Below are 115084 nucleotides of genomic sequence, written 5' to 3' on the forward strand. Positions count from 1 at the left end.
CAAGAGCACTGGAGTGGATTGCTATTCCCTTCTACAGGGGATCTTCCTGACCCAGGGATCAAACCCCGGTCTCCCGCATTGCAGGCAGAGGCTGTACCATCTGAGCCACCAGGGAAGCCCAGAAACCTAAACTTCGTGGTGAAAGGATCAGCATTTTAAACAAATGGCTTACAGCTAATCCTGGATTGCATACCAAGGGCTGTCTTTGCCCTAAAGCACTGAATATGTAGTTGGGGTATGCTGGGGATAGGGTAGCAAGAGGAGAAAAGAGCAAGGTCTGATGGCTTCTGTCTCCACCCAAACAGCTGCCAAGTCATGAGATGTTATTTCTAGCATGTAATGAATGCTGGGTTGTTAACTAACACAACCACGTCTTTCCATGTTAGCTCTTGCGCTACCGAAACGAACTGAACTCACCTCCCACTTCCCTCATTTTTAAAGATGATTTTGTCCAGCTCCAATTATCATCACTTCTCTTTCGGTATTAGGGGCTATAAGGCTGCTTATACCAAATCAGAACATAGTGAAAAGCGAAGGATAAATTGATCAAATCCAGTCCATAAGCAAGGAGAGATGTGTAAAGACAATTTCGTATTTAAACTCCACGCAGGTGAGGATCAAGTCCACCTCGGAGCTCAGGGGATAAAGATCCAGGTGTCTGATGGAACCTAGGATCATTCCTAATTTCAAACACAGCAGAGCAACTGCCCTCACATCACTCCCCCGAAAGTTGAGATTATGCTTAAGATCACCTGCAATGTACTAGCACCCTCTTCCTACCTGAGATTCATGGACTAGGGCAGTACTTAAGCGGCAACCAAACTGACCTGACACAACCAACGCAGGGAAAGAGAAAGTCCAAGATGGGAGAGCTGGAAAAGGTATAAACTGAAGCAATTCCACCGAGAGAACTCCCTTGCGGCCGTTTCAGAGGGGAGGAACCACAAAAGAGACAGCTCTCAGCAAAGGCTCTGGCCAACTCAGATCGGCGTCTGTAGGTTGCCTTGACAACAGGCCTCTGCGCGCCGGGCTGGGACCTCTTTCACTTCCGGAGAAAAGGAGATAGGTCATTGGCAGAGGCCCCAGCTCCGCTGGCCCCACCTACCGGCCCCCAGCTGTTTCTGCCCTTGCTTTTTCTGCCGGGCATGTGCCGCAGGAGCTCCGGGCTTCTAGCGGGACTCGCGGAAAAGCCCCAGAGTTGTTCTGCGTCCAGGCATCCTAGGAGACCAGTTCCGGCGCGTTGCTAGCCTTGGCAGAGAGCTGCGCAGACGCACTTCTCTAGCTTGTATTGCGCCGGAAGAGGGCCGAAGTCGGCCCCGCGGCGGTTTGTGAAATTTTTTTTATTTAAAGTGAGTTCTGTTTAACATATTTTATAGGGCACGGACCGAGGGTTCAGCTCCCCGGCTGATGTTTTGAGAAGGAAAGAAATTTAAGCAGATTCTGGAATGTCTGCTTTCCAGGAGCTTGCAATTATTTAAAAAGTCAAGACTGCAGTATAAGAGAGGGACAAGATATTACTTTCAATATGTGGACATTTACACATATACATATATGATCACTATATAATTTTATATATATATAATTACAAATTAAAATACTGATGAAAGCCTAGGAATCAGGAAGCTTTCTTTTTATTCTTTGCTCTGCACACAATGTCTTTAGGCATCAGCTCCTCATCGGTAAAACGACAGGTCTGGTTTGAGATATGTTCAAGGTTTCAATCTACTCTAACATGCTGTAACTCTCCTGAGTTAAACTCCCAAATGTCAGATACCCAAATCGGAACTAAAATCTTTGTAAACTTAATCCAGTTCTCATCCCATAAAATGGAGTTGTTTTTCTAATCTGCTTTCTCTTCAAAATTAGCTCCCCTCCAAATGTGTCTAACTTTGCAAGTTAAAACCATTTGGTAAGTGAAAATACAAATGCATTTTTAAAGCATAAAATGAATGAAGTCAATAGATACAAGGTAATCACTCCTGTTTCTTTCCTATCTATAAAAATTCATCTACCTATTACCCCCATAGAAAAAGAAAAGCAAAAATAAACTGAAAAAAAAAAGAACAAAATAACTTTCAAAACGTAATCAAAGACCAGAACTTCTGGTGCCTAACTGCCTATTCCACAAATAGATAATCAGCGAAATAACATTAAGATGTCTCTTTCCCAGCTCCGAACACTTAGGTTTAGTACACCTAAACTGCTTCAGTATTTCTCACACAGAAAACATCTAGTAAGAAGCAAGAACTTTGGACGATGGGTTGATTGTATAAATTGTACTGTTTGCCACTTTTCAAAACAATTCATTACAAAAGCTCTTTCGTTATTACTGCCAATTAATATCTTTTTACACAAAATAAAATTAGTCACATTAGTTAATAAAATTAACCTCAATAGTTTGCAGATCCAAACTAGATTGTATTTGAAACTCAGAAAGCATCCATTGAACTACAATCTGCAAATATACCCAATGTTAGAAAAAGTACTGTATATATGCCTATCCAGGATTGCCTTTTAAATGTTTTATTGAGTCTAAAGTATTTAGAGCCTCTAATATGTGTTTGACAAATAAGATATGGTTTCTAAAGAAGCTTACAATTATATACAACATGTTTAGTAAGCTAAAGAGTGATCATTTCTTCATTAATTCATTAAACAATATTTACTGAGAGCATAAGGGTTCAGTACCTGTTCTAGGTGCGAGATATATATATATACACACATAGCAGTGAAGAAAAAAGCCACTCTTTTAGTGAGGGTTACAATCTCATAGAGGCAACAAAAATAAATAAATAATGTCAGATAACAACTAATACAGTGAAGAAAAATATAAGAGGTCAATGAGATAGACATTAAGAGTAGGAGATGCCGTATGATCAGGTATGGTTTCACTGAGGGGAATTCATGGGCAAAGGGAACAGTCAGTGCAAAAGGCATGAGGAGAGGGCATCCTTTCAAGCTGATGGATGGAGCTGAAGCAGAGTGAGCCAGGGGAGAATGGAGGCTGGTGGCCAGAGAACAGCCATGGCTAGATTCAGCATAGCCTGTGAGTCACATCTAGATTTTGAATTTGATTTGTGTGACAGGAAGTCATTAGATGGTTTTGAAAGGTAGGTGCTTATGTTTGGGCTTCCCTAGTGGCTCAGACAGTAAAGAATCTGCCTGCAATTCAGGAGACCCAGGTTCATTCCCTAGGTCGGGGAGATACCCTGGAGAAGGGAATGGCAACCCACTCCCGTATTCTTGCCTGGAGAATCTCATGGACAGAAAAGCTATACAGTCCATGGGGTTACAGAGTTGGACACGACTGAGCGACTAACACTTACTTATTTAGTTACTTATGTTTTAAAAGGAATAATTTGGCTTTTCTATGGAAAATAAATTTTGATGAAGCAAGAATGAATACACAGACGCTGAGAAAAAGGATACTAATGCCTTTATTCCAGTAAGAGATGATTGTGGTTCTAACCAAAGTGTTGGGTGTCCATAGCATGGGAAGAAGTGTTTGGATTATTTTAAATGTAGAGCTGACAAGATTTGTAAATTGATTGAATCCAGTATGTGAGGAAGAAAGAAGAATAAAGTAATAAGATAGGCACATGAAGTGTTTAGAAGAATAAAAAAGTATGGTGGTTGATTTTATGTGTCAGCCTGGCTAGACAGTGGTGACCAGTTGTTTGGTCAGACATGAATATAGATGTTTCATGAGGATAGCCTTTAGATGTGAACCTCTGGTTTAGATGTTCCAGCTGGTTTTAGAAAAGGCAGAGGAACCAGAGGTCAAATTGCCAACATCCGCTGGATCATGGAAAAAGCAAGAGAGTTCCAGAAAAACATCTATTTCTGCTTTATTGACTATGCCAAAGCCTTTGACTGTGTGGATCACAATAAACTGTGGAACATTCTGAAAGAGATGAGAATACCAGACCACCTGACCTGCCTCTTGAGAAACCTGTATGCAGGTCAGGAAGCAACAGTTAGAACTGGACATGGAACAACAGACTGGTTTCAAATAGGAAAAGGAGTACGTCAAAGCTGTATATTGTCACCCTGCTTATTTAACTTATATGCAGAATACATCATGAGAAACGCAGGACTGGAAGAAACTCAAGCTGGAATAAAGATTCAGTTCAGTTCAGTTCAGTTCAGTTCAGTCGCTCAGTCGTGTCCGACTTTTTGCGACCCCATGAATTGCAGCACACCAGGCCTGCCTGTCCATCACCATCTCCCGGAGTTCTCTCAGACTCACGTCCATCGAGTCCATGATGCCATCCAGCCATCTCATCCTCAGTCGTCTCCTTCTCCTCCTGCCCCCAATCCCTCCCAGCATCAGAGTCTGTTCCAATGAGTCAATGCTTCGCATGAGGTGAGAAATATCAATAGCCTCAGATATGCAGATGACACCACCCTTATGGCAGAAAGTGAAGAGGAACTAAAAAGCTTCTTGATGAAAGTGAAAGTGGAGAGTTCAAAGTTGGCTTAAAGCTCAACGTTAAGAAAACAAAGATCATGGTATCCAGTCCCATCACATCATGGGAAATAGATGGGGAAACAGTGGAAACAGGGTCAGACTTTATTTTGGGGGGCTCCAAAATCACTGCAGATGGTGACTGCAGCCATGAAATTAAAAGACACTCCTTGGAAGAAAAGTTATGACCAACCTAGATAGCATATTCAAAAGCAGAGGCATTACTTTGCCAACTAAAGTCCGTCCAGTCAAGGCTATGGCTTTTCCTGTGGTCATGTATGGATGTGAGAGTTGGACTGTGAAGAAGGCTGAGCACTGAAGAATTGATGCTTTTGAACTGTGGTGTTGGCAAAGACTCTTGAGAGTCCCTTGGGCTGCAAGGAGATCCACCCAGTCCATTCTGAAGGAGATCAGCCCTGGGATTTCTTTGGAAGGAATGATGCTAAAGCTGAAACTCCAGTACTTTGGCCACCTCATGCAAAGAGTTGACTCATTGGAAAAGACTCTGATGCTAGGAAGGATTGGGGGCAGGAGGAGAAGGGGACGACAGAGGACGAGATGGCTGGATGGCATCAGGGATGACTCGATGGACGTGAGTCTGAGTGAACTCCGGGAGATGGTGATGGACAGGCAGGCCTGGTGTGCTGCGACTCATGGGGTCGCAAAGAGTTGGACACGACTGAGCGACTGAACTGAACTGAACTGAGTACAGTAGATTACTCTTCATCGTATGGATGGGCCTCATCCAACCTATTGAAGGCCTTAAAAGCAAACACCAAATTTCCCAAAGATGATTGGATTTTGCCTCCAGAGTTCAATATGAAAATTCAGCCTGAGTTTCTAGCAGACTGAAGACTGCAACATCAACTCTTACTGAATCTTAAGCCTGTCAGCTTGCCCTACAGATTTGGGTCTTGCCAGCCCCAATAATTGTGTAAGCCAGTTCTTTAAAATCTCTAAGTGTATGTGTGTCTGTAAAGAGAGGTTGGCGGAATATGTCCTGTTGGTTCTGTTTTCTCTGGACAACTCTGACTAATGCAGAGGGGAAAAGAGAAATAAAGTAATGAGATACAGGAAGTTTACCTGTTTTAATGACAGGAGATTCCTTCTAACTAGAGGACTTCATAAAAGTAACTAATATTTAATTTGAGTCTTAAAGGGTTCATTTATTAATGTTCTCATCAAATATTGAACTCTTCTGTTGAAATGCTGGGCATACAGTAGTTACAAAATAATAATAAGCAATCCCTACCCATCCAATTGAAGGGGAATAATTGGAGAAGGAAATGGCAACCCACTCCAGTGTTCTTGCCTGGAGAATCCCACGGACAGAGGAACCTGGTGGGCTACAGTCCACGGGGTCGCAAAGAGTCGGACACGATTGAGCGACTTCACTTTCACTTTCACTTTCACGATAATAATACTTTGGCCACCTGATGTGAAAAACTGACTCTGGAAAATACCCTGATGCTGGGAAAGATTGAAGCCAGGCAGAGAAGGGGATGACAGAGGATGAGATGGTTGGATGGCGTCATCTGGGAGTTGGTGATGGACAGGGAAGCCTGGCGTGCTGCAGTCCATGGGGTCGCAAAGAATCGGACATGAATGAGTAACTGAACTGATGATAATAATATATTGATAAATAAATTATATCATAAAATGTGAGGATGTGGATTATGAAGAAATATAAAGCAGAAAAAAAGACCAATATGAAGTGATAGGTTTAGAATGGGTAATGCAAAACTACTCTCTCAAATATATTTTGATAAGATATAATTTGGGGCTTCCCTGGTGGCTCAGATGATAAAGCATCTGCCTGCAATGTGGGAGACCTGGGTTCAATCCCTGGGTTGGGAAGATCCCCTGGAGAAGGAAATGGCAACCCACTCCAGTACTCTTGCCTGGAAAATTCCATGGACTGAGGAGCCTGGTAGGCTACAGCCCAAGGTGTCGTAAAGTGTCGGACACGACTGAGTGACTTCACTTTCACTTTCTTTGAGCAAATATTTAATAGAGGTTATAAATGAGTCATGTAACTTTCTGGGGAAAGAATTTAGCCAAACCAAACTAGAGCAAATGCCCCGGTACAGGAGCATCTTAGCTTTTTCCAGGAACAACAAAGGAGCCAAACTTTGTGAAATAGAGACAGCGAATGGTAGAAAAGTAGGAGATGAGATCAGAGTTAGGGTGCATTGTTCAGGATCTTAATGGTTAACGTAAGGACTTGAGATTTTGCTTTGAGTTACATGGGAGTAATAAGGTGGAAGGTTTTGAGCAGTGGGGTGACATAATCTGATGTACATTTAACAGAATCACTCTGGATGCTGTGTTAAGAATATAATTTAAATGTCTGAATATGAAGATAAATATACACAGAGGCATGATACAAGATTCTAGAAATATTCAGAAATACTCTTATTTCCTGTAGAGGTTTTTCTCACATTTAAGGCTTAACACAGAATTTATTTTTGTGTAAAGAAGAGATTAAGTCTTATATTTTTCACTATATATACACTGCATAACAAGTCGCTTCAGTCATGTCCAACTCTTTGCGACCCTATGGATCCTATAGACCGTAGCCTACCAGGCTCCTCTGTCCATGGAATTCTCCAGGCAAGAATACTGGAGTAGGTTACCATTTCCTCTTCCAGGGGATCTTCCTGACCCAGGGATTGAACCTGTGTCTCTTATGTCTCCTGCATTGGCAGGCAGTTTCTTTATCACTGGCACCACCTGGGATGAGTAATTGTATGAGAATTGTTTTAAGTCCTATCACCAAACTCATCAGAAATGCCATCTCTGTTATACACAAGTTCTGGGATTTATATGTGGATACTTCTTGACTCTTTATTCTCTTTATCTATTTTTTCATCTGTGTTCCAACAGCAAAGGCTTTATATCACATAGTTCATATTCTCTGACCACAAATGTAATGTAATCAATAACCAAAAATAAAAAAACCAGAAAGCTTAAAAACCCACCTATTGCTCTGTTAAATTTCCATTAGAATCCTTTCTTTTCCCCTATTTTATAATTTAATTTCCTGCTTTCTATTTTAACAAATAACTAGTTGTATCAATTTTTTTCTTTCAGTGGCAAAGTCAATTGACTACAATATCAATAAATGTAAATATATGTGTTCACTTGAATTAAATGGCATTATAAACAACCTCAAATAATCAAATAAAGACATTTGTTTGAAATACAGAAATACTGGAAAATATCATCTAAGGCCACAGTGTAAAATGCTGGTTTGTTATTGAAAAATAGTATGACATATAATGGATTTAAAACATTATGCCAAATGAAGTTGATTTGTATTACAACGTAGATAAAATAAGCAATCAGTTGTACTCTGTCCTAGTCTTCAGCATCCCAACCAAAGCAGTCCTTTAACTGAAGTTTGCTAGTCTCTAAACGGTAGCTCTGTTCCACATTTACGTATAAAGAAGGAACGATTTTGTCCACTGTTCCACATGTCTATGTTCATCGTTTGGGGCAGTCAGTCTCTTCAGCTGAGAATACAGAAGCAAATTATTAAATAATTAAGTGTTAGACACGGTAATTAAGATCTGTATGTCATCAAGTATTTAAAATGCCTATTCGAGTTTTGTTGCCAGTCTCTAAGGAAACACACAATATGATGCTGAAGTTTATTCCAAACAATGAACTTTTTAAAAGCCATACCCGAAGCTGAATCTATGGATCGACCACTCTTTAAGGCTTTGCTTGCACAGGCCCAGTCCACTGTCGGCATCCTATACACGTTGCCCTTTTCCATAGATGTGTTGCCTGCATGTTGCAAACTGGTTTACAATCCAGGGCCCCTCTGCAGTGATTCCGGATTGGATCCCCAGAAAGCACCTTGAATGGGTGCTTGAATGGGTAAAACTGCACCACAAAGCGACTCAAGGCTTTATCCCGCAGCCTAAGACTTTGTACAGGCGAACTGACCCTCTGCCGCGCGCCTCTGCTTGGAGCCCCAGCTGCGCGCATGCGCACACTGGCCTCAAGCCCTCTCCAGAAGTCAGCCAACCGAACAGCCAGACGCCAGTGGCCGGGACACCAGACTGACTGAGCCTTTACGGGTCTGCGGATCAGAGCGTTTTCTGCGTCGCACCATGATTCTCAGGAAGAAACTGAGCTATTTGTGGACCTTAGGTCTCTGTCTGGTAGCCAGTAAATCGCCACCCAAAGTTCCCTCCATCACGGATGATACGTTTATAGAGGAGTGCCTCAGATTTCACAATGAAGCGCGGAGCAACGTCTCGCCCCCCGCAGCCGACATGAAATACATGGTGAGGAAGAATCTAGGCTAGGATCTTACTTCTCTGGTTCATCCTAAGGTATCTGGGCAGTGAGTTTCATGGACTCATTTGTATGAACTCAGTCTGGAACTTTCAGCACGCATCTAAAAATTACGCCTTGACCGAGCTGTCTCTTCCAAGGTAGTGACAAGAGTGCACGAGAAAGGAAACTTGAAGCTGTCGCTTGCCTAGACTTAGTTCCCTTTTACGCAGGTTTGCTGAGGCCAAGGCGGGTGGTGGATCGTTGTGGATACTCTTGGCCTAGTGACTGTCTGTCCCGCACAGAAACAGTGTGCAATGATAACACATAGACAAGCCTATAGCAAACATTTATCCATTCAGGAAACGAACAAGTGGGAACCACACAGCAAACATTGGTTCAGAGCAATTCTGAAATCTTTAGGGCAGGTGTCAGAAGATCTGCTCTACAGGAAGTCAGAAAAGTTATTTGATTAGAGGGGGTAGGAGTTCCCTTCTCCGTTGTTTTCTGCGGTCTCTATCTTCTTTAAAAATATCCTTCCTTATGCATCATTCTCCTTGGACCAATCTGAAGCGGACTTCGGGAGTTCTGCTCTCTTGAGGGATATAGAGCTTTCTCAGACTGCTTTCTGCCCACAGTAAGGTCTGCTGCCAACTCACTTCAGTCGTGTCCCACTCTCTGCGACCCCATAGACGGCAGCCCACCAGGCCGCCCCCGTCCCTGGGATTCTCCAGGCAAGAACACTGGAGTGGGTTGCTATTTCCTTCTCCAATGCGTGAAAATGAAGTCGCTCAGTCATGCCCGACTCTTCGCGACCCCATGGACTGCAGCCTACTAGGCTCCTCCGTCCATGGGAGTTTCCAGGCAAGAGTGCTGAGTGGGTTGCCATTGCCTTCTCCAATAGTAAGGTCTAAGTGTCATTTATTTGCTTTTTCATAACAGGTTCACAATATCTTTGGGAATACATCTGTCTCCAGAACTCTGAAGGTCTTTTAACCTTATGCCTCCAGTCAGTTCCAAGTACTGCTCTCATGCTTAAAGTGCAGCTTGGAGAAGTTTTTGAATCTTTGGTTTCTCACTCTGGTGCTTTTATTTTTCATCTTAATGGCAGTATCCTTGAAACATGAATTTTGGGGAAATTACTACAGTCTGAACCTGTTCCATTTGCTAAGGCAGTTCTTAAAAACTTAAGAGGATTTCCTGGGAGTCACAGACATCTCTTTGCCCTGAGGCTTTTTAATCACATGAAAGTTTTACAGAATTGGTCTCTCAAAGTCTTTTGAAAATCTTATTATAATATGCTACATAGAAGCAGTTTCTTTTCCATTCCTCAAAAGCCCCACATTTCCTGATTCTCTTTCTTCTTCCAAACTTGCCAGTGTTTACTTTTATGATAACTTATTGAACCCACACAACAACCACCAAATACTATCAATGTTTGGTTTACTGACCTCAGCGTCAGCTTCAACTTATGATCTGCACCCTGAATAATAGATCACATTTTTTTCAGATATTTAGTTTCTGAATCACAGGGATTGCCATCATTCCCCTGCCATTAATATTCTCACTGCTTGCCAACTAACTGTAGTTGCCAACATAGTTCAGGCAAACTCGCCACTAACAATTGTGACCTAGAAAAAGTATAAAAATGGAAGGCCACATGTCATTGGTGGCTCAGTAGTTAAATTTTCATTTAGTAAAGAATATATGGTTTCAGAGATTTCATCTAATCTGCTCAGATTTGAATTTGGTCAGAATAATTTTGCTCATTTTCATTGATGTTATTAAGTAAATTTTCATTTCTTCTAAAATAATCAAAACTTTCTATTAAAATTATAATTTTATAAATATAATATGTAGGGTTTGGTTTAAAGTTATAATGAATGGTCTTCAATTTTAAGTATTTTAAATATTTTTAATGTTTTTGGAAATTTAATTGTCTTCTTAAATATTTTTATGAATACAAGATTATTTACCATTCTGGTACTTATGCGCATCTTGTGGCCAATGTGAAGAACTGATGTCATTCTTCACTTAGGTGACAAAAAGAACTACACGCATCCCTACTCAACAGTAATAGAAATTTGTTACCATTGCAAAATATCTCCTTTATAACTGAAATCAGGGAATATGGATAAGTGATGAAACAGATCTTCAGTAGTACTTCCAAGAAATATTATATTATTCATGTATCTACTGCTTTCCTGCTGAAATGAAAGATTTGACAAGTTAATCTTTTAACCTAAGCACTTCCATGGTTCAACCCTTTCTTGGACTCTGAAGTGATGTCTGTCTCTAGTGTCATCAGCAACAATATTCACAAGCCTTTTACCATTCACATACAGAAGCCTTTTGCTTTAAAACATGTGGCAAAAGAGGCAGACATTCAGTGTTGTGGGTCACAGTAAACTCGTGCTATGGTTAAAATGAGGAAAAGTGTGTGTGTGTGTGTGTAATATGCAATGTCCTATGAAGTCTGGACCAAGAGCAAGCATCCCTCCTACCTAGGTCTCAAGTGGTATGATATGGATTTTTATAATGGCTGCACCCCACTTCCAGCAGTAAGTTTTACAAGAAGCTAGGCTGGGCTTTGGTACGGAATAAACCCTGAAATCTCAGTGGCTTAGTGAAACAAAAAGTTTAATTTCATACTTACACAGGTTGTAGAGAAAATGAATTGGGATTCAGCCTGTCTCTCTGGGCAAAGTGGTTCCCCCAAACTCAGCTAGCTCACTGACAGGCAGTAGAACAAGAACTTCCAAAGTCATTGATCTGATAATTGCTTTACTAGTGTGAAGAATAAGAGGATATCTACTGATCCTCTTGCTATTGTAAATAGATTTAGCATCCTTTTGCTATCTTTTCATCCCTAATTTTTGTTGAATTAATGGCTTTTATATTCAGATTGTTGTTCTTCTTACCTACAAACATTTGTTATGCTGATAACTAATAATAACACAAATAAATTTTAGGGTAAGTTTTGGTGAGATTGTAAAACAATTTGAATCACAGTACCCGGTTCATGGGAATTTAAAATTGTGCTGCAGCTATGAAGATAAGTATGGAGGTTCCTCAAGAAATTAAAAAATAAAACTACCATATGATCCAAAATCCAACTTCTGGGTTTCTTCCCCAAAAAAATTGAAAAAAAAAAAAGTTAGGATCTTGAAGAGATAGCTGCATGTCCATATTCATTCATTCACAATAACCAAGACATAGAAACAACCCAAGAGCCTCTTGATGAAGTTGAAAGAGGAGAGTGAAAAAGTTGGCTTAAAGCTCAACATTCAGAAAACTAAGATCATGGCATCTGGTCCCATCATTTCATGGCAAATACATGGGGAAACAATGGAAACAGTGACAGATTTTATTTTGGGGGGCTCCAAAATCACTGCAGATGATGACTGCAGCCATGAAATTAAAAGATACTTGCTCCTTGGAAGAAAAGCTATGACAAACCTACACAGCACATTAAAAGGCAGAAACATTACTTTGCTGACAAAGGTCAGTCTTTTCAAAGCTATGGTTTTTCCAGTAGTCATGGATGGATGTGAGAGTTGGACCATAAAGAAGACTGAGAGCCAAAGAATTGATGCTTTTGAACTGTGATTCTGGAGAAGACTCTTGAGAGTCTCCTTGACAGCAAGGAGATTAAACCACTCAATCCTAAAGGAAATCAGTCCTGAATATTCATTGGAAGGGCTGATGCTAAAGCTAAAGCTCCAGCACTTTGGACACAAGATGCAAGATGGTTGGATGGCATTCCTGACTCAATTGACATGACTTGAGCAAGCTCTGGAAGATGGTGAAGGACGGAGGAGCCTGGCATGTTGCAGTCCATAGCGTCACAAAGAGATGGACGCAACAAAGAGTTCATCAACAAATGACTGGATAAAGAAAAATCCACATTGCTGGTGTATTCTTTACCAGCTGAGGCACCAGGAAGCCTAAGAAGGCTGGAGTGGGTAGCCTATCCCTTCTCCAGCAGATCTTCCCAACCAAACTGGGTTCTCCTGCATTGCAGGCAGGTTCTTTCCCAACTGAGCTATCAGCAAAGCCTGTATATACAAAAAATGGAATATTATTCAGCCTTAAAGAAAAAAAAAGAAAACCATGCCAATTGTGACAGCATGGAAGAATCTGCAGGACCTTATGCTAAGTGATATTAAGATATTAAGAAGAGATGGCAAGAATACATAGAAGAACTATACAAAAAAGATCTTCACAACACAGACAATCATGATGGTGTGATCACTTACCTAAGCCAGACATCCTGGAATATGAAGTCACATGGGCCTTAGGAAGCATCACTATGAACAAAGCTAGCAGAGGTGATGGAATTCCAGTTGAGCTATTTAAAATCCTAAAAGATGATGCTGTGAAAGTGCTGCACTCAATATGCTAGCAAATTTGAAAAACTCAGCAGTGACCACAGGACTGGAAAAAGTCAGTTTTCTATTTTTTTTTAATTTATTTATTTTACTTGAAGGCAAATTACTTTACAATATTGTAGTGGTTTTTGCCATACATTGACATGAATCAGCCATGGGTGTACATTTGTTCCCCATCCTGAACTCCCTTCCCACCTCCCTCCCCATCCCATCCCTCAGGGTCATCCCAGTGCACCAGCCCTGAGCACCCTGTCTCATGCCTCGAACCTGGGCTGGCGATCTGTTTCACATAAGATAATATACACGTTTCAATGCTATTCTTTCAAATCATCCCAGCCACACCTTCTCCCACAGAGTCCGAAAGACTGTTCCTGACATCTGTGTCTCTTTTGATGCCTTGCATATAGGGTCATCGTTCTGTTCAGTTAGTTCAGTCGCTCAGTTGTGTCCGACTCTTTGCGACCCCATGAATCACAGCACGCCAGGCCTCCCTGTCCATCACCAACTCCCGAAGTTCACTCAGACTCATGTCCATCGAGTCAGTGATGCCATCCAGCCATCTCATCCTCTGTCATCCCCTTCTCCTCCTGCCCTCAATCCCTCTCAGCATCAGAGTCTTTTCCAATGAGTCAACTCTTCGCATGAGGTGGCCAAAGTACTGGAGTTTCAGCTTTAGCATCATTCCCTCCAAAGAAATCCCAGGGCTGATCTCCTTCAGAATGGACTGGTTGGATCTCCTTGCAGTCCAAGGGACTCTCCAGAGTCTTCTCCAACACCACAGTTCAAAAGCATCAATTCTTCAGTGCTCAGCCTTCTTCACAGTCCAACTCTCACATCCATACATGACCACAGGAAAAACCATAGCCTTGACTAGGTGGACCTTAGTCGGCAAAGTAATGTCTCTGCTTTTGAATATGCTCTCTAGGTTGGTCATAACTTTTCTTCCAAGGAGTAAGCGTCTTTTAATTTCATGGCTGCAATCACCATCCGCAGTGATTTTGGAGCCCCCCAAAATAAAGTCTGACACTGTTTCCACTGTTTCCCCATCTATTTCCCATGAAGTGATGGGACCGGATGCCATGATCTTCGTTTTCTGAATGTTGAGCTTTAAGCCAACTTTTTCACTCTCCTCTTTCACTTTCATCAAGAGGCCTTTTAGTTCCTTTTCACTTTCTGCCATAAGGCTGGCGTCATCTGCATATCTGAGGTTACTGATTTTTCTCCTGGCAATCTTGATTCCAGCTTGTACTTCTTCCAGCCCAGTGTTTCTCATGATGTACCCTGCAAATAAGTTAAATAAGCAGGGTGACAATATACAGCCATGATGTACTCCTTTTCCTATTTGGAACCAGTCTGTTGTTCCATGTCCAGTTCTAACTGTTGCTTCCTGGCCTGCATACAGATTTCTCAAGAGGCAGGTTAGGTGGTATGGTATTCCCATCTCTTTCAGAATTTTCCACAGTTTATTGTGATCCACACAGTCAGAGGCTTTAGCATAGTCAATAAAGCAGAAATAGATGTTTTTCTGGAACTAGGTGTAGAGTTAGGTTATTTATTTGACTTTTCTCTTGTTTCTTGAGGTAAGTTTATATTGCTATGAACCTTCCCCTTAGCACTGCTTTTACTGAGTCCCATAGTTTTGTGTTTTTGTGTTTTCATTTTCATTGTTTCTATGAATATTTTGGTTTCTTCTGTGATTTGTTGGTTATTCAGAAGCATGTTGTTTAGCCTCTCTATGTTTGTATTTTTAATAGTTTTTTTTTTTCCCCTGTAGTTGACATCTAATCTTACTGCACTGGGATCAGAAAAGATGCTTAGAATGATTTCAATTTTTTTTAACTTCTGAAGGCTACTTTTATGGCCCAGGATGTGATCTATCCTGGAGAAGGTTCCATGTACACTTGGGAAAAAGGTGAAATTCATTGTTTTGGAGTGAAATGGCCTATAGATATCAATTAGGTATAACTGGTCCATTGTATCATTTAAAGTTTGTGTTTCCTTGCTAATTTTCTGTTTAGTTGATCTATCCGTAGGTGTGAGTGAGGTATTAAAGTCTCCCACTATTATTGTGTTACTGTTAATTTCCCCTTTCATGCTTGTTAGCATTTACCTTACATATTGTGGTTCTCCTATGTTGGGTGCATATATATTTATAATTGTTATATCTTCTTCTTGGACTGATCATTTGATCATTTAGTAGTGTCCTTTGTCTCAGGCTTTATTTCAAAGTCTATTTTATCTGATATGAGTATTGACACTCCTGCTTTCTTTTGGTCTACATTTGCCTAAAATATCTTTTTCCAGCCCTTTACTTTCAGTCTGCATGTGTCCCTTGTTTTGTTGTGGGTCTCTTGTAGACAACATTTATAGGGGTCTTGTTTTTGTATCCATTCAGCTAGTCTTCATCTTTTGGTTGGGGCATTCAACCCATTTACCTTTAAGGTAATTATTGATAAGTATGATCCTGTCGTCATTTACTTTGTTGTTTTGGGTTTGAGTTTATACACCCTTTCTGTGTTTCCTGTCTAGAGAAGATCCTTTAGCATTTGTTGAAGAGCTGGTTTGGTGGTGCTGAATTCTCTGAGCTTTTGCTTGGCTGTAATGCTTGTGATTTCTCCTTCATATTTGAATGAGATCCTTGCTGGGTACAGTAATCTGGGTTGTAAGTTTTTCTCTTTCATCACTTTAAGTATGTCCTGCCATTCCCTTCTGGCCTGAAGAGTTTCTATTGAAAGATCAGCTGTTATCCTTATGAGAATCCCCTTGTGTGTTATTTATCTCTTGCTGCTTTTAATATTTGTTCTTTGTGTTTGACCTTTGTTAATTTAATTAATATGTGTCCTTGGGTGTTTTGCCTTGGGTTTAACCTATTTGAGACTCTCTGGGTTTCTTGGACATTGGTGGCTATTTCCCTCCCCATTTTAGGGAGGTTTTCAATTATTATCTCCTCAAGCATTTTCTCATGGCCTTTCTTTTTGTCTTCTTCTTCTGGGACTCCTGTGATTCAAATATTGGGGCATTTGACATTGTCGTAGAGGTCTCTGAGGTTGTCCTCCTTTCTTTTAATTATTTTTCCCTCTCTGCTTCATTTATTTCTACCATTCTATCTTCCACCTCACTTATCCTATCTTCTGCCTCAGTTATTCTACTGTTGGTTCCCTCTAGAGTGATTTCGATCTCAGTTATTGGATTATTCATTATTGATTGACTCTTTTTATTTCTTCTGGGTCCTTGTTAAACATTTCTTTCATCTTCTCAATCCTTGTCTCCAGACTATTTATCTGTAACTTCATTTTGTTTTCAAGATTTTGGATCATTTTTACTATCATTATTCTGAATTGTTTTTCAGGTAGACTCCCTATCTCCTCCTCTATTGTTTGGTTTGGTGGGCATTTATCATGTTCTTTTACCTGCTGAATATTTCTCTGCCTTTTCATCTTGTTTAGATTGCTGTGTTTTGGGTACATTTTCATTATACTGAAAGTTTGTGGTACCTCTTTATTGTGGAGGCTCCTCCCTGTGGGTGGGGTTGGACGAGTGGCTTGTCAAGGTTTCCTGGTTAGGGAAGCTTGCATCAGTGTTCTGGTGGGTGGGGCTGGATCTCTTCCCTCTGGAGTGCAATGAAATGTCCAGTAGTGAGTTTTGAGGTGTCTGTGGGTTTAGTGTGACTTGGCCACCTGTATTTTAATGCTTAGGGTCATCTTCCTGCATTTGGAGAATTAACTTGGTATGTCTTGCTCTGAAACTTGTTGGCTCTTGGGTGGAGCTTGGTTTCAGTGTAGGTATGGAGGCTTTTGGATGAGCTCTTGTTGATTAATGTTCCTTGGAGTCAGGAGTTTTCTGGAGTACTCAAGTTTTGGATTTAAGCCATCCTGCCTCTGGTTTTCAGTCTTATTCTTACAGTAGCCTCAAGACTTCTCCATCCATATTGCACTGATGATAAAACATCTAGGTTAATGATGAAAAGTTTCTCCACAGTGAGGGACATCTGGAGAGGTTCACAGAGTTACATGGAGAAGAGAAGACGGAGGAGGGAGATAGAGGTGACCAGGAGGAGAAGAGGAGGAATCAAAAGGAGAGAGACAGATCTAGCCAGTAATCAGTTCCCTAAATGTTCTCCACAGCCCAGAAATCCCAAAGAGATTCACAGAGTTGGGTAGAGAAGAGAGGAGGGAGGGAGGAGATAGAGATGACCTGGCAGATAATAAGAAAAGTCAAAAGTGAGAGAGGGTAGTCAAGCCAGTAATCACACTCCTAAGTAAAAATGGGTACTGAAGATTGGATTCTTAAAGGTACAAAATTGATAACAAATACCAAAATAGCAAAGTAAAAAATCTAGAGTAGAGGTTAGACTCTGAAAAATACAATATTAAAAAAAATGAAACAAAATCACAAAAATTATAAAAGTATATATATGAAATTTGCTTTAAAAATAGGGTCTTTTTTTTTTTACAAGGTAGTAGTTGGTTATAAAAATGAAAATTAAAGGAGTAATAACATAAAAATAAAACAAAAAATTTAAAAATTAAAAATTGTTTGGGATCGCATGTACACCCGTAGTGGATTCATGTCAATAATAAAGTAAAAATAAAAATTTAATAAAAAATAAATAAATAAATAAATAAATGTTAATAACAATATATATCTATTTTACTATATTTCTCTAGAGCTCCTGAGGGCTGTGTGGGCTCAGTTCATTTTCAGATAGTTCCTGTGTTCCAGCTTATACTTCTTCTCAATGTCTATAGGCCCCTTCCCAGGTAGTCGGTGTTAACTACAGTGTTTTAATCTGTTGCACCTTCCAAAGCAGTTCCCTCTTCCATATTTTGGCTTCCTCTGTTTGCAAGTCCCTTCAGTGTCTAATTTCCACCCTGACACAAGGAGGTGAAGGTGGTCACTTATTTAGGCTCACTTGTTCAGTTGTGCTGTGGGGAGGGAGGAACCCTGCAAACAAATATCACTGGCATGTGTGGGGACTGCTTACAGTGTCTGGGCCACACTAGGTTTGCCCCTGCTCATGGCGTGTGTGCTTTCCCAGTCTAAACTGCTCAGGTTCCAGGTTGCCCTGCAGGGGAACTGTCTAAAGCGGGCCCTGGGTTGTGTACACATCTCAGGTGTAAACTGCTCAGGTTCAGGTTCTTGGGTACTCCACAAAGGCACAGACTCAGTCGGACCTGAATTTTGTGCCCTTCCCAGGTCCAAGCATCTCAGGCTACCAGGTGCTTGGCGAGCACACTCTCCCCAGGTGGGTGGTGCATCTTATCACCTCCCCAGTCCCAGCCGCTTGGTTTCCTGGATGTGCAGCAGGGCGCCGTCTCTGGTGTGCCATGTGTCTTCTCTGGGAGGCTGATCTCTGGCTGCAACCCAGCTGGCAGATTTCAACAGTCCAGGATCCCAGGAAGACTTGGTTAGCAACTGGGAGCCTGCTTGCAATTTGGTAGGGGATGCTCTCTGGGGCTGAGATTGCCCCTCTCCCCCTAGCTCTGGCTGTTGCCCGCCTGCCCTCTGCCTCTGCTGGGGCATGGTCCAGTTCACAGCCAGCTAGCTCTCCTCTGGTATTCGCTCAGTCCTTTGTTCTGTGAGCGGGCCAGCAGTGCCTTAAGTTAGAGCTTTTCATGGGAAAGTTCTCTCTCTCTTTTTCTCTCTCTCTTTTTCTTTTTTCTCTCTTTCTGGCCATCCCAGTTTGGGTTGCTATTTCACCTTAGCTCCCTCAAATGTTCCTCAGGGCATTCAGGCCCAGTCCTTACCCTAAGCAATGCAGCCCGGGCTCCCTGTTCAGCTGCTGCTTGCTGGTGTTGGACGCGAGCATCTAGCCTACTTCTCCACTGGAAGTTATGGTTAGGCACCTAAGCTATGAGTTTTCTTTTTTTTTCTCTCTCTCTCTTCTTCCAGTTATGTTGCTGTCTGAGATTCCAAAACTCCCCACAGACCCACTGGTGAGACAGTTTCCTGGTGTTTGGAAACATCTCCTCCTTCACCACCCCTCCCCAGAATGGGCCTCCATCCCTAACTAATTTGTCTCTATTTTTATTTTTATATTTTGTCCTGCTGCTGCTGCTGCTAAGTCACTTCAGTCGTGTCCAACTCTGTGCGACCCCATAGATGGCAGCCCACCAGGCTCCCCCATCCCTGGGATTCTCCAGGCAAGAACACTGGAATGGGTTGCCATTTCCTTCTCCAATGCATGAAAGTGAAAAGTGAAAGTGAAGCCCCTCAGTCGTGCCCGACTCTTCACGATCCCATGGACTGCAGCCTACCAGGCTCCTCCATCCATGGGATTTTCCAGGCAAGAGTACTGGAGTGGGGTGCCATTGCCTTCTCCATATTGTCCTACTGCTTTGAAATAAAATGGGCTGCCTTTCTGAGTGCCCTGTGTCCTCTGCCAGGGTTCAGAAGTTATTTTGTGGAATTAGCTCAGCGTTCAAATGATCTTTAGATGAATTTGTGGAGAGAAAGCCCATCCTAGCCCTCCACCATCTTCAAAAGGTCAGTGTTAATTCCAGTCCCTGAGAAAGGCAATGCCAAAGAATGCACAAACTACCGCACAATTGCACTCATCTCACATGCTAGTAAAGTAATGCTCAAAATTCTCCAAGCCAGGCTTCAACAGAACGTGAACCATGAATTTCCGGATGTTCAAGCTGAATTTAGACAGGGTAGAGGAACCAAACATCAAATTGCCAACATCCACTGGAACATTGAAAAAGCAAGAGAGTTCCAGAAAAACATCTATTTCTTCTTTATTGACTATGCCACAGCCTTTGACTGTGTGGATCACAACAAACTGTGGAAAATTCTCCAAGAAATGGGAATACCAGACCTCCTGACCTGCCTCTTGAGAAATCTGTATGCAGGTCAGGAAGCAACAGTTTGAACTGGACATAGAACAACAGACTGGTTCCAAATAGGAAAAGGAGTACATCAAACAGTTAGAACTGGGCATGGGACAACAGACAGGTTCCAAATAAGAAAAGGAGTACATCAAGGCTGTAAATTGTCACACTACTTATTTAACTTAGATGCATAGTAAATCATGAGAAATGCTGGGCTGGAAGAAGCACAAGCTGTAATCAAGATTGCTGGGAGAAATATCAATAACCTCAGATATGCAGATGACACCACCCTTATGACAGAAAGGAAAGAAGAACTAAAGAGCCTCTTGATGAAACTGAAAGAGAAGAGTGAAAAATTTGGCTTAAAGCTCAACATTCAAAACACTAAGATCATGGCATCTGGTCCTATCCCTTCATGACAAACAGATGAGGGAACAGTGGAAACAGTGGCTGACTTTATTTTTCTGGGCTCCAAAATCACAGCAATGGTGATTGCAACCATGAAATTAAAAGACGTTTGCTCCTTGGAAGAAAAGTTATGACCAACCTAGAGAGCATGTTAAAAGGCAGAGACATTACTTTGCCAACAAAGGTCCATCTAGTCAAGGCTATAGTTTTTCCAGTGGTCATGTATGGATGTGAGAGTTGGACTGTGAAGAAAGCTGAGAGCCGAAGAATTGATGCTTTTGAACTGTGATGTTGGAGAAGACTCTTGAGTGTCCCTTGGACTGCAAGGAGATCCAACCAGTCCATCCTAAAGATCAGTCCTGAATATTCATTGGAAGGAGTGATGCTGAAGGTGAAACTCCAATACTTTGGCCACCTGATGTGAAGAGCTGACTTATTTGAAAAGACCCTGATGCTGGGAAAGATTGAGGGCAGGAGGAGAAGGGGACGACATCGGATGAGATGGTTGGATGGCATTACCAACACAATGGACATGGGTTTGGGTGGACTCTGGGAGTGGTGATGGACAGGGAGGCCTGGCGTGCAAAGAGTCAGGCACAACCCGGCGGCTAAATTGAACTGAACTGAACTCACTATTGTAGGTTCTTTGAATTCATAAGTAATTTATAATCATTTTTCAACCCCTTCAAAAACCTACTTAGATTTTCATTAGAAATATATTCAAGACCAATATTTTTTAAGTATGTATGGAATCTTCCAGCCCATGAATATTTAATATATCTCCATTTATTTGTCTGTTAATATTTCTCTTAGCAATGTTTTGTAGTTTTCAGTTTGGAGATAATTCTTTACATGATTTATTAGATTTAATTATATATATTTGAGATTTTTTGAAGCTATTGGATTCTGGAGTGTATATGGAAATACAATTTTGTATCTATTCCTCCTCCTGGTATCTGATAACTTTGATAAATTTTACTACTTATAAGTTTGTTTCTATATTCATTTGAATTTTCTATGTATGCAGGCATGCCATCTGTAAATAAATGGAAAATCCAATCATTATGCACTTTATATCTTGTCTTATATATTTACATCTCCCCCTTTTTATTATACTGCCTAAACCCATAACAATTTTAAGTAGAAATAATGAGACATTGTGTTTCATTCTCAATCTTAAGGGAAAGCTTTCAATATTTTACCACTAAATATTAATGCTTATTATAGGATTTTGGTTTTCTTTTGTAGATGCTCTTGATCAAATTAAGGAAATTCTATTCTTAGTGTGCTAGGAGACTTTTTCTCTTTTTAATTATGTATTCTCATAGTTTACTTATGATATGTCTGTGTAACCTTCTTCAATTACTAGATTGTGAACTCCAACTTCTTTAAATCACATTCCATTGCATTTTTTGAGTGTCTCACTGGACCGTGTCATCTGCTAGGTGCAAGTACAAAAATGAACTGACATACAGTGGGTACTAAATAAGTGCTTCTGAAATAGAACCAAATAGAAATAATTGTGAACATAATAAATACTAAAAACTCTGTTTCAGTAAAAACAATTACATAAAAATTAATTTATTATAGTCATTAGAATAACTTTAACCCAGACAAATCTACACAATTCAATGTAAATTATTTTTATCTTTCAGAGTTGGGATGAAGCTTTAGCTAAGACTGCTGAAGCATGGGCAAAAAAGTGCAAATTCAGCCACAATTCCTGTTCATCAAAATTATATGAATGCCATCCAACTTTTCAATATGCTGGAGAAAATCTCTGGTTAGGTCCATTAACCATATCTGCAGCAAAATTTGCTATTGATACGTGGTATGATGAAAGAAAATTTTATGATTTTAATACAAAATCATGTTCCAAAATTTGTGGCCATTATACACAGGTAAATATCTCAGATTTTATTAATTCTTACATGTGCATATTTTAATCATAAGACAAATTTTTAGCACTTTCTTTAGAGTTTCTTTTAAGTATCTGGAAAATTTATGTTTATTTCAAAGATATTTTTACTAGGAATAGAATTCTATGTAATAAGTTTTTTTCTTTAGTAATCTTACTCCATTATCTCACTTGAACTGTTTCCAACAAGAAATCTACTGTAATTCTTTTATTTATTCCTCTGTATGTAATGTGTCTTGGTTTCCCAGACTGCCTTAAATTTTTTCCTTTATTACAAGTCTCAAGCAAATTAAAAAGTTTTCAGTTTTCTTCATCTCTTGTGCTGCATTTTACTGAGCTTCTTGGCAGTATAGGTTTATAGTTTAAATTACATTTGGAAAAATGTTAGCCATTTTTAAAATTTATCTTTTAATTGGAGGATAATTGCTTTGCAGTGTTGTGTTGGTCTCATTGTACAACATGAATCAGCCATAAATCTGCATAATCGCCTTCCCCTTGATCCTCCCTCCCACCCCAATCCCCACCCCACTCCTCTGCATTGTCACAGTACACGGGGGTGAGGTCCCTGTGTTACGCAGAAACTCCCCACTAGCTATTTTACATATGCTAGTGTGTATGTTTCAATGCTACTCTCTCAATTCGTCCGACCCTCTCCTTTTCCTGCTGTGTCCACAAGTCTGTCCTGTATGTCTGCATCTCTATTGCTGCCCTGCAAATGGGCTCACCAGCACCACGTTTTATATTGCATATATATGTGCTAATATACAGTTTACTCAAATTCACTCTGTTTTATGGCTGAGTAATATTCCACTGTAGTCATTCTTTTAAAACTATGTCTGTCTATCCTTCACTCTTCTCTTCCCAGAGCCCAGTTGCCCATGTAGAAGGCCACTTGAAGTTTTCCCACAGTTGACTGACTTTCCTTCCTCATTATTAGTTAAATTTTCCTGCTTCCTTTCATGCTGGGTATATTCCCAAGTTTGTAAATCTTGCCAAGTTTGTAAATGTTGGATGCTGGATTTATATGTATACCTAGAAGTATTCTTAACTGTCTTCTGGAATATAGTTATTTGGAACTTGTCTGTCCATTTTGGTTTCTGCTTTTGAAATGTGTTAGATGAAATTAAAGCAGTAGTTAGTCTTGAGCTAATTCTCTCTCGTCAGTGAGGCAGGTTTCTTCTGTACACTCTACTGGATGTCCCAGAAATTATGAAATTTTCCAGTCTTACCAGTGGTAACTAGCCCACTATTCCAATTGCTGGCCCTATGTAAGCTTCTGCATCCCTCCCGCTAGTTTTTATACGCAATGCTTTTCCAGAACAGGGGTAGTTTTTTCACATGCATGCTGTGATTAGTGCTCTGATGAACTGATGGTGAGGACCCCCTACAGACCTCCACAGTTGTGTCACTAGAAGATTTTCAGCCCTCCTGGACTCCTGCTTGTTGGTCTCCCCAGACACTCAGCTCTGTCGTTCAACTCTGTGACTCAGTCAAGCTTCTCCTGACTTCTCCACCACCCCAACCCCCAGCCACAGTCTGGAAACTCACTCAGTACAATAAGCTGAGACGTCTTTTCCCTCCAACTCTCAGGGACATCATTCATTATTGCCTGATGTTCAGTATCTTGAAAAACATTATTTCCTATCATTTTCCAATTCTTTTGGTAATTTTGGATGAGAGTTTTTGATGAGAAGAGGAAGTCACTTTTTGGCTAAACTAATCCTAGACATGGCACTGAGCTCTTAGAAAGGCCCCTATTCAGTTCAGTTCAGTTCAGCCACTCAGTCGTGTCCAACTCTTTGCAACCCCATGAATCACAGCACTCCAGGCCTCCCTGTCCATCACCATCTCCTGGAGTTCACTCAGACTCATGTCCATCAAGTCAGTGATGCCATCCAGCCATCTCATCCTCTATCGTCCCCTTCTCCTCCTGCCTCCAATCCCTCCCAGCATCAGTCTTTTCCAATGAGTCAACTCTTCGCATGAGGTGGCCAAAGTACTGGAGTTTCAGCTTAAACATCATTCCCTCCAAAGAAATCCCAGGACTGATCTCCTCTAGAATGGACTGGTTGGATCTCCTTGCAGTCCAAGGGACTCTCAAGAGTCTTCTCCAACACCACAGTTCAAAAGCATCAATTCTTCGGCGCTCAGTTTTCTTCACAGTCCAACTCTCACATCCATACATGACCACAGGAAAAACCATAGCCGTAACTAGACGGACCTTTGTTGGCAAAGTAATGTCTCTGCTTTTGAATATGCTCTCTAGGTTGGTCATAACTTTTCTTCCAAGGAGTAAGCGTCTTTTAATTTCATGGCTGCAGTCACCATATGCAGTGATTTTGGAGCACAAAAAAATAAAGTCTGACACTGTTTCCACTATAGGCAACAGAAAAAGCTAACTTTATTCTCCAAACTGACTCATCTTCTCAAGTTGAATGGACATATAGTGTCTTAAAGAAAGTCATTTTTCTCAGAGGTGAACAGGACAGAGAAATTAGCAGTTTCCTGCCTCCCTTCTAATCATTCTTTGTCCAATAACAGAACGCTGTTTAAGAGCGGAAATTCTTCTCAGGATCGATGTTGTTTGCAAAGAATGTGGTTTGGCTTCTGATGGGAAAACTGAGATAATGGACTCAAATGTCAGATATCCTGCTAACAAGCAGAATTCAATACAATAGTTCCTCCCACTTATCTGTAAAGGACACAGTAAATGTCTGAAACTTCAGATAGTGTCAAACCCTGCTATGTTTTTCCTACACAAATATACTTAATGGTGGAGTTTAATGTATAAATTAGGCACAGTAAGAGATTAACAATGGGCTTCCCAGATGGCACTAGTGATAACACACCTGCCAATGCAGATGTAAGAAACGTGGGTTCAATCCTTGGGTCGGGAAGATCCCTGGAGGAGGGCATGGCAACCCACTCCAGGATTCTTGCCTGGGAAATCGCATGGCAGGCTGCAGTCCAAAGAGTCACTACTGAAGCGACTTAGCACACCTGCATGCAAGAGAGTAACAATAACTGTTAATAAATTAGAACAATTATAACAATATCCTTTAATAAAGGTTACCTGAATGTGACCTCTCTTTCTTTCAAAATATCTTATTATACTGTACCCACCTTTCTTCCTCTTGCGATGATGTGAGATGATAAAATGCATATTATGTGATGAGGTGAAGTGAATGAATGTAGGCATTATGATGTAGCAGCTAGGCTACCATTGACCTTCTGACGATGCATAAGAAGGAGGATCATCTGCTTTGGGTGATCCTGGATCAGTGAGCCATGACACTTTTTGATTTATGAAAACAGTCAGTGAGGGAAACCTAGTTAGGTAGCCTCATGAATGCAGCTTTAATAAATTAAATTGAATCTTAGAAATTAAGGAAAAAAACAGACAATAAATATTTAAGTATATTCACTTTTTGTAGCATGGCAAAAATTATGCCTGTTCCCATAATGTGCTGATTGTGTAGAGTCGTTTTGCACATTTTATTTTAAAATTCCTTTCTTTATAGGTAGTTTGGGCCGATTCCTATAAAGTTGGTTGTGCAGTTGCAATTTGTCCAAATTTTGGGAGCCCTGACAGTGCCCTGTTCGTATGTAACTATGCACCCGCGTAAGTTATTTTGCTTGAAAAATATTCTAAGTTGAAATATATGTTAAATGATTGTTTCCAAAAGTATGATGCTATACGAGAGAGACAAGTATATTTTTGATAAGCACAGTCTCCCTCTATAATGCTAATCAAAAGAAAGAGATAAAATAAAAGAGAATGTGTGAAAAATTATGCTGATCATGAATGATTTAATCTTGAGAGAGGAAATGATGGAGATCATTTCTTAAGTAAGAAAATAGATATTATAAAATACATCACCACAGTAATATTTAAATACTGAACACAAAATAGTTTGGCAGATGCTGATATAACTTGAATGAGTAAATGATTGAGAATGAGAGTGAGAGGCACATTCTCCTAAGAAAAGAGTACCATAAATTTTTGGCTGCCTTGCTGGAAATTGCATATCTAAATAAAATAAAACAAAAGCCTAGTGGGACTCTCCAAAAATAAAATTCTGGGCCTCAAATTCAGCATATCTGTACAAGGAATAAGATTAAGTCAGTTAATAATCCAACTCTTTAACAACAATGTAAAAATAAAATGCAGAAAAGATTAAAATGTAGGCTAAGAACAAATATATAAGTTTGGCAAAAAGGACATGATATTTGTGAAAGTTGCCATGGAGACGTACGAATGTGTATACCTCTTTCTGTATTTTCTTCCATTCCTTCTCAGTAACAAGTGAAAACAAGAATGACAAATAGATGGCCTAAAAGTTTGGGGTAGAGTACAGTTTTTATGAATACCAGAGAAACTGTAGAACACTTAATTTTACCATCCAAGGCAGGATACACAGAGGGAAAAAAGAATCCAAAAAAGAAAAAAAAAAAGTTATATAAAAGAGCATCAGTTAGCTGTGACATAACTTTAGAGGGAATTGATTTCATGAATGAGGAAGGGACAGAAAAACATTTGAAGAAATAAGGCCCAAAACTTTGCATACTTAAGGAAAATTACAAACTCACAGGACCAAGAAATCTAGCAAGCCCCAATCACAAGAAAGGTGAAGTAAACTATACCAATTCACCTTCTAATGAAACCTTTCAAAGCCAGTAATAAAGAGACAATCTTAAAAGCAATCGGAAAATACAGATGTGTTACATACAGATGAGCAAAGGTAAGGATTTCCAGATTTCTCTGGAAACAATGCAAGAGAGAAGACAGAATTATCTTTAAATACAGAAAGAAAAGAAAAAAAAACTCTTGTCTAAGGACACTATATTCTGTGAAAATATTTTTTCAAAAATAAAAGTGAAATAAAGATGTTTGACCACTGGAAATGGTAAATATAGGTAAATACATAGGATGTTTTCTCCTTATTTTTGCCTTTCAAAAATAATTATTTAACCAAAGATAATTGAAATGTATTGTGAAGATTATAACATAGGTAAAGTTAAAATCTGTGATAATGATGGCATAAAGGCTGAGAGGAGAAAATAGATGCTAATTCCCTTAAGGTTCTTCTACTCAAGGTTAAGAGGAATTAACTTGACTGTGTTAAGTAAAAGATGCATACTATAAACCCTAAAGTAGCTACTCACATAACAAACCAACAGCAAAATCAAATAAGCCGACAAAGCAGGTAAAATTAAATCTAAAAAAATATTCCATTAATCCAAAGGAAAGCAGAAAAAGAAATAAAGGAACTAAGGACAGATGAGACAAATAGAATAAATAAGATCTGATAGCCTTAAATCTATGTTAATAATAGTGTAAATACAAATACCCAAATAAAAAGAAAAAAACTGGATGATGGGATAAAAAATCAAGAACCAATTACATTCTGCCAACAAGAAGTATATTTCAATTAAAAGACACAAGTAGATTACAAGTAAAAGAATGGGAAAAGTTTTACTATGCTAACATTCATAGAAAGTAGCAAGATCTATGCTAATATCAGATATTGCAGATTTTATAGCAAACAATAGTCTTTCAAGAGACACAAATTACAAAAGGAGAAAGAAAGTGAAAACTACAGAGCAATCTCTCTTTTTTTCTAATCTGTGCAGAAGTAATTTAATTTTTTATTGAAGTATAGCTGATTTATAATGTTGTGTTAGTTTCAGTTGGCCCTCAAAGTGATTCAGATATATAGATAGACAGACATTAATAGATAGATAGATATAGATATAGATTGTATCTTCTTTATCCAGGCATCTGTTGATGGACATTTACGTTGCTTCCATGTCTTGGCTATTGCAAATAGTGCTGCAAAAGTCACTGCAGGGTACTTATCTTTTTGAATTATGGTTTTCTCCAGGGAGATGCCCAGGAGTGGGATTGTAGGATCATATGATAGCTCTGTTTCTAGTTTTCTAAGGAACTTCTGTGCTGCTCTCTGTAGTGGGTGTACCAATTTTTGCTCCCACCAAGAGTGTAGGAAGGTTCCCTTTTCTCCACACCCTCTTCAGCATCTATTGTTTGCAGACTTTTTGATGATAGCCATTCTGACTGGTGTGAGGTGATACTCAATCGCAGTTTTGATTTGCATTTCTCTAATAATTAGCAATGTTAAGCATCTTTTCATGTTCCTGTTGGCCATCTGCATTCTTCATTGGAGAAATACCTATTTAGATCTTATTCAATATGTCTTATGAACATAGGTACAAAGATTCTAAACAAAATTTAGCAGCTGAACCCAATACAATAAGCATCACACATCTTATCCAAAGGGAGTTTGTTCCAGTAATTTAGGGCTGTTTTAATATTCTAAAATCAGTGTAATTCACCATATTAATCAACCTATAAATAAACACTATATGATCTTAATAGACTGAGGAAAAGTCAAACATTCATTCTTAATGAAAGTTCTCAGAAAATTAAAAATACAAGGGAACGTCTTATATCAAATAAAGTTTATCTATGAAAAGCCTATATGTAACATTATACCAGTACTAAAATTTTTTTTCTGTAAAGTACTAGACAGTAAATATATTAGGCTTTGCATGAAACATACATTCTGCTACATATTCAATTTGTTCTTTATTGAATTAAATAACCCCTTGAAATAAAAATAATTTTAAAAAACAATTCTTAGTTCACTGACTGCACAAAAACAGACCACAAGCCAGATGTGACCTATGGGTTATTCTTTATTGACTTCTTGGTCTCTAGTTCTATATAGAAAATTCAGTGAAATCTATGAAAACTCTTCTACAACTAATAAGTAAGTTTAGCAATTTTTCAGAGTACAAGATCAATATGCAAAACAATTACATGTGCATACTGGCAATGAACAATCATATATTGAATTAAAATAACAATACCATTTATAATAGCATTGAAAATATGAATTACTTAGGGATAAATCTGGCAGAAGACATGAAAAACTAATATACTAAAATTGTGTAATAGTCATGAGATAAATTATTAATAACAAAGACAATAACTAGAGCACTATACCTAATTAATGGGTTAAAAGACTCAAGATTGTAAAGATGTAATTTTTCACTGAATTGACCTATGCATCCAATAAAATTCCAATAAAAATCCCACAGGCTTTTGTAGTAGAAACTGACAAACAGATCATAAAATTCATAAGGCAATACAAAGGACTTAGAATAGTTAAAACAACTAGAACAAATCTGAAGTAGGTAGGTGACACTATTATTTTCATGAATTATTAAAATCATGATATAGTTATATTGATGTAAAGTTAGACAAATAGATCAGTGGAATAGGATATAGAGCCCAGAAATAACCCAACACATGGTTGACCACATATGTTCAACTGACTTTTCAAAAATGTACAAGGCAATGCAACATAAGAAAGATTTTTCAATAACTGGTGTTCTGTCACTTACATATTAAAAAAAAAGTAAACTTAGATTTACAAAACATACAATCTACAAAAATTAACTAAAAATGGATCATAGATTGAATTGTAAGGAAAGAACTGTGAAACTTTTTGAAGAAAACATAAATAAAACCTTTGTGACCTTCAGATGGCCAAAGATTTTTTAGCTACCACATCAAAAGCATGATCCATAAAAGAATAAGTTGGTAAGTTGAATGCCATTAAAAATGACCTCTATTCAAACATACTGGTCAGAAGATGAAGAGACAAGCCACAGACTGGAAGAAAGTCTTTGTGAAACAAAGACCTTATACGAAGTATGTAGGAAGAACTCTTAAGATTTAATACCTAGAACCATCTCACACCAGTAAGAATGGCTGCTATTAAAAAGTTTACAAACAGTAAATGCTAGAGAGGAGAAAAGGGAACCCTCTTACATTGTTTGTGGGAATGCAAACTGGTATAGCCACTATGGAGAACAGTGTGGCGATTCCTTAAAAAACTGGAAATAGAACTGCCGTACGACCCAGTAATCCATACACACTGAGGAAACAAGAGTTGAAAGAGACACATGTACCCCAATGTTCATCGCAGCACTGTTTACAATAGCCAGGACATGGAAGCAACCTAGATGTCCATCGGCAGATGAGTGAATAAGAAAGCTGTAGTACATATACACAATGGAGTATTACTCAGCCATTAAAAAGAATGCATTTGAATCCATTCTAATGAGGTGGATGAAACTGGAACCTACTATACAGAGTGAAGTAAGTCAGAAAGAAAAACACCAATACAGTATATTAATCCATATATATGGAATTTAGAAAGATGGTAACGATGACCCTATATACAAGATAGCAAAACAGACACAGATGTAAAGACAGACTTTTGGACTCTGGGAGAAGGCCAGGGTGGGATGATTTGAGAGAATAACATTGAAACTTGTATATTATCATATGTGAAATAGATCACCAGTCCAGGTCCGATGCATGAGACAGGGTACTCAGGGCTGGTGCACTGGGATGACTCTGAAGGATGGGATGGGCAGGAGGTAGGGAGGAGGGCTCAGGATGGGGAACATGTACACCGTTGGCTGATGCAAGTCAATGTATGGCAACAACCACTACAATATTGTAAAGTAATTAGCCTCCAATTAAAATAATAAATTAATTTTTTTAAAAAAATTTAAAAGCTAGAAAAACCTAAAGTTCAATAGAAAAATGGACAAAAGATTAATAAGATTCACAGATGGCAAATAAGCACATGAAAAAAATGCTCAAAAATCATTAATCACTAGGGAAATACAAAATTAAAACCACAGTGAATACCACTACACAATAATCAGAATGGCTAAACATTTGCTATTCTCACACACTGCTGCTGGAAATATAAAGTGCTACAACTGCTTTGTAAAAAACATTGTCCCAGTTTCTTTAAAAGTTAAATATGCACCTACTACATGATCTATTCATTCCATTCCTAGGTATATATCCAAGAAAATATATGTCCATATAAAGACATGTCTGAATGATCAAAATATTCATAGTAACTTTATTAGTAATACCCCAAAACTGGAACAACCCGATGTCCATCAACAGCTGAATGAATAAATAAATTGTGGCATATTCTTTAAAGGAATACAACTCATGTTCTTATGTTTTGCTTTGTGTACTCTAGATAAATAACACTTTCTAAAGTCTTACACAGACATGGAAGTGGGAAAAGAAAAAAAGAGAGCCTTGTTAGCATGTATCAGCTTATATTATTGAAAATTAGGCAAAATAACTGCCAAATCTTTCTGGTGCATCTCAAAGTACTATAATACTGTGCTTTTAAATTAAACTATAAAACATATGTTTTCATGAGCGATTCAAATTTCTTTATTCCATTAAAAAATCAAGAGATAATTAGTCTTTGTAGCAAAATCTCTGTGGCTGTCACATACATAATTATATTGCATTCCCATTTTAACTTGTGTCCTAGAGAATATTCAAGAATATAACTGCTAGAAAGGTTGGGGACACCCTGTAAAGAATCATTTTAATAGTTACTTTAATAGTTTATAGTTTCTTTTGTAAAGAAAAAAGTACAAAATTGGGACTGACGTTATTTTCCTTGTCAACATTCATGGTTAGGGACCAAAACAACTTGCATAAATGCATACACAAAATTAGAGACATTAATAACTACTTAGCTAATCACTGTGTCTCTTTTTTACAGAGGAAACTATCTAAATACGCCCCCTTACAGGACTGGAACACCGTGCTCTATGTGTGAAGGAGATACTTGCGAAAACAAACTCTGCCGTAAGAAAACAGGAAACAAAATAATCAGGGCATTTTCTTGGAAAACAAAGTTCCCAGAAATTCATTATATTTTTAAATTAGGACCCTCAGTGTTATAAGAGAAGATGAAATTTGATTGCTGCTATTTGATGATACAAAGCATTTGTCATAAATGATCATATTTCAATCCAGATGATCCCTCCCTTTGTCACTGAGTATTTTCTCTCAGGCTAAAAGCCTGGAAGGAGTAAGGTATAACAGAGCGTGTGCTGCCACACCCAAAATGCTATTGACTGGCATGTTGTTCTTAGTTGTGTTTGCTTCCCTTTTACCTCCTTTTACTAGTTATTATTAAATAGTGCCTCACTCAGAAGTAATACCTGAATCAGTGTCCAAACTAATTGTGATTTACAGCCAACATGTTTTTCTTCCTTCATCAGTCTTTTGGTTCTCAGGACAGACTTATTTTAAGTATAAATTTTTGATTCTCAGAGCAGTCAAGTTCCCAGTACAAAGTTACTTTTTAAGGATAAGCATAAATTCCTGTTTGAGGACTGAGTGAAGGGGGTGAAGAGAAGAGATAATTTAAAAACTGTAAAAGATGCGGTGCCACAAAAGAAGACAGGCACAAAAATGCATATTAAATTATTCCATTTATATAAAGTTCAAAACCGTACAAAACGAATCTATGTTTAGAGTCAGGATAGCGGTTACCTTTGGAGAGGAAAGAGGAGTTAGTCATTAGAAAAGTATACCAGAGGACTTTCTGGACCTATGCTGTGGTTATCTAGGTGTAATCACTTTGTAATAACCCATCAATCTTTCAATTATGAGCTATGTATGATCCCATATCATGTCATACTTCAAGTAAAAAAATTGTTTGGGGTTTGTGATATTGAGCTGTTTGTATATTTCAGAGATTAATACCTTATCAGTTGCTTCATTTGCAAATATTTTCTTTCATTCTGAGGGTTGTCTTCTCATCTTGTGTATAGTTTCCTTTGCTATGAAAAAGCCTTTATTTAATTAGGTGCCATTTGTTTATTCTTATTTTCATAGATGATCTTATTTGCAAAGCAGAAATAGAGACACAGATGTAGAGAACAAGTGTATGGATACCCAGGGGGAGAGGGGCAGTGATGGGATGAATTGGGAGGCTGGGACTGACATATACACTCTATTGACACCGTGTGCAAAATAGATAACGAATGAGAAACTACTGTACAGCATGGGGAACTCCACTCAATGCTCTTTGGCGACCTGAATGGGAAGGAAATCCAAAAAGAAGAAGACATATGTAAACATATAGCTGACTCACTCTGCTGTTTAGCAGAAACTAAAACAACATCGTAAAGCAACTATGCTGCTGTTTGCCGCTACGTCATGTTCAACTCTTCGCGAACCCATGGACTGTAGCACGCCAGGCTCCTCTGTCCCCCACTATCTCCCAGAGTTTGCTCGGATTCATGTCCACTGAGTTGTTGATACTATCTAACCACCATCCTCTGCTGCCTCCTTCTCCTGCATGGGCAGGTGGATTCTTTACCTCCAAAATCGCTATGGACAGTGATTACAGCCATGAAATTAAAGATGCTTGCTCCTTGGAAGGAAAGCAATGACAAACCTAGACAGCATATTAAAAGCAGAGACATCACTTTGCCCACGAAACTCCATCTAGTCAAAGCTATGTTTTTTTCCAGTAGTCATGTACGGATGTGAGAGCTGTACAATAAAGAAAGCTGAGCACTGAAGAACTGATGCTTTTGAATTGTGGTGCTGGAGAAGATTCTTTTTTTTTAATTTTTTTTCTTCAAGGCAGAATTGCCTTTTTTTAAATATATATTTTCCTATCTTTATTTATTTTTTATATTTTTATATATATATTTTTTCACTTTACAATATTGTATTGGTTCTGCCATACATCAACATGAATCCACTATGGGTATACACGTGTTCCCCATCCTGAACCCCCCTCTCATCTCTCTCCCCTTACCATCCCTCTAGGTCATCCCCGTGCACCAGCCCCAAGCATCCTGTATCAAACCAGGACTGGCAATTCGCTTCTTATATGATATTATACATGTTTCAGTGCCATTCCCCCAAATCGTCCCACCCTCTCCCTCTCCCACAGAGTCTAAAAGACTGTTCTATACATCTGTGTCTCTTTTGCTATCTCACATACAGGGTTATTGTTACCATCTTTCTAAATTCCATATATATGTGTTAGTGTACTGAATTGGTGTTTTTCTTTCTGACTTACTTCAGTCTGTATAATAGGTTCCAGTTTCATCCACCTCATTAGAACTGATTCAAATGCATTCTTTTTAATGGCTGAGTAATACTCCACTGTATATATGTACCACAGCTTTCTTATCCATTCATCTGCTGATGGACACCTAGGTTGCTTCCTTGTCCTGGCTATTATAAACAGTGCTGCAATGAACATTGGGGTACACGTGTCTCTTTCAATTCTGATTTCTTCGAGTGTATGCCCAGGGATGGGATTGCTGGGTCAAAAGGCAGCTCTATTTCCAGTTTTTTAAAGAATCTGCACACTGTTCTCCATAGTGGCTGTACTAGTTTCCATCCCCACCAACAGTGTAAGAGGGTTCCCTTTTCTCCACACCCTCTCCAGCATTTATTGCTTGTAGACTTTTGGATCACAGCCATTCTGACTGGCTTGAAATGGTTCCTCATTGTGTTTTGATTTGCATTTCTCTGATAAAGAGTGACGTTGAGTATCTTTTCATGTGTTTGTTAGCCATCTGTATGTCTTCTTTAGAGAAATGTCTGTTTAGTTCTTTGGCCCATTTTTTGATTGGGTCGTTTATTTTTCTGGAATTGAGCTGCAGGAGTTGCTTGTATATTTTTGAGATTAGTTCTTTGTCAGTTGCTTCATTTGCTATTATTTTCTCACATTCTGAAGGCTGTCTTTTCACCTTGCTTATAGTTTCCTTTGTTTTGCAGAAGCTTTTAATTTTACCAGTGGTATTTTTCACAGAGCTAGAACAAATAATTTCACAATTTGTATGGAAATACAAAAAAACTCAAATAGCCAAAGCAATCTTGAGAAAGAAGAATGGAACTGGAGGAATCAACATACCTGACTTCAGGCTCTACTACAAAGCCACGGTCATCAAGACAGTATGGTACTGGCACAAAGACAGAAATATAGATCAATGGAACAAAATAGAAAGCCCAGAGATATATCTACGCACCTATGGACACTTTATCTTTGACAAAGGAGGCAAGAATATACAATGGAGAAAAGACAATCTCTTTAACAAGTGGTGCTGGGAAAACTGGTCAACCACTTGTAAAAGAATGAAATTAGAACACTTTTTAACACCATACACAAAAATAAACTCAAAATGGATTAAAGATCTAAACGTAAGACCAGAAACTATAAAACTCTTAGAGGAAAACATAGGCAAAACACTCTCCGACATAAACCACAGCAGGATCCTCTATGACCCACCTCCCAGAATGTTGGAAATAAAAGGAAAAATAAACAAATGGGACCTAATTAATATTAAAAGCTTCTGCACAACAATGGAGAAGATTCTTGAGAGTCCCTTGGACTGCAGGAGCAAACCATTCAATTCTAAAGTAAATCAACCCTAAATATTCATTGGAAGAACTGATGATGAAGCTGAACCTCTACTACTTTAGCCACCTGATGCAAAGAGCTGACCCATTGGAAAAGACTGAAGCTAGGAAAGCAACTATACTCCAATTTAAAAAGAAAAAAAATAAAAATAAATTGGAAGCATGGTCTCTCTAAAATGAGATTTCATTCAAAGTGGTTTATATTTGTAAACTGCTAAATTTTCTAGTCTACAGGATACAAAGATAAACTGATAGTCTTTTTCTTTCACTTTCTCTTCCTTACCAGGATCCAGATCACTGCCATTTCTTGCCTGAACTAGTGCAGCCTCCCCACTTCTCTTCCTACTCTGTTCCAAGTTGTTTCAGTCCCCGTGGGGTGGGTGAAGAGAAAACAAAAGAAAATATCAAATAAAACCACTTTTCTTAAAATTCAATTGCTTCTTTTTGCAACAAAAGGAAAATCAGATTCTATGCATTGAGGCCAACAAACCCAAGCGCGATCTGGCTCTTGCCTTTCTCTTGTACAATATCTTTGGTCAGTCCCCTTCTGACACAGTGAGCTCCATTATTACACACTCAAATTCCCTATTTAAAAACCCCAGCATCCAGATTACCTGTGAGTCTGTTTCTAGTTTCAAGATTGTTTTTTCTCTTCATTTTGGTAACATGTTCTGTTTCCTGATATCCTTAATTATGACCATAAATGATTCCTCCCTCCTCTCCATGCACACTACTCCTCCCATCAAGAAACCCAGACTGTTTCTCCTCTCCTTGAATAAGGACTGGATGTGCCATTTCTGGCCCACACCTTTAAGAAAACTGGCAGCTTTGGCTTTTGCTCTTTTGAAAGCTATCCAGCATATCTAAAAATCCATCCTTTCCCACTGAAGAGGTCAGGCCCTGAATGAGGAGAGGGCATCTTTCTGTTTCAACCCCAAATGCAAGCAATAGCCAAATGCAGCCACATCCTTGAACCCTGATGACACTGAATATAGGAGAGAAATTCCCTAGTAGAATCTGCCAACCCAAGTTAACTGTGAGAAATAGTAGCAAATTGTTAACCATTTTAAGCCACTAAATTTTGGAAGTTTGTTCCACAGCAGTAGATTGTGGAAACACTTGGTGTGCCTAAGAAGTTAAATACCTAATAATATGGTGTGAAACAAAAAAAGGAGAGTTCTATCTTTTCCTCTACTGAACAGATAGAGTTAGGGTGGGTCATCTTAATCCAAACACAACCTGGTCAAAGCTGGTTTAGAATTTACCTAAGACGTGGTCTACCTCTGTTTGCTCTGTTCCAAGAATAGAGGCTTCCAAGGCTTTCCAATGGGAGACAGGTGTGTTCACTACTGCCTTTACCTAGTGATTTTTGAACTCCAATTCTTACTGCTTTTTTTTTTTCTCACTGTTTTTCTCATTGCTTTAACACAGAGAAATTACTGAAATAGCTACTATGATTTCCAAAGGCTTTACCCTAGGTGTTTAGCCCCTTACCTCTCACAGTTTCAAAGTTACAAAATGGGCATGTCTTCGGCTTATTTCCTCCACCTTTACCTCCCACCTGGATCTTGAACTACTCAATTCTCCAATTTTATCTCTCTAGTTCTTTAAGAGCAATAAACCTCTGCTGGTTTCTCTGTTTACCAAGAAGTGACTTCTTCTTGGACAAAGCCCACTTTTTAAGCCCTAGGCCTGGGCCCAGAATCAACAAATGGCCGCAAGAAAAGAGCATCCTTCGTAACATCAACCCTCCTCTTTATGGATCCTCTCTTCTGAAATCTGGACCTTCTGGTCTTTGTTGCTTTGGCAAATGTCTCATGCTCTTTCACATTGTTTTTCTAATAATAATAAAATAATAATAGTAAAAGATTATTTTATTTATGTTTTATGCCTGATGGGAGATTTTGTCCATCACAAATGATTTCATCCTGGAGATTTAGACAGCTGTATTCTGTAGGTCTCCAAGATAGCACTTTAAAAGCTACCAAGGCTACAACAAATAAGCTTTAAGACCTGGTAGGAGGTATTCCCCCAACTCATTCCATTTCCAAATTGTTCAAAAATCATTTGCCTATTCCTGGCCCTTTGCTCTTGGAAATTAATGTTAGGATAAGCTTATCAGTTCTACAGAAGACCTTGAAATTCTGAATGGAGTTATTTTGAGTTTATAGATAAATTGAAGAAGAAGTAACTTTACAGTGTTGAACTTTTCAAATAATATAGACTGTTTATTTGGGTCTTTTTATATATCTTTTTTAGGCTTCCCTAGTGGCTCACACATAAAAAATTCTGCCTGCCATGCAGGAGACCTGGGTTCAACCCCTGGGTCAGGAAGATGGCTTGAAGAAGAGAATGGCAAGCCACTCCAGTATTCTTACCTGGAGAATTCCATGGACAGAGAAATCTGATGGTCTACAGTCCATGGGGGTCACAAAAAGTCAGACACGACTGAGCAAATTTCACTTTCATTTATATATCTTTTACACTTTGAAATTTTTTCAGTAAGGTCTTGCATCTCAAATTAGATTGCGTGATCTATATGTGTTGATGATCTATAGATGATCTATATGTGTTGATACTAGAAATGGAATTTTTAAGTTTAGTTCAGTTCAGTCACTCCGTCGTGTCTGACTCTTTGCGACCCCATGGACTGCGGCGTGCCAGGCCTCCCTGTCCATCATCAATTTCCGGAATTTACTCAAACTCATGTCCGTTGAGTCAGTGATGCCATCCAACCATCTCATCCTCTGCTGTCCCCTCTCCCCTCACCTACAGTCCTTCCCAGCATCAGAGTCATTTCAAATGAGTCAGTTCTTCACATTACGTGGCCAAAGTATTGGAGTTTCAGCTCCAGCATCCGTCCTTCCAATGAATATTCAGGATTGATTTCCTTTGGTATTGACTGGTTGGATCTCCTTGCAGTCCAAGGGACTCTCAAGAATCTTCTCCAACATCATAATTCAAAAGCATCAATTCTTCAGTGCTCAGCTTTCTTTATAGTCCAACTCTAATATACATACATGACTACTGGAAAAACCATAGCCTTGACTAGACGGACCTTTGTTGGCAAAGTAATGTCTCTGCATTTTAATATACTGTCTAGGTTCAGTTCGGTTCAGTTCAGTCGCTCGGTCGTGTCTGACTCTTTGCGACCCCATGAATCACAGCACGCCAGGCCTCCCTGTCCATCACCAACTCCCGGAGTTCACTCAGACTCACGTCCATAGAGTCCGTGATGCCATCCAGCCATCTCATCCTCAGTTGTCCCCTTCTTCTCCTGCCCCCAATCCCTCCCAGCATCAGTCTTTTCCAATGAGTCAACTCTTCGCATGAGGTGGCCAAAGTACTGGAGTTTCAGCTTTAGCATCATTCCTTCCAAAGAAATCCCGGAGTTAATCTCCTTCAGAATGGACTAGTTGGATCTCCTTGCAGTCCAAGGGACTCTCAAGAGTCTTCTCCAACACCACAGTTCAAAAGCATCAATTCTTCGGCGCTCAGCTTTCTTCACAGTCCAACTCTCACATCCATACATGACCACAGGAAAAACCATAGCCTTGACTAGACGGACCTTAGTCGGCAAAGTAATGTCTCTGCTTTTGTATATACTATCTAGGTGGGTCATAACTTTTCTTCCAAGGAGTAAGTGTCTTTTAATTTCATGGCTGCAGTCACCATCAGCAGTGATTTTGGAGCCCCCCAAAATAAAGTCTGCCACTGTTTTCACTGTTTCTCCATTTGCCATGAAGTGATGGGACCAGATGCCATGATCTTCGTTTTCTGAATGTTGAGCTTTAAGCCAACTTTAAACTCTCCTCTTTCACTTTCATGAAGAGGCACTTTAGTTCTTTGCTTTCTGCTGTAAGGGTAATGTAATCTGCATATCTGAGGTTATTGATATTTCTCCTGGCAATCTTGATTCCAGCTTGTGCTTCCTCCAGCCCAGCATTTCTCATGATGTATTCTGCATATAAGTTAAATAAGCAGGGTGACAATATATAGCCTTGACGTACTCCTTTTCCTATTTGGAACCAATCTGTTTTTCCATGTCCAGTTCTAACTGTTGCTTCCTGACCTGCATGCAGATTTCTCAAGAGGCAGGTCTGGTGGTCTAATAGGCCGATCTCTTGAGGAATTTTCCACAGTTTGTTGTTATCCACACAGTCAAAGGCTGTGGCATAGTCAATAAAGCAGAAACATGTTTTTCTAGAACTCTCTTGCTTTTTCAATGATCCAGCAGATGTTGACAATTTGATCTCTGGTTCCTCTGCCTTTTCTGAATCCAACTTGAACATCTGGAAATTCATGGTTCACATTCTGTTGAAGCCTGGCTTGAAGAATTTTGAGCATTATTTACTAGCGTGTGAGATGGTGCAATTTTGTGGTAGTTTGACCATTCATTTGGCATTGCTTTTATTAGGGACTGGAATGAAAACTGACCCTTTCCAGTCCTGTGGCCACTGCTGAGTTTTCCAAATTTACTGACATATTGAGTGCAGCACTTTCACAGCATCATCTTTTAGGATTTGAAATAGCTCAACTGCAATTCTATCATCCCCAGTAGCTGTGTTTGTAGTGATGTTATTAAAGGCCACTTGACTTCACATTCCATGATGTCTGGCTCTAGGTGAGTGATCACATCATCATGATTGATTTTTAAGTTATATTTCCTAATTGATTTTTTGCTGATTCATAGAAATATAAATTATTTTTTAATATTACTATACTATCCTGGAATCTTACTGAATCTCATTATTATTTCAAATAAGTTGATCATCTTGGATTTTCCATGACAATAATGTTATCTGTAAAAAATGCAAGCTTTGTTCTTCTAATCGTTACATCAGGTATATACTGTAACAGTGTTAACAGTGAATTCTCCAGTGCAATGTCGCACTTAAGCTGTAGCAGTAGCATCATTCTCTTATTCCACACTTTAAAAACAATGTTTAAATTATGCATATTTGCTTTGATGAAAAGGTGAAAGGGTCAGTCACTCAGTCTTGTCCAATTCCTTGTGACCCCATGGACTATAGCCCAAAAGGCTCCTCTGTCCATGGAACTCTTCAGGCAAGAATATTGGAGTGAGTTGCCATTTCCTACTCCAGGGGGGCGCATTTACTTTAGGTTGTTTTTAATTAGTCCTCATTTTCTCTGTTTCTCATTTTGCTGTGAGCTTTTATCTTGAATAAATGCTAAATTTTACCAGATTTTTTTCTCTGCATCTCTTGAAATGATCCCAAATGTTTTTCCTTTAATAACTTAATGTTATAAACTATGTCAAATGATTTTTTTTCTTTTTGGAAACTGTTTTAGACATAATTTTTGTAACTTAAAGAAAAATTACATGTGCTTCAAATTCCTCTTTGAATAAATGTTATGTTTTAATTGACTCATTTTACTAATATTTTCAAGTTATCTAAAGATGTAGGTATATGCTTTTTTAAAATTTTTATAATCTATCTTTTCTCATATTTTGTAACCTGTTTCCAGTTTGTTTATTCTTTTTGTTATTTTTAAACCTTTTTTTGAACTGTGATCAACAGACAAAAAGCTGTGTATCTGTTAATAAATACAACTTAACCAGTGAAATTTAGGTTTTCATAGAGATTCTAGGAGTTAAGTGATAGGTCTGGAATCCAATTTTCAACTATCCGTTCATTCCCATGATAAATCCTACTTAGTCATGATGTTTCCCTTGAAAGTGAAAGTTGCTCAGTCGTGTCCGACTCTTTGTTACCCCATGGACTATACAGTCCACGGAATTCTCTAGGCCAAAATACTGGAGTGGGTAGCCTTTCTCTTCCCCAGGGGATTGTCCCAACCCCGGGATCGAACCCAGGTCTCCCTCATTGCAGGCAGATTCTTTACCAGCTGAGCCACAAGGGAAGCCCAAGAACATGGGAGTGGGTAACCTATCCCTTCTCCAGCAGATCTTCCCAACCCAGGAATAGAACCAGGGTCTCCTGTATTGCAAGCAGATTCTTTACCAACTGAGCTATCAGGGAACTCCCAAGTTTCCCTTATAGAAGGCTAAATTCGTGTTAACATTTTACTTATAGTTTTTGGATTTAATTTCAGACTTATGACTGGCCTATAATTTCCCATCTCCATATCTCCTCATTTGATTTTGACTTCAAGTTTGTAGTAACCTCATAAAAGAAGTTGAAAGTTGGGAACAATAATTCTGCTAATACTTTGGTTGCAGTTTGTGTAAGATTCTCATTATTTTTTGAATGTTTGGGAGAAATTTTCTGTAAAACTATTTTGTTGTGGTGTGTGTGTGTTTACAGATGTTTACTAACTTAGCTTCTTTAAATGTTTTATGATACTCAGGTTTTGAGGGGATTCATAAATTTTTGTTTTATCCAAGTTTTAATGACATTCTATTTTTAACACTACTATATCTGTTGTGTTCCACTTATTAAGTCCTATGACTTTTGATTTTTATTGATCAATTTCTATAGAAAGTCAACTTCTATCTATCTTTTTTACTTCCTTTTTGAGGGGCAGATATACAGTGTAATGGTTAAATGAATAGGCCTTGGAATCAGATGGCTTAACCCAGGATGTGACTAAGAGGATTAAATATGATAAACCATATAGAGTGATTTGGGACCAAAATAAAGTACATGCATGCTAAATTGCTTCAGTCATATCCAACTCTTTGTGACCCTCTGGACTGTGGCCAGTCAGGCTGCTCTGTCCATGGGATTCGCCAGGCAAGAACACTAGAGTAGGTTGTCATGCCCTCCTCCAGGGGATCTTCCCAAAATAAAGTAGGCTCAATAAATTTTAGCTATGACCATAACTAAGTTCCTCATTATTTTCTATCTCTTGACCCTTTTTATCATACTAATCACTTTCTCTGATGGTATATTTTAATCTCCTATATTCATTTATTCCATTTTAAAGTTGATGATAGATTTTCTCCCCTGATGCTTCTATAAGGAAAAGAACTTCACTTTTTCCTAATAACCATTGTATCCAAAGCCTAGAATCATGCTTAATACATACTAGACACACAAACGTGAATAAATGAATACTGGATGCTTGGGGCTGGTGCACTGAGACGACCCAGAGGGATGGTACGGGGAAGGAGGAGGGAGGGGGATTCAGGATGGGGAACACGTGTATACCTGTGGTGGATTCATGTTGATGTATGGCAAAACCAATACAATATTGTAAAGTAATTAACCTCCAATTAAAATAAATAAATTTATATTAAAAAAACAAGAAATTTTAAAAATGAAATAAAAAAACCCATAATAAACTGCAGAATCCTCATACCCAAATCCTCAATATGAAGGAAATATGGTATTTTTCAGGGACTTTAAATGGATATGGCAGTGTCAAAAATAAAGTTCACTACTATATATAGTTTTGTCTGTTTCAGGCCTTTTGCCTTCAATATGTGAGATGCTCTTGAAATATTTGTTGACATGACATCTTTGGCAGAAAGCATCATACAGATTTTTAAGTACTATGGGATTTGCACAGGAAGCTTCAGTTTTCTTAAATTAAAAAACCAAGCTTAATTTTCTAAGTTGACTATCTTATTCAAAAAGCCAGAAAAGCAAATGAATGAGTTTAATGTATATATTTTTTTCTATTTTAGGTAATAAAGAACGTGATAAATCTCAAAGTATGTATCAAAATCTTTCAGTATTTATTTAATTACTTCCTTTCCTTGAAACTAAATTGCACTCTTAAATGTTGTTTTTATTGACAGGATATCCAAATTGGAACCCATCAGGGACACATCAGCTGATAGCATGTAATCCATTGTACGCAATTTCTGTTCTTCTGACAATAATTTAATTGTCTTTGATGTACAAGAGAAATTCTCCAACATGACAATAAAGAAATAGATTATGGTTAAATGTAACTCTTATCTGTTTAATTACTAAGGCTTCTAAATGCTTTATCCGTTATCTAAATTTGATGTGTTTTTAATTCAAAAGATGTACTATAATATAGAAGGGAAGCAATAAGAAAAAAAGCAAAACAAGTGATTTAAAAATTATTTTACATGTATCAAGAGTCTTGTTCTCTAATATTCTAGATTATCATTTTAGTTAAAGTACACTTAAACAATTAAACATTTCAGATATTAGGTATTTCCCTTAAATGGCAGTAGTTCTCTTTAAGAGTTCCCTCAACTATTATTCAGAAACAAAATGCTATTAAGGAAAGTTTCAAATAGCCTGTAATGTTATATTATGGTCACAGTCAATAGTTAGGGAAATTGATGTGAACAGTTAAACTCACAAAGATAGAATTAGGAAATTTTCATCTCTTTTAGGAGATTTTATTTTTAAATATACCTTGTATACATAACAGGATGTATGTATACCTTTTAAAGTCCTGTACAAAATTATCTGTAGTATAATTAACAATATCTCTACAAACCAAAGAACTGGTGCATTCTGGCTTTTTTTTTTTTTTTTTGGTCTGAAGACCAAAAGAAAAAAAGAAGAAAAAGAAGAAACAAACAAAACAGATTATTCAACTAATTCAGTTTTTTAAATCACTTATGTTAAATTGTTGACTTTGGAGAAGGAAATGGCAACCCACTCCAGTATTCTTGCCTGGAGAATTCCATGGACAGAGGAGCCTGGCGGGCTACAGTCTATGGGGTCGCAAAGAGTCAGACGCGATTGAGCGACTTCACTTTCACTTTCATGCACTAAATGAATGATCTAGATCTTTTACTTCTCAACTAAAGCAACCACCAACTTCCCTCAGCTGTAATATTAAAAATCATAATATTTTTATGCTGTAAATGTATTTTTACATGATCATAAAATGTAAATGTATTTTTAACATGATTGAGAGTTACACTGTAGATACTGATGAATATCTAGGAATTTCCACATAGTGGAGTGATCTTAAAAGAGAAGCCAAGTGATTTTATATTTTAAATCTGCTTGCGTTACTCAACGTTTTCCAGAGAAACAGAAGCAACAAGTAAGGAAGTAGGGCATGGGTAAAGACACAGAGAGGAGAAATTTAAGAAATTGGCTTACAAGATTTTGGTGGTTAGCAAGTCCAAAATGTATAGAGCCTGCTGGCAGGATGGAGGTTCAAGACTTGCTGCTGCCTTCTTGAGTCTGACATTGGGAAATCAGGCAGAATAACTACATTGCAGTCTAATGGCAGAATTCCTTCTTTGGGAAATCTGTCTGCCTTCGACTGGTTGGATGTAGCCCACCCACATTGTGGAAGGAAATCTGCTTTACTTAAAGTCAACTGACTGTAAATGTTAATCACATCTAAAAAACATCTTTGCAACAATATCTAGACTAGTGTTTGACCAAATACCAACCGCCACAGTCTGGCCACACTGAGACATAAAATTAACCATCCCCGTGCTGTTCAGCATCAACATGGTATGGATAGTCATTACCATTTTAGTAAAATAAATTATTGCTATTTCCCTAACTATTGCATTGTTAAATTTAAGTTCATAATTAATTACCCTTGCAGTTTGAAACAGGCTAAATGTAAATTGACATATATACATAGTATACTTTTCTGTTTTATTATTCTGTTTGTAGATTTTTAATTAAACTTTTTTCAATAATTAAAATATCTTTTGATTTTTAATATAATTATTCTATTACTTCTTTAGACTCCTTAATTATCCAGGAGCATACAGGTTTCCTTAGGTAGATGAATTGAAATTCTACAGGCCACACTTAAAAATGAATTTTTACAGAATTATACCCTCTGATTTTGGAAAAAAAAAAATTTTTTTTTTCAGGGAGTATTATGTTAGCACTGCTACAGGAGCTTGTAAGTAATGGCAGTTCTCAGATAATGGGATTTCTACATGCAGAGATTTCCATCTATGCTGAAGCTGTGAGCAAAGTTTGGGCAGGTGGAGTGCCTCTGCCTTACCAGTGGCGCTTCCCCTCATTAACAAGAAGAGAAAATTCTGGACTGAGATGTCTTTTCCTTATGATCATAACCATAGGCTCTTGACAGGATATCTTAAAAGGCCTGGCATCACTTTAATTCTTTGAGCAGATGTTGCTCTTAATAGTGACCATAAGTGACCCTCCAATTTCACACAGTTTGGAATTACTAGACAAACAGCTTTGTACACAGTCTTTTCAAATTACCGAGGGCAGTTAACTCAGGGTTTGAACAGTGCATTATTCTGGGGATTTTTTGTCCTACTAGGCTATGTTTGAAGTTTCCAGAAGTGATCAGACTCATCAGTCTTAACTGGGCCTATTGTATCCCATTGTTACCCCTTGAAGGATGGTGAAAAGATAGTTTAAACAGTAGTCTCTGTAGTTTTTTAATAATAGTTTTTCCTATTATTAAAATAAAATATTGTAGAGTAACTAATATTCCTGGTTCTCCTTGGGACTGAGGGGGTTCCTAGGACATAGGAAAACACAATAAACCCAGGACATTGCCTTATAAATCAGGAGTTGATGCCCCTAAGCTTGAGCTAAGAGTATATCATTTAATTATATGTATCATGTGTGTTTTTACAATAGAGTATTATATGTTTTAATCCAATCCAGTGTTTTAAAATACACAAAAATTGAACCTGAAAAGGATGACATAAAAGTGAATTTTAAAAAACTGCTAAAGAGAGGACTTCCCTGGTGGTCCAGTGGTTAAGACCCACCTTGCAAGGCAGGGGATGCGGGTTCCATCCCTGGCCAGAGAACTATGATCCCACAGGCTGAGGGGCATATGGGCCTATTTGCCATAACTACTGAGCCCACATGCTGCAACTAATACCAATGCAGTCATATAAATAAATAAAAATAACTGCTAAGAAGATATTTATGCTGGGAAGATGAGTCCAACAATCAACAGTATATGCTTGCCTTTATATCTTTACAACTGTAACTCATCTGCAATATTTTCTCAGCTATTTTTGCAAGACATATGATTATTTGGTGATGGCGGGCTAGGTTAAAACTAGGTTCAGTTCAGTTCAGTCGCTCAGTCGTGTCCGACACTTTGTGACCCCATGAATCACAGCACGCCAGGCCTCCCTGTCCATCACCAACTCCCAGAGTTCACTCAGACTCACGTCCATCGAGTCAGTGATGCCATCCAGCCATCTCATCCTCTGTCGTCCCCTTTTCCTCCTGCCCCCAATCCCTCCCAGCATCAGAGTCTTTTCCAATGAGTCACCTCTTCGCATGAGGTGGCCAAAGTACTGGAGCTTCAGCTTTAGCATCATTCCTTCCAAAGAAATCCCAGGGTTGATCTCCTTCAGAATGGACTGGTTGGATCTCCTTGCAGTCCAAGGGACTCTCAAGAGTCTTCTCCAACACCACAGTTCAAAAGCAGCAATTCTTCGACGCTCAGCCTTCTTCACAGTCCAACTCTCACATCCATACATGACTACTGGAAAAACCATAGCCTTGACTAGATGAACTTTAGTTGGCAAAGTAATGTCTCTGCTTTTCAATATGCTCTCTAGGTTGGTCATAACTTTTCTTCCAAGGAGTAAGCGTCTTTTAATTTCATGGCTGCAGTCACCATCTGCAGTGATTTTGGAGCCCCCCAAAATAAAGTCTGACACTGTTTCCACTGTTTCCCCATCTATTTCCCACGAAGTGATGGGACCAGATGCCATGATCTTCGTTTTCTGAATGTTGAGCTTTAAGCCAACATTTTCACTCTCCACTTTCACTTTCATCAAGAGGCTTTTTAGTTCCTCTTCATTTTCTGCCATAAGGGTGGTGTCCTCTGCATATCTGAGGTTATTGATATTTCTCCCGGCAATCTTGATTCCAGGTAGTGCTTCTTCCAGCCCAGCGTAACCATCTCTAATTAAATTCACCTGAGTTCACATCCTGGAATGAAAGAAACAAACAAATTCCATCATCATCCCTCACAGAGGAACTCCCATTTTCCCCTCAAGGAAGCTCCACACCACTTGACATTACCCCTAGTCAAAAACCACCAGGAGCCCCTCTAGAGTTGCATATGGTGAATTTGCTCCTTGTAGCTAGTGAAACCACACTAGCTATCGTAAGAATAGCTATCAACCACTAGCGTAAGAATAATTTTATAAATATATATTAAGAATGCACACTATGTCTGGTAAAACGCTGTTAAAAATATAATTTAGTCCTTGTCCATATAACAAGAGAAAATGAAAATGAGATATTTTTATTAACAATATTAATAATAGTAATAACTAACACTAAGTAATGTTAGCAATGTACCAAGCACTTAGCAACTCACATGTAATAGTTTACATAATCCTCTCAGTAATTCTGTGATGTAGATGCTATTAATTTTCATTATGTGAACTGCTAGTAGATTTAAACATTCTCACAACAATGTTCAGATTGACACGTATGTATTTTGAGAGTTATTAAGACCGTCTTGGGAATGCTGTCCTTCAGTGGAAGGATTCCTAGGAGTTATTCCACACATGCAACCATGCTAAATAAACATTACGCTCCAGAATACAGGAGTTAATGTCAATTTAGAAGTCAAAATTTTATATCAATATTCCCAGGTTTATACTCAATTTTAAGACTTTGACCTTTAGATAGAGGAAAGTTACATTTCCTGAGACCCAGATTCATGCTGGAATCTGATTGCATACATATCACCTTATCAAATATGTGACAGGAATAGATGGCAGTATGAATATTTTCACTACACAGTTTTGGCACTTTTGTGTTTTGGTCTGTTTGTTTTTGGTGGTCAATTGCCTGTTCATCTCCTTCATTCGTTTTGCTAATGGTGCTATTCATTTTCTTAGAAATTTTAAATGATTCTTCCAAACAGTTAGTCGCTCAGTCATGCCCAACTCTTTGCAACCCCATGGACTGCAGCCCACCAGGCACCTCCATCCATGAGTTTTCCCAGGCAAGAATATTGGAGTGGGTTTCTATTTCCTTCTCCAGGGGATCTTCCTGACCCAGTGATCAAACCTGGGTTCCTTCCCTGCACTACAGGCAGATTCTTTACCGACAGAGCTACCAGGGAAGCCCAAATGATAATGTCTTAATGGCAATTTATTAATGTTTTTAATCCCTTGGTTTTTATGTAGCAAGTTTCTTTTTCAGTTGTCCTTTATTTACATTTTAATAAAGTATATCTTTCCACTCTTTAACATTGGATTTTATCTGCAGCATCCTTTCAGTTTTCTCTTGTAATGCTTCTCATGCACCATTAGCATCATATGAATTTCTGAATTATAGGAAAGATCAATCAAATGAGGACTGATAGAAAAGTGAAAAAACTAAGGAAAAGAGTCAAAGGTAAAAACCATATATCTTCCCAATAACATTCATACAGATAACAAAATCACACTCATTAGTATCTTTAACCTTATTGCATGATCATTCTCCAAACATATAAATTAAAAGAATGTATTTTTGAACTTGCTAGCTTTTATCAAAATCAGAAATGATACAGAATTAGAGTATTATTCCCTTAAAATTTCAAAAACAGTGTAAAGAAACTGAAAACTTAAGGAAGTCCAAAACCAACTGAGATAAACAAGGTGCTTAAAACCTATTTACTAAAATTCCCCTGATGTTTTAAGTAAAGCAATATTGCTGTTAGACACAGCAGAAAAGTGAGTATTCAAAAAGTACATCAGCAGAAGAACTTTAATGAAAGAACATAGTGAAATTTAATTTTCACAATGCTTTTTTAAAATAGATGATTCTGTCTCTATCCTCCAACAATTCTCATGCTTTCAAAAACTTAATGTGTAAATCACTTTAAAATTAAGAAAGTAAAAACTTCTTTGAGGGCTAATGAATAGCCAAAAATTCCAATGTTTAAAAAGTCACCAGCCCTAAAACTTATTAGAAACCTAACATATCTTTTGGTACTGATGAATAATCTATAATTTAATACATAATATGTTAAATACTCATCCCTTCATGGGAAATAGATGGGGAAACAGTGGAAACAGTGTCAGACTTTATTTTGGGGGGCTCCAAAATCACTACAGATGGTGATTGCAGCCATGAAATTAAAAGACGCTTACTCCTTGGAAGAAAAGTTATGACCAACCTAGAGAGCATATTGAAAAGCAGAGACATTACTTTGCCAACTAAAGTCTGTCTAGTCAAAGCTATGGTTTTTCCAGTGGTCATGTATGGATGTGAGAGTTGGACTGTGAAGAAAGCTGAGCGCCAAAGAATTGCTGCTTTTGAACTGTGGTGTTGGAGAAGACTCTTGAGAGTCCCTTGGACTGCAAGGAGATCCAACCAGTCCATCCTATAGGAGATCAGTCCTGGGTGTTCATTGGAAGGACTGATGCTAAAGCTGAAACTACTATACTTTGGCCACCTCATGAGAAGAGTTGACTCATTGGAAAAGACTCTGGGAGGGATTGGGGGCCAGAGGAGAAGGGGGACAACAGAGGATGAGATGGCACCGATTCGATGCACGTGAGTATGAGTAAACTCTGGGAGTTGGTGATGAACAGGGAGGCCTGGCATGCTGCGATTCATGGGGTCACAAAGAGTCGGACAAGACTGAGCGACTGAACTGAACTGAACTGATGTTAAATAGTGACTAAATGATCCTCAAGTGTTATGTGCATATTTAAAGTGTTTTTTTTTAATGTAACACATTTAAAATATTTTTTGTATGAAGTACATGATGCCAGCCAAATCACTGACAGATCTGAAAAGTTGAATATTTGCAGAATGTCTTCAGCAAACCTGACCTCTTTCTACACAAACCAAATTAGACATCTCCATATGCCCTTCCTCTGTAGTCCCGTGTTAGTCACCTGAGTTTGAAAACTGGCTCTAACACTTACTGGCTGGATGACTTTAGACAAATTACTTGACTTCTCTTTTTCTCAGCTTTTCCATCTGTAAAATGGAGGCAATGATAGTATCTGTTTCTTAGCAAGGAGGTATCACCTCACACCAGTCGGAATGGCCATCATTACTAAGTCTATAACTAATAAATGGTGGAGAAGGTGTGGAGAAAACGGAACCCTCTTACATTGTTGTTGGGAATGTGTATTGGTGCAGCTACAATGGAAAACAGTATGTATGTTCCTCAGAAAACTAAAAATTGAGTTGCAATATGATCAACAATCCCACTCTTGGGCATATATCCAACAAAACTTTAATTTGCAGACACATGCACCCCTGTGTTCACAGCGGCACTATCTGTAATAGCCACGACATGGATTCAATCTAACTGTCCATCAATAGATGAATGGATAAGGAAAATGTGGTACATATATATGTGTGTGTGTGTGTGTGTGTGCATGTGTGTATGTGTGTGTGTTTGTGTGTGTGTATGCAATATATATATGAATGGAATATTACTCAACCATTAAAAAATGAAATAATGCCATTTACAGCAACATGAATGAATCTAGAGATTACCAAACTATAAGTGAAGTACTTCAGAGAGACAAATATCAGATGATATCACTTATACATGGAATCTAAAATACTACAGAAACAAAAATATCTACAAAACAAAACTCAAACTCCCTGATACAATAACAGATTTGTGGTTGCCAAGGGTGAGGGAGGTGTAGGAGCAAAGGACTGGGAGTCTGGGATTAGCAGAGGCAACCATATACAGGATGGATAAACAAGTTCCTACTGCATAGTGCAGGGAACTGTATTCAACATCCTGTGATAAACCACAATGGAATAGAATATGAAAAAGAATATTTATGACTGAATCACTTTGCTGTATAGCAGAAATTAAACACATTACAAATCAACTATACTTCAATAAAATTTTTAAACATAATGTGTTTCTTAAGGTTCTGATTTAAATGAGTTGATACTTTCTGAGCATGTAAAACTGCACCTGATAATTCTGTGAACAACACTGTGACATAATTGCCACAAATTTTACACTAAAAATCATTAAAATGCTAAATTTTGTTATGTATTTTTTACCCCAATAGAAAACAAATGAAACAGCTTTGAAATAATTTTTAAAATAAATTTTAAAGTAGCATTTATCCCTCTGTATTACAGTTATTTGATGATTTGTCTGTATCACCTTTAACTAAGTTTGAGCAAACTCCAGGAGACAGTGAAGGACAGGGAAGCCTGGTGTGCTGCAGTCCATGGGGTTGCAAAGAGTCAGACACAGCTTGACAACTGAACAACAACTTTTAACTAAAAACTTCATATGGATAGACTACAAATCTTGTTTGTTGAGAATTTATAGCTCTAACACCTAGCGTAGGTCTGACACACAGACGTCCTAAAGAAATGCTTATTAAATCAGTGAGTAAGATGTCCAGCAATGTAATGAGCTACCTAAGAGATAGTGACTTCCCTATCAATGATGTGTCAAAAGTATGTCTAATACATTAGGACTAAAGTCTAAAACTTCTTCCTAATCTAAGACTGCATTATTCTATATATCTTGTGCGTTAATATAGCAATTTTCATAGTCTGACAACAGCACCAACATAATGAAGGAATTCCATCTTTCAGCACTTGCTGCCTTCACTCCCACAATATGCTCTGGTCATACTAAAACACTTTCAGCCTTTTTGATATCCTGGGATATTGTATGTTTTCCCCTTTGTTTATAAAGCACTCTTTATCTTGTGTGCTTCACTTTCTTGATGTCACATTCCCCACACAGGCTTACCTGGTCCTCAAAACGGGGGTTTGCTGTCCCACACATAATGCCATAGCACTTTGGCTTTGTGTTTATCCCATGGCATAAAAGGCCCCCGTTTGCTAGTTCTCCAGACTGTAAGTTACTTGGAAGCAGGATTTGTGTCTTGTTCGTTGGCCTTTCTCACCCACCTAACACACTACCTGGTAATATATATTTAATGAAAAAAGGCATGAATGAAACCATCTCGCAAGCTCTACTGCCTTCTGTTGTGTACACTATTTTTTTTTTATCGCTGTGCTAGGTCTTGGTTGTTGTGCTTGGACTTTCTCTTGTTGTGGAGCACAGGTTTCAGGTGCGTGGTGGCATGTGGGATTTTAGTTCCCTGGCTACGGATTGAAGCTGTACCCCCTGCATTGGAAGGCAGATTCTTAACCACTGGACCATCAAGGAAGTCATACAATAGATGATTTATTCAAGCACATGAATTTTTAGAATTTTTGTCAAGCAGTTGCAGTGCTTTCTTTGTGGCAAAATTCTGTACTTATGTCAATGACTTTGAATATCTTCTTAACACTATCCAGGACAATGTATGATATGTAAATATGTACCCCAAAACAATTTTTTTTAAGGGCTACAACTTACATTCTTCAAAGCAACTTTTCTTGAAGAAATATATGAAGCTAAAAAAAATTGCTGGGACACTAGCCATTTTTGTCTGAAACAAATGAAAACAAAACAAACAAAAAAAAGTGTTACCTACTGTTATCACAGACAATTTATCAGAGATGATGTTGATATTTCAGACTGTCTATACATGCTGGCGAAAGAAAAAAATGAAAATATTTTAACTTTATGAGAATTAAATGATCCCTAATCTACCTGCTGAGCTTTCCACTCTTCTCATTTATCCTGCAGTTTCCCACAGAGGATCATTAAAACATTGTGAAAATCTCAGTGAGGCAGTTGGTTTAGAAGAGGATATTCTTTTGTCCACGATGAAAACAAAAGGAGCATCTTGCACTGAAATCCCACATAACTAGCAAGGATTTCTTTTTCTCGACTGAATTTTCATCAGTATCACAGAAGAATTCGAAAATTCCTCGGGTTACTTACTCAGCAATTGACATTTACTCTGCAGTCGACTCATTAATAAAGGATGCCACATCATCTGCTGTCAAAAACCGACTCTGGATATTTGCCAACATTACTTACGTGAAAAACCTGCACTCACTTAACTCAGCCATCTGTTTCGGTTAGCTCTGCAGACCCTTTTCCCTCTGCTCCCGGAGAGGCGGGGCCCAGCTCGCCTGCACCGCCCCTCTCCGTTGACTGGTGGGCCGCCGGGGCGAGCCTGCGCGTGCGCACTGGCCTGTCCGCGGCAGGTGGAGTATGGAGGCCCTGCCCTCCTCCGTGGAGTGGTACGCCCAGTGGTTTCCTTTGACACAGACGGGCATTTGGAAGGTGTGGCTGTGTGAGTTCTGGCTGCTACTGCTGGGTTCCGGTTTGAAAGCGCATCTTTTGCCAGACGAGGAGGACGTAACGTTTATCAATGAGTACGTGAACCTCCACAATGAGCTCCGGGGCAACGTCTTGCCCCGAGGGGCTAACTTGCGCTTCATGGTGAGGCCCTAAGGCGGTTGCCTAAACCTCCGACGACCCCTGTCAGGACGCGCCCCCTCAGCCGCAGAGTTTGGGCCACTGCTCTGCTGAAGGTTGTGGGGAACCGCACTTAAGAGTTTGGATTTAAAAATACACGTAAAGTTTACACGTTCAAGAAATGAAAACCACTCTCACTCTAACGCATACTTGTCACTTGTTGGTTTGCACAGGGCTGGGACTAGGGTGAGTAGAGCTCCTCGCCTGGGGTGCAAGATTTAAGGGAGCTTTCCATTCGAGAAAATGATCGTTTAATGCAGTATTGTTTTTTAATTTAAAGTCAGTGCAAAGGTACTCTTGATAAAAAGCGTATCGATTTAAACAAAGCCAGGATCTTTAAGCTTGAACGGGGGGAGGCACGTGTGCAAGGGTGAGGACATTTAATTTTTACTTAAAATTTTGAAGTTTTATTATGGATGTTTTCACACTAATTTTGCCTTTTCGAAATATTTTTTATCATGGCTATTGAGTTTTTTGGTATCCAGCCTCAATTTTGCTCTCCAGAGGGTGTTTCATTCACCTCTTCCTAGACCAGACCTGATTTTGCATTCTTAAGTTCTTGCTTCTCTGTTGCATTTTCCCCCTATTTATTTATAATATCTCATTAGCTTTTCCTTTGGTGCTGTGGCATCTTCATGTCATTGAAAAGGAATGCACAATTAATTGAGTAACTATAGGGCAATTAGGAGCTTCCAATTGACATTGTAAGTATTGCAAGGACTGTCTTCCTAGATGTAAGTCTTTTCTCCCTTCTGGATCAGTTCTGTAGGCATGTGAAAAAGAATTCTTTTCTGCCATGTGTACGATACATACCAAGTACTCTATTGAAGGACAGTGCCAAAGATTAGAGCAAATTAATTAATTAATTAAGCAAAGATTAGAAGTGTAGAATTATTCTGTTTTCACCACATCTGACTGACTGGGAAATTTCAACCCCTTGATAAACTAATCAATTATAAAAAGGGAACTTTCCCTTAATGTTAATTTTAAAGCCTTCTTTTGATTGGACATATTTTTTCTTTCTTGTTCATTTTCTTTACCTTTTCCATTAACTTTCTTCTTCTCTTTATTTATTTTCTTAAAGAAATACACTAGCATTGTATCTCCTGAAGGTAAAGTTTTTATCTTTTGAATTTAGTTAGAATTTGAGAATATTTGAGAGTGATATATATGTATTTTTCACCCTTTCACATTTTGTGATTAATTTTATTTCCTTCAAGTTTGAAGATTGGCCTTCCTCCTGATAATGAATAACTGCAAAATATTTTAATACAACTTTTAATAGGTTTTGTATTCTTAATCTCTAAAATTTTATTTCAAACATAAAGCATAGAGACTAATTTGTGTCCCTACAGTATATATCTTCATATGTGAACATTTTTGAAGGAATAGTGTTTTGGGTACAGTTTAAAGCCCCAGTCTAAATTTTATCCTTCTGTTCTTTCTAAAAGTTGATATCTGTTTTTCCCATGGATTTTACTAGGATATAAATAATAACCTGTAAATAATATAGTCTATCATAATAGTATGTTCTACTTAGAACTTTGCCTTGACACGTTTGGAAATCATACATTTTATTTTCAATGGTTATGCTCAACATTTTAGTGTATATACTTTATAAAGTCCAAAGTTAAGCAACATCTATGACTTCCTTCCAAATATTAAAAAGATACTACAACACACAAATTCTGAGGTCTACTGCCCATGTCCATGCTGTTGCTGTAACCTAGTAGTTTTGCTCTAGCTTGTATTTAAACTCAAAAATTTTATTGGTTTCTTTAATTATAAAATATACATAATACAAAATACATGGTTTTAACCATTTTAAAATGTACATTTGTATATACATTTACAGTGCTGTGCAATCAGTACCACTATTCATCTCCAGAACATTTTCATCCTCCCCAGCTGAAACTGCACCAATTAAACACTAACTTCCCATCCCTTTCTTGCTACTGGCAACTACCATTTTGCTTTTCTGTCTTGAAACTTTGACTACTCCAGGTATGTCATCTAAGAATCTGAAGTGTTTCTCTTTGAGATTGTCTTGTTTCACTTAGCATGTCTTCAGGGTTCATGCTTTAGCATGTGTCAGAATTTCCATCCTTTTAAAGGCTGAATAATATTTTACTTTATGGATATATGATATTTCATTTACCCATTCATCTGTCGATGGACACTTGAATTTCTTCCACCTTTTGGCTATTGTGGATAATGCTACTGTGAACATAGGTATGTGAATAAATATCTCTTCAATACCCTGCTTTCACTTCTATTGATTATATACCCAGAAATGGAATTGCCAAAACAGGTAGAAATTCTGTTTAATTTTGAAGAACTTGTATTCTCTTTCTCATAGTAGCTACACATTTCCACTAGCAGTACACAAGGTTTCAATTTCTCCAAATTTTTGCTGACAGTACACAGGGTTTCAATTTCTCCAAATTTTTGCTGACACTTGTTTTCTGAGTATTTTTTAGTTCTTAAGGGGTGTGAAGTGGTGTCATTATGGTTTTGACTTGCATTTTCCTAATGATGTTAGGTTGAACATCCTTATTCTTTACATATGTAGACGTCTTTATATATTATATACATATATATCAGTTCAGTTCAGTTCAGTCCCTCAGTTGTGTCCAACTCTTTGTGACCCCATGAATTGCAGCACGCCGGGCCTCCTTGTCCATCACCAACTCCTGGAGTTCACGCAAACTTATGCCCATCGAGTCAGTGATGCCATCCAGCCATCTCATCCTCTGTTGTCCCCTTCTCCTCCTCCCCTGAATCCCTCCCAGCATCAGAGTCTTTTCAAATGAGTCAACTTTTCGCATGAGGTGGCCAAAGTACTGGAGTTTCAGCTTCAGCATCATTGCTTCCAAAGAACACCCAGGGCTGATCTCCTTTAGGATGAACTGGTTGGATCTCCTTGCAGTCCAAGGGACTCTCAAGAGTCTTCTCCAACACCACAGTTCAAAAGCAGCAATTCTTTGGCACTCAGCTTTCTTCACAGTCCAACTCTCACATCCATACATGACTACTGGAAAAACCATAGCCTTGACTAGACAGACCTTTGTTGGCAAAGGAATGTCTGCTTTTCAATATGCTATCTAGGTTGGTCATAACTTTCCTTCCAAGGAGTAAGGGTCTTTGAATTTCACGGCTGCAGTCACCATCTGCAGTGATTTTGGACCCCCCCCCCAAAAAAAAGTCTGACACTGTTTCCACTGTTTCCCCATCTATTTCCCATGAAGTGGTGGGACCAGATGCCGTGATCTTCATTTTCTGAATGTTGAGCTTTAAGCCAACATTTTCACTCTCCTCTTTCACTTTCATCAAGAGGCTTTTGAGTTCCTCTTCACTTTCTGTCATAAGGGTGGTGTCATCTGCATATCTGAGGTTATTGATATTTCTCCCGGCAATCTTGATTCCAGCTTGTGCTTCTTCCAGCCCAGCGTTTCTCATGATGTACTCTGCATATAAGTTAAATAAGCAGGGTGACAATATACAGCCTTGATGTACTCCTTTTCCTATTTGGAACCAGTCTGTTGTTTCATGCCCAGTTCTAACTGTTGCTTCCTGACCTGCATACAGATTTCTCAAGAGACAGGTCAGGTGGTCTAGTATGCCGATCTCTTTCAGAATTTTCCACAGTTTATTGTGATCCACACAGTCAAGGCTTTGGCATAGTCAATAAAGCAGAAATAGATGTTTTTCTGGAACTCTCTTGCTTTGTCCATGACCCAGAAGAGGTTGGCAGTTTGATCTCTGGTTCCTCTGCCTTTTCTAAAACCAGCTTGAACACCTGGAAGTTCACGGTTCACGTATTGCTGAAGCCTGGCTTGAAGAATTTTGAGCATGACTTTACTAGCGTGTGAGATGAGTGCAATTGTGCAGTAGTTTGAGCATTCTATGGCATTGCATTTCTTTGGGATTGGAATGAAAACGGACCTTTTCCAGTCCTGTGGCCACTGCTGAGTTTTCCAAATGTGCTGGCATATTGAGTGCAGCACTTTCACAGCATCATCTTTCAGGATTTGAAATAGCTCTACTGAAATTCCATCACCTCCACTAGCTTTGTTCGTAGTGATGCTTTCTAAGGCCCACTTGACTTCACATTCCAGGATGTTGGCTCAGGGTGAGTGATCACACCATCGTGAATATCTTGGTCGTGAAGATCTCTTTTGTACAGTTCTGTGTATTCTTTCCACCTCTTCTTAATATCTTCTGCTTCTGTTAGGTCCATACCATTTCTGTCCTTTATCGAGCCCATCTTTGCGTGAAATGTTCCCTTGGTACATATACATATGTATATATCCATATATATATAGAGAGAGGATTTTTTATATATTCTAGACAAAATATCTTTTAAAATACATGAATTTCAACTGTTTTCTCCCTTCCCATAGTTTGTCTTTTCATTCTGTTAATCGTATCTTTTGATACACAAAAGTTTTTAATTGTAATGAAGACTAATTCATTTATTTTTTATCATGTTACCTATACTTTAGGTGACATATCTAAGAAATCATTGCCAAATCCAATGTCATGAAACTTTCCTCCTTTGTTTCTTCTAAGAATTTTATAGCTTTAGCCAACAGGTACATAAAAAGTTCCTCAACATGACTAATTATCCAGGAAATGCAAATTAAAACTACAACAAAAGATCACGTTGTATCTGTTAGAATGTCTGTCATCAAAAAAGACAGGAGATAGAGAGACAAACAACACAATTACTGAAATTAAAAATACTGTAAAAGAAATCAACAGCAGAATATCTGAAGCAGAACGATCAAATAAAGTAAAAAAAAATAAAAAGAACTGAGGATAGTCTCAGAGACCTCTGGGACAATGTCAAAGTCACCAACATTTGAATTATAGGGGTCCCAGGAGAAGAAGAGAAAAAGAAAGGGTATGGGAAAATTTTCAACTCTAATCTCTTCAAAAATTTTCTCAAAAAAAAAAAAGAGAAGTGTGTGAGACAAGTTTTGAAGAGATAGAGTTGAAAATTTTCCCAACATGGGAAAGGAAATAGTCCATCAAGTCCAAGAGGCACATACAGTCCCATACAAGATAAAACCAAGGAGAAACATGCCAAGACACATACTAATCAAACTAACAAAGACTAAACATGAAGAATAGTAAAAGCAGCAAGGGAGAAGCAACAGGTAACATACAAGGGAAACCCCATACGCTTAACAGTTGATCTTTCAGCAGAAACTCTGCAGGCCAGAAGGGAGTGGCAGGATATATTTAAAGTGCTGAAAGGGAAAAATCTACAACCAAGATTACTGTACCCAGCAAGGATCTCATTCAAAATTGATGGAGAAAGCAAAGCTTTTCAGACAAACAAAAGTTAAGAGAATTCAGTACCACCAAACCAGCTTTACAACAAATGTTAAAGGGACTTATATAGTCAAGAAATACACGAGAAGAAAAAAGATCTACAAAATCAACCCCAAACAATTAAGAAAATGGCAATAGGAACATATATATCAATAATTACTTTAAATGTAAACAACTAATGCTCCAACCAAGAGACACAGACTGGCTGAATGGATGCAAAAACAAGAGCCATATATATGCTGTCTACAAGAAAAGCCCCTCAGACCTCAAGACACATATAGACTGAAAGGTATAGGATGGAAAAATATATTCCATGCAAATGGGAAGCAAAAAAAGCAATCCTCATATCAGACAAAATAGATCTTAAAAGAAGTTTACAAGAAATAAGGAAGGACACTAAATAATGATCAAGGGATCAATCCAAGAGGAAGACATAACAATTGTAAATACGTAGGCACCCAACATTGGAGTACCTCAATATGTAAGACAAACACTTAGCAGACATAAAAGGAGAAATTGATGGTAACACAATAATAGTAGGAGACTTTAACATCCCACTTACACCAGTGGACAGATTATCAAAACAGAAAATTGAAAGGGAAACACAAGTCTTAAATGATACATTAAATGAGATGGATCTCATTGCTACCTTCAGGACATTCCATCCAAATGCAGAAGAATACACCTTCTTCTCAAGTGCACATGGAACAGTCTCTAGGGTAGACAATATCGTGGGTCACAAATCAAACCTCAGTAAATTTAAGAAAATTGAAATTGTATCAAGCATCTTCTCTGACCACAATGCTATGAGACTGGATATCAATTACAAGAGAAAAACCGTAAGAAATAGAAACACATGGAGATTAAACAACACATTTATAAATAACCAACAGGTTACTGAGCAAATCAAAAGGGAAATCAAAAAATGTCTAGAAACAAATGACAATGAAAACATGACAACTAAAAACCTATGGGATGCAGCAAAAGTAGTTCAAAGAGGGAAGTTTATAGCAATACAATGCTACCTCAAGAAACAAGAAAAACGTTGAATAGACAACCTAACTTTACACCTAAAACAACTGGAAAAAGAAGAACAAAAAAGTTAGTAGAAGGAAACATATAAAGTCTGAGCGGAAATAAATAAAAAAGAAAGAAACAATAGTAAAGATTAATAAAACTAAAAGCGGGTTTTTTTTGAGAAGATGTACAAAATTGACAAGCCTTTAGCCAGATGCATCAAGAAAAGAGAGAAGAATCAAATCAACAAAATTAGAAATAAAAAAGGAGAGGTTACAACAGACAATGCAGAAATACAAAGGATTATAAGAGATTATTATCAATGACTATATGGCAATAAAATGGATAACCTGGAAGAAATCACAGATTCTTAGAAAATTTCAATCTTCCAAGACTAAACCAGGAAGAAATAGAAATTATGAACAACCTAATTACAGGAACTGAAATTGAAGCTGTGATAAAAAAAAAAAATCTCCCAAAAACCAAAAGCCCTGGACAAGATGCCTTCATAGCAGACTTCTATCAAACATTTAGAGAAGGGCTAATGCCTAGCCTTCTAAACTCTTTCAAAAAATTGCAGAGGAAGGAACACTTCCAAACTCATTCTACGAAGCCACCATCACCCTAATACCCAAACCAGACAAAGACAACACAAAAAGGAAAACTACAAGCCAATATCACTGATGAACATACATGCAAAAACCCTCAACAAAATTTTAGCAAACAGAATTCAGCAATGCATCAAAAAACTCATACACCATGATCAGGTTGGGTTTATTCCAGGAATGCAGGTATTCTTCAATATACACAAATCAACCAATGTGATACACCATATTAACAAATTGAAAGATAAAAACCATATGATCATCTCAATAGATGCCAAAAAAAGCCTTTGATGAAATTCAGCACCCATTTGTGTTTAAAACTCTTCAAAAACTGGCCATAGAAGGAATCTACCTCAAGAAGTAAAGGGCATATATGATCAGTCTACAGCAAACATTATTCTCAATGGTGAAAAACTGAAAGCATTCCCCCTAAGATCAGGAACAAGACAAGAGTGTCCACTTTCATCACTATTATTCAACATAGTTGTGGAAGGCCTAGCTACATCAATCAGAGAAGAAAAAGAAATAAAAGGAATCCAGATTGGAAAAGAAGTAAAGCTGTCACTATTTGCATATGACATGATACTGTACATAGAAAACGCTAAAGATAGTATCAGAAAGTTACTAGAGCTGATGAGTGAATTTAGCAAAGTTACAGGATACAAAATTAATACACAGAAATCACTTGCATTTCTATATAATAACAATGAAAAATCAGAAAGAGAAATTAAGTTATCAATCCCATTCACCATTACAACAAAAAGAATTAAATATCTAGGAATAAAGTTACCTAAGGAGATAAAAGAACTGTACACAGAAAATTACAAGACGCTAATGAAAGAAATCAAAGATGACATAAACAGAGGGGGAGATATTCCATGTTCCTGGGTAGGAAGAATCAATATTGTGAAAATGACTATCCTACTAAATGCAACCTACAGATTCAATGTGATCCCTATCAAATTATCAGTGGCATTTTTCACAGAACTAGAACAAAAAATTTCACAATTCATATGGAAACAGAAACGCCCCCAAATAGCCAAAGCAGTCTTGTAAAAGTAGAATGGAACTGGAGGAATCAATCTTCCTGACTTCAGATTATACTACAAAGCTACAGTCATCAAGACAGTATGGTACTGGCACAAAAACAGAAATATAGACCAATGGAACAAGATAGAAAGCCCAGAAATAAACCCTTTCACCTATGGGTACCGTATTTTTGACAAAGGAGGCAAGAACATACAATGGGGCAAAGACAGCCTCTTCAATAAATGATGCTGGGAAAACTGGTCAGCTACATGTAAAAGAATGAAATTAGAATACTTCCTAACACCATACACAAAAATAACCTCAAAATGGATGAAAGATATAAATGTAAGACCAGAAACTATAAAACTCTTAGAGGAAAACATAGGCAGAACACTCGATGACATAAATCAAAGCAAGATTCTCTATGACCCACCTCCCAGAGTAACGGAAATAAAAACAAAAGTAAATAAGTGGGACCTGATTAAACTTTAAAGTTTTTGCACAGCAAAGAAAACTATAAGCAAGGTGAAAAGACAACCCTCAGAATGGGAGAAAATAATAGCAAATGAAATAACTGACCAAAGATTAATTTCCAAAATATACCAGCAGCTCATACAACTCAATGCCAGAAAAACAACCCAATCAAAAGTGGGGAAAAGACCTAAACAGACATTTCTCCAAAGAAGATAAACAGATGGCTAACAAACACATGAAAAGATGTTCAATGTCTCTCATTATTAGAGAAATGCAAATCAAAACTACAATGAGATATCACCTCACATCTGTCAGAACAGCAATCATCAAAAAGTCTACAAAAAATAAATTCTGGAGAGGGTGTGGAGAAAAGGGAAATCTCTTGTGCTGTTGGTGGGAAAGTAACTTGATACAGCCACTATGGAAGATTGTATGGAGATTCCTTAAAAAACTAGGAATAAAACCATCATATGATCCAGCAATCCCACTTGTAGGCATATACCTTGAGGAAACCAAAGTTGAAAAAGACACAAGTATCCCACTGTTCACTGTAGCACTATTTACAATAGTTAGAACATGGAAGCAACCTAGATGTCCATCGACAGATGAATGGATAAAGAACTTGTGGTACATATACACAATGGAATATTACTCAGCCATAAAAAGGAACACAGAATCTAGAACCTATTATACAGAGTGAAGTGAGTCAGAAAGAGAAAGATAAATATCATATTCTAACACATATATATGGAATTTAGAAAAATAGTCCTAAAGAATTTATTTACAGGGAAGCAATGGAGAAGCAGACATAGAGAATAAATTTATGGACGTGTGGAGAGGGGAGGAGAGGGTGAGATGTATTGAAAGAGTAACATGGAGACTTACATTACCATATGTAAAATAGATAGCCAATGGGAATTTGCTCTATGGCTGAGGAAACTCAAACAGGGGCTCTGTATCAACCTAGAGGGGTGGGATGGGGAGGGAAATGGGAGGGAGTTTCAAAAGGGAGAGGATATATGTATACCTATGCCTGATTCATGTTCACATTTGACAGAAAACAACAAAATTCTGTAAAGCAATATCTTTCAATAAAATAAATAAAAGGACAGGAGAAAACAAACGTTTGTGAGAATGTGGAGAAAAGGGAACCTTTGTGCATTGTTAGTAGAAATGTATATTCATGCAACAATTTTGGAAAACAGTATGAAGGTTCTTCGAAAAAAAGCTTTTCAAAGTTCTGTGTGATCCAGCAATACCACACTTAGGTAGCTGCATCCAAAGGAAATGACAACAGAATATCACAGAGATGTATGCACTCTTATGTTCATTGCAGCATTATTCACAATAGGGAAGATATGGAAACAACCTGGGTGTCCATCAATGAGTGAGTGAACAAAGAAGTAGTAGTATGTATACATACAAGGGAAATCTTATAGTTCAGCCATCAGAAAGAAGGAAATCCTGCCATTTACAGCAACTTGGAGGGAACTTGAAGGCGTTGTCCTAAGTGAAATATGCGAGATAAAGACAGATATTACATTTTGTTGATGTTTAGTTGAACCGTGAACTTCCCGATGTTCAAGCTGGATTTAGAAAAGGCAGAGGAACCAGATATCAAATTACCAACATCTGCTGGATCATCAAAAAAGCAAGAGTCCCAGAAAAACATCTGTTTCTGATTTATTGACTATGCCACAGCCTTTGACTGCATGGATCACAATAATTTGTAGAAAATTCTTAAAGAGATGAGAATACCAGACCACCTGACCTGCCTCTTGAGAAATCTGTATGCAGGTCAGGAAGTAACAGAACTACACATGGAACAACAGATTGGTTCCACATAGGAAAAGGAGTACGTCAAGGCTGTATATTGTCACCCTGCTTATTTAACTTATATGCAGAGTACATCATGAGAAGCGCTGGGCTGGATGAACCACAAGCTGAAATCAAGATTGCTGGGAGAAATATCAATAACCTCAGATATGCAGATGACACCACCCTTATGGCAGAAAGTGAAGAAGAACTAAAGAGCCTCTTGATGAAAGTGAAAGAGGAGAGTGAAAATGTTGGCTTAAAGCTCAACATTCAGAAAACAAAGATCATGACATCTGGTCCCATCACCTCATGGCAAACAGTGGAAACAGTGGCTGACTTTATTTTTGGGGGCTCCAAAATCACTACAGATGGTGACTGCAGCCATGAAATAAAAAGATGCTTACTCCTTGGAAGAATAGTTATAAAGCAGAGACATTACTTTGCCAACAAATGTCCGTCGAGTCAAGGCTATGGTTTTTCCAGTCCATGGGGGTCACAAAATGAGTCAGATACGTATAAGTCAGATATGTATAGATGTGTGAATTGGACTATAAAGAAAGCTGAGCACTGAAGAATTAATGCTTTTGAACCATGGTGTTGGAGAAGACTCTTGAGAGTCCCTTGGACTGTAAGGAGCTCCAACCTGTCCATCCTAAAGGAAATCAGTCCTGAATGTTCATTGGAAGGACTGATGTTGAAGCTGAAACTCTAATACTTTGGCCCCCTGTTATGAAGAGCTGACTCATTTGAAAAGACCATGATGCTGGGAAAGATTGAAGGAGGAGAAGGGGATGAAAGAGGATGAGATGCTTGGATGGCATCACCGACTCAATGGACATTAGTTTGAATAAACTCCGGGAGTTGGTGATGGACAGGGAGGCCTGGCTTGCTGCAGTCCACGGGGTCACAAAGAGTCAGACACGACTTAGCAACTGAACTGAACTGACTGAGTTGCTCAGTTGTGTCTGACTCATTTTGTGACCCCCATGGACTGTAGCCTGCCAGGCTCCACTGTCCATAGGATTTCCCAGCAAGAATACTAGAGTGGGTTGTCACGTCCTTCTCCAGGATATCTTCCTGACCCAGGGATCAAACTTGCATCTCCTGCATTGGCAGGCAGATTCTTTACCACTGAGCCACCAGGGAAGCCCCGAGTATTGCATGGTATCATTTATATGTGGAATCTGAAAAAAAAAAAAAAGTTGAATCATAGAACCATGACAGTAAATATTCCAGTGGCAGCAATTCCACTCCTAGGTATTTTTCCAAAGGGTGAGAAAAGGAAACACTAATTCAAAAAGGTACCTACACTCCTATGTTCATTGGAGCATTATTCACAATAGCCAAGAAATGGAAGCAACCTAAGTGGCCATGGATAGATGAATGGATAGAGAAGATGTGGTATATACAATGAAATATTAGTCAGCCATAAAAAAAGAATGAATCCTTGCTATTTGCGACAGCATGGATGGACCTAGAAGGTATTACGCTAAAGTGAAATAAGTCAAACAGAAAAAGACAAATACCATACAATTTCACTTATATGTGGAGTCTTGAAAACGAAACAAACAAACCATCAAACAGAAAAAAAACCCACAGGTAAAAAGAAAAATGGGTGATTGATTGCCAGAGGGGAGGGCAAGGAATGAGTGAAATAGGTGAGGACAATTAACAAATTTACAGTGACAAAACATATGAGGAAGGGAAATTAAATGTACAACATGGAAAATATAGTCAATAGTAATGTAATGTCTTTGTACAGAGACAATGTACCTAGACTTGTTGCGCTGATCATTTTGTAATGTATGAAAATGTCAAACCACTATGTTGTTCACCAGTAACTGATACATGTTGTATGTCAATTATACTTCAAAAATATGTGTATATATACCAAAGTGATGGAAAAAGAGATCAGATTTGTGGTTATCGAGGGGAGGGGAGGGATTGGATGAAAGTGGTAAAAAAGTACAAACTTCCAGTTATAAGTAAATCCTAGGAATGTAATGTCCTAATGATTACTACAATTACTACTGCTGATGTCATCTGAAAGTGTTAAAAGAACAAATCCTGAGTTCTCATCACAAGGGAAAAATATTTTTTCTCTTTATTTTATATCTGTATGAGGTAATGGATGTTCATTAAACTTTTTGTGGTAATCATTTCATGATGTATTATGTGATTCTTTGTGACCCCATGGACTATACAGTCCATAGAATTCTCCAGGCCAGAATCCTGGTGTGGGTAGCCATTCCCTTGTTCTGGGTATTGTCCCAACGCAGGGATCCAACCCAGGTCTCCCACGCTGCAGACAGATTCTTTACCAGCTGAACCACCAGGGAAGCCCATATATTATGCTATACACCTTAAGTTTATACAGAGCTGTGTGGCAATTATATCTCAATATGAATGGAAGGAAAAAACCCACTTAGAATAGTGATTAGTGCACTGTAACCATATGATGTGTTGTGTAACCAATATACAAAATTAGGTAGTAGAAAGATGGTCCATGGAGCTTTGTTTGTAAATGGGAGAGAATCAGAAGGGCCATCAATAGTGGAATGATAACCTTTATTACATGCTCCTAGCCACACTATGTAATACCATGAAGAGTTTTAAAAAGTTAGGTAGATCTATTTGTGCTAATAAGTAATAATCTCTCTGAGTGAAAACTGCATATGGCAGGCCAGTAATATTGTGTGTGGTATGATTAAAACCGTGCAAGGACAAAAATCATAAAATATTCATCTAAAATACCCTAACATATCTTATTTTGGATAGTTTGTACGTGGAGATGGAGAAATGTGTACATAAGCCATATTTTTAACAGTGATCACCTTTGGGAAAGAAAATAGTGTGGGAAGGGAGGGGATATACTAAAAGCCTGATTTATTTTCTATAATATATTATAAACTATGAAACCAACCAAGAAAACTCTAAGGAAATCTTAGTAATGTTTTCAGAAATGTTTAGTTTCAAATATACTGTAACGTACATTTTTAGCATGTTGGTTTTAGAACTATTGATTTTTCTATTTGTGTTTTTTTGTTGTTGTTGTTCTTGTCCTTAACTAAACAATGAACATTATACTAAGCCTCTAAATATGACAGAAGTACACATTTTTGGATGTTTCCATAAATGGAAGATGGCAGCATCTTGTGACATTTTCTCACATTTCTGGAAACATCCATAAAGCTTTACATGTACCTCTTGTATAATGTTTACAAACTACCTCTATATGTTAAAATTATATATACATGTATATGTATATATATATATATATGTACGTATTACCCCAGGTTGTTCTAATAACAATAAGCAACTAGAGGACAAAATTTATGTTGACTTCATTTTATTCCTCAAAGTATAACAGTTTGCATATAATCTGTGCTCAATAAATAGTTCTTAAATATGTTAAATTATTGTATTATTATATATAAAAGTCATGAGGTTAAAAATATGCATTTTCTGAATAGACTACAGGTAAGAATATTATAATCATTTGCATCATCTAACAATCTGACTTTCTAATTACAAAATATGCATAGGCCTTGATCTCAGGAAATAGTTGTCTCATTTATAATTATCTCAAAACACTTTTCCTCCTTAATAAACTCCACAAATCAGACTCATAGGCACAAAATAAGAATTGTTTTCCTTAAATCTAAATATGAGAATTCAAGGAAAATAATTTAGAGCACAAAAAAAGCTTTCATTATTATTATTTTGTTTTCTTTGCCTTTTGCATTTTTTTCCAGACTTGGGATGTAGCTTTGTCACGGACTGCTAGAGCATGGGGGAAAAAATGTGTGTTTGAGCGTAATATTCATTTAGAAGAATTATATATGGCCCATCCTAAATTTAATGGTATTGGTGAAAATATATGGGTCGGCCCTGAAAATGAATTTACTGCAAGTATTGCTATCAGAAGTTGGTTTCAACAGAGGAAAAAGTACAATTTTGAAAAGAACAGTTGCTCTGATAACTGTTCTAACTATCTACAGGTATCTAATTTTATATTATTAATTCAATAGACTCCTTAATTGCTTTACTACTAAGTTTTTATTGATTGCTTCAATTTTATAAATAAATTCAAATGATAAAATTACTTCCTCTAATAGAATCAAAATTCTGATCAGTCCTAGATCTTCTGAATGTTCATAATTTCTTCTATTTGCTTGAACCATACAATTAAAGCATTCCTTTAAATATAGTAAATCTAATCTCTATACCCAAAGATGAAAGGTACCTTTCTAAAATAGCGCATGCTGGAAAAGGAAGTAAACAGTAAATAAAAATTAGTTCTAGTTTATGTATACATTCTATGGTATATGTATGTATTAAATCATTTTAATTGCAAAAACATAGTATTATTTTCCTGCCTCATACCTAACGATTCACCCTTGTACTCCAAGAATACTGAACCACTTTTTATTTGTGCATATGTTTATTATTTTACACATTACATTTTTCATAATCACTAATGTATGAATCTAATACTATGCAAAGGGCAGGGACCTTGTCTTCTCATCCATGTATTCTCGACACATAAACATGACATTATTTCAGTTCAGTTCAGTCATTCAGTCGTGTCCAACTCTTTGTGACCCCATGAGTCGCAGCATGCCAGACCTCCCTGTCCAACACCAGCTCCCAGAGTTAACTCAGACTTAGGTTCATCGAGTCAGTGATGCCATCCAGCCATCTCATCCTCTGTCATCCCCTTCTCCTCCTGCCCCCAATCCCTCCCAGCATCAGAGTCTTTTCCAATGAGTCAACTCTTCGCATGAGGTGGCCAAAGTACTGGAGTTTCAGCTTTAGCATCATTCCTTCCAAAGAATTAGGTCTTCAATAAATATTTGTATCAGGAATCAAGAAACTATTGAATTAACTTCTAAGCTCATTTAAAAGATGATTATTTTTTCAATCAGTCGATTCTGATGTAGAACTTAAAATTTTGGAATTTTTTCATGTTGAACTAGTGTCTTTCTGTTCCATCGAGTGAATTATGTTTCAAAAAAATCTTTGATCAGTTCTTTCTTCTAGAAAATGAGAGGCTCTCTATTATCTTACTCATGTCAAAGCTAAACTCCTTTATATAACTTCAGTGCTTTGAGTAAACTAACCAAGTCTCCTCCCTGACCTACTCCTCTGTATTTTTTCCTCCTTAAATCTAGTTTCCTAGACACTTTCATCTTCTGCATTTGACTTAACTTCAACTGCTGCTGACATTCTTTTCTCTATTCTTTTAATGCATTGCTCTATTTCTTTTGGAGTCACACACTTTTTAAATCGCTAAGAGTTATAGAGAAAAGGAAAAAAAATGGTTTCTTTCTGTCCCACAGAGGTTAACAAAACAATTTTTTTCTTTCTTCACTTAACAGTATCGGGACAATTAAAGACATTCAGGAATTATTTTCTGGAATATCTTTAATTCCCCTATTTTCATTCCAAGACCTGTCTTACAAGAAATTATTCTATAGGAACCAGCTCTTTTACTCATTTTTTTAAATGAAAAGCCCAGACTTTGTTTTACTTTATAATAGAATTTCCTCAATAAAATAAAAGAAAATTCTGCAACATTCAATTACTTTCTGCTCTTGTATTTCTTTTCCTTCTCTTCTAAATCTTACTGTCCCCTCTTTTTCTTCTTTCTATTCACGACTTCCATTCTTCCAAGGCTTTTTCTCTTCTCATTTCCCTCTTCCTCTCTGCCAATAACCTGGAACTCTCAGATTTAACAAAATGTTGAAAATTAATTCTTCCTTATTCTGGATCAGTTTTTCTCAGACTTTTTATCCTAAGAATACAGTATTGGTAGAACCTATTGAAATGTTTCTCTAATCACAGTTTTGTAAATGCTTAACTAAATTCATGATAATTTTCTGCCTGCAGCCAAATGAAGAATAGTTCATATTCCTTGAATTGGCTTGGTTAAAGTTCTATGTGTATTGAGTATACTATTGATTATACTATGGCAGAGTAAATGTTTACAATTAAATTTTATGTTTTCTTTGAAATTTTTATTTTAGCTTGTTTGGGACAGGTCTTACAAAGTTGGTTGTGCTGTTACTCCATGTTCAAGAATTGGACGTATTAAACATGCAGCACTTTTCATATGCAACTATGCACCAGGGTAAGTTCCTTTACATTTTTTAAAGAATATTAAAATAAATTGGGGATTTTTAAAGGATTCCAGCCTCCCTAGAAGTTTGGTTGCACCATATGACTGAGCTTTCAACATATTCTTCTAAATGTCTTTGTGAACTATAAAAGAATTAATTATAAGATAGCAGTTAAAGAGTTTATATTGAAATATTTTTAATTCTGTAATAAAATGAGTCACAATTTAGTCATACTAATTTCACCTGTAGATAGCCAAATGTTACTTCCAAAGGGAGTTTTAAGTTTGGTATTATTTCATAGTACCTAGGCTAATTAGGATTTAAATTATTTTCTAAAGTTGTTTGTTTACATATTTTTATAAAAAGAAAATAAGATATGTTGAAATGTATGTTGTAAAAATTAATCTGCTACTGCTACTGCGAAGTTGCTTCAGTCGTGTCCGACTCTGTGCGACCCCATAGATGGCAGCCCGCCAAGCTCCCCCATCCCTGGGATTCTCCAGGCAAGGACACTGGAGTGGGTCGCCATTTCCTTCTCCAATGCATGAAAGTGAAAAGTGAACAGGAAGTCACTCAGTCATGTCCGACTCTTCGCGACCCCATGGACTACAGCCTACCAGGCTCCTCCGTCCATGGAATTTTCCAGGCAAGAGTACTGGAGTGGGATGCCATTGCCTTCTCCCAGAAATTACATCAGGAGCACCTAAGTTTTATAACATGAAGGACTCTTAATTGACTATCCTCCAGAGGTTGCATTATTAATTGGTGCTAGTCTCATAAATATAAGGAATCATAATAACTCAGAGGTGGAAAAGTACTTCAGAAGTCTTCTAGTCAAGCTATCCATATGAAACTTGAACTCTTAACATTTACCATGTAATTATTTACCTAGACCCAAAAACTTTCCAGTGATGGAAAATAACTACCTTCCAAAATAGCCTCTATTTCTGGAGAACTTTATTGGAAAGCCTCAAGTTTTTCTACGGGTCAATAGGATCCTATAAATAATGTTGTTAAAATGAATAATTGAAGTGAGAAAATATCCTAATCAACATGCCAAGAGAAATTAACTACATGCTAGGATTGAGAAGGAGCTTCTTAATACATAAATAAAATGCTTCTGAGACTAAGCCAAAAAAAGAAAGGAAAACAGAACAATGATTGCTAATTGATGATTGTATTCCCCTAGAAAGGAAAAGCAACAGAGGTGTGAATGTAGGTCGAATTAGATTCAGAAAGCCACTTCTTAAATGGAAGCTTTGCTGACTTTGAACATAGGCATGAAAAGCAAATTTTGAATGTAGAGTAATGGCAAAAGTTTTTAGGCTTCTTTCAGTCTTACAAAGTGGAAGCATTGGGATGTTATCAACTACATGGAATAGCTTTTAAAAGTTGATGTATCCACTAACAAGAACAATAAAGACCGACCATGCTTAGTTTGTAGTCTTGGAAGAGACTTACAAAGGAACATATTAAACAGGTGATATTTAACTAAATAGTGAAATATGCCATAGAAACAGCACAATAAGTAAATGGGGAATAACTACTATAGAATATAGATAGTGTTGTTAGTTGCTCAGTTGTGTCTGACTCTTTGCAACCCTTCAGACTGCAGCCCACCAGGCTCCTCTGTCCATGGAATTCTCCAGACAAGAATACTAGAGTGGGTTGCCATTTCCTTCTCCAGAATATAGATAGGATATCTGTGAAAGGAGGTGGCATTTGAGCTGAAAGCTAAAAGATGAAGAGATGGCTAAAAAATATTTCAGGTAAAAGTGAGAGCATATATTATAAAATCTCTGAGCTTGAAATGAGTTTAGCGTGTTTGAAAAATGAATAATTGTGGTTAAAGGTAGAAAGTTAGGTGACAACTAAACCAAATAGAATATCATTGGCCAGGTTAGGATTTGAAGCTTTATTCTACACAACAACAAAACCATGGGAAAGTTTTAAGCAAGTAAGTGGCATGATCTCAAACTATGATTTGAAAAGAAAAGTAAAAGTGAAAATTGCTCAGTCGTGTCCAATTCTTTGTGACCTCATGGACTATGCAGTCCATCGAATTTTCCAGGCCAGAATACTAGAGTGGGTAACCTTTCCCTTCTCCAAGGGGTCTTCCCAACCCAGAGATCCAACACAGGTCTCCTACATTGCAGGCGGATTCTTTACCATCTAAGCCACAAGGGAAGTCCTTTGAAAAGAAAACTTAACAATAAAAGATTGCTCTTGCTATTATGGTGAAAATGCAGTATAGGAAAACAAAGGTACAAAGAGAAACAAGCACAATTGGAGACTGTTTCTGCAGTACAGGCTATAGACTTGTATCTTGGGTTAGTATGTGGATTGGTTTTTATTCAGTTCAGTTCAGCTTCTCAGTCCTGTTTGACTCTTTGCGAACTCATGGACTGCAGCACGCCAGACTTCCCTGTCCTTCACCAACTCCTGGAGTTGGCTCAAACTCATATCCATTGAGTCGATGATGCCATCCAACCATCTCATCCTCTGTCGTCCCTTCTCCTCCTGCCTTCAATCTTTCCCTGCATCAGGGTCTTTTCTAATGAGTCAGTTCTTCACATAAGGTGGCCATAGTATTGGAGCTTCACCTTCAGCATCAGTCCTTCCAATAAATATTCAGGACTGATTACCTTTAGGATTGGCTGGTTTAATCTCCTTGCAGTCCAAGGGACTCTCAAGAGTCTTCTCCAACACCACAGTTCAAAAGCATCAATTCTTCGGCACTCAGCTTTCTTTAGGGTCCAACTCTCACATCCATACATGACTACTGGAAAAACCATAGTTTTGTTGATACAGACCTTTGTTGGCAAAGTAATGTCTCTGCTTTTTAGTATGCTGTCTAGGTTGGTCATCTTTTCTTCCAAGGAGTAAGCATCTTTTAATTTCATGGCTGCAGTCACCATCTGCAGTGATTTTGGAGCCCAGAAAAATAAAGTCTGTCATTGTTTCCATTGTTTCCCCATCTATTTGCCATGAGATGATGGGACTGGATGCCATAATCCTAGTTTTTTGAATGTTGAGTTTTAAGCCAACTTTTTCACTCTCCTATTTTACTTTCATCAATAGGCTCTTTAGTTCCTCTTTACTTTCTGCCATAAGGGTGGTGTCATTTGCATATCTGAGGTTATTGAGATTTCTCCCGGCAATCTTTATTCTAGCTGGTGCTTCATCCAGCCTGATATTTCACATGATGTACTCTGCATATGAGTTAAATAAGCGGGGTGGCAATATACAGCCTTGACAAACTTCTTTCCCAATTTGGAACCAGTCTGTTGTTCCATGGCCAGTTATAACTGTTGCTTCTAGAACCTGCATACAGATTTCTCAGGAGGCAGGTCAGGTGGTCTGGTATTCCCATCTCTTGAAGAATTTTCCACAGTTTTTGTGATGCACACAGCCAAAGGCTTTGGTGTAGTTAATAAAGCAGAAATCGATGTTTTTCTGGAACTCTCCTGCTTTTCCTATGATGCAACAGCTGTTGGCAATTTGATCTTTGGTTCCTCTGCCTTTTCTAAATCCAGCTTAAACATGTAGAAGTTCTCAGTTCACATGCTGTTGAAGCCTAGCTTGGAGAATTTTGAGGATTACTTTGCTGGCATGTGAGATAAGTGCAATTTGATCTGGGAATGGTTTGAAGTAAACTGCTGCTATAAAGGCCCTGACATACAAATGAATTGCAGTCCTGAATGAGATTACCTTATGGAAGAGGAAGTTTGGTGAGTTAATTTAAGTACTAAGATCTAGAGTAATGCAGTATTTCAACCTAAGGCAAAAGAGCTGACAAAGGAAAGTGAAAAGGCTAATAAGATAAGAGGGAAACCCAAACAATGCTAAGGATAAGGATACTTGGAATCCACTTGAAGAACATGAGTCATGATGCCCAAAGTGGTTAACTGTATGAGATACTCCTCAAAGAATTAGAAAGAAAAGCGAGGAAGGAAAGATGACATTTCCACTTGATAAGATGGAGGTATTGTTAACCTTAATAACAGGAGTGCCCTACAGACACAGCAGGAGAAGGAGAATAGTGGGATGAACTGAGAGAGAAGCATTGACATATGTATATATATTACTATGTGTAAAATAGCTAGCTAGTGCCATGACCATAGTGATAAGACGAACCTGCTAGATGTTAGGATTACTCTTCTTCCCACCCATTTGTCCCATAGGCTTCTTTGTCTTGAAATTTTTACAACTATTTTTTCTTTGTTACAGACGTTGGAAAGTCTACTTATGAAGGATCTAGGTTGGCTCATATATTAGGCACCTCACCCCAAGGTTTATTTGATATGCACTCAAAATAGGCAGTCATAGCTATCTTTCTTAAGAATAGTTGGTAGAAAAATCAGTTCATCGCAGTCTTATAAAATACTCTGTGGGAGAGGGAGAGGGTGGGATGATTTGGGAGAATGGCACTGAAACATGTATAATATCATATAAGAAATGAATCGCCAGTCTAGGTTTGATGCAGGATACAGGATGCTTGGGGCTGGTGCACGGGGATGACCCAGAGGGATGGTATGTGGAGGGAGGTGGGAGGGGTGTTCAGGATTGGGAACACATGTACACCCGTGGCAGATTCATGTTGATGTACGGCAAAACCAATACAATATTGTAAAGTAAAAAAATAAATAAAATAAAATCTGAAAAAAAAATACTTAGTAGGAGTGAAAATAAGAAAGCCAAATTGAAAATTAGAGTGTGTAGTGGACTGAATGGTGACCCCCCCCCCCCACTAAAGGATATAACCAGGTCCTAATTCACAGAACTTGTGAATATTAATTTATTAATACATGGCAAGAGTGAATAGTGCCTTATAAAAAAGATATATGTTTAAGATAAGGATCTTGAGAGGAGGCACTTATCTTATTCAGGCAGGACCTAAATGCAATTACTCATACTCTCATAAGAGAGAGGGAGAAGGGGATTCAGCACTAGACACACAAGAGAGAAAAAGGCATTACTGTGGAGGGAGAGGTTGAAGTGATACATTCAGAAATCAAGGAACCCCTGGAGCCACCGGGAGCTGGGAGAGTCAAGGAATTTTCTCTGTGAGCCTTTGAAGGGAGCAAAGTCCTGACAGCACCTTGATTTTGGACTTCAGACCTCCAGAACTGAGAAAACGAATTTCTGTTGTTTTAAACCACCCAGTTTGTGGCAATTTGTTAAAGTAGCAACAGCAAGCTAGTACAGAATGGAAGAATAAAATAGGTTTGGCAATAGGGAAAATGAGTCAATGACAATTTTGAAAATTTTCATAACACAAAGATGGAGAATAGAAGTAAAATTATATGGAAAAAGAAAGGAACCATGTAGGGTGATAAATCTATAAATTAGTGCTCCTAAGGAACAGGAAATAAATGGAACAGAAATAATAATCAGAGAAAAGAAAATGATAAGCAAAATAAAAGAATCTATAGAGAGTAAAATCTATAGCGAATATATAAAGCTTAAGATAGCTTATAATGTATCAGAAAAAGTGAACTGAAGCAGTATTTACATATGTCATTTCCTAGTGATTGTTTTCAATTTCAAAGGCAAAAACTTATACATTTCTGGGAATTCGCTAGTGCTCCAGTTAAGATTCCACACTTTCACTGCTAAGAGCATGGGTTCTGTCCCTGTTAGGGGAAATGAGATCCCACAAGCCTTGTGGTGTGATCAAAAAATAATAAAATTTAAAAATTATACATTTCTAAGCAAAACACAGTAAAGTAAATAAAACAGCATTAATTAGATTAGCCTTGGATTTAGATATTGAAGGGGGTACTGTCAAAGATGAGCATTAGAATTTAAACTTAAGTGATAATTTTATTAACAGAGCTAGGAAAAGATGTAGGGTGGAGGAAAAAAAATTGGTTGTTATTAGACATGTTGCATCTGCCTGCAGGATCTTTAATTTATTTAAATACAGGTGCATTTAAACAATAACTAAAGCAATAGAATTCCACATTATTTACATTGTGTATATCCTGAAAACACTTGTAGACTATTGGGAAAGAAATTTTTTTAAAATATACAACATTAACCAAATACACCCAATATCTGTATTTTAAATAGAAAAGAGTTGCTGTAAAAGCAGGTATGAAATCATGGGCTGGGAAAAAAGACGTTAACAAGGGATGTCTAGGTTGAGATTGGAGAAGTATTCAAGAAATTTCTAGAAGGTGTAAATAATAAGATTTGTAGTTTATTGCTTTAAATAATCCAAGAGAGGAAATAGTCAAGGAATATTCTCAAATTTATGACTCAGCCACGAATGGTATTGGCATCAACTGCAAAGGGGAACAAGGAACCTTTTGGGAGGAAAGATGATGAGTTCCATTTTATACATGACTTTGGGTTGGCTGTGAAATCCTCACCTTGAGATGTTCAGTAAGCAGATGGTTATTTAGGTCAGAAACTCATGAGTGGGGAATGGCATAGAACAAATATTGGGAGTGCTAGAATACATAGGGTAGTTTAAATCATGGGAATAGATGAGACTGCTTAGCAAGAGAGCATAGACTGAGAAGAGACGGGCCCTGGGGAGTGTCATGCCAACATTTAAGGGTGGTTAGTGACACAGGAGTGGGAGAGGTCGCCGAAGAAGAGTAGCCAGACAGGCAGGAGAAAAGGCAGAAGAGTGTGGGATCATTAAGGTGTGGGGCAAGAATAGTTTTAAAAGGATGAATGTATCCATGATTTCAAATTCTAAGAAGACAGGCAAAGTCGGGACTTAAAGCTATCAGATCTGAAGAGTTCATTGGTAAACCTAGGAGAAGCTGTCTCTGTGGAGCAAAGGAAATTGGTGCTAGGATGAAATGAACTTAGAACTGTTTGTTATTTTTATTTTGTCTCATTTTTAAAATGCAGAAGATGTGAACATACTTACACATTGACATGAAGGCTCTAATACAGAATAAAAGTAATTCTTTATGAAGAATAAAAGCAGTGTATATGTAAAGATAAAAGTCCCTGAGAAAGCAGAAGAGTTTAAAAGAGATTAGCCTTAGAAAGAATGAGGAGCAATTCTTCAGTTGTCCCAGAAAGGAAAGAAAGAAGGAATAGGTGTATTTCTCAAATTTAGTGACAGAAAGCTTCTCAAGTTCCAATCTAAGGGCTGTTATGTCTCTTTGTGAAGTAGAATACATCATGTCCTAAGAATAAAGGGGAAGACAATGAAATGAGAATTTTGAGGACTGCTGCTACTGCTAAGTTGCTTCAGTCATGTCTGACTCTGTGTGACCCCATAGATGGCAGCCCACCAGGCTCTGCCATCCCTGGGATTCTCCAGGCAAGAACACTGAAGGGGGTTGCCATTTCCTTCTCCAATGCATGAAAGTGAAAAGTGAAAGTGAAGTCACTGAGTCGTGTCCAACTCTCAGCTACCCCATGGACTGCAGCCTACCAGGCTCCTCCATCCATGGGATTTTCCAGGCAAGAGTACTGGAGTGGGGTGCCATTGCCTTCTCCATTTGAGGACTGGGAAGATTTGAAATAGTTATTATGGAAAATGAGAGAGGAAGCTGAATAGAGGATGATAGAAATATTCTCTACCTAATTTAATGATTTTCCTCCAGCAGCACCCAGCAGCCCTGAAGCAGGTATGGAGCATGCAGACAGTAAGATTCCTTCACTTTTCCCAACACCGGGGTTTTGTCAGGTGGCTGTAAAGGAAAATAGTGCAAGAGAGTTTCAGGTTTTTAGCTAAAGAGTATGCAAACTGATGAATCTAAACTGAATCGAGAAGAGATAACATGATGGATAGGGAGATTTTAAAAATAGGAAAGAAAGTAGACTTGTGGAACCAGTGAAATTAATGGCCAAGTGTGACAGGAGTAAATGACTTAACAACCTGGAAGGATAGGAGGTTGCAGTCAGTGAGTGGAATATGTGACTTTTGTGAGTTCAGAAGCAGAGACGTTTTAGGAGATTACAAGATCTAGAGTGTGGCTACAAAAGTGACAGTTTTGGAGCATTAGGAAGTTTTATGATGGTGAAGATATCCAGTAACATAGAGACCAAGTTATTGGATATTGTAATCTTCTAGGTCCCAAATTTGTAGATGATGGCAAAATTTTGACTGAAAAGCAGACTGTGAGTCAGATACCAACGTGAGTAAGGAGGCCTGATCAGAAGGAAGATGGTATCCTGGGGAAGATGAGAGGATTGGTACAGCTACATGGTGTTTGTGGTTCCTAGTCCTTTAAGTGCAAGATGTGAAAGTGAAGGGAGGAGACCAACTGATTTTCACAGGAAGAGATATAAATCGAGATAGCTTTGCACATACAGGGATAATTTGAGGCAGGAAACAACAGAGTCCTTGACCTTGACCTTGACCTTAAATACATCCAAGAAGTAGTCATGAAGTTTTTGGCAAAGACAAATAGGTGAATCAGAAGGAGTGCCAGATAGAATCTCTAAAAGATAGTCTTTGCGGCTTATTGCATTGTAGTTTTCTCTAGCTTATTGGGATAGGCTCTTTAAGTCTACTTGGAAACCTGTAGATGTCTGGATATGAATCAGAAGCCAGAACTATGACATTTCTCAATGTTATAAGGATGGAGTAAAAGTGAAAGGAGTTATTATAGGTGGCCTAGTTATTCTGGTTGTATTATATAGAAAAATCAACATTCATTTGATGTACTCTGGCCATTGTTCCATGGGCAATATACAGACTATATGAGTCTGCATATGAAGAACTTTGAAGAGAAGAATCTACCTATAAGCTGTAATTGCTTGATTGTCAGTCCATGGACCTGGATTCCCTCCTTTACGAGCAAAGTGGCAGGCATTGAAAGTTTACATCCCACTGAAACAGTGTAGATCTCTTCTAAAATTTGAATAATGGTCTTCTAATGGATTTCAAGTTGGGCATGGGGATAGTTTACCCATTGGACCACCCAGGCAACATGGGTGGAAACTGAAAGTAAAGTCACTCAGTCGTGTCCGACTCTTTACGACCGCATGGACTGTAGCCTACCAGGTTCCTTCGTCCATGGGATTTTCCAGGCAAGAATGGACACATATCCTGTCGGTAGCAATAAACTAAAGATATGACCAGATGTGAGTCTAACAAAAGCTCCACAGGACAATGTTCAGAGTCATAACTTGGTCTCAGAGAACCACGGGGCTGCTTCTCAGCAAAGGCAGGTGTCTAAAGTCTCTACTATCATCTATTTCTTCAGGCATTGCCAGGAAATCTATGAAATTTCAATGTACTTTGCTAATTATACTTTTCTGTTGTTTTCTTCTAATCCAGTCTAGTAATTCCATTTGCAGTTGTGGACTTGTACAGAAGGAGTGCCAGATAGAATCTCTAAATGATAATCTTGGCTACTTATTGCATTGTATTTTTCTCTAGTTTATTGGAATAGTCTGTAGATTCAGACTCAGACTGCTCTAGGGTAAACTTTTTAGAAACTCAGAACAAGGGGAAGATTTACATGAAAGCTTGGCATTTCTGACTACCTAATATAAATATCTTTATAATCTTATTTTTGAAAAAGAAGGCCCACTGTATTCTAGCGCAGTGTGAATTTATTTATTTTGATTAATTAATATATTTATTTACATATTTATTTGCCTTTGCAGAGTTATTCTAGGCCAGAGTTATCAGCCATTATGGTCATGGGGTCATTGGCCTATGCTCCAGGTGTTTAAAGGCCATCTTTATAGCAAGTAGCTCTGTATTGGTACAGGAAAAAAGGTTCCCCCATCCCTGGTTTTACAACAGGATAAGCTCTTTTGTGTTGGAGGCATCTCTTTCAGTGAAAAAGGGTTAACACAATAAAAGTAGTGTAGGATATTAGGTAAAGGTTTTAGAAAGGTTTGGATTTCTTGAAGGCTAGTATTCTGGCTGGGATCCAGACAAAATCCATTTCCTCCTTGAAATGGTTTCATTGTGGAACAGTCTTTTGCAACCGCATGGACTGGAGCCCACCAGGCTCCTCTGTCTGAATTCTCCAGGCAAGAATACTGGAGTGGGTTACCATGCTGTTCTCCAAGGGATCTTCCTGAACCAGGGATTGAAACCAGGTCTCCTGCACTGCAGGGAGATTCTTTCCTGTTTGAGCTATCAGAGAAGCCCTAGAGAATGATACATGATCTGCAAATAACAACAGATCTCTGTATATCCTTGATGGACTTGAAAGTTTGCCATTCGAGGATATCAGATGGTTTTTGAATGTCTATTTCCAAGGTTTGTCATTCTTCTAAATGGCCCAGAATGGCCAAGGACTTAAATGCCTAATGTTTGTTTTTATGACTTGCAACTATACACTGAGTAAACAGCCTTGTTTAAATAGCCACAAATAATGACCCTCTCTTCACTCAAAAACATCTTTTCCCCGTTTATCTTCTACTTCTTATTCTAAATATTTTAAACTATGCTTCCCAATTCATACCTGTTTTAGGCCACCATCCTAACTTGGGCTTCCCTGGTGGTTCAGATGGCAAAGAATCTGCCTGCATTGCAGAAGACCTGGGTTCGATCCCTGGCTCAGGAAGATGCCCTAGAAGAGGAAATGGGAACTCACTCCAATATTCTTGCCTGGAGAATCTCATGGTCAAAGGAACGTGGCAGGCTATGGTCCGTAGAGTTGCAGAATTGGACACAACTAAAGCGACTTAGCAGTTTCCTAACTTAGCTCTGGGCAATTGATGTAATATTTTTTTAACTTCTCCCCTGTGCTCTGTACAATGGATTAAACCAACTTTCTAAAATCCCATTTTCCTTTATTTGCTTGTTTATATACTTATATATTTTTTATGATTACCTCAAAATAATCCATGCAGCTGGCTCTTTGGAATAATAGGCATTTCAGAATTTTGCAAATGCTCCAAAAAGTTAATATATCATTCATACATAGCTTTTTGTATAGTTATGCCAACCAGAAAGCAATTAGTTATGAAGCATTCTGTAACATCCACTTTTTAAAGGAAAATTTTGCTACAAACTAAAAGGAAAGAAGCTTTAAAACTCCCTCAAATTTAAATGACAACACTTTGTTTAAGAGTCATGGGAATTAGTTTCAGAAGAGACTATTTATAGGGAGAAAATGGGGGAAGATTACCTATCCAATTTAAGTACTTTCTTGAGTCCATTTTTTAAATGAAATCACCTTTATAAATTAACTAAAAATCCAGTAACCATATTATTTAGATAACATGAAACAGGAGACTTTTTCTAATAAGATATTTCTACTTTTTTGTAGAGGAGGTCTGTCAAGAAGGCCTTATCAGCGAGGATTAATGTGCTCTCAATGCGGCAGCTATGACAGATGCACAGACTTTCTATGCAGTAAGCGAAAGAAAATACCTGAAACATGAAAACATTCCATAATGCACTGAATGGCAAGAAAAGGAAGTGGTGAACGCTAGTCTTTCATTGTCATGTTAACACTGTTCCTTAGATCAGAAAGGTATTGTTATACTATCAAAGGTGGTATCAAACCATATCATCTTTAGACTTTTTTAAGCTGCGCAGCCTTTTCTGCCCTCTCTAACTCTTATTCCTGCCGCTAAGGACATACTAAAATACCTGAAAGAAAGAATGAGAACTAACAGTTTTACTCTGAAGAAAAGCTTTGCATCTAATTGCTGAAATATCAGCCTGTTTGAGAACGACTGCTCTAAAGAATAAGATATTCTAAAACATTTATAAAAAAGAGAAAAGAAGTAAAATAGCAAGTGGTTAATATAATAGCCGTTTGTTTTTCCCCCAAAATATTCAGAAGATAAAACTAGAAAATGTTTTATTAATCAGTTTTTCTTTTCATTTTTCTAAATATGAGAGCATATAACCCAAGATGCTTACAGGAATGTGGTAGGGAGTAAATTCAGACAGGGGCATATTATGCTTTTGTGTTAAAGAAACTAGTGAACAATTTCATTACAATGCCACTGCTGGAGTGATCCACTGTAACATTTCTTCCCTTGCTTCATCTGAATCAAGATGCAAAACCTTGCTCTTCCTCTTCCCTTTTCCTTTCTCTTCCTGGGAATATCCAGACCTAAAACCGTTGGGTAGGTCAGAAAGAGGTAGGTATCCACACAGAGGGAGACACATTAGCACCTAAGCAAGAAGACAAGGAATGCATACATGATGCGGTGGGCGTGAGGAGAGAGCCTAAGTGGGGTGAGAACACACGGGGTATGGCCTTGTGTGGAGAGCTAGTCCCCTCATGGGGTGAGGTGAGTGTGCCTGCTGGAGATCAGGCTTGGGGCCCCAGATCAGAGTAGTGGCATGTCCATGCAGGAGTGGCTCACTCTGCGGTGTCACAGTCCAGGCACGGTGGGGACAGATCCACCCGGGGTGGGAGGGAGGTGCCTGGCAGTGTGTCAGCATCTGACCAGGTGGGGAAGGCATCCCTGGGGGTCTGGGCTGGACCTGTGTGGGAGCCCAGGCAGAATGGGGAGAAGATTCACATCTAGGGCTGACCTGAAGAGAGGTGTTAAAAAGGAAGCAGCTAAGGGGGCCTCCGCATTTGAGGGCAATCTCCTCACACTAGGTATCAGAGTCCAAACTAGGTGAAGAAGCACTTAATGTTGGGGGAGGTGGCTTGGCATGGGAGCAGTCAGAGCCCTAGCGGGGTAAGAAAGGAACCCATATGTTGGAGAAGCCCAAAACTAACTTTCAGAGTCTGAGCAGAGTGGGAGAGGGATCCAAGTAGAGGATCAGCCTGTCAGTTGCCAGATTAAGTGCTGGGCATCCAGAGGAGGAGGGAGAGAGATGGACTGGGTGTTTGAGGTTGGTAGATGGAAGCTATACATTTAAAATAGATAAACAATAAGATCCCAATGTATAGCACAGGAAACTATATTGAGTATCCTGTGATAAACCATAATGGAAAAGAATATAAAAAATAACGTATATATGTGTTTAACTGAGACACTTTGCTGTACCACAGAGATTGGCACAACGTTTAAAATCAACTGAACTTCAATTTAAAATTTTTGAAATGCTAGGCATCCAGTTAAATTTGAATTTCAGAAAAACAAAAGTATTTTTAGTATAAATATATCCCAAATATTACATAGGCTATACTTATACTAAAATGTGTCTGTTGTTTTCTGAAATTTGAATATAACTAGGCATCCTATATTTTTATTTGCTGAATCTGGCAACTCTACCACCCCAATGTGGAGTATCAGAGTCCAAGCAAGAAGAGGGAGTAGAAGCAGTGATGGGAGATTAGAAGCATTTTGGAAAGTGAAAGTGAAAGTCTCTCAGTCATGTCTAACTCTCTGCAACCCCATATGGACTGTAGCCTGCCCGACTCTGTCCATGCAATTCTCCAGGCCAGAATACTGGAGTGGCTAGCCGTTGCTTTCTCCAGGGCATCTTCCTAACCCTGGAATCAAACCCAGGTCTCCCGCATTGCAGTCAGATTCTTGACCATCTGAGCTACCAGGGAAGCCCAGAAGCATATTAGAGGATAGATCAAATAAGCAAATAGATTAAGGATAATGGAGCTGGTTTTCTCCCTGTCAGAGGATGGCATATGAATACGTAAAGGAAGAAAACAACCTCAGATCTTTTGGTAATGATTTGGATGATTTAGAGTTACTGGAACTTAAGAGTTTCAATAAATATAAAGAAACATAGATGTAAATATTTATATATGTATGTATCAACATACATTTATTCCCTAGCTCTGAGACAGCCTTGGAACAGCATCCTCTCAGTGCTAAAGCAGCGGGGGCTTCCCAGGTGGCGCTAGTGGTGAGGAGCTTGCCTGCCGGTGCAGGAGATCTAAGAGATGCAGGTTTGACCCCTGGGTGAGGAAGATGCCCTGGAGGAGGGCGTGGCAACCCACTCCAGTACTCTTGCCTGGCGAATTCCATGGACAGAGAGCCTGGTGGGCTACAGTCTGTGGGGCTGCAAAGAGTCGGACATGACTGAGTGATGCAATGAGCACAATAGCACTCAGACCTTGGTTCCTAAATTCCAGTCCGCACTAAAGGGAGCCAGGGCTCTCTGGAGAAAGGTCACATTCCAGGGCTGGGCAGGAGAAACATTAAATAAACCCAAAACATCTTTTTCTACCTGAAAGCAAGGAAGTGCTCAAAGAATGGTGGAGGCATGTAACATAAAGGACACAGAAGCCATCTTAACGGGCTTTTACTGGTCAAACCTGGGACAATTTGAGCACCAAAATAACGATAAGAGTAGTCAGTTATAACTCACTGGATAAAACAGGATACTATAATTCATACTGATATAAATTAATAAGTGAATACATTAAAAGTTATATGAGAAACAGTTTATTTGCATAGTTCAGAAGTAACTCCTCATAGAAGTACTTCATTAGGGGTAAAGACTAACTTCACAATGGAGGAGCCTGGCAGACACAACCTAACAAAATGATCAAAGTGAATATCACCAGCAACAGGAAGTATCAAAAGCAAAACCCTTCACCACCTAAGAGAATTCAATGAGGAGAGCATGTAATCACCTGTGTGGTATTCCTACCAAAGATGCATAACCTAAACCAGCCACAAGGAGGCACCAAATAAATCAAAATCCAGATTTGTTTAAAAACTGGGGATAGACAGATACATAGATATTTAAATAAATCATTTAAAAACTGAGAATAGATAGATATATAGATATTTAAAGAAATAACTAAAAACTTCAGAAATAGAAATTCTTGAATGTGCATACTATAGAATGTAAATTGGGGTAGCCACTATGGAAAATAATATGGAAGTTCCTCCAAAGTTAAAAATACAACTAGTGTGTGTGTGTGTGTACACATGCACATTCAGTCATGTCTGATTCTTGTGGCCCCATGGACTATAGCCTGCCAGTCTCCTCTGTCTGTGGAATTTTCTAGGCAAGAATAGTAGAGTGGGTTACCATTTCCTACTTCAGAGGCTTTTCCCATCCCAGGGATTGAACCCGCATCTCATGCATGTCCTGTATTGGCAAGCAGATTCTTTACCACTGCACCACCCGGGAAGGCCTACAACTACCATCAGTTCAGTTTGGTTCAGTTGCTCAGTCGTGTCTGACTCTTTGTGACCCCGTGAATTGCAGCACGCCAGGCCTCCCTGTCCATCACCAACTCCCTCCATTGCGTCGGTGATGCCATCCAGCCATCTCATCCTCTGTCGTCCCCTTCTCCTGCCCCCAATCCCTCCCAGCATCAGAGTCTTTTCCAATGAGTCAACTCTTCTCATGAGGTGGCCAAAGTACTGGAGTTTCAGCTTTAGCATCATTCCTTTAGCAAATCCCAGGATTGATCTCCTTTAGAATGGACTGGTTGGATCTCCTGGCAGTCCAAGGGACTCTCATATGATCCAGCAATTCCACTTGTAGGTACTTGTCCAAAGAAAATGAAAACACTTAATTCGAAAAGATATATACACTGCTATGTTTATTGCAGCATTATTTATACTAGTCAAGATACGGAAACAACCTTAGTGTCCAATAGCGGATAAATGGATAAAGAAAATGTGATATATATGTACAATGCAGTATTATTTATCCATGAAAAAGAAGGAAATCTTGCCACTTGTGACAATATGAATGGACTCTGAGGGCATTACACTAAGTGATATAAGTCAGAGAAAGACAAATACCACATGAACTCACTTGTATGTGGAATTAAAAGCAAACAAACAAACCAAAAAAACCAAGCTTGCAGATATGAATAGATTAGTGGTTGCCAGAGGCAAGTGAATGAAATGGATGAAGAGGGTCAAAAGTACAAAATTCTACCTCCACTTATAAATAAGTCATAAGGATGTAATAATGAACATCATGGTGACTATAGTTTATAATACTGTATTACATATTTGAAAGTTGTTAAGAGAGTATATATTAAAATTTCTTTAAGAAAAAAATTTGTAACTATGTATACTAATGAATGTAAACTGGACTTATTGTAGTGATCATGTCACAAAATATACAAATGTCAAATCATTATGTTGTGTGTTGTAACAAATGATTTATGTCACTTATACTTCAATTTTAAATAAAATAAAAACCTTGTAAAGAAAAAAGGTATATACTACGTGCCAGAAAAAGTGACAGAAAGTAGTCACCATCTGGACATTGCCTAGTAAGTAAGAAGAAAAAAAGGATCCTTTAAGCATCTAAGCAAAAATGTAAAATCATTTATTCGAGAGTTTAACAGTCAAACTCTTTTTTGAAGAAAAGAGAAAAAAATGGCCACTCTAAGTATTCTGACAATACAGTGTTCAGAGTAAGAAATATGCCGTAAACTCTCAGGTCATGAAGATCAGAGAAGGTGCCATGAAAAAGCAGAGGAAAATAGCTAAAATGTCAGGGAAGCAGGCTCTGAAGACCTCTTAGCCTGGGACACCAAAATAGATGATTCTCAAAAGCTCACCAGAAAATTGCTGCAATTCTCAAGAATCTTTGAGAAAGCTCCCACAAACTGTCTCAGTGTTCAGCAGCAAAGCAAAAATTTCCCATTCTACCCAAGAGGTAACTGTGAATCTCAAATCCATTTAGCCAGCAGCCACTTCTGAAGAATAATTGTCTCTACTTCTTTCAAATAGTACAAATTTCACTAGCAGTCTTGTCTTTGGCAAACTCAAACCTAAAGCTTTGGGGCTTTCCCAGTGGCTTAGCAGCAAAGAATCTGCCAGCAGTGTAGGAGATGAGGTCGGGAAGATCCCCTAGAGGAGGAAATGGCAACCCACTCCAGTATTCCTGCTGGGAAAATCCTCTGGACAGAGAAGCCTGGTGGGCTGCAGTCCATGGGTTGCAAAGAGTCAGACACAACTGATATACTTAGGTGAAGTAATGCCATACTAGCAACTGAAAATCCTGCAGAGAGGAGAAAAATCCAGACCAGCCTCAAACTTCTCTACAATAACAGTAAAACCTAAGGGTCAGTGGAGTGATGCCTACATTGTCCTCAATACAAGTGTTAACCAGGAATTTGTATAGAGCCCAAACTTTCATATATAAACTAATAGACATATACTGTGGGAACATGCAGTAACTTGTGGAATATAGTTCTCATAAGCACTTCAATAAACTACTAGAGAATGACTTTCACCAAAAAAGATAAATGGTAAAGCAAAACACTGCACTGAAAGAACTCTCCTCAAGCACTGAATCTTAATTGATAGACAAAGATTAAAACAAACCTGAAGGTTATAATGATAAACTGTATGGGTAATAAAATCTGGTGATATACAAATAATATAATTCATAAAACTTGGCAAGAGAAGAGAGAGGTAGGAAACAAATGTGCTTAATTTCATCATCTTTTATAGCCAGGGGTCAAACATATTCATAGATGATAAGTCAAACAATAGTGATGTTAGTAAATTTAAATGTATTTAAATCAAGTACAAAAGTAAAAGAAGAATGTAACCAATGAAAATTCGTGATGAGAACTAAAGATACAAAGAAATGTACTGATTGCATCGTTGCTCAAAATAAGCTAAAAATAAATACACGTACACCAAAGGGCTTCCCTCATAGCTCCGTTAGTAAAGAATCCGCTTGCAATACAGGAAACCCCGGTTCGATTCCTGGGTCGGGAATATCCCGTGGAGAAGGGATAGGCTACCCACTCCAGTATTCTTGTGGCTCAGTTGGTAAAGAATCTGTCTGCAATGCGGAAGACCTGGATTCGATCCTTGGGTTGGAAAGATACCCTGGAAAAGGGAAAGGCTACCCACTCCAGTATTCCGGCCTGGAGAAGTCCATGGGGTCACAAAGAGTTGAACACGGCTGAGCGGCTTTGACTTTCACTTTCACTTTCACACAAAAGGAAGTAGAGAAAATACGTACGGACTGTACTGTCAAAGGTTTTTTTTGTATTTTGGCCACACTGTGTAGCATGTGAGATCTTACATGCTACCCTACCAGGGATTGAACCTTCAGACCCTGCAATGTAAAGTGTGGAGTCTTAACCACTGGACTGCGAGGGAAGTCCCAGTAAAAGATTTTCTAAAATAGAAATTATTTCATAAAATATGAAGTAATAAATAATACCAAACACAGAAGGCTAACATAGCTTCAGAAATCCAACAGATAACTTCAGTTCATCTCCAAGGTGCCTGAGGAGTGATTTATAAATTTTCCTCTTAAGATTTGCATCATTGCAAGACAAAGTCCTGGTTGACATTAAGGTCTCTATGGGTGAAACTGCATTCACCCTTCCAGTCTCCTTCCTAGTGGAATCTGGGAGTGATTGTTTGAACTTCTCTGCCCAAATGAGCAAAGGAAAGGAAATTTACTTCCTGAAACATATTGTGATAGCATTGGGCTAGATAGCAAAAACAAGGAGTACCAGGCTCTGTAGTTAACCTTGCCATCTGTGAGATGAAGAGCAACCAAAAGCTTCTGAAAATAAGAATTAAATGAGGAAAATGAATAAATTCAGAGGACTAATTTTGAATGATCTTGGGGGGTGTGGGGAGAAGAAAGATTAAAAATAAGCTAACACAATATTAAATTAACTGTACTTCATTTTTTAAAAAGGATGTTATGGAATTCTAGAATGTTGAAGCTGGAACAGTCTTTGGAAAGAAGAAGTGAAGTGTTTTATATAAGCTGACAGGATGATTAAAAAACAGAATAAGTACTGGAATCCATTCCTCTTCTTCCTATACTTCCATGCTTTCTCTAGCAGACCAGGAGAATCTATTGAAAGAAATATGTTGTACCTTACAATTGGCTACTGGTTGAAGGGGGGACATCAAAGATGAGGGTATGGTACCTGAAAACTAGAAGAATACATTATTATTGTTGGAAAAAGTATCTTATATTCTAGAAAAAGAAGAAATTTTATGTAATTCTTTGTGAACTTTCTTTTTCTTTCTAGGCAATGCAGATCGTGACCAAGCCATATGTATGTATTGTTGTCCTTTATTTCTTGAACGATTTAACTATTTCATGTGAAATCCAGCTTTCAATTACTTCTTTATTTACAGATTACCGATATTGGTATCCAAGATGGGAAGTACCCCGACCAATTGTATGTGATCCACTGTGCTTATTGATTTTATTTCTGAGAATGATGTGTTTTTCACTGAGTGCCACAATTGTCTTGATAATACAGTCTTATTTTCCAAATATATTAGTGGAAGAAGAGATGGTTTTTACCCCTGTGGAAACTGGGCCAGCAAAAGAGGAGGGAAAGAAACAGGTGGAGGAGGAGGAGGAGGAAGAAGAGGAGAAGGAGGGGGAAGAGGAGGGGGGAGAAGGGGAAGAGGAAGAAGAGGAGGAAGAGGAGAAGGGGGGAGAGGAGGGAGACGAGGAAGAGAAGGAGGGGGGAGAGGAGGAAGAGAAGGAGGGGGGAGAGGAGGGGGGAGAGGAGGGGGAAGAAGAGGGATAAGACTTACCACTGTCATAGGATAAAATTGTAATATTTAAAAAAGACAAAAAATTTAAAAGACAAAAAATAAAAACAAAATAAAATACACTGGAGAAAAAACCCACCGAGCTTTAACAAAAAATAATATGCACAAACCACTGCTGTAATACCTTTTATTCCCTTCTCTTTCCCACATTTATTGAAAAAATTTTAATTTGAAAAACAAACAAAAAAACATGTATTTTGTAATAGGCACTATAAACCAACTTCTTGCACACTAAGAACAAATAAAGACATGATGACAGAAAATACTAAAAAAAGATTTGACCAGTCTAATTAATCTTAAGCTTTCACTGTATTATTCTGATAAAAGATGAAATTTCTACTTTCTAAACATGTTTCTATCTCTGTATTTTAAATATTTTTTAAATGGGTTAAAAAATTTCTCGAGTATTAAATAAGATTATACATGTAATGTACTTAGGACCATTCCAAGTTCAGGACAACCGTTTGATAACTTTCGATTTTGTTGTTTTTATCACTCCTATCATAATTGTTACTTGTGGTGGTGATAATGGTGGCGATACTTCCCATGTGTTGTCAAGACTTCTAATACCATTACGTATCTTTGTAGTATATGTGTTTAGAATGGTGTAAGTGGTATTTGTACATGCTGTTAGCAGGGAAATTTTTTATTTCTACTTCATGCTCAGTATTTCAAAAGCTTTACTGTAATTCTTTACGAGACCATATAATTTGTTGACACCAAGGGCTAATAAATGTCAAAAGTTTAATTAGTTGTATCAGAGCAATCTGGCTGCTTCCAAATTTATGTTAAAAATAAAATAAAATTTTTATAATAGTTATCTACTTATTATATATAGTAAAAGTTCATAAGTTAGTAATATAAATTAATTACTTACCACTTGTAGTACTAATAAATGAACTGAGTAAAAATGCCTAACACAAGAAAAGTACATCAAATGGTGTAAACTTTTTATTTTTTAACTGTATTATATTAAAAGTGAAAGTGAAAGTCGATCAGTTGTGTCCGACTCTTTGTGACCCCACAGGCTATACAGTCCATGTAATTCTCCAGGCCAGAACACTGGAGTGGGTACCCTTTCCCTTCTCCAGGGGATTTTCCCAACCCAGGAATCAAACCCACATATCCCACATTGCAGGATGATTCTTTACCAGCTGAGTCACAAGGGAGGCCCATTATATTAAAAACCTGTTCTTAAATGGGACTGGAGAATTATACAAAAAAGCAATGAATTTGCTTGTTGAATTTGATAGTTTATATTTGATAGTTTCTGCTTTTTTGCTTATTTGTTTTCACTTGTGCTTTTTTGTTGTATAAGAATTCAGCATTATATACATAATTTATATATATTATAATATATACTAATTAATATACAATTATGTATATTTATATGTTTCTATATAATTTTATATACATATATGTAATTTCCATGAAGTCAGCATCTTTTCTACCCAGCCTCCTGAGAAAAAGCCTGCAGTAGGAAAAAGAACTGGTTCTCCACAGTGATTTTCAGTTCAGTTCAGTTCAGTCACTCAGTCGGGTCCAACTATTTAAAACCCCATGGACTGCAGCGCACCAGCTGCCCTGTTCTACACCAAATCCCAGGGCTTACTTAAACCCAAGTCCATGGAGTCAGTGATGCCATTCAACTATCTCATCCTCTGTCGTTCCCTTCTCCTCCCGCCTTCAATCTTTCTCAGCATCAGGATCTTTTCCAATAAGTCAGTTCTTCCTATCAGCTGGCCAAAATATTGGAGCTTCAGCATTAGTCCTTCCAGTGAATATTCAGGAATGATTTCCTTTGGGATTGACTGATTGGATCTCCTTCCTGTCCAAGGGACTCTCAAGAGTCTTCTCCAACACCTCAGTTCAAAAGCATCGATTCTTTGGCGCCCAACTTTCTTCATAGTCCAACTCTTACGTCCATACATGACTACTGGGACAACCATAGCTTTGACTAGATGGACCTTTGTTGGCAAAATAATGTCTCTGCTTTTTAATATCCTGTCTAGGTTGGTCATAGCTTTTCTTCCAAGGAGCAAGCATCATTTAATTCCATGGCTACAGTCACCATCTGCCCAAAAAATAAAGACTGTCACTGTTTCCATTGTTCCCCATCTGTTTGCCATGAAGTGATGGGACCAGATGCCATGATCTTAGTTTTTTGAATGTTGAGTTTTAAGCCAACTTTTTCACTCTCCTCTTTCACTTTCATCAAGAGGCTCTTTAGTTCCTCTTTGCTTTTCTGCCATGAAGGTGGCGTCATCTGCATATCTAAGGTTATTGATATTTCTCTTGGCAATCTTGATTCCAGCTGGTGCTTCATCCAGCCCAGCATTTCACATGATGTCCTCTGTATATAAGTTAAATAAGCAAGGTGGCAATATACAGCCTTGACGAACTCCTTTCCCAATTTGGAAACAGCCTGTTGTTCCATGTCCAGTTATAACTGTTGCTTCTTGACCTGCATACAGATTTCTCAGGAGGCAGGTTAGATGGTCTGGTATTCCTATCTCTTCAAGAATTTTCCACAGTTTGTTGTGATCCACACAGTCAAAGGCTTTGTGGCAGAAGTAGGCATTTTGGGGGGAACTTTCTTGCTTTTTCAATGATCCAACGGATGTTGGCAATTTGATCTCTAGTTCCTCTGCCTTTTCGAAATCCAGCTTGAACATTTGCAAGTTCACAGTTCACGTACTGTTGAAGCATAGCTTGGAGAATTTTGAGCATTTACTTTGCTGGTGTGTGGGATGAGTGCAATTGTGCAGTAGTTTGAGCATTCTTTGGCACTGCAATTTTTTAGGATTGGAGTGAAAACTAATCTTTTCTAGTCCTGTGGCCACTGTGGAGTTTTCCAAATTTGCTGGCATATTGAGTGCAGCACTTTCACAGCAGCATCTTTCAGGATTTGAAATAGCTCAGCTGGAATTCCATCACCTCCTCTAGGTTTTTTCATGGTGATGCTTCCTAAGGCCCACTTGACTTTGCATTCCAGGATGTCTGGCTCTAGGTGAGTGATCACACCATCGTGGTTATCTGGGTCATGAAGATCCTTTTTGTATAGTCTTCTGATATCTTGCCACCTCTTCTTAATATCTTCTGGTTCTGTTAGGTCCATCCCATTTCTGTCCTTTATTGAGCCCATCTGTGCATGAAATATTCCCTTGGTATCTCTAATTTTCTTGAAGAGACCTCTAGTCTTTTCCATTCTATTGTTTTCCTCTATTTCTTTGCATTGATCACTGAGGAAAACTTTCTTCTCTCTCCTTGCTGTTCTTTGGATCTCTGCATTCAAATGGGTATATCTTTGCTTTTCTCCTTTGCCTTTCACTTCTTTCCTCAGCTACTTGTAAGGCCTCCTCAGACAACCATTTTGCTTTTTACATTTCTTTTCCATGGGGATGGGCTTGATCCCTGTCTCCTGTACAATGTCACGAACCTCAGTCCATAGTTCTTCAGGCACTCTGTCTATCAGATCTAGTCCCTTGAATTTATTTGTCACTTCCACTGTATAATCATAAGACATTTGATTTAGGTCATTCCTGAATGGTCTAGTGGTTTCCCTACTTTCTTCAATTTAAGTCTGAATTTGGCAATAAGGAGTTCATGATCTGAGCCACAGTCAGCTCCTGGTCTTGTTTTTGCTGACTGTATAGAGCTTCTCCATCTTTGGCTGCAAAGAATATAATCAATCTGATTTCAGTGTTGACCATCTGGTGATGTCCATGTGTAGAGTCTTCTCTTGTGTTGTTGGAAGAGGGTGTTTACTATGACCAGTGCATTCTCTTGGCAAAACTGTTAGCCTTTACCCTGCTTCATTCTGTACTCCAAAGCCAAACTTGCCTTTACTCCAGGTATCTGTTGACTTCCTACTTTTGCATTCCAGTCCTCTAGGATGAAAAGGACATCTTTTGGGGGGTGTTAGTTCTAGAAGGTCTTGAATGTCTTCGTAGAACCATTCAACTTCAGCTTCTTCAGCATTATTGGTTGGGGCATAGACTTGGATTACTGCGATATTGAATGCTTTGCCTTGGACATGAACAGAGATCATTCTGTTGTTTTTGAGATTGCATCCAACTACTGCATTTCAGACTCTTTTTACTATGTGGGTTACTCCATTGCTTCTAAGGGATTCTTGCCCACAGTAGATATAATGGTCATCTGAATTAAATTCACCCATTCCAGTCCATTTTAGTTTGCTGATTCCTAAAATGTCGATGTTCACTCTCGCCATCCCCTGTTTGACCTAAAGGTCGAAGATAGGACCTTGACTCATGGACCTAACATTCCAGGTTCTTATGCAATATTGCTCTTTACAGCATCAGACCTTGCTTCTATCACCAGTCCCATCCACTACTGGATGTTGTTTTCACTTTGACTCCATCTCTTCATTCTGATAGCTTACAGTGAATGGCATCAGATTCATGATCTCAGGAAAAGATATAGCTTCAGGGCCAGGGACCAGGCTTGATCACTCAGGTGCTTTTGTGTAGCAGAGTTTTATTAAAGTATGAAAGGGACAGAGAAAGCTTCTGACACAGACATCAGAAGAGGGACAGAGAGTTCCCCGTCTCATTAGTCTAAGCTAAGGAGTTATATACTTTTTAGATTGGTTATTACAATAAATCAAAAATCTCAAGGTTGTAAAAATTATACCATACCCACTCCCACAATTTCTTCACTTCGAGACCAGTTTTTGAGCTTCCCTGGTAGCTCAGCTGGTAAAGAATCCACCTGCAATGTGGGAGACCTGGGTTCGACCCTTGGGTTGGGAAGATCCCCTGGAGAAGGGAAAGGCTACCCACTCCAGTATTCTGGCCTGGAGAATTCCATGGACTGTATAGTCCATGGGGTTGCAAAGAATGGGACATGACTGAGTGACTTTCACTTCACTTCATATCACTCCCACAATTTACATTTTAAGGTAACAGGATTAGAAGTTAACAATAGAAAGATCTTACCAGGCCACTCCCATAATATACATTCTAAAATATCAGGATTAGTCAGAAGGTTTTCAGGAAGGAGAAACTGTGCTCAAGCAGGACACATTGTTGTTATATAATCCCCAGTACAGAGTTTAAACTGAGTTGTTTGTTGTGTAATCATCAGTTCCAGGCTTAATGAAAAAGGCATTTTATGTGACTAAGACTAAGGAATGTAGAGGGGGAAAAAAAAAAAAAGATGTTTGTCCTTTCCTCCTCCTTGAGAACTCCAGACCCCTGTTTCCTCTTTGAGAGCCCCAGACCCCACCTCCTCCTTGGGGACCCTCAGCTTCCTATCAGTCTGCCTAGGAATTGACTCTCTCAATTCTTTCTGGAGTTATTTCTCCATTCTTCTCCAGTAGCATATTAGGCACCTACCAATCTGGAGAGTTCACCTTTCAGTGTCATATCTTTTTGCTTTTTCATACTGTTCATGGGGTTCTCAAGGTAAGAGTACTGAAGTGGTTTGCCATTCCCTTCCCAAGTGGACCACAGAGATTTCATTTATTATTATTATCTTATATTTATGGGCCATTTCATAGTTTCCAAAGTGCTTTACATAATTATTTAATACTCAAAGCCACTCTCTGTAGTTGGTGTTGCTTCTACTTTTAAACTGAGGAAACTGCACTTGCGAAGTGGTTCACTCTAGGACTGAGAACAAACTGATTTCTGAACATTCTGATGCATTTATAAGTAAACATTCTTCAGGATACCGTGTTCTGTTCCCGCTGTGACAAACCTGATATGTATCTATACATGTAACTTCCACTCTTGTACATCTGCTCTTCAACATATCCTCTGGTGGTTTCATGGAGTATGATTGCTGTAGGCCAGGGGTTCTTAACTGGGGGCAATTTTGCCACCTCACCACCCATGACATTTGACAATGCCTAGAAACATTTTTGATGGTTACAACCAGGAAGGTGCTGCTGGTATCTATGGTTAGAGGCCAGAAATGCTGCTCTGCATCCTAAAGTGCACAGGCAGCCCTTGCAGTAAAGAATCACCTGGTCCAAACTGTTAACAGTGTCATTATTGTGATTCTGGCTCCCGAGTTTGAGTGATGGTCCACTGACCACAGCTGGGTCCAGTCATGGTCTTTGGTTTAGGGGGTCCAGGCAGACATTTGAGGCAGGTCCTCATTGCTGGCTAAAATTTTAGTATATGAGGCTCTGAGGCTATACAGCATACCACATGGAAAGAAAGATGAAATCCCAACAGAGAGAAACAGGGAAAGACAGTTGTCCCTGGTGCCTATTTTCATTCCACATGAACCGTTTGTTTTGTTTTTTCAGAATATATTCTAATTCCATTCAGCAGATTTTTCTATTTTATTAGGTTATTTCAAATTCAATTTCTCTAACTGTATCAACTGAAGGACATTCTTACTACAAAGTTATTTTAATTAAGGTTTTCTTTATTTGAAATAGCATGAACAAAAACTCAATCCATAGATGTTCTTTGTATCATCATGTGGTCAAAGGAATAGTTTCATCTTAAGTAGTATTTCCGTATCTTTGTTTTTGGCCCTCCTAGAACCACACAGCCTATGTACTTAGAATGCTTGTTTTTATTTTTCATATGCAAGCCACAGGTGAACTCCTTGAGCTAGCTCAAGGGATTATTAGTATGAATCCCAGAGATGTATGGGGAAGTTACCCTTGTTCTGTTTCCATGGCACTGAGTTCAGGAATGTACTTTAACCAGATATTCTAGCACGGATAGGCTGGGGTGATGGATGAGCATTGGACTCCTTATTAAAGCACTGTGTATTCCATTCAGCACTATAAAACTAAAAATACAGAAATGCTCCTGACCCTGGTAAGGTCATCTCTAGCAAGTGTCTATACAGCATTACGTGCAGGTATACCCCAGTAGACGACTAGGCCAGAAGAAAACAGATAGACTTCTAGTCCTTCCATCATTTATATTTTACCCTCTGCAATCATGCATCTGCTGGTGAGGCTTAGCACTAGGAAGTTTTCACTCTTTGGTCCTGGAGAATGTTGCTGCTCTCTGCCATATATCCTAAAATTCTTTTGTGTCCTTTACGTGAGTAAAAACTGATGTTCTCCAGTATTTGTGCCTTGTTTATCTGTCAGTCCATTTACATTGTTATTAACAGCAGTTGTGCAAAGTAGCAGCCAGTGGAAATGACACCAAGACTTCATATCCATATGGATATATTTCTGTAGGGAAAACTCTCAGATAATAAAGGGGACAGAGATGATACTGTGATACCAAGTTGGTTTTCTATTTGCCCTTGGTTTGACTAAGGGCTTGAAAAAGAGTGTGACAGACTCAGGACACTTAGTCGATAAATATTGACAAAGTGTTAGTGAGCCAATGCTATCTCAAGTCCTCCACTTAAATGGAAGTAGGAGGATGCATGAACTTGAAGATAAGTGATATGGGTGATTTTACTGTTGGCTGTTGAAACATAATCCATGCAGTAAGCTTGCTCTCATAAAACTGAATTCAGTAGTTTATCTATATGAGTACTTACATTACCTAGACCTATTAAATATTTGGGTTTCCCTGATGGCCCAGGGGTAAGAATCTGCCTGCAATGCAGGAGATATGGGTTTGATCCCTGGGTCGGGAAGCTCCCCTGGAGAAGAACTCCAGTATTCTTGCCTGGGAAATCCCATGGACAGGGGAGCCTGGAAATCCCTGAGCCAGAGGCTACAGTCCACAAGGTCTCAAAAGAGTCAGACACGGCGTAGCAACTAAACAGCAACAATTGAAATGTATGCCAAGTCCCTAAATACAATGGTGAAGATCTGAAAGTGGCTTACGTTATGTAAATAACTACATTTTTCACATAAAACAGAATAGCATTACTTTTGTAGATGGTTTCTAAATCCTATATAAAAAGTATAGTTGGCATAGCAGGGTGCCATGATGATTGGTTTAGAAGCCATGAATCAGATTAAAAACAAAGCTGATTTTTTATGAAAGTAGAGATGTAATAAAGAAAAAACAGTAAAATGGGAGCCCATGAAGAGGTTCCGTTTCTGAATCTTGGTCAAGAGTGAGAGTTGCTGAAGCTTTGTGAACATGGGCGATCTAAACTTACATTTTCAGAAAATGGCTGGGAATTCTGTTATCGCAATTCAAGGGAGAAAAAATCCTGACTCACTTTAGATCAACAGTGACATGGCAGACCATTAGTGGACCTTGTGAAATGCAGTATACTCCAAGAGAGTGGTCCTCAGGCCCATCCTCTCCCACTGGAGAGACTAGTCTTACTGCCTGATAATGCCCTTCTTGGGAAAGGAGTCTCAATGTACTATGTGTTCTTGTCTCATATTAATAACACGTATCTAAATACTTTTTAATGGCTGCAAAAATATCCACTGCGTGAATGCTCTTTTTATTACCTGTCACCTTTTATTGGATGTTTGTGTTCTTTCTGACACATTACATGGATAACGGTGGCTATTGGTGTTCCTGCTCAAAAGAGTTTCTCTACTACTTGAATTCAGTTCTAACTTGATGGGGACATGGGAGAAAGTTCTTCCTTTTTGCCCCATTGCCACATAAGTCCCATTAAGAAGGGCTAATAAAGTATAGTACTGTTCAAGTATAAGGTTTCTACAAGTGACCAGTTGATAGGAGAAGAGAGCAGGTCCTAAGTCCCTTCTGCTTTGTTCACTGGTCTCCTCTGGACCTTTCTCCAACTCCATTTCATTTTGATTTGAAATTTATGCACTTGAAAATGCTGAATTTAAAAAGTTAAACAGATTTTTTTTACTGTATACTATAGGAATTCTCTGAGACTTTAAGAGACTAAATGTGAACTAGGGATCTTTGAATCGTGTGTAGAATATGAAGAATTTTTCCACCCTTCTTACCATCAAGTACTTTCTCACATATTTTCTTCTCTGTTTTCAAGAAAATATAGTTTGGTAAAAATGCTGCCATATATTAAATTCTTATAAACACTTGTGTACCTAGGATTGTGGCTCAGAGGTTAAAGCATCTGCCTGCAATGCGGGAGACCTGGGTTCGATCCCTGGGTTGGGCAGATCCCCTAGAGAAGGAAATGGCAACCCGCTCCAGTATTCTTGCCTGAAGAATCCCATGGACAGAGGAGCTTGGTGGGCTACAGTCCACAGGGTTGCAAAGAGTTGGACACGACTGAGCGACTTCACTGTAAACACTTGCAATTTTTTGGACTCTTATTTTATTTCTGATCTGTCTAGTTAGGTTATTGGTAAGAAATGGATTATACTGAGATGATGTTTAACTTTATCTGTCAACTTGACTGGGCTAAGAGATGCCCGCATAGCAGGTGAAACATTATTTCTGGGTGTTTCTGTGAGGGTTGGAGGAGGAAATGGCAACCCACTCCAGGATTCTTGCCTGGAAAATTCCATGGACAGAGGAGCCTGGCTGACTATAGTCCATGGGCTCACAAAGAGTCGGTCATAACTGAGCATGCATGCTGAGAAGGTATGTCCAGAAGATTTGAACAGGCAGCCTGAGTGAAAAGATCCCTTCCCCCAATGTGCATGAGCGTTATCCAATTTGCTGAGGGCTCCAAAAGAACAAAAAGAAAAAAAGTGGAGGAAAGGTAAATTTTCTTTCTTCTTGAGCTGGGTCTTCTCTCCACTCCGCCCTCAGACATCAGCACTCCTGATGCACAGACCCTCACTCTCAGATGGGGACTTCCCACCCATTGGCTTCTCCAGTTCTCAGACCTTCAGGCCTGGTCTAACCCTGCACTGCCCACTTTCCTGAACCTCCAGCTTGCTGATGGCACGCCAGGAGACTTCTCAACCTCTATATTCACGTAAGTCTATCCTAATGGATTCCTTTCTATGTATTTGTATATGTCCTATTGGTTGTGTCTCTCTGGAGAAGCCTAATATTGATACCCCTAAAATAAGGGAATGGCAACCCACTCCAGTACTCTTGCCTAGAAAATCTCATGGACAGAGTAGCCTGCGTCCATGGGGTCACAAAGAATCGGACACGACTGAGCAACTTCACTTAAGATGATGTTAACCAAGAGACCTAGGGGTACCACAGCCATCTCACGCTCTTCCTTTCCTCAACACGCACTCCCTCACTGTGTGAGAATTATGGAGGGCAAAGAAACTCTTTATCAAAGACTTTGTCCCCAAGTTCCCATTAAGGAAGCAGAGTGAGCTTGATTAAGCTATGTCCAGCTATGACCTGTGCAGTTTCTCACCTCAATACCTATCCCTAGATCTCAGGATTTGCCACTAGATAAACTGAAATCCACATCTGCTAGTTACCAGAGGAAACAGAAGCAAACAAACAGCACATGTATATCCCAGGCCTATCCTATATGAGTAAAGATGGAAGTGCTACAAACTCCAGAGGGAGATGTCCCCACACATGGAAGAAAAATAGAAAAGAAATCACACCCATGTGTATTAGGACTTTTTTTTTTCCCTTTGAATGCTCTGTTCCAAATAACAGTGCAATGACATATGATTAGCGAAGTTTAATATTCCTGCTTAGGGTAGAATAAGAGGACTAGAATGAATATGAGGAGTTTGAGGTCAATTGATTCATTCTTAAACTGGTAAGATTCTTCTTATTCTTACTATAGTAACCTAGTACATTTTCTCAGCTCTGTCAGAGGACTGTTTCCTTATCCTTTCTTTTTTCAAAATATTTTTTTGCTATTTCCAATCTTCTGAATTGGGAATATATTGTCAAGTTACAAACAAACCTCACTGGTATTTTTCATTGGGATTATCATTATTATGATTGTTGTTCAGTCGATCAGTCATGTCCATGATTGTATTCAATTTATATTAAAATTAGGGAAAATTGACACCTCTCAATGCAGTTTTCCAACTCTTAAGATTTATTTCCATATTTATTCAATGCATTTATGTACTCATTTCTTAGTTCCTTTCCTCTAGGTGACACTATTTTTGTTCTACCTCTCAAATTCTTTTCCACTATGTTTTCTATTTCTTCCTTGAGGCTTTCTTCCCCACATTTCTTGCATTTTCCTTGATATGCCTGCTGTCTTGATATTATACATTCCTGTATTATAACCAGGTAATATAAGCATATATATACATTTGACTGTAGCTTAATAGTCTTATAAGTTATGCATAATTAGGACTTCAATAAAAGTTCAGTTCAGTTCAGTTCAGTTGCTCAGTCGTGTCCGACTCTTTGCGACCCCATGGATTGCAGCACGCCAGGCCTCCCTGTCAATCACCATCTCCCGGAGTTCACTCAGACTCATGTCCATCGAGTCCATGATGCCATCCAGCCATCTCATCCTGGGTCGTCCCCTTCTCCTCCTGCCCCCAGTCCCTCCCAGCATCAGAGTCTTTTCCAATGAGTCAGCTCTTCGCATGAGGTGTCCTAAGTATTGGAGCTTCAGCTTTAGCATCGTTCCTTCCAAGAAATCTTAATGGTCTCAATTAATAGTTTATTTAATATCAAAGGGATTTTTGAGTAAAAGTTATTCTGTACCTGTTTTAATGCTATATTTATTATTTATACTCTAATAAACAAAATTATGAACATCAGTTTTATTAAACACACATTAAATATTTAACTCTCTTTAAAAAATACATTATAATTGCAGCCTTAGGTGTTCTGTTGAATTATTTATATAACTTAAAAGCAAGAAAAAACAGTATTTTTATAAACATAATAACTTAAAAACTATGTCCTATTGTAAAAATGTCAGTACTTTGAGTTTAATTATTTCTTTACTATTTATACTTCTGATGGCTTTACAGGGGTATAATAATGTTTATGTTGCCCCCCTACCAGCATGATACCCAAGGAAACTTTCCTCTAAGCAGGTTCTATTTTATTATTGTCCTCTCAAGTTCTGGAACTCAAGAATTAACATCCCTCAAATCCAAGCTGGAGGCTGCATTAGTTTCCCAGGGCTGCTATAACAAAATACCACAAGCTGGTGGCTTAAAATGAGAGAATTCTCTCACATTTTTGGAGACTAGAAGTTCAAAGTCAACATATAGGTTGGGCCGTTCTCCCACTGAAGCCTCAAGGAGATTAAGCTTCCTTTCCTCTTCCAGCGTCTAGTAGCCTGGGTCATTCCCTGCTTTGTGGCAGCATGACTCCGGTCTCTGCCTCCGTCTTCATGTGGCCTCCTCTCTCTTTGCCTCTGTGTCTTCACATGGCATCCCCCTCGCTGTATCTCTTCCCCATTTCTAATAAAGACACTAGTCATATTGAATTAGGGCCCATCCGAACAAGCTCATCCTAACTTGATGATCTGCAAGCGCCCCATTTCCAGATGTCATTCTGAGGCTCATGGACTTAGGGCTCCCACATAGCTTCTGAAGGGGCTCAACGCAATCCATAATAAGCCCCTTGACTGGAGCTGCTGAAATTTCTCTGAATAACTTCTGTTAAAGTCGCTTTTATCTTTCAGCCTCCTACACAAAACAGAAACTAACTAGTGTCATCGTATCCCCAGTCTAGTAAGGGCACCATCCCTTCCTGCCATCTTTTTCTTCATTCTTGGAATGGGAATGTGAACCTACAGCTGGAGCAGCTGTCTTGTGACCATGAGATAAGAAGCATGAGTAGAAAGGCCACATGCTAAAGATGATTGAGCAGAAAAACAGGAAGAGCTGGAATTGTGTTGCTACTGCACCAGCTCTGGACTCCCCACCTTTGGACTTATTATTATGTTAGAAAAAGTATAGCCCATTGTAGTTAAGTCACTGGAGATGAGCTTTTGTGCAACCCTCCTTCTTTTCAAAAACAACCTCAAAACAAAATAGCTGTGTTAGTGGACTGCTTCCCCTGGGCTAACTGCTAATGCAAGCTTAATGAAGTAAATCATGTTTATCAGTGATTTAGTATTGGCACACCTCTGCAACTCAACACAAGTAGCTGGCATCTTAATTAAAATAACAAATAGTATATGTTTTAGTTCTGGTTTTTATTTTCTATTTTAAATCAAAGTGTGACCTCCTCTATTTCCACACCTATTCTTGAAGTTGACAGTGACAATCTTGCGGTGGGAGTATCCTCCTCACAGAAGAACTCTTCAGTAGCAACTCACTTATTCACATGTCTGACTTCATCTTTGCTGGCTCTGATTCTAGATGTCAAATGACCTCAGACACTGCCCACTGATAAGTTCCCTGTTTTTGTTTCTGATTTGATAGGTTAAATTTCTCCATCCTTTCTTTATGCCTGGTTCAACTTTCCAAACCAGATGTTGGCCGAAGCTTTTAAACCGGTGGCATCCTGGCTGAGCTTACCTGCAATGAGCGAAGCTGATCAAAACAAAAGAGAGAGGAAACGAAAATCACCAATATCAGGAATAAACAAGGGACACTGCGAGAGATTTAGGGAAATTAAAAGAATGATAAATGGATGTGAGTAACTTTGTCACTACATTCAAAAATTTAGAAGAAATGATCAAATTATTGAATGAATCCACTTCCAAAACCAACAAAAGAATAAAGAAAAAAATTTGAAATGGACTCCTGTCAAAAATAATGAGAGGTCTGAGACTGTATCCTGCCAGCAAGTTAACAACTTAGTCAAGGATACTTAGAGAAAATGTAATACTTGTGGGTCAGAGACAAAGGAAAGTACTTTACTCACAACAATGATAATAAAGCATTTAAAAACAATTTTGTTTCTTAAATTTTATGTATATGAAACATCTAAATATGCATACTTTCAGTTCATTTCGGTTCAGTTCAGTCGCTCAGTCGTGTCCGACTCTTTGAGACCCCAAGAATCACAGCACACCAGGCCTCCCTGTCCATCACCAACTCCCGGAGTTCACTCAGACTCACATCCATCGAGTTGGTGATACCACTCAGCCATCTCAGCCTCTTTTGTCCCCTTTTCCTCCTGCCCCCAAGCCCTCCGAGCATCAGAGTCTTTTCCAGTGAGTCAACTCTCCGCATGAGGTGGCCAAAGTACTGGAGTTTCAGCTTTAGCATCAGTCCTTCCACTGAACACCCAGGACTGATATCCTTTAGGATGGACTGGTTGGATCTCCTTGCAGTCCAAGGGACTCTCAAGAATCTTCTCCAACACCACAGTTTGAAAGCATCAATTCTTCGGTGCTCAGCTTTCTGCACAGTCCAACTCTAACATCCATACATGACCACAGGAAAAACCATAGCCTTGACTAGATGGATCTTTGTTGGCAAAGTAATGTCTCAGCTTTTCAATATGCTATCTAGGTTGGTTATAACTTTCCTTCCAAGGAGTAAGCATCTTTTAATTTCATGGCTGCAATCACCATCTGAAGCGATTTTGGAGCCCCAAAAAATAGTCTGACACTGTTTCCACGGTTTCCCCATCTATTTACCATGAAGTGATGGGACTGGATGCCATGAGCTTCGTTTTCTGAATGTTGAGCTTTAAGCCAACTTTTTCACTCTTCTCTTTCACTTTTATCAAGAGGCTTTTTAGTTCCTCTTCACTTTCTGCCATAGGGTGGTGTCATCTGCATATCTGAGGTTATTGATATTTCTCTTGGCAATCTTGATTCCAGCTTGTGCTTCTTCCAGCCCAGCGTTTCTCACGATGTACTCTGTGTATAAGTTAAATAATCAGGGTGACAATATACAGCCTTGACATACTCCTTTTCCTATTTGGAACCAGTCTGTTGTTCCATGTCCAGTTCTAACTGTTGCTCCCTGACCTCCATATAGGTTTCTCAAGAGGCAGGTCAGGGGGTCTGGTATTCCCATCTCTTTCAGAATTTTCTACAGTTTATTGTGATCCACACAGTCAAAGGCTTTGGCATAGTCAGTAAAGGAGAAATAGATGTTTTTCTGGAATTCTCTTGCTTTTTCGATGATCCAGCTGATGTTGGCAATTTGATCTCTGGTTCCTCTGCCTTTTCTGAAACCAGCTTGAACACCTGGAAGTTCATGGTTCATGTATTGCAGAAGCCTGGCTTGGAGAAATTTGAGCATTACTTTACTAGCATGTGAGATGAGTGCAATTGTGCGGTAGTTTGAGCATTCTTTGGCATTGCCTTTCTTTGGAATTGGAATGAAAACTGACCTTTTCCAGTCCTGTGGCCACTGCTGAGTTTTCCAAATGTGCTGGCATATTGAGTGCAGCACTTTCACACCATCATCTTTCAGGATTTGAAATAGCTCAACTGGAATTCCACCACCTCCACTAGCTTTGTTCATAGTGATGCTTTCTAGGGCCATTTGACTTCCCATTCCAGGATGTCTGGCTCTAGGTCAGTGATCACACCATTGTGATTATCTTGGTCATGAAGATCTTTTTTGTACAGTTCTTTTGTGTATTCTTACCACCTCTTCCTAATATCTTCTGCTTCTGTTAGGTCCATCCCATTTCTGTCCTTTATTGAGCCCATCTTTGCATGAAATGTTCCCTTGGTATCTCCAATTTTCTTGAAGAGATCTCTAGTCTTTCTCATTCTGTTGTTTTCCTCTATTTCTTTGCATTGATCACTGAGGAAGGCTTTCTTATCTCTCCTTGATATTCTTTGGAACTCTGCATTCAGATGCTTATATATTTCCTTTCCTCCTTTGCTTTTTGCTTCTCTTCTTTTCACAGCTATTTGTAAGGCCTCCTCAGACAGGCGTTTTGCTTTTTTGCATTTCTTTTCCATGGCGATGGTCTTGATCCCTGTCTCCTGTACAATGTCACGAGCCTCAGTCCATAGTTCATCAAGCACTCTATCAGATCTAGTCCCTTAAATCTATTTCTCACTTCCACTGTATAATCATAAGGGATTTGATTTAGATCATACCTGAAAACATCTATTTCTGTTTTATTGACTATGCCAAAGCCTTTGACTGTGTGGATCACAATAAACTGTGGAAAATTCTGAAAGAGATGGGAATACCAGACCACCTGACCTGCCTCTTGACAAACCTATATGCAGGTCAGGAAGCAACAGTTCAAACTGGACATGGAACAACAGACTGGTTCCTGGAAAAGGTGTACGTCAAGGCTGTATATTGTCACCCTGCTTATTTAACTTATATGCAGAGTACATTATGAGAAATGCTGGGCTAGAAGAAACACAAGCTGGAATGAAGATTGCCGGGAGAAATATCAGTAACCTCAGATATGCAGATAACACCACTCTTATGGCAGAAAATGAAGAGGAACTAAAAAGCCTCTTGATGAAAGTGAAAGAGGAGAGTGAAAAAGTTGGCTTAAAGCTCAACATTCAGAAAACTGAGATCATGGCATCTGGTCCCATCACTTCATGGGAAATAGATGGGGAAACAGCGGACACCATGTCAGACTTTATTTTGGGGGGCTCCAAAATCACTGCGGATGGTGACTGTAGCCATGAAATTAAAAGACGCTTACTCCTTGGAAGAAAAGTTATGACCAACCTAGATAGCATACTGAAAAGCTGAGACATTACTTTGCCAACAAAGGTCCGTCTAGTCAAGGCTATGGTTTTTCCAGTGGTCATGTGTGGGTGTGAGAGTTGGACTGTGAAGAAAGCTGAGCACCAAAGAATTGACGCTTTTGAACTGTGGTGTTGGAGAAGACTCCTGAGAGTCTCTTGGACTACAAGGAGATCCAACCAGTCCTTTCTGAAGGAGATCAGACCTGGGATTTCTTTGGAAGGAATGATGCTAAAGCTGAAGCTCTAGTACTTTGGCCACCTCATGCAAAGAGTTGACTCATTGGAGAAGACTCTGATGCTGGGAGGGCTTGGGGGCAGGAGGAGAAGGGGATGACAGAGGATGAGATGGCTGGATGGCGTCACCGACTCAATGGACGTGAGTTTGATTGAACTCCGGGAGTTGGTGATGGACAGGGAGGCCTGGTGTGCTGCGATTCATGGGGTTGCAAAGAATCGGAGGTGACTGAGTTACTGTACTGAACTGAACTGAAATGAATGGTCTAGTGGTTTTCCCTACTTTCTTCAATTTAAGTCTGAATTTGGCAATAAGGAGTTCATGATCTGAGCCACAGTCAGCTCCCGGTCTTGTTTTAGCTGACTGTATAGAGCTTCTCCATCTTTGGCTGCAAAGAATATAATCAATCCGATTTCAGAGTTGACCATCTGGTGATGTCCATGTGTAGAGTCTTCTCTTGTGTTGTTGGAATAGGTGTTTGCTATGACTGTGCATTCTCTTGGCAAAACTCTATTAGCCTTTGCCCTGCTTCATTCCATACTCCAAGGCCAAATTTGCCTGTTACTCCAGGTGTTTCTTGACTTCCTACTTTTGCATTCCAGCCTAGAGGAGCTCCTTCATGTTCAAAGTCAGGTGGAGAGGCCGTGAAGAGATACCCCTCATCCAAGGTAAGGAGCAGCAGCTGTGGTTTGCTGGAGCAGCCATGAAGAGATACCCCACGCCCAAGGTAAGAGAAACCCAAGTAAGATGGTAGGTGTTGCAAGAGGGCATCAGAGGGCAGACACACTGAAACCATAATCACAGAAAACTAGCCAATCTGAACACGTGGACCACAGCCTTGTCTAATTCAATGAAACTAAACCATGCCGTGTGGGGCCACCCAAGACGGGTGGGTCATGGTGGAGAGGTCTGATAGAATGTGGTCCACTGGAGAATGGAATGGCAAACCACTTCAGTATTCTTGCCTTGAGAACCCCATGAACAGTATGAAAAGGCAAAATGATAGGATACTGAAAGGGGAACTCCCCAGGTCGGTAGGTGCCCAATATGCTACTGGAGATCAGTGGAGAAATAACTCCAGAAAGAATGAAGGGATGGAGCCAAAGCAAAAACAATACCCAGCTGTGGATGTGACTGGTGATAGAAGCAAGGTCTGATGCTGTAAAGAGCAATATTGCATAGGAACCTGGAATGTTAGGTCCATGAATCAAGGCAAATTGGCAGTGGTCAAATAGGAGATGGCAAGAGTGAACGTCAACATTCTAGGAATCAGCAAACTAAAATGAACTGGAATGGGTGAATTTGACTCAGATGACCATTATATCTACTACTGTGGGCAGGAATCCCTTGGAAGAAATGGGGTAGCCATCATGGTCAACAAAAGAGTCCAAAATGCAGTACTTGGATGCAATCTCAAAAACGACAGAATGATCTCTGTTTGTCTCCAAGGCAAACCATTCAATATCACAGTAATCCAAACCTATGCCCCAACCAGTAACGCTGAAGAAGCTAAAGTTGAATGGTTCTGTGAAGGCCTCCAAGACCTTTTAGAACTAACACCCCCAAAAAAGTTGCATACTTTAAGAAATCAAATAATCCTATAATGCCTGTAATAAAAACATAACATAGTTACCCAGAACCACAACTAACAAAAAATGTTTTAGAAGTTGCTTTAGCAGTGAAACTCCCCCCCAAAAAAAAGCCAGGAAAAAAATTCAAAGGAAGCAACTAAATTGCTGTTGATAGCACCATTTCCTTAGGGTACAGCAAGTTCAAGATAATTTCCTTCTCAGAATTGAGAAATTAACTAGGCTGAAATGTGTAGCTATGTGAGTAGTGCAAACTTTGGATAAGTCTCAATGCTATAAGATTATATTGGCTCAATTATCTCTTTGACCATTTATACCTTGTATTCCTACATGAAAACATCAGGTCATATTTAGATGCCTAACAAATTTAACTCATAAATAACTAAACCTAGCAGCATTACTCAGTATAAAGTAAGCACTACACAAACACTCATCTATTAATATTTATTCATTTCTGGATGTTTATTGATTTAGAAAGCACATTTATATCCTGTTAGAATTTATAGTGATTTTGAAAATGTAGCCATGTCAATTATTTTAGGATAACTCTACTGTATCAGAAAAGGACTGTTTAAGGAAAACATGTTAAATGAGGACCAAGAATTCAAAATAAAATGTGGGAGATTATTAAAAAGGAATTTTGTTTTGAAGAATCAAAGTGTAAGGATTAGGTGTTAGTGATAAGGAAATAGGAATGCTCGAATTGAAAGTAATGTATATAAGTTTATCAACAAATTTATGTCTGTTATGCCTGCTGTAGGCCTATGTCACCCAGTAACTGTAGTGATTTGGATATGAACACTTGAATAATAAGAATGCTATATTGTAACTGTTATGCAAGAGTATGTTAGGACAGAATCTACAGACCCTTCTGACTTGAAGTGAACTAGCATTGTCACCAAGTTCTAATTTTAATCTCATGTTGATAAAAAAATAGAATTTATTATATATTTGGAGAATTATAAAAAATAAAATATTCTTGTAATTATGGTTTTATACACAGAGTTCCTAGGTAATAATATTCCTTAACTCTATCAGTGCATACTTCTGTGTTAGTATATTCATACTGAACATCATTACTTACTTAATGATGTTACTTACTTAATGTTACATTACTTACTTAATGAGGTTATTTACTTAAAACATCACTGTCTAAAGAAATAAAAAGCAACCACATATGTTATTTTGAATTTTCTTGTAGCTACAATTTAAAAAAAGTAAAAAGAAACAGGCAAGATTAATTTTAATAATAAACCTTATTTAATCAACATATTCAAAATATTGTCATTTCAACACATAATCAGTATTAGAAGTATAAAGGAAATGTTTTTCATCCTTCGTTTCATACTAAAAACTGGATGTGTGTTTTGCATTTCAAATACATCTCAGTTTAGATTAGCCACATTTCAAGTGCTCATTAGCCCCATGTGGCTAGTAGTTCTAACTCTATACAGCACAGATTTAAAGACTGAGCTCTTACAAGTGCTGTAACTCCAGAGCTCATCTTTTCCAACAGCCAAGTAGGCATCTGTTTACTTAGTATGATTTGAGGTGGAGATTCTGAATTAGAGGGTGTATTGACTGAATGTGAACCCTCAAAATTCAGATGCTAAAGCCCTAACCCAATTTGATGGTTAGGAGGTAATTACTTTGGGGAAGTAACTCGATTTAGATGAGGTCATGAAGACTGGGTCCCCAGGATGGGATCTGTGTCTTCTCTCTCTCTTTTTCTCCCTCTCCAGCCTGTGAGGACACTTTGAGAAGGTGACTCTCTGCAAGCCAGGAAGAGGGCCTCTCCAGGAGCTGAATCAGCTGGCACCGATGGTGGGACATCTCAGTCTCCAAAACTGTGAGAAATAAAATTCTGCAATTAAAACACTGGGAAGAGTTGATTAAAAGCAGTGATGAGTTGTTACGGTGTGGACATTCTAATGGTCCACACACCAAGATGTGTGAGTCATCCGTGTAAAGAAGAGAGATAAACCTGAGTTTAATTCACTTCTTTCATTTACTAACTGTGTGAACTTGAGCAACTGACTTAATGCTGGCCCCCAAATGTGGCTAATAATACACAGTTTCCAGGACCATAATGAACTCAACCCTAACTGAGAACATGCCAGGTCACACCATGCCATACTGCAGAAAGTATAAGGTGAAGGGTCATGGGTCTCTGTTTTGTCAATGGACCATAGTGAACTGACAGAAGATTGATGCCTCTTGGACTAAGAGGAATAGTCCAGCATGCAGCTATTAGGCTTCCCCAGTCTTGGGCAGTGCAGAAGCTAAAGGCAGAACATAAAGACACAGCACCAGCTCTCTCAGCCTCTCCACATAGCGTCTGATTTTCCTGCACACAATTTGCAGTGTGTACAGAGATCTTTGCTCAGCTAGTAAGAAACTAGTAGCATAACCACTGAAGTGTATGAGTCATTCTCCGAGGTCACCACAGCAGAGAGGCCCTGAAGGAACTTAATGGAGTACACAGTAAGAACTTCTCTCTTGCCTTACGAACTCAGAACAGCATTACTCCATAGAGAAACAGAAAAGGAAGTACCAGGCAGCTTTTTATGCTGAAGTTGAGTCAACTCATATTTGGACTATTCCTCAAATTAAGAAGCACAAGAGGACGTGAACCTTCAGTAAATGTTTCTTCCTCAAAACATGTATGCTAAAGAAAGTGTTTAGCAATATTCGTAGACAGACAAGTGCAGCTTTTTTGTGCTGTAAGTCACTTCAGTCGAGTATGACTCTTTGTGACCTTATGGACTGTAGACTGCCAGGCTCCTCTGTCCATGGAGTTCTCCAGGCAAAAATACTGGAGTGGGTTATCATGCCCTATTCCAGGGGATCTTCCCAACCCAGGAATCACTCCCGTGTTGTTTACATCTCCTTCATTAGCAGGCGACTTCTTTACCACTAGCACCACCTGAGAAGCCCCTCAGTTATGAGAGTTTAAAATGTATGTTACTCAGTTCTTATCTTAACATCATCTTTGAATTCATACTTTTAAAAGTGGCCACTCTGTTTAAGTATGAGCAGAGTTGATCCCAGTGCTAATAACTCTTTGCATTCTGTCTCTCTTGACATATAATACAAAGGTGAAATTTAGAAATTCCACTGTGGCCTACTTTTTGAGCAAAATATGCATCAAAGTCAGCTAAAGTTGAGATGATAAACTAAAATCTAGTGTAGAAAGGAAGACAAAACAGGAAGTAGTCAAATATGCATATTGATAAGACACTCTTCCTGATCAAACTCTTAGTCAGACTTCTCTAAACCCTGTTCCTCATGGGGGGGCCTTGACTTTGCACACTTTTCTCCATCCTTGTCAACTGTGCTTAGCCCAAGTTCAAGGAAAATCCTACCAAATCAGTTTAGAGAAAATTTCTGCTACTCTTTAGATTTGATTGCTCTTAATAGCTCATTAAATATCTCCTCTCCCACCCTTGATACTTGATCACTCTGGCCTGCTACTAGTAATTTTCCATCCTCCAAATCTCTCCCTGCCCCACCAACTCTGTTCCTTGGCTATAAATTTTGGCTGACTTGTTCTGAACTGAACCCAGTGCTAAACTAAAGTCTCTTCGTGAATGCAAACTAAATGTCCATAACAAAGGAATGAATAAAAAGATGTGGTACATATTTACAATGGGAAATTACTGAGCCATTAAAAAGAATTAAATAATGCCATTTGCAGCAAGATAGGTGGAACTAGAGATTGTCATACTGAGTGAAGTCAGAGAGAGAAAGACAAATGTCATATTATACTGCTTATATGTGGAACCTTTAAAAAATGATGCAAATGAACTTATTTACAAAACAGAAACAGATTCACAGACTTGGAGAATGGATTAATGGTTACCAGGATAGAAGGGTGGGAAGAAGGGATAGTTAGGGAGTTTGGGATTGACATGTACACACTGCTATATTTAAAATGAATAACCAATAAGGACCTACTGTCGAGCACAAGGAACTCGGCTCGATGTTAAGTAGCAACCTAAATGGGAAAATAATTCAAAACAATGATAGATACATGAATATGTAAAAAATAATTCAATCTCCAATAATAAAGGGTAAATTAAAACGACAGAAAAAAACTAGTTTTTTTCCCCCTATTGCAATTGTTTCCAAATTAAATCTATCTTTACTGCCTTAACTAGTGTCTGGCTCTGGTTCTCTTTGACAATATGCACAAACAGGTACATATAACACATAGCTCTGATGTTTAAGATACTACATGGTCCTTACACAAATCAATCAATGTGATGTACCATATTAACAAATTGAAAGATAAAAACCATATGATTATCTCAACAGATGCAGAAAAAGTCTTTCATAAAATTCAGCACCTATTTATGATTAAAACTCTTCAAAAAATGGACATAGAAGTAACTGACCTCAACTAGTAAAGGGCACATATGATAAGCCTACAGCAAACATTAATCTCAATGGTGAAAAGCTGAAAGAATTCCCCCTAAGATCAGGAACAAGACAAGGATGTCCACTTTCACCACTATTTTTCAACATAGTTCTGGAAGTCCTAGCTACAGCAATCAGAGAAGAAAAAGAAATGAATCCAAATTGGAAAAGAAGAAGTAAACCACTCACTGTTTGCAGATGACATGATATTATACATAGAAAACCCTAAAGATAGTATCAGAAAATTACTAAAGCTAATGAGTGAATTTAGCAAAGCTGCAGGATACAAGATCAGTACACAGAAATCACTTGCATTTCTATATACTAACAATGAAAAATCAGAAAGCGAAATTAAGGAATCAATCCCATTCACCATTACAACAAAAAGAATTAAATATCTAGAAATAAACTTACCTAAGGAGACAAAAGAACTGTACACAGAAAATTATAAGACACTGATGAAAGAAATCAAAGATGACCTAAACAGATGGAGAGATATTCCATGTTCCAGGGTAGGAGGAACCAATATTGTGAAAATGACTATACTACCAAATGCAATCTACAGAGTCAATGCGATCCCTATCAAATTACCAATGGCATTTTTCACAGAACTAGAACAAAAAATTTCACAATTCATATGGAAGCAAAGAAGACCCCAAATAGAAAAGGTAGTCTTGAGAAAGAAGAATGGAGCTGGAGGAGTCAAGCTTCTTGACTTCAGATGATACTGCAAACAGTAATCAAAACAGTATGGTACTGGCACAAAAACAGAAATATAGACCAATGGAACAAGATAGAAAGCCCAGAAATAAACTCATGCACCTATGGGTACCTTATTTTTGACAAAGGAGGCAAGAACATACAATGGGGCAAACATAGCCTTGTCAATAAATGATGCTGAGAAAACTGGATAGCTACATGTAAAAGAGTGAAATTAGAATACTTCCTAACACCATACACAAAAATAACCTCAAAATGGATGAAAGATATAAATGTAAGACCAGAAACTATAAAACTCTCAGAGGAAAACATAGGCAGAACACTCGATGACATAAATCAAGGCAAGATCCTCTATGACCCACCTCCCAGAGTAACGGAAATAAAAACAAAAGTAAACAAGTGGGACCTGATTAAACTTTAAAGTTTTTGCACAGCAAAGAAAACTATAAGCAAGGTGAAAAGACAACCCTCAGAATGGGAGAAAATAATAGCAAATGAAAAAACTGACCAAGGATTAATTTCCAAAATATACCAGCAGCTCATACAACTCAATGCCAGAAAAACAACCCAATCAAAAGTGGGGAAAAGACCTAAACAGACATTTCTCCAAAGAAGATATATAGATGGCTAACAAATACATGAAAAGATGTTCAATGTCTCTCATTATTAGAGAAATGCAAATCAAAACTATAATGAGATATCACCTCACATCTATCAAAACAGCCATCATCAAAACGTCTACAGACAATAAATTATGGATGTGGAGAAAGAGGAACTCTCTTGCACTCTTGGTGGGAATGTAAACTGATACAGCCACTATGGAAGATGGTATGGAGATTCCTTAAAAAACTAGGAATAAAACCACCATCAGTTCAGTTCAGTTCAGTCGCTCAGTCGTGTCCAACTCTTTGCGACCTCATGAATCGCAGCACGCCAGGCCTCCCTGTCCATCACCAACTCCCGGAGTTCACTCAGACTCGCGTCCATCGAGTCGGTGATGCCATCCAGCCATCTAATCCTCGGTCGTCCCCTTCTTCTGCCCACAATTCCTCCCACCATCAAAGTCTTTTCCAATGAGTCAACTCTTCGCATGAGGTGGCCAAAGTACTGGAGTGTCAGCTTTAGCATCATTCCTTCCAAAGAAATCCCAGGGCTGATCTCCTTCAGAATGGACTAGTTGGATCTCCTTGCAGTCCAAGGGACTCTCAAGAGTCTTCTCCAACACCACAGTTCAAAAGCATCAATTCTTCAGTGCTCAGCCTTCTTCACAGTCCAACTCTCACATCCATACATGACCACTGGAAAAACCATAGCCTTGACTAGACGGACCTTAGTCAGCAAAGCAATGTCTCTGCTTTTGAATATGCTATCTAGGTTGGTCATAACTTTTCTTCCAAGGAGTAAGAGTTTTTTAATTTCATGGCTGCAATCACCATCTGCAGTAATCTTGGAGCCCCCCAAAATAAAGTCTGATACTGTTTCCACTGTTTCTCCATCTATTTCCCATGGAGTGATGGGACCAGATGCCATGATCTTCGTTTTCTGAATGTTGAGCTTTAAGCCAACTTTTTCACTCTCCTCTTTCACTTTCATCAAGAGGCTTTTTAGCTCCTCTTCATTTTCTGCCATAAGGGTGGTGTCATCTGCATATCTGAAGTGACTGATATTTCTCCCGGCAATCTTGATTCCAGCTTGTGTTTCTTCCAGTCCAGTGTTTCTCATGATGTACTCTGCATATAAGTTAAATAAGCAGGGTGACAATGTACAGCCGTGACATACTCCTTTTCCTATTTGGAACCAGTCTGTTGTTCCATGTCCAGTTCGAACTGTTGCTTCTTGGCCTGCATACAGATTTCTCAAGAGGCAGGTCAGGGGGTCTGGTATTCCCATCTCTTTCAGAATGTTCCACAGTTTATTGTGATCCACACAGTCAAAGGCTTTGGCATAGTCAATAAAGCAGAAATAGATGTTTTTATGGAACTCTCTTGCTTTTTCCATGATATGACCCAGCAATGCCACTCCTAGGCATATACCCCAAGAAAACGAAAATTGAAAAAGACACATGTATCCATCCCATTGTTCACTGCAGTACTATTGACAATAGCTAGAACATGGAAGCAACCTAGATGTCCATGGACAGATGAATGGATGAAGAAGTTGTG

At 38.5% G+C, this 115084-nt stretch overlaps 2 protein-coding genes across 2 annotated transcripts; both read left to right on the top strand.

Annotated features, from left to right (window-relative positions):
- Positions 1-8589: 8589 nt before the first annotated feature.
- Positions 8590-43438, top strand: GLIPR1L1 (GLIPR1 like 1). Its single transcript, XM_052640530.1, has 6 exons — positions 8590-8766; positions 22043-22288; positions 25827-25927; positions 31947-32032; positions 43236-43262; positions 43350-43438. Exons 1-6 carry the CDS (start codon positions 8590-8592, stop codon positions 43436-43438), a joined length of 726 nt encoding a protein of 241 aa, XP_052496490.1.
- Positions 43439-53584: 10146 nt separating this feature from the next.
- Positions 53585-89509, top strand: GLIPR1L2 (GLIPR1 like 2; the record flags this gene model as incomplete). The annotated part of the gene is made up of 6 exons (XM_052641408.1): positions 53585-53815; positions 67890-68135; positions 70164-70267; positions 81470-81555; positions 89072-89098; positions 89181-89509. Coding segments are annotated over exons 1-6 (1023 nt in total), but the record flags the coding sequence as incomplete, so codon positions are not given.
- Between the last annotated feature and the right edge of the window lie 25575 nt (positions 89510-115084).

This window comes from Budorcas taxicolor, chromosome 5 (assembly GCF_023091745.1).
Source record: "Budorcas taxicolor isolate Tak-1 chromosome 5, Takin1.1, whole genome shotgun sequence".
Classification (NCBI taxonomy): Eukaryota; Metazoa; Chordata; class Mammalia; order Artiodactyla; family Bovidae; genus Budorcas; species Budorcas taxicolor.

Excerpts from the sequence above, each read along its gene's own strand:
- GLIPR1L1 (XM_052640530.1), top strand. The coding sequence starts at position 8,590 with ATGATTCTCAGGAAGAAACTGAGCTATTTGTGGACCTTAGGTCTCTGT. Across the intron at positions 8,767-22,042 it reads CAGCCGACATGAAATACATG|AGTTGGGATGAAGCTTTAGC; the intron begins GTGAGGAAGAAT and ends TTTATCTTTCAG. Across the intron at positions 32,033-43,235 it reads TTGCGAAAACAAACTCTGCC|GTAATAAAGAACGTGATAAA; the intron begins GTAAGAAAACAG and ends TTTCTATTTTAG.